Source organism: Dasypus novemcinctus, chromosome 3, assembly GCF_030445035.2.
Source record: "Dasypus novemcinctus isolate mDasNov1 chromosome 3, mDasNov1.1.hap2, whole genome shotgun sequence".
Taxonomy (NCBI): Eukaryota; Metazoa; Chordata; class Mammalia; order Cingulata; family Dasypodidae; genus Dasypus; species Dasypus novemcinctus.
Genome location: NC_080675.1, coordinates 61,045,834 through 61,174,118, shown reverse-complemented (window position 1 = coordinate 61,174,118; position 128,285 = coordinate 61,045,834). Strand labels below are relative to the sequence as shown.

Sequence of the window (128,285 nt, the reverse complement as noted above, 5' to 3'; positions counted from 1 at the left end):
GAGGCATTGGTTTGCAGTAATGTCACACTTTTCCACTAAAGCAAGGGGTGGTCATGCATGAGGCAAGCCAAAGTTAAGTCATTAGAAGAATTCCCTATTTGGAAATTTTAGCTTTGCATTTTGCTGCTCTATTTCCTGAAAATAGCTTGGAGATGCTCCTGATTTGTCCATCTACTGCTATGGAGCGTTTGGTAGTGGATTATTGATCATGTGGCTGAAGTTTTGTTGCCATGAGGGTGACATGTTACGTGATTGGGACAGGATGATGATGATGGCAACAGTTAAGCCTTATACAGCACTTGTTCTATGCGAGATGCCATTCTAAGTTCATTGTATTTAACTCACCTCATCCCTTCGGGCTTGCCTTGTTAGGTAGATACTGTTAATAGCCTTACTTTGCAGGAAACTGAGGCACAGGGAGGCAAAGTATCTTGTCTGAGGCCATGCAGCTAAAATGTGGTGTGACCCTTGGCTCCAATTCCAGGCTATCTGGCTCCAGAGTCGTGCTCTGTGACACTTAACCAGGAGTGGTGGCCGTGGGGAGAGGTGTTCTTGGGGCAGCGGTTCTTGGAGAAGGGTGGAGCTCCATCTGCAGCTCCACCAGGCTTAAATTCTAGCTAGTTGTTGTTTTGCAATTCATAAAACATGGCTATGTCCGGCTTTCCTCAACTGTAGGATGTCCTTAGAAATTTGCGAAGAGTGAAGTAAAGGAAACACGCTAAGACCCTAGCACGAGCTGAGGCCTGTAACTGCCAGTGGCAGCTGACGCATTCTAAGGACAGATTCTAAGGACAGAGGGTGCAGAAGCCTTGGGTATGTGAAGAGTTGCACACAAATGTGAAATGACTGGGTGTTTGTCCAGGGGTCTGTAGGAGGGTTCCAATTGTAAGGCCACAGGGAACCAGTGGAAAGTTGGCTAGAGAGGTGCTGGGACCTGCAGGTACAACCTTGACTGGGCCATGCTGGTGCACAGGGAAGCCATTTGAGCCAACTTGGTGTTAATAGGTTCCGGGCATTTTTCCGAGACACAGAAGGGGTGTGTAGATGTGCATACGAGTAGGGAGGTGAGGCAAGTGGCTTAGATCTAAATTTGTTTCAGAAAGGCTTTGGAGATTTAGGTCAAGAGAGATGACTTTGCATTTAAACAAGGTTTGGGGAAAATGCACTTGTCTAACAGCCAAGTCCTGTAGATTCTACCTTTAAAATATATTTCAAATTTGAACACTCATCACCATCCCCACTGGGGCAACAGCAAACATTGAACTCAAGGCCACCACCAAGTCCCTGTTAGACCCCCACTGGCAGTCTCCTACCTGGTGTCTGCTTCCATTCCTTGCCCCACCCAATCACCACACAACAGACAGTGATCATTTACAAAGGCAGCCGGCTCCTGTGTCTTCATCTCACTTTTAGGATAAACCCAAACTCTTTACTATGTGATTGGTCCTGCCTACCTTCTGGATCTCATCTCTCACTCTTTTTCTGCTTGCTCCCTACAGGCCAGCCCCACTGGCCTTGCCGTTTGAGCCCACCAAGTTCATTCATTCCTGCTTTAGGATGGTTCCATTAGCTGTTCGTTTGCCTGGGCTGCTCTCTGCATGGCTGACTTCTTCCCAGACTTGGAGTCTGATGCCAACAGCACCTCCTCCAATTTCCTGACCACCGTGGGGCTGACCTCTTTTCCTCCCCCCATTAGTGGATTTCTTTTCCTTAATAGTGCTTATCACCATCTGAAATTGTCTTGTTTGTTCATTTGCTTGGTTATGGGCTTATCACCAGTCTCCCCTATTAGACTGAACTGAACCTGGTTTGTCCCACTCATGGCTGTATCTCCAGTGCCTCAATCAGTTCCTGTTGCATAGAGGAGCCATAAATTAAGAAATAAATAATTTGCATTGAATTTCCATCTGTATATACATTCCATAACAATTTTTATATGTTCTAGTGAGAAGAAAAACAAGAAAAAAATGTTTCCATTTAATTGACTGTTGACATATTCTTTGGATGATGGCAATAGAATGATGAAATTTGAACATGATTTTGTGAGGTTAATTGCCCCCTAGAAAATCTGAGATTACATATAGCTCAGAGTAAATGAATTTTACATTGATAGTTAAAAACCCAGGAGCCACTGTTGATAGATTCCTATTTTTAAATATTATAAAAAATATAAAATGCAAATATTATGAAAATGTAAAATATAAGCTACACTGTCCCTATAAAAAAGAGCTTATAGTTAGCAAGAGTAGAGAATATAATGCCCAAATCTAGCTCACTATATTTTCCTTACTGATTTCTTTGAAAAATTGAATAGTCCTGAATGTTTGTTTAGAATACATTAAAAATATTAATATTATATCTGGGTATTAATTGCATTTGTCTACTCGTCTTATTTCTGGATTTAACATTTTTATATTTTAAAATTCTGAAAGGAGAGCCCTCAGGGATATAACCATTTTCCATATGACTAAATTTGGTCATATTTGCTGATTGTGTAAAGGGCCCTTTCTGAGAAGTAAATATTAATGCTGGCTGGTTTTGAAATAAAAACCCTTGGGGCACCTCTTCTTTCCATTTTTAGACACCTCGGTTAGATGCTGTAACACTTGGGTGGAAGTGTTTTTAAAGTAGCTTGTGAAGATTTGGAAAAGATTTTATTTTTAATATCCCAGATTGCACCCTCTGCATTTGGTTGGTTTTGTTTCATATGCTCCATCTGTCTTAGAGATATGGAAGACTCAGTTAGGGGGAAAATGGAAAGGGCAAAATTGTTTCCCTAATTTTATAAAATATCTAAAAACGATTTCACATGTAAGACCTAGCACATGGATTCCTTCACTTCTAACTTCCAACACTCTACTCAGGCTGCCTGGCAAGCCTTCAAACCAGGTGCTTTAGCCTCAGATACTTACACCTTCTGAGCAGAAAGGAGAAATTGCTTAGTTACCCACTGGTTGGAAAGTTCACAGAATCTACTCTGAAAGGCTTGGAAAGGCTTTTGTAAGACTCCTTACCACTTCAGTTGAATTTACTGAAACACACAGACTGGTTCTTTTATTATGAATTTCCTTAAAGGAGACTAATCAATTTACTTGCTGGTTACAGTGGGCCTGCAATTTCTGAGGTCTTTCTGTAATGTTCCCAGCTAAGTATGAGATGCACATTCTGAAAACCAACGAACAAATAACATTTCTCTCCCTATTGCTAGCTGTGTCGGACAGGGGAAGAAGTTGAAATCTTCTCACTGGACATTATGCACAATTTCAAGCTTCTATTATCTCTTTTTTTGGCCACTAGACAATACCTAGTATAGTTTTTAGTTCCTCTGAAAATCAGCTGGCTGTATTGGTAACTGGAGAGCTTCAAGGATTGGACGTTTGGAAGATCTAAGTGCTTTCTCCTGCATTGTTTAAGTAAAGATAATTTAATATTATATTTACATATTTGGGTTTTTTTCCTAAAGACTTATTTATTCCCCCCCGCCCCCCGCCCCTGTTGTCTGTTCTCTGTGTCTATTTGCTGTGTCTTCTTCTTTGTCCGCTTCTGTTGTCAGCGGCACAGGAATCTGTGTTGTCATCTTGTTGGGTCAGCTCTCCGTGTGGGCGACACCATTCTTAGGCAGGCTGCACTATCTTTCTCGCTGGGCGGCTCTCCTTATGGGGCGCACTCTTTGTGCGTGGGGCTGCCCTACGACACCCCACGGCACTCCTTGCGCGCCTCAGCACTGCACATGGGCCAGCTCCACACGGGTCAAGGAGGCCCGGGGTTTGAACCGCGGACCTCCCATGTGGTAGATGGACGCCCTAACCCCTGGGCCAAGTCCGCTTCCCTACATATTTGTTGAGCATCTTGTAGCCTTAACATGTGAACTTCTGGAGACTAAAGCTCTTCCACGGTCTGTGCAGCACTGAATAAAATATAGATTCTTTAGCATTATCTCACAAGGAGACTTTAATCTGGAGCTATAAAGTGACATTTCTTTGGCCTGTGTTTATCTGCTTATCTCTGTTCTATGAACAGAGTTAAACCTTCAATAAGCAAAACTCACAGCCCCCAACTTTTTGTGGTGACAAGCCCTCCTGAATTGAGATGATGCTCATTGTTAATTTTGGGGGGATCATTGTATTATTATTAACAAATATTTCCCATCAAAATTGGACTGTTGTAGAAGGCAGCCATGTGATATTTAAACCTGGCTTTATTATTTATGGGTTTTTACAAATGATGGCTGACACCGATAACCTATACATTTGTACACAATCCACATCATATCGAATTTTCTCATGTCCTGTGACTCATCTTAGAATGCTATTCACTTGCCATTAATATCTCCTATCATGTTACATGACCTTGTCATCACCTAGAACTGCTTTACCTCTGAAATCTTGAACTTTGAAATTCCACTCTGCCCACAACCCCTGACCTCCCTACACTTTTCTCCCGCGGTGTTTCAGTTGTATTCACCATACCAAGGAACTGAGTCTACAGCTGCCAGCAGGAAGCTCCCATCCATCAGCCTTGTGGGATCTAAGCCCCCTCTCAGTTTAGAGGTGGAGTGGGCATCGCCATCCCAGGGTCTTCAGGATGGAGGAATAAAACATGGATTAGAGAGGACTTACTGGTATTCTACTATAGGATCATTGTGACTCTAGCAATGGAAGAAATTGTATCATTGATGTGGAGACAGTGGCCATGGGAATTGCTGAAGGCAGGGAGAGGGAAGAAGAGGTATGATATGGGGGCATTTTTGAGACTTGGAGTTGTCCTGGATGATATTGCAGGGACAGATGCAGGCCATTATATATCCTGCCATAACCCACTGAATGGACTGGGAGAGTGTAAACTACAATGTAAACTATAATCCATGCTGTGTAGCAGTGCTCCAAAATGTATTCATCAACTGCAATGAATGTGCCACACTGATGAAAGAGGTTGTTGATGTGGGAGAAGTGTGGGGGGATGTGGAGTGGGGTATATGGGAACCTCTTATATTTTTTAATGTAACATTGTGTGTGAGCTATGTATCCTTAAAAAAAAAAAAGATAGATAATAATGATTAAAAAATAGAGTTAAGGGAGTGGATGTGGCTTAGGCAATTGGGTGCCTGCCTCCCACATGGAAGTCCCAGGTTCAGTTCCTGGTGTCTCCAAAAAAAGACAAACAGCAGCAAACATCAAGGAAAAACAACGAGCAGACAAGAAGTAAAAACAATGAGCAGACAAGAAGTGAAAACAACGAGCAAAAACAATGAGCAAGACAACAACCAAACAATGAACAGACAGCAAGCAAAAATAAAAAAACAAGCAGGGAGCAGATGTGGCTCAAGTAATTGTGTGCCTGCCTCCCACATGGGAGGCCTGGGTTTGTTTCCTGGTGCCTGCAAAAGAAGAAACAGACAACGAGCAAAAGCAAAGAGCAAACAGAAGAGGGAGCATCTTGGGGTGGGGGTGGGGGGGGTGTGAGAATAGAGTTAAAAGTTCATTTTTTTCTTCCTGGATTTTATGTGGACCAAACTTTTCCCTTTTATTTGTGCACATTTCCTCTTGTTTTCCATTTTCTTTTGCAGTTTTCCAAATAGATTACTTCCTGGGAGAAGTATTGAAGAGTCTGAGAAAATCACAGCATATTTATTACATTCTTACTATGGTTCTGGGGAGGAGCACCATAGTGCAAATGTTTTTTTAACATGTGAAAATCTTTATTTTGCCAAATAAATTCAGTATAAAAAAAATTGACCTGAAATTTTTTTGTAAAAAGCAGGTAAAAATAATTATGTGAACTTATCACTAAAGAAATTAATACAAAAAAGAGGGTTAAAAGTCTCAAAAATAAGGAAAAACCAAAATGTATGCAATTGTAGAAAGGCTCCTCCCCTGTAAGAACTGGGAATAAAACTGAAAATCCAGTTTGTTTGTTTTTTTGCTGCTCAAAATGTACAAAAATAACTTAGAACAAAAACTGATAGCAGTCCTACAAAGAAAACAGCAAGGAGGCCTGTGTGTGAAGTTACAGGCTTCATGCATCTCAACCATCAATATTAAAAAAAACAAATTTCAAGCAATCACTCTAGAAGAAATATTGAATTATCCTTCTACTCCACCTTTAGAAAATATTACAAAGTCATTGTCATTTTAGAGGCCATTGGATATGTAGCCAAATATGTTTGGAAAAGTATATTATAGAAGTATACCAGTTTATTGATCTGAATCATATTCTATTTCTGAACGTTATAAGATTTGTGTTGTTTGTCTGCTTATATTAAAGATTTATTATTTGTGGTCATAGTTTTCTCATTCTAAATAAATATTCACTTGGTTCCTAATTTTGCTTTGATAAGTTTTGTGTTCTTTGGTAAGTTTTGTGTTCTTTTCCTTAAACAGGCCCTCCTCCTAAATTGCATATATTTCAGGCTCCACAAGTCCTGAGTTCACCTCTGCCTGGGGGAAACAGAAATGAATGCATGCCTTCAGTTTTTCTTCTTATCCAATTTTACCTGTATGTGCAATTGTATCTAAAACCTTCGTTCATTTTAGAGGAACAGGTGGTCCTACCTCTTCCGGGGGGCTAACTCCCTCCTTCCATCTGTGTCCTAGATGGCCCCTGGCCTCCTACCCCACCCATCACCTCCCCTGGGACCTCCTCTCCCCACTGCCCTCCCCGCCCTTGGATCTCCATGCTCTTGCTCTTCCCTGGCTCTTCCCACCCACCAACATGCCCCACATGGCCATCCTTTCATTCTGACCACCCCCCTCCTGCCTCCGTTCTTGTAGAGGCTTCCTGATCAACTCCTGTCCCCCTCCATCCCCACAATTGAATGTCTTGAAATAAAAGTCCATACTCATGGCCTCTACTTTCCCACTTCTCAGTTGTTTACTGAGATCTGCTAGCTTTCGGGAACTGTCTTCAAGAGTTCCCACTGACCGGCTCTTCTGGTCAGTCATCATCCCGTTTGGCCTCTCCATCACATCTGATAATGTTGACACCACTTCTCCGAGTCCTTTCTCCCGTGGCTCCCACAATGCCCGTTCTCCTGGTTCTCTTCGCTTCCCTCTATCCACTTGGTCTGGGTCTCTTTTGCCAGCACCTCACTCTCCTGGTTCCCATAGATGCTAGTGTCTGCTGTGGGTTCTGGCTCTGCCCGCTAATCTTCTTGTTACATGCTCTTCCTGGATATTTTGTTAATTTTGTAATGGTCTACGCTGTTGACTCTGAAATGAGGTATCTAATCCTATGGTTGCTCCTGAACTTTGTGGCCATATTTCCAACTTTTCACTGGATGGTTCCAACTGTGTCCTTCGAGCCCCCACACCCAACTTCCTCACAAGTGAACTCATCTCGCCCTCACCAAACCTCTCCTCCCTCTGTGTTCTTCATGGTAGAAAGTGTCACCAAGCACCCATCCCTCAGCCAGGTGTTCTTGGAATCACCTTGTTTTCACCTTTCCCTTCACCTTTAATCACTAACAAATATTTATTTTACTTTAAGTTGGACATTCTTCACCTTTTTCTTGGATCATTAAGATATCTTTTAGTCATCTGGTAAAGACTTGAAGACTTTGGGCTGCTTCTCAGAATGATGATTTTTAATACATAAAATAAAATACAGTACAAAAGATTACAAAGATCTTAAAATACTGTTTTCAAAATTCTAAACATTTGGATATATATGTAATATATCTAATAATGCAGGAATATAGTATTAATCAGACCCAGTGTCAGGGCTAATGATAATACTATCATTTTCAAGGAGTGATGAACATAAATGATACTTTGAGATACCTGCGACAACTGAAGTGTCATATGACAATATCTGTGGTTTCTATTGGTGGCAAAATCACAGATAATGCCAATGCTATTATAGTATTTTGCTTACATTAATAATTAAAGGTTATGAGAAATTTTAGTAAGAGGAGTGTGAGAATAAAGATATGTTGTTTTTCCCATCCAAGTTTACAGACCCCTTGGATTCTGTAAGAGAGCCTGCTTCACAAACACTGCTGGCACTGGCCGTCTCTTTTCCATTCCTCCTGCCCTTGACCTAATTGGGGTCCTTATCTGCATGTGGAATCCTTCTATTTCCAGTGTTCCCAGGATGCGTGAGAGGGGCCACCCTCCCTGCAGTCAGCCAAGTCAGAAGGGCATCGGGCCTCTCCTCTCTCCACATTCTACGTGGCCCGGGCCGTGCCTGCTCAATAGAGCTCAGATTCTTCAGCCCTCACCCAACTTGACCCCCTCTCTTCTCCATTAGATTACTGTAACAGCCGCCTCACTGGTGTCCCAGTCTTGCCCTGCCAATCCTTCTTCCAAAGGCGCAGACCTATCTAAAATCCCGATCTGATCGTGCCACTCCTTTGTTTCCCAGACTCTCGCTGTCTTCCTGGCTCCTTAGCAGCATGTGGCTTCTGCTGCCCCCCACACCTTTCCAGCCCAGCTCCTGCCACCCCGTGTTCCAGTCACCCCTCGCTTGCCAAGTTACCCGAACAGCAGGGGAGTCTGGGGGTTAGAAGTGTGGGCTCTGTAGCCAGGTCGCCCAAGTTCAAGTCCTGGCTCTCCAGTTCATGAACTGCAGGACCTTGGTAAAAGTACTCAGCCCCTCTGTGTCTGGGTTCCTGAGCTCCAAAATGGGCTGCCCCACATGGCTGTGAGAGGTAAGTGGGATGACAGATGTGAAATGTACAGATCAGAGCTGGGATGTACAGAAGGTGCTCAATAGCAGAGGGACCTTGTTATCACCTCCTGTTTTCCTTGGGTGGGGGGAGGGATTGTCTTTCTCCGTTTTCTGCTTAGCTAACTGGTCCTTTATGACTTGGCTCGGGCATCTCTGCCTCCTGGGTACCTTCCCTGCCCTTGGCCTGGGCTGGCTGCCCGCCCTGGGCTCAGGGAACTGCTCTCTCTCCCTGCTCACTCAGCTCACTGCCTGCTCATCACTGACCTGCCTGTCCTCCTGGCAACCCGAGGGCTGCCTCGAGCTGGGCACAGGGAGGGTGTTCAGCAAGTGTTTAAGGACTAAATGGAGCAAAGAAAGAGAATAGAAATCAAAGGACAAAAGTGTTCATAAAAAGGGGCAGCCAGTTCTCTTCCACTCTCCTGACAATTTGCTTTTCAAAGTATTGTATACTATGTGGATTTATCTTACTGTTTTTCTGAGTGGCCCAGGCTGCATTGAGCTCTTTCTTGGCTAAGTCTTGGGCCTGATAGCATCATGCTTCTGAAAAAGAGAGAGAAAAAAATGTAGTTTTGGGAAGGTTAGGGGACAGTCAGGTGAAGGAAGGAGGCGCTCAGACTTCAACTCAGGAAATGGTTTCCAGGGGATAGCCATTCGAAACTTTTAGCTAAGAAGAATGCAAGAGTAGGACACAACAGTAGGAACAAGATTTTAGGTATACTTTTAAGAACAGAACAGAAAAACGGCACCTGTTCAGATGAGATCTAGCTGGGATCTATTTTCCTTTCCTGAACTGTCTTCTTTCTGTTTTTCCCACTCCCTCCCATTCCTGTAGCATCCCTCTCCTGAGACAGAAGGTGTAGGCACCCAACTTTTTTTTTTAACTTCCAAAATTAAAAAAAAAACAACTCTATACCCACCAAGCAACAACTCCTCCTTCCTCCCACCCCCTGGTAACTTTGAATCTACTTTGTCTCTTCGAATTTGCTATTTCTAGATATTTCATATAAGTGAAATCATACAGTGTTTGTCCTTATGTGTCTTGCTTATTGAACATAGCATAATGTTCTCCAGGTTTCCTTTCTTGAGAATACTTCTTGAGAAACATTTCATTTTCTTGGAAAAAAATATGAAACACCACAGAAGGATTAAAAAGTAAAATGGTCACATCTCCCCAGCTGTACTCCCCACAGGTGATTCCTGTTTCAGTGCACATTTTTTTTCTAATATGCTCTCTAAGCTGTCTTCTATTTTTTAAAATTTCTTTGTCTTTATTTTTTTTAATGTTACATTAAACAAATATGAGGTCCCCATATACCCCCCACCTCCCTCACCCCACTCCTCCCATAACAACAACCTCCTCCATCATCATGGGGCATTCATTGCACTTGGTGAATACATCTCTGAGCACCGCTGCACCTCATGGTCAATGGTCCACATCATAGCCCACACTTTACCACAGTCCACCCAGTGGGCCATGGGAGGACATACAATGTCTGGTAACTGTCCCTGCAGCACCACCCAGGACAACTCCAAGTCCTGAAAATGCCCCCACATCACATCTCTTCTTCCCATTCCCCGCCCCCAGCAGCCACCATGGCCACTTTCTCCATCTCAATGCTACATTTACTTCCATTTCTAATCACATTAGTTTTATAAATAGCATTAAAAAAACACACACAGGGAGGTTCTCACTCACATTCTGTGTGGTGGCACCAGAAACGGTAAATTATGCCTTGTTTTATCTAGAAAGTGAAACTGGTTAGAGATACCATACGTGTATATTTTCTTTATAGTGGAGAAAGAAACTACTGAAATATAATACTAGGAACCCTTTTCCATCAGAGAGGGCCCAAGGTGCAGGAATGGAATGCAGAGTGGGCTTTGGAGTTTGACTCCTGGCTCGGTTCTTCCTCACTGCTTACTGCAAAGCTGAGCCATAAGAAAATGTCCCAGATTCAGGGAGAGCCATCCCTGGGGACCTGGCCTGTAGGGTGCTCCGTAAAAACGAGGCCAGGGTTGGAGGTCATGGAAAGGATCCGGACCCGGAGGCTGAGGAAGCCTGCCTGGGAGCTGGGAGGAGTGGGGGGGGACGGCTAATGACTCCCTGCCCCCTCCCTCCTTCCTGTCCCGTCCCCCCCCAAAGCCATCATCACTCTTTCAAATGGTCACTGCCCGACAAAGGCAAAGGGAAGCCCAGCACCTGGAGGCTGGGGCTGCTGAAAGCAGAAGCAACAGCTGTGTGAGGGGAAAGCCCAGAGCAGGAGGGGCAGCCCTGGCGGTCTGGAAACAAAACCCCGCCTGACAGTCTAACAAAGGGCCTCTGTCAGGCGCCCGAGCCGGGCTGCCCTGGCGGCCCCCTGCTGGCGGCCCTGGGGCTGTGGGGAGGGAGGCCAGACTGCCCTCCTCCGGGGTGTCTTTCTCCCACACCCCCTCTGGGTAGACCATCCTGCCCTCAATAAATAGCCCCCTGCCTCCGAACCCCCAGCCACCCCTCCTTGGCTGCTTGGCCTCTCTCACTGCCTCTGCGTTTGGGGTTCAAAGACAGAGCGGCTGCGGTACCTTTGTTTACAACATCCCCTGCCCGCAGAGAAAGCCACCGGCACCCACCCATCCCGCTCTTCACAGACGAGGCGTCTCCCTGCGACAGACTAGAACACGCAGTTTTCAGATAGGCAGGGATGAAAGGAATCCTTCTCTGGGGAGGAAGAGGGGGTGCCGCTGAGTGAGTTCCCCCGTATAAAAAGCAGCCCTTGCCCTTACCACGTTGTCAGCTCCGGTCCCAAGCGGGGTCTCCGCAAAGGCAGTTCTCCTTACCCTCTGCGCGCCTCCGAGAGCCGGCTCCCTGCGCCTGTGGGGCGGGCCGTCTCGCCTCCCTCCGCGGCCCTCAGGAAGACGTTTCTCAGTTTTGTAATGATCAGTCACCCCAAATGGATTAAAAGAGAAAATTGTCAGTAGAAAAGGCAAAAATATTAGGGAAGTTCAGAAATTTAGTCCTAACGCGAGCAGAAAACATATTAAAAAGCGTTACCTTTTAAACACTTAAACATATTTAACATATTAAAAAGAGTTAACTCTTTTAGGATTTAAATTTAAAAGTTTAAAAAGGTACTTCTGCTTGGTTCAAATGATTTTAAACAGAGGCAGCTGGCAATTTCTTAAATAAGTGGAGCTCAATTTCTAAATTCAAACTTTCCTGCTCAAACACGTCCCCGTTGTTATGCTCCTCCTTTCTCACTGCTGCCCCCGCGTGTCTGGTCTAAAAAACACAACTCAGTCTTTGCCAAGTCTATGCTTTACAAATACTGTAAATAGTGGACACCCTGCCCCCCGCCCCGGGTCTATTAGTTCCCATGACAGTATATGGTATAGAATTAAAGCAATATTTTGCTTGTTAGTGAGCTATGTATAATCTAGGTGAATTTTCAACAAATCTTTCATTTTAGAAGATATGATTATGTTGCCTTCCCCCCCCCACGATTCATTGTGCCATTGCTGAAGAGATAAATTTAATCCTTAAGAGAAAGTGGTTATGCTTATACTAGAGATGTAAAACCTACTAACAATACTCCCTTCCTGAAAAACCACATGACTTATTCATAGATCTGCATTAGATTTTGCTTTGTAGCATTCAATAAAAATCCTATTTTCAGGATGATTGAAAGCCTGCATAAATAGTCTGTGATGTGAGATAATCTTTGAAACATGGCTCAAACAAATACACATCAAAATACAACCTCCTTATGCTCACCTGGGGCATCTTTCTTTAGTGAGCAGATTGAATCTCCACTTTGATGTGAAACCAGGCTGCTTCTGTGGTTTTTATTAATATCAGTTCCTCAGGTTTCCTGCTCATCCATGTAGTTCATCTGAGTTGTTTCTTGCTTCATAGCAACTGGGGGCCACCCAGACTGTCAGGTTGTCCTAGATGGAATTCAGAAAGTATCTTCCATCCTGAAGAGACCAGTGGTCTGCTCCCTTATGCGAAGAATTCCCGAGTATCTCTTGAACATTACTTGTATGGAGGAAATGGATACTTCTTCCTAATACTCATCCCAGAACCTAACCTGCAGAAGCAACCTTGGTGTCACTTTCCAAAATCATCTGCTACAGCAACCTCCTGTGTTCCTGAGTGTGTATCTATGGATCTTATTGATCCTTCGCTATTCAATCCAGAAATAGCTCTGGGGAGATAGCTCAGGCTTTATCTCCTAAGCAATAAAACAATAAAACAACCAAAGCAATAAGCAAGCCTGCCTACATAGGTTCCATGGGGACAGACTCTCTCAGACCCCATGTCTGTTCCCAAAGGAAAGCTGTGAAGGGCAGGATCTGAATGGGCAGTCAATATGTTGTAAGGAGAGCCCATGATGAATTTTCATTAAGTTTTGTAATTCTTTCAGTCACCTGCTTGTGGCACCTGTGAACTGGGTCGAGACCATCTTGTTCTCACCGGAAGGTAAGGCAGAAATGATGAAACAAACTTAGATGCAAGTTTGCTATTTCTGGACTATTTAAATTGCTCTGCCCAAAATCTTCCCTGTATTCTTAGAGATTTTCCTGCCTTAGAGTATCTGTTTACAACATACTTGACCTTAAAGAGACAAGGTGCCTGTCAAGGTCTGAGGAGGCAACTGAGAATTCAGGGAGCAGTAGCTCCAGAATTTCTATATAGGAGGAGATTTGGGGGATAACTAACTGATGGGATGTAGATGCTGGGGGGAATGTCTGGAGGTTGCATTTGCATTCAAGCACACTGTTTTAGATGGTGTGTCTCTTTGGGATGGCTCTGCAGGTTGTTGATCCACTGAAGCTGTCATTGAAGAGGGTTCAATTAGTCCCTCAATTTTTCAAGTCATAGACTCTTTCTAAGGTATAGAAACTCGGTGTGAAGGGTTCTGTGGGTCTAGATTGAATAAGTCTAGAGTAGGAGATAAGTGGTTGTTTAAAAATGTTTAAAAGTCCCAGAGTGGGGGACCAATGCCACCAAGTCCTCAGGCTTAGCAGCTCAGCCTGGAAGGGTCCATTTCTCTAAGGGCCCTCAGGAGGGAAGCAGCAGAAGGCCTGGAGCCCAAGTCCAATTTTAGCCTTGTGCCTTTGCCTTTGCCACTGACTTCTTTGTGTCACCTTCCTGTCTACTGAAAAGTTGGGGCCGTGTTGCTTAGATTGTGGTATGTCCATGTAGGATGTGGAGCTGGGCCAAGACTTGGTGGGAATTACTTGGAGCTACAGGATAAATACAGTCTATCTTCTTGGAATTTTGATGTATTAGTCAGCCAAAGGGGTGCTGATGCAAAATACCAGAAATTGGTTGACTTTTATACAGGGTATTTATTTGGGGTAGGAGCTTATAGATACCAGGTCATAAAGCATAAGTTACTTCCCTCACCAAAGTCTATTTTCAAGTGTTGAAGCAAGGTGGCTGCCAACATCTGCAAGGGTTCAGGCTCCCTGGGTTCTTCTTCCCAGGGCTTGCTTCTTTCCAGGCTTAGGGTTCCTCTCTTCCTGGGGCTCCAGCTTAAGGCTTCAGCATCAAACTCCAAAATCAAAACTCCAACAAAACCCCTCACATTTGGGAAGCAGATTTGGCTCAACAGATAGAGCGTCTTTCTACCACATGGGAGATCAAGGGTTCAAACCCAGGGCCTCCTGACCTATGTGGAAAGCTGGCCCATGCACAGTGCTGATGCACACAAGGAGCGCCATGCAGGGGTGTCCCCCATGTAGGGGAGCCCCACGTGCAAAAAAAGTGCAACCAGCCCAGGAGTGGGGCCACACACAAGGAGAGCTGAAGTAGCAAGATGACGCAGCAAAAAGAGACAGATTCCTGGTGCCGCTGACAAGAATATAAGCAGATACAGAAGAACACACAGTAAATGGACACAGAGAGCAGACGGGGGGGGGGGGGGGGGGGGAAGGGGAGAGAAATAAAAATAATAATAAAATAAATCTTTGAAAAAACAAAAAAAGCCCAACTCTGTCCTTTGCCATGCCTTTTATCTGTGAGTCCCCACCCTCCAAGGGGTGGGGATTTAATGCCCTAATGACATGGCCCAATCAACGCCCTAATCATAACTCAATCATACCCAGTAATAGACCAGATTAAAAACATAATTCAATATCTATTTTTGGAATTCATAACCATATCAAACTGCTGCAGTTTATTTTACTCAAAGGCTTGAGGAAGATGTACAATTTTTTATTAGGAGAAATAATAAATATCACAGAGTGTGAATTAGTTGGGATTAAGTTCACGTGTGAGTAAGAGAAAACTCCAAAATAACAGTACCTAAAAGAAAATGGGTCTTTCTTCTCCTTCCCTTCATCCCTCCCTCCCTTCCCTCCCTCCCTTTTTTTCTTTTTCTTTTTCTCTCCCTCCCCGCATCTTCTTTCTTATATCCAGAAATTTGTGGCATACTAGTTCAGGACTGGCTTGGCGTTCCACAGGGTCAGGGACTCCGGCTCCTCTTTCTTACTGCTTGGCCTTTAGTAGCCTCTGTTTTCTAAGACAGCTGGAGCAGTACCCTTTAAATTTGTATTCCAGAGAGCAGGAAGGAGGAAGGGACAGCCCTTTAGAGACACTTCAAGAAGTCACATCTATCACGTCCTTTATATCTCATAGCCATATCTGTCTGCAAGGGAGACTTGGAGAAGTGATCTTTATTCTAGGCAGATGTGGGCCACCCAAAACTTGATGGTTGTGAGAAACTTCTGTGGTTGTGAGAAAACAGAAGTGGAGTTTGAGGGGCATTTTGAGCAAGCTCCCAGGTGATGCTGATATTGTTGGTCCGTGGACCACACTTTGAGTAGCAAGGGGCATGGCCTTGCAGGATCTGCAACTACTTCTCTGGCATTATCTCCCGTCTCCTTGCCCCCACCCCTATTCCATATGCTTCAGATCAGGGGCCATGTCTTATATTTCCCCTCTTCTCCACAGTGCCTAACATGATGTACTAAGTACAGGTGCCATTTGATGAATGCTTGTTGAATGGGATTACACAAGGGAAGGAATACCTGTTGGATCTTTAGATGGGTCAAAGCAAGGGTAGGGTGGGATGACGGCAATACTAAGCTTGGAGCTTGGCTCTGGGTAGGTGAGATGAGAACAAGGTAGTGGGTCTCACAACTGGCCTCTGTAGTATAGTTTCCAGCATTTTTGCTTGCCTTGGGTTCTTTCTCATCATCCTGAAGTTCAGAAGTTTAAATGTGTGAATTCCAGGGGGACTTATAGAAAGTATATACAATGTGATGGGGAGATAGGAATTTTGTGGTATGGTACTGACTCCTCTACAGATTCGAGTCTTTCAATTATTCACTCACCAGGAATTATGCTAGGTGCTGGGGATATACGCATAGTTTTGTTCCAAAACTGACAAGTGACACCAAACGAGGATTCTTGATTTCTGTACTGCAAGACTATAAGATTGCATTTTAAACATGATAGCCCTTCTGCTTAAAAAAATGTTTAACTGGTCGCCTTACTTCACACTCACTTCTGGTTTAATGAGCTAATGTTTGCTATGTAATTTGTGATTGCTGGGTTGGGAGGACTCCTTTGGGAATTCCTACCCTCTTTGACACTTCATAGGAGAGGGAAGAGTATCCTTCACCCCACCCCCATTCCTTTGTCTCTCACTATGTAAGAAAGGGAAGGAGTCTCCTGCTGATATCAATTATTAATTCATTTTGGTTGGAGGTACAGTAGAATAGAGTGACTGCTTGGACATTTGTGCATGTATTAGTATATATTAGTAATACAACTTCTATACTAGCTTATAAGTCACAATGCCAATGATAGTCTTTTTAAATGAATACATGCAAATATGCCTGGGAGCCTGACAAAGAGAGTCTCAAATATATTCATTAATAAATAATATCAGTTCTGTGCATTTCTAAGGATAAAAAAAATTTTTTTAACTTCAAAGAAGAGCTTTCATATCTATGATCTCATTTCATGCTACATATTATTATTTTAAAACTTCTCTCTTGGGGTAGGTTGTTCTATGCATGCAAAGCCAGGCGGGGTGAAGCTAATGAAGACCTGCCTCAGGCTACCCAGCATCACTGGCACAGGCAGCCTAGCCTGAAGCCCCCCTGGGATCCCTTCCTGCTTGTTTAAAAACTAAAGGCAAAGATGAAAAACCCAATAATTTCAAGCAGTGCTGGGAGCACACATACACTCCGGGCATGAACGGGAGAACCAAGGAAATGAGGCTACTTTCAGGAATGTCTTTGGAGATTCCATAAACAATGAGAAATAGATTCATTCAAACTGATGGAGGTATCCAGAAAGCCCAGAATTGGAAGCCCTTAGTCTCTTGAGACCGAAAAGCCGGTTTCTGTTTACTTTATCTAGGGCTGTGACTTTTTTCTGTCCTCAGAATTTCCCCATGCAAGAGCTTTTGTTTCAGTAGGGTATTTTTAATATATTCTCACCTAATGTTTAGCTTTTCGTGTTTGACTTCCTCTTGAGTAGAAATCTCACGTCATTATTTCCCCTAACGCTAGACCGTGGACTATGGACATACCCTCACTCTAAATTTATTGGAGGGAAATTTTAAAAAATTATTCAAGTAGAAGTCAAGAAAAAAATCATCCTTGGAGGTAGGACTCTCCCCATATCCTGTTTATATTGTTGTAAAACCAACACAATGTATCCACTCCACAAAAATTCAAGCTTGCCTCCCCTCCCCTCCCATGGACACTGCCCAGATGCCTTTGTAATCTCACACCTACATATCTGATGAGGCTCCCAGACACTGTAGGAGGTTGCAAATTCTTCCACCCTAATTACTCACGAAGTAAAAACAATTAGTGTCTAACTAACCTGTGATTAGCTATTTTAATACTTCTATTTTCAAGGGTACCTGGGAGGACTAGTAAGCCAGTTCACAACTACCAGGTGGTCCCACACCTTCTCATCACGCACTGTCTCCTGAGGCTGCTTTCACACAGGTTTAGTTTCTTGCCAGGTACCAGGTGCTCTTTGATAATTAGTCTCACCTGTCTGCTCTTGAATGAATGTAGGCAATGCATCCAATGTGCGCTCGATAAATACCGAATGAATGCAGCTTACTATCTGTCATTTAGTCTCTCTGGGCCTCAGTTTCCTCTAGTAAAATGAAAATATTTAGCAAATTATTGTTTATATTCCTTTCGGTTTTAACATTCTGTGGTTGTCTTTGGAAAGCCATTTTGTGATCCCTCAACTCCAGAGGTGTTTCTAAGGAACAGAAAAGCACCTTGAGTTTCTCCACCCACAAAGGTGTTTCACTCTGAGCAGCCATGTGTGTTATCTGTTTGGCAACGTGTGTTTGGCATATGATCATTTGTTGTTAGTTGATACTTCTTAGATTGTTATTTAGCTTTTCATATGCGTAGCTTCTATCCTTGCAATCAGAGTGTAAGCTTCCAAAGCTAGAATAAACAAATACACTCAGTAAATACTTGTTGAATAAGTAAATATCATATCAGGGCATAATTTATTTTTATCTAGAGGGAATTCTGGGCTTAATGGAAACAGAAGAATAAAGGACGAATCGTAATCTTCTGGTTTGGGAAACTTGGTACATGATAGGTCCTTCTTTAGGATAGGGAATCTTGTAAGTGGAACAGGTTGGGAGGAGGGAGGAGAGCAGATGATGTATTTAGCAAACTGCTACATTCTATAACCCCTTCTTAGAGATTCTCAAAAATTTTGAGAAAAGAAATGCTGACGAGAGGATCGTGTTTTACTGTGTTGAGTTTCCCAAACTTAGTGAACATAGTTTTGCAAATACTGGTATATCACCAGAGAGGCAGAGCTAGGAAGGAACCCTGGAACAGCTAACATTTAAGGAAGAGCTGGAGGAATCTGAGGACCATTAGGGGAGGAAGATGGGAGTTTTCACCCGTTGGCTTTAATTGTGATTCTGTCCTTCCGCAGATATTGGGAAAAACGAGTCTCATCTCTTACCATTGACCAACAAGGGAAACAATGGGCTCATGCCTTGGAATATGAAGAGTTCTTTGGAAGAAATAAGGCACTGAGGCACTTCCAATTTCAACTGAATGGGGCCTACCTTAAAGAAAGCACTCCTTTTTTTTAAAAAGAAGAGCATAACACTCTTAATTTCAAGCACACAAGAAATACCTAGCGTCTACTCTTGTAACAGTAATGAAATGTCCTCAGATTAGATCTGCTGAAGGCAAAGACTTAATATAAAACTCTAATAACATTGAAAAAATAAATGTTCTGAGTGTATTAGTTACTGTAATCATTCCCTCTTGTTTGGGACAAAATAAAAAATAGATCAAGGAAATCCACAACTATCCCCAACCTTCCCTTGAATGCTTCAATTTAATTTCAGCAACATCAGATTTTATGATTTCCCCATGTGTGGAAAGCTGGGTAAAGGTGTAAAAGGTCAGCAAGGGAAAACATAAGTCTCATGTTGGTGGGATTGTAAAACGATGCTGCCATTTTGGAAAATACTTTTGTAGTTCCTCAAAAAGTTAAACATAGAATGACCATATGACCTAGAAATTCCACTCCTAGGGATATACCCAAGAGAAATGAAAACATATACCCATGGGGGAGCAGAAGTAGCTTAGTTGGTTGAGCGCCTGCTTCCCATTTACAAAGTTCCAGGTTCAATTCACAGTACCTCCTAAACAAAAAGTGAATAACAAATAAATATAAAGAAAGGTGAAGAAAGACATTAATATATAAAATATAAATTGATGAAATATGCAAAATATAAAAATTTAAAAAAACATATGTCCATGAAAAAACATGTTCACAAATGCTCACAGCACCATTATTTATAATGGCCAAGTGGAAACAATCCAACCAAATGTCTATCAAGTGATGAATGGATAAACAAAATGTTTGCAATGGAATATTATTTGGCTGTAAAAAGGATTGAAGTATTGATTCATGCTACAACATGGATGAACCTTTTTTTTTTTAAAGGTTTATTTATTTTGTTTATTTCTTTCCCCTTCCCTGCCCGCCCCCCCAGTTGTCTGCTCTTTGTGTCCATCCGCTGTGTGTTCTTCTGTGTCCACTTGTATTCTTGTCAGTGGCACTGGGAATCTGTGTCTCTTTTTGTTGAATCATCTTGCTGCATCAGCTCTCCATGTGTGCAGTGCCACTCCTGGGCAGGCTGCACTTCTACTGTGTGGGGCGGCTCTCTTTATGGGGCACACTCCTTGCACGTGGGGCTCCCCTACGTGGGACACAACCCTGTGTGGCACAGTATCCCTTGCACACATCAGCACTGCACTGTGTGTGAGCCAGTTCATCACACAGGTCAAGAGGCCCTGGGTATCGAACACTGGACCCTTCATATGGTAGGCGGACACCATCAGTTGAGCCACATCGCTTCCCTCCCTAGGTCACTTTTTAAAAGTCAGGTTTATCAAGGTAAAATTTACATTCAGTAAAATTCATCCTTGAAAAGTGTTCAGTTTTATAAGTTTTGATGGACATTTACAGTCATGTAACCACCACACCAATCAAGACACACTCATCAGGGAAGCGGACTTGGCCCAGTGGTTAGGGTATCCGTCTACCACATGGGAGGTCCGCGGTTCAAACCCCGGACCTCCTTGACCCCTGTGGAGCTGGCCCATGTGCAGTGCTGGTGCGCGCAAGGAGTGCCCTGCCACGCAGGGGTGTCCCCCGCATAGGGGAGCCCCATGCACAAGGAGTGCACCCCATAAGGAGAGCTGCCCAGAGAGAAAGAAAGTTCAGCCTACCCAGGAATGGCACCACACACACGGAGAGCTGACACAACAAGATGACGCAACAAAAAGAAACAGATTCCCATGCTGCTGACAACAACAGAAGCGGACAAAGAAGTACACACAGCAAATAGACAAAGAGAACAGACAACTGGGGCGGGGCGGAGAAGGAGAGAGAAATAAATAAAAAATAAATCTTAAAAAAAAAAAAAAGATACACTCATCATCCCAAAAGTCCCTTCATGCCCCTTTATAATCAATCCTCTCTCCCCTTCTCAAGCCCCTGGTATCCACTGATCTATTTCTGTACTTAGGGCACTTTTCTTTTTATTCCTGCCCCCACCTTGCAGATTGCTAGCTGTCTACTGTGCCCATTCGCTGTGCATTCTTCTGTGTCTGTATTTGTTGGAGTTGGAGACCGGAGGGTATCGGGAATGAAAGACAAAGAAAGATTGGGTTCAGGGGATCTGAGAGCATTGATTTCTCAAGCTCATCAGACAACTTTATTGAGTCAAGGGGCTAGTATATATACCCCTAATATACGTGACATTCATCAGGAAATCAAGTTACCTATTACCCTTACCTCATTCTATATTAACTAGTGATTGATGAACACCAACAAACTTTACTGGAACTATTATTATAAAAATCAGTAACTATACTCATAAATCCTGTTACTCAGGTCATTCCGTCCTATATGATCTTGTTCTGCCTGCGGGTGTGCTTTACCCAGCCATGATTATGATCCGCACCGATAATCATAGGGGACAACCTGACTCAGTGGCTGAGGTAACTTGCTTCCATGGAAACAACATGCCTTTGTTTCCCACATGTATTTATTTTTATTTATTTCCCCCCTTTGTGGCTTGCTTGTTGTCTGCTCTGTGTCCATTCACTGCACGCTCTTCTGTGTGCTTTTTTTCACTTGTCTCCCTTTTTTTGTTGTGTCACCTTGCCGAGTTGGTTCTCCACAGCACTTGTGGGCTGGTGGCTCTCTGTAGCCTGCGGGCGAGCCTGCCTTCACGAGGAGGCCCCAGGATGCAAACCCAGGGCCTCCCATATGGTAGACAGGAGCCCAGCTGATTGAGCCTCAGCTGCTTCCCTACTTAGGGCACTTTTCATCCCTACTCTGTATTCTCATGCTTTAAAATCCTGAGATAAATCCCTCTACCAGATGTGTAGCCCTACAGTGCCTGACCTAGACAGTGCACAGTAAACAGATGCTGAATAATGAATGGCTCTATTTCTTTTTTTTTTTTTTTTTTTAGATTCTTGCAAAACACATTGAATACCGACTGATTTTAGGATATGCCACCAGAAACAGGGCTATTAATGGTGGAAAAGCCTTTACCTAGAACTTCATAGAATCTTAAAAAAAATGAGTGGGGAGTGAGTGTAGCTCAGTAGCTGAGCACCTGCTTTCCATGTACAAGGTCAGGGTTCAATTCCCAGTACCTTCTAAAAAAGAAAAAGAAAAAAGAGCAATGATGATTTCCAATGTCAAAGATTTTGCTGACCATTTCAAACATTCCCCTAGGTTTGGGGCTTACAACTTGGTTTATCCCAACAGCAGATGGGCTGGCACCCTCTCACCTGAGTAAAAAGATGTTAATAGGCCCTGGGGTCATATCAGCTGCTGCTCCCTGTGTCCTCCCTCATCTGCTCCCCAACTCTGACTCCCTCCGCCTCCACATGGCCTCTGGGGCTCATCCTGAGCGTTCCCTCAACAGGTTCTGTGAGATTCCAAACCAACTTTGTGGAAAATTCCTGGGGTGGAACCTGACATCTGTTTGAGTCGACCTCAACCTTCTTTAACATGCAGGGTGTGGCTCTGAAAACCCACCTGTAGCTGGCTCATCAGGCTTTGATTCTTTTGGTCCTTCCTGGACTGATTCCTCTTCTGTCTTGATGTGAATCAGAAAATGAACATTCCCAGAGCCAATGCAAGAGGCAATGAACAAACTTGCCCCTCACTTGATCACTTATATGAAATGTCTCCTCAAAGAGCACTGCCTTCTTTTTATTCCCCGCCACCCCCACGGCTTGCTTCCTTGCTGTCTGCTCTGTGTCCATTCGCTGTGCGTTTTTCTGTATGTCTGTATTTATTTTTATTATTTATTCCCCCCTCCCCTTGCGGCTTGCTTGTTGTCTGCTGTGTCCATTCGTTGCACCCTCTTCTGTGTTTTTTGTACTTGTCTCCCTTTTTGTTGCGTCACCTTGCTGAGTCGGTTCTCCGCCGTGCTCCACGACGTGCGGGCGAGCCTGCCTTCACAGGTTTGCGTCCCAGGGCCTCTCATACGGTGGATGGGAGCCCAAATGATTGAGCCACAGCCGCTTCCCTCACTGCCTTTTCTTGAAAGGTGTTACTGCCTTTCTCCAGACTGGCCCACTACGCCAAGTAGATGGGTCCTTATGCACTTTCTGGGGGCTGGCAGTCCACTGCTGTGCTTTGTGCCAAGCTGGCCATGCCCAAACAGCACAGGTGCCACAAAAGACCACATTTTCCCCCTGGGGAGGTTGTGCCTGTTTTTCTAAGATGAGGCCTCGATGCTGGCATCAAACTGCATGCAAACAAAACCTCATTCCCTTCTTCCTTCCTTCTTGCTCCACACTTCTGCCCTGTGGCTTCCCTGGAGCATTTATGGAAGACAGAGAGGTCCTGTCTCCTAGGAAAGAACTGCATCAGGCAAACCTGTACCAGGTGCCAAGTGTGAACACCTTAAAACAATAGTGGGGTCTGCTCATGCCGCTAAATATAAACAAAATGCCAAAAAATTTTATAATCTGGTATACATGGCGTAATTGTGTAGTCCCTAACCCTGTGGACAGATAAACTATTAATCAAAGGGAGCCAAAGAAGTTCATGCTAAATAACAGGGCTCTCTCTCTTTGTGTGTGTGTGTGTGTGAGAGAGAAAGAGAAGTGGGGGAATTGGGGATGAGAAAGGTTCAGAAAAAGAGAAAAAAAATGAAAGGGGAAAAACATAAAAGGGAGGGTCAAGGCAGAGGAAAATTTATATTCTTCACGGAGCTCTTCTAAAGTCGTGGCTTTCAAACTTTTGTTTTACTACCACTATGGCAAGAAATAATTTTAAGGTCATTACCCAGCACACCCCCACACACGCACAGATGAATGAGAGAAACAACAGTTTCATACGAGTGCAGCTAGCTTTGCAAAATTTTATTTTAGATTGTTTTCGAATGCCACTTACTGGTTAGAGCTCACTGTTCTGAAGGATCTGTCCTAAGAAGGAACGAGATCTTGGAGAAGAGGTTCAGGGTTGAAATCAGGGTTCAGGATGTGCGACGCCCGCTTGAAAGCCTCCCCTTTCCTTCTCAGCCCCGAGGTAGCGTCCTGCAAAAAGGAGGCCGCGTGTTCCACCCGCCAGCGCCCTGTCGGGGCAGAAGGCCCTCTTTCCCACCCCTGCTCCTCCTGGAGTGAGGGGGCCGCGAGGGGCCTGAAGCCCGAGGCCGAGGGCCCCATGCGCGGAGACGCGCCTCGGGCCCGCGGAGGGCTCCGGCGCTCGGGGAGCAACGCCGGCGGCAGGAACCCGCGCTTCCCCGCCCCGCCCCCGCGGAGAGGGCGGGGCCGCCAGGGGGCCGCGAGGGCGCGGGCGGCGCGCGGGCGGAGGCTCCTGGCGGCGGCGCGTGCGGCTGCGGCGCGGGAGCCGGAGCGGGAGCCGGAGCCGGAGCCGGAGCCGGAGCGGGAGCCGGAGCCGGAGCGGGAGCCGGAGCGGGAGCGGGAGCGGGAGCGGGAGCCGGAGCCGGAGCCGGAGCGGGAGCGGGAGCCGGAGCGGGAGCGGGAGCCGGAGCCGGAGCCGGAGCGGGAGCCGGAGCGGGAGCCGGATGGGTGCGCACGACGGCCAGGCGCCCGCGGCGCCCGAAACCCCCGCCTGCGACTGCGTGGCGGCCTGGTGGGCCATGGTCGTGCGGAACCTGCGGTGAGTACCCCCTGCCCTCTTCATCCCCGCAGGGTCCCCGACGGCGCGGGAGGCCCAGGAATGGGGCTGGGGTGCGAAGGCAGGACCGGGGGCCGTCCCCGGGGTCCTCCCTCCTTGGGGACCCGAGACCCAGCACTCTGGCCCCCCGGGGTGGGGGCGGCTTGGGAGGCCCCAGGAACCCTGTGAACTCTGGGGCTCTTGGGACGGCGACATCTTCAACCTCAGCCCCAGCGGGCTGGGAAGCCTCGTGGATTGGATTTTTCAGGCTTCTGAAAACGTTCTGGGGCCTCTGAAGTAAAGATTCGAGAAAGATGGTTCAGGTTCCTGTAGCCATCCTGCTTATCTGCCTTTAGCATTTTACTAATATGAGGGGCCAGTTTTACCAGTAGTAGTAGTAATAATTACAGTAACGATGACAGTAAAAGGTGTTATAATTGGGGATGATATCCTCTGAGGTCGCTGGGCTGTGGAGGTAGAAAAGAATGGGAGCATCACTACCCAGAGGCCTAAGTGTCAGTCTCCAGCATGTGTTTAAAGAACACACCACCAAAATGCTAAAGATGCAGAGTGTATTTGTTGGAGAAAAACAGCGTTCACTGGGACACAGAGACTGATGGACCAAAGGCAGAAAATGTATTTATTGAGAAGCTCTCCCAACAGAGGAGGTCTGAAGAACAGACTTAAGTCTCCCCACCAGCAGGTGGGGGTCTGAAGAGAGACTTCAGCCCCCCTGTGGAAGGGGCAGATGTGAATTTATACAGTACATCAATAGGGCGGGAAATGTTAGTTCAAGGGGAGGGGGCTAGGGGCCAGAGTACAGCCTTGGGTCAATAAAGGGCTGTAAAAGCGAACTCTCTTTGTGTATGGCTTGGGGGTGGTGGGCTAGGAAGTAGGGTTTTCTTGGAACGAAGGAGGGTTTGATGGCCTGGAAGGGATGAGTGTCCTTATCTGCTCCATTCCCACGGTGATATGGCTCATTCTTGGGGGGAAAAGACGCTGTCTTCCACGCGTAGGCGGCTGGATCAGTTGATCGGAATGGAGCCACAGCCTTACGTAAGACCTGGTATCATTGCAAATCTCAAACAACGTTGAAACCCATGTCAGTTTTTACATTGCTTATATCTGAAATGTCTGTATGTCAGCTGGCTTTTTGCTTTCTTCCTTCATGAATCCTTGGTTTAAACAGTAGTTTTCCTCCCTGAGTCAACCAGCAATATATTGCCAGTCTTGTTTGTGTTGGAGACCCAGGACACCTGGGTATTTTCTTTTGTTGGTGGGGGAAGGTATTGGCATTTTTGTTTACCTTTTTATTCTTTTTCTTGTTTAATTTTTGCTGATTCCCAGATATCCAAGAATCCCATCCAGACACAGGAGGCTTCGTTTTGGAACATCCACAGTGATGATGACAGATAGGGATCTTCTCCTTTCCATTCCCCCCACAGCTCGGTGCAGAGAGCTGCTCTACCCTGGCCCAGTGGTGTGGCCTGGCCTCCCCCTCCTGAGCTGGAGGAACTCCCTAGCTGACTACACATACATGATTGCTGTGGGGAAGCTGGCGTCTACTCATATCTTTCTTCCATGTTGATGCCTGATGATTTAATAGCTATTTGTCAGTAAAGGATTTTATTAGGCAGAGAATCAAAGCTGCAGTTCACACTTCTGAGAACAACCCATTTTGTTGATAAGGGAGTGGGAGCTGGGGAACTGGGGACCCTCTATTACTTGCTTTTCTAATTAGTAAGTAAAAAAATAAGTCTGAAGAGAAACTTCCTGAAAGAATGGATAAAATATTAGTGCATTTCTTCATCCAAGTAGAAAATTACTGATCTGGTGTAAGAAGTGCCAAGGCTGAGGCACAGACCCATTTCTAGCACCCTGAATCTTTTTGTTTGTTTTGGCGGGGGCGGGGGGGGGGGGGGTTGATTAATTTAGATCAGCAGACTTCATAGAGGGCTTGCCAGGCCCTGCTTGTAGCACTGCATCTATTGCAATGTGTTGTGAGACTCAAGGAGAATATTTAATCTTAAGACTTTTTTAGTGATTGTTTTCTGAATGCCATGGGGATTTTATTTTATGAAAATTTCATCAGATGAGTTGCTAATGGTTAAGGTAGGTGAACTTAGGAGAGTAAATATCCACTGGCAATTTTTTGTTCTTATTAGAAAAATGGGAAAAGTACTCAGGAGAGAAATTGGGGAGGAACCAAATGGCTATTTTCCCCCTCATTTTTCCTCGTTTTATCCCAAGTGTTTGCACTTCTAAACACTGCTTAGAAAACCCCCATGGGTAAGCTGATAAGTTAATTATCCTTTCCACTGTATTGATTATCAGCTCTGTATCTGGCAGTCATCTCAGCTTGGGGACACAACAGTGAATAATAGACAGAAATCCCTGCTCTTGTGTGTGCGCATCAGTTAAGTTTCTATAGTAATGCCAAAAAGAGGCCCTTCCCCTCTCCCCCATAGCAACAATTAAGCACTGATCCCTCCTCCCTTATGAAAGAAATATACTTCTTTCTGAGCGTTTTCAAACTGTCAGTCAATATATATTTATTGGGCTCAGCCCTTATCTAGACGGAGAGGAATGTAAAAGAAACACAATAAGCCATGTAATTCTTCTCTGGTGCTTGGCATAGAGTTGGGAAGACAGGGCATGGAGGAACAATCAGAGGACAATTAAAGGTCAAATGGAGGCCCTGGTTATGATTAGTGAGAGGAGTGAAAAGAGAGGAAAGCATCCGTCTAGAGGCATTGCCGAAGAAGGGTTGCTTTAATGGGTGTAAAGGAAGGGGAGGATTTGGTTGGGGGGAGAACATGGACAGAATGTGTTGCTTGTTGAGCATGACACCTTAGCTGAGTGAATGAGCACATAGGAGGGACACCAAGCATGTCTTAATATTTGGAATTGTTCTGTTGCCAAGTGTGATTACATTTGGGCTTCCCCAAGCAGATTCATAGACTCCTCTGAGCATGATTGTACTTACCCAGGTATAACTGAGGTCCACCAGTTTTCACCAGCAGAAAACCCCTGTGGGGTGGTTGTGTAATTCCAGCTGCAGCTGATCAAAGTGAGAGCGAGAACAGCAAAGCATCAAGGTGGCTGTCTGTCTGATGTGGCTGCTGTGAGTGGGGATCAAGGCTGAAACCGCAGCCCTTGCCCAGATAAGTTCTGTTAGCCACTGGTGACTGTTGATCCTCACCTGATCTAGGGGAAATAAAATTGACAACCCCCTAGTTAAAAGAAGGGGCTTTGTATTATTGATACTCCCAGGGATCTGGTCACTCTGTTCTCTTCCTGCAGCGCTTCACAGACATGCCTCCAGCTATTTGAGAGAAGGGTCCTATATGAATTATTCCTTAAAAACAGAACCGTATTTCCCTTCACTGCCTCTGCTTCCTCAGCACCCTGCCTACCTTCAAAGGATAACTTAGTGGGAGATTAACAGGCAGGGAAGCAGTGAGTTCAAGGAGTCTGGAAAAAGAAAAGCAGGAGCTGATGACCTGGAAGGCAGCCTAGGATATCAGACTTCCTTTCAGTTCTGTCCATCTTGGCTTGATCTGTGGTTCAAAGCAGCTTCTCTGGGTTTTGATTTCTCAATTCTAAAATCAGAACAACAATGTCCTCCCCATCCTACCACCTTCATGAGGGCTATTTTAAAGTATTATGAAACCATCATTTTCATCTCTTGCTGGGACTGACTTTGAGTAGGCAATCGCCCACGTGTGATGTATTTAAAGAGCTATCCGTCACCCTTAGCCTATATATCTTTTCCACCCCTTCCTGAACTGCTGGAAATCCATCTTTTCCCTTCAAACGTATCTAAGCTGTCTGGTTTTTAAAAAGTCATTAACAATTGAAGGAGAATTCTGTTGTTTTTTTTTAGGTGTCTTTCTTTTGTGACTTCATTATCCTGAGAATACTAGACTTTAGGGGGGAAAAAGGGGTGGGACATAGGGCAAGGAAGGGACCCAGAGGGGTGTGTAGGAGAGAAGGGGCTCTAAAAACATTCTCTAAAAGCACAGTTTTTCCAGAGGACAGTCCTGTTCCTGAGGTTCATTTTTGCTTGCATGGATGTTGAGTAGAACTCACCAGGACTGTGACATCTCTTTGGAGATCATCCTAGGACTTTGGGGCCAGACAGACCTGGGTATCCAGTGGCTCCGCCATTCATTGGAGGTGTAGCCTGGGGAATGTTACTTTTCAGTTCCTCTGATTTGCAAAGCACAGAAAACAATTTTCTAAAATGCCTCTGGTTTAGCAGAGTAATCAGAACAGGGGAAACAGTTCATCAGAAAATATTTTCTATCCCCCCACCCTCATGATTTGATTACACTGAGCATTCTTAATGTTGAGCACTTGCAGCAGGAAAGAGGTTTGTTTAATGGATGATGTGGACAAAAACTGGAAGCAGGAGATGGTAACACTAACCTCTTATATCCCTTGTCCTTCATGGATTCCAAGGTAAGATATACTTTTTTAAAAAAAGATTATTTATTTATTTCTCCCTTCCAGAGTGGGAGAGAGGCGATCATTCTCTTGCACCACCTCAACTCCTGATCTGCTGCATCTTATTGTCTCTCCTGTGTCTCTTTTTGTTGCGTCATCTTGCTGTCCCAGCTCTCTGCGTGGGCCAGCACTCCTCCTCAGGGCAGCACTGTGCGTGGGCCAGCACTCTGCATGGGCCAGCTCGCCACACAGGCCAGCTTGCCTTCACCAGGAGGCCCTCGGCATTGAACTCTGATCCTCCTGTATGGTAGATGGGAGCCCAACTGCTTGAGCCACATCCGCTTCCCTAGCTACACTTTAAAAAATATGTATGTATTTATTAGAGAAGTTGTGAGCTTAAAACAAGCATGCATGATGTGCAGAATTCCCATATATCACCCCTCCACCAACACCATACATTGTTGTGGAACTGTTGTTACAGATTACAAAAGAACATCATCAGACCATCACCTCTAACTGTGATCCATAGCTTACATTTGGTACATTTTTCCATATACCCCCTATTATTAACACTACATATTAGTATTGTACATTTGTTATAGTTCACGAGCAAATGCTCTCATTTTAACCGCAGTCTATTTTTTAATATATACTTTTTATTAGAGAAGGATACACTCTTGATCTTCGTGTGAGATGTGGGTACAGACAGATGGCCTTAGTGACCTCCTCCTGGGCAAATCTTCACTTGTCTGCTAATGGCTCTGAGTTGGGTGGCTTGTGTCACAGGGAACAATGGGCTGGCAAGATGTCCCACATCCTGGTCAGGCCCCAGCCCTACTGTGCCCTTACCCCGGATCTCCCCTGCCTCCCACCTTGCTGCTGTTGGGTCCCCCTCTTCCACATCAGAAGTGGGGCTTGCCTCTCCCTGGCTCATTTCTTCCTAAGACCCAGGCAGAAGAGTGGAGCATCTGATGATTATTACTCCCTGCTTTGGGGGATGATGACTACTAATAACTAACACATGGAACTTTAGAAGTGTGGCATCTGTTAAACAGTTTGAGTTACTGATGACTTTGGGGTAGCCTCCGCATTCTTTTTTTTTTTTTTTTTTTTTTTAAGATTTATTTATTTAATTACCCCCCTTCCCCCGGTTGTCTGTTCTCTGTGTCTATTTGCTGTGTCTTGTTTCTTTGTCCGCTTCTGTTGTCGTCAGCGGTGCGGAAAGTGTGGGCGGCGCCATTCCTGGGCAGGCTGCACTTTCTTTCGTGCTGGGCAGCTCTCCTTACGGGGCGCACTCCTTGCGCGTGGGGCTCCCCTACGCGGGGACATCCCTGCGTGGCAGGGCACTCCTTGTGCGCATCAGCCCTGCGCATGGGCCAGCTCCACACGGGTCAAGGAGGCCCGGGGTTTGAACCGCGGATCTCCCATGTGGTAGACGGACGCCCTAACCACTGGGCCAAGTCTGTTTCCCGGCTTTCTTTTTTTTTTAAAGATTTATTTTTATTTTTTTCTCTCCCCTTCCCCGCCAGTTGTCTGTTCTCTGTGTCCATTTTGCTGCGTGTTCTTCTTTGTCTGCTTCTGTTGTTGTCGGCGGCACGGGAATCCATGTCTCTTTTTGTGGTATCCTCTTGCTGTGTCAGCTCTCTGTGTGGGCTGCGCCATTCCTGGGCAGGCTGAGCTTTCTTTCATGCTGGGCGGCTCTCCTTACAGAGCACACTCCTTATGCATGGGACTCCCCTACGTGGGGGACACTCCTGCGTGGCACGGCACTCCCTGCGCGCATCAGCACTGCACATGGGCCAGCTCCACACGGGTCAAGGAGGCCCGGGGTTTGAACTGCGGACCTCCCATGTGGTAGACGGATGCCCTAACCACTGGCCAAGTCCGCTTCCTGCTTCAGCTTTCTATGGGCTGCACCACTAAGGGTTAAAAGGGCCCCCTGGGAACAGGCCTGACTCCCGTGCACCTGTTCCTCTCTTGTCTGCTCCTGTCCTGGTCTCAGCAGCAAGCTGGGGGCCTACCTTATTGCTTTCCATACCTGTCTCCTTCTTAGGCCCAGCCCCAACCTCTACATAATTACAAACAGTTCTATAAAGGATTTTGTTTAAAGGCCGAGTTACCTGCATTTCCCAGTGTTATTCTCTGTAATTTGATTTAGGTCTTAAGAGAAAAAGAGACAAAAGATGAACTGATGTTGAAAACCTTATTTGTTTCACAATATCTTACAGATCTTTTCCACATTCCTGTTCAACACTTGGAAGAAAAATTGTCACTCTGTATGACAGCTTTACTAGTAAATCATTACAAGAACACATTTTCCCTCCTCTGATGGATATGTTAATATTTTTACATGTTTGTAAGTATGTACCTTGCAATAATTTGCCTATAGTTTTTTAAAAAGCAGTTTTATTGAGATCTATTCACATGCTATAAATCTATCCAAAGTGTACAATCAATGGTTTTTTAATATATATATGTTTAAATATAAACCTTTCACGAATTTGCCTATAGGTCTTTTCCCCCCCAGATAAAGAAGTAATTGTCCTTAAGGTTGTGACATAATGAAAAAGGCATGTCAGTTATAAAATTGTGGCTTGAGTTAAATGCTGAAACCTATTTAAATACTGACTTTGGGGTTCTTAGCATGAATCCCTGCAAACTGTTGGGAAGAGAAAGAAAAACATTGGCCTTGTGGATATGGTTTCAGTTCGGGAGATCAGTCTTCAAATCACCTGTTAATAAGGCTCTCTAACTGCTCACTGTAGTCTTTGCTTTTCTCCTTCCTCTTATTATCTGCATCTCTTGAAGATGTGACTGAGAGAAGGGGGAGATAGGAAGGAGGTGGCGCTGGTGTGAGGAGCTTATTTTTCCCGTGGTTCCTCTACCAAGCAGTGTGTTAGCCAGTGTAACACACCATCTTTCTAGCACATGGCAAGTGCTCTTACCTGTATGTCCCCAGGGATTTGTTGATGCTTGACGTTTCTTGACTCATGACTATTGATTAGGTTTCCCTTAGTGAAAAAGTGATGCTTGGCTTAACAGAATATTCATTATTTTCTCATGGGCCCATTTATCTTTTTAGTGGAGTGGTTTCCTCTGCTTTTAGTTTTAGACAGGGATAAAGATTTAATACACTCGATTATGGGCTACCATCCTAGTGCTATTTAAAATCGAGCAGCAGATGATATTTTTTTTCTTGCTGGCTCTTTTCCTGTCTCCCTTCTTGCTGGCTCTTTAGCTCTTTTGCTGGCTGGTTGGTAAAATAAAATACTCTTCCAGGAGGTGAGTACAGTAGCTTGCAACTTAAAAACATACTAATCATAAAGGCTAAGTACTTTTTTGTATCATGATCAAAAGATGTGGACTCTGGGAGTTAATTTTGATTTCTGCATTTCATTCAAAGCACCATTGTTTGTGGATTTAAAGAAACCAGAATCAAATATTCCTCACACCGTGAACTTCTACATCACAGTTGAACCTGGGGTGATACTGGGAATCTGGTGAGTGCAGCATTTGGACACTGGGTGGCATTATGGAAGGGTTTCCATGTTAGGGCAAGAGTGAGCAGTGCCATGTCTCTTTCCTGTGAAGAGGTTGACACTCCTTGGAGGCACTGGAAGTTATTCAATTTACCTTCCCTTTTTATTAAAATAGGATCTGCTTTTCAGAGATGTTACTTTGAAGTGGGAAACCATTTATAATTTGCAATTTACTTTGGGTCCTTCACCAGGCATCAAGGCCCCAGCCTCCTCCTCTCCTGCCTTGTTCTACACCATCCTTCCCCTCTCACTCTCTAGTGTAGACACAGAAGCTTTCTTTCTTGCCAGACCCACGCGCTCCCAGGATAGGCTCTGTCCAGAACTCTTCTTCCCATCTCGCTGCTCCCTCGCCTCCCTCTTTTTGCCTAGCTGACTGCCTACTCATCTTTGGGGTCTCAGTTTAAATGGTAATTTTTCAGGGATGCCTTCCCTTCACATTTTTAGGTTCCTGCTCTTGTGGCAACCTGTGCTTGTCCTTTACAGCATTAATTTCCACTGCAATTAAATAAATATTGTTGCAGTTATTTGACTAATGCTTGTCTTTCCTAGTAGACAGTTGCTTCCCTAGGTTACAGACTTTGTTGTTGGATTTTCATTGCTTAGCACAGGGCTTGACACCTAGAAGATAATAAATATTTGTGAAATGAAGGCATGTGTATTCTATTGCCTGTTTTTGTTATGATAATTTCAATATTTTTTTGTTTGGTTCAACTACTTGTACTTGTTCCAGTGCCCTATTTTATATATCATCATCGTGAGTTTAAACATCTGATCACGGAATGCTTAGGAACAGCTCAGGTAATGGTGTTGGAATTTGAAAATCTTTTCTTTCTTCACTCTTGCTCCACTGGTCCTCATCTGGGAGTGAGCTGTCTGCACCAGCATCTACCTGGTGATGGTATCTGATTCTCAGTACAGAGATCCTGGGGTTTGATGTCAAACTTTCTGCCCCTTAATGGTTGAGAGAGTTAAGTTTCATCACCTCATGGCCCTTTTTCTAAGTTCTTTTGTGACATATGGCAGCCTTTTGCATTTTCATAGCGTATTCATTCATTTAATAAGATGAAGGAACCGGACCTCAGAGAGGTATTAAAATCACAAGCCACTTGGTTTCTTGAGTAGAATAACTGAGTATCGTATTGTAGTTCTTTTCTCCTATATAAGTTCGTTTCCTTTTAAATCCATCTCCTTTATTCATCCAAGCCAATGGTAGATGGCAAATATTTATTATCTTTTACTTCCTTCCTCCCTTCCTTTTTATTATTATTTTTTGTCATTTCAATAGACTGCATCTAAAAATTGCAGTCTTGGAAGAGGACTAGGTATAGGAGTCTGAAGAATTAAAACTACATAGGTAAAAGGGGTGGTCTCTATGCATGGGCAAGTGGGGGCAGGGCATTTTAAGACATTTTGTTATTTTTATTTTTACCATGTGTGTATGTTACTCTGCTAAAATAAAAAAACCCAATATACTATAAAGAGGTTTTCAGGCTTTGGCAAGGAGGGAGAGAACTTCCCTCTCCGTTCACGTTTGTTAAAAGCTTTCCTTGCTCTGCAGGCACACGGTCCCCAGCTGCCGGGGTGAAGAGGCTAAGGGGAAGCACCGCTGCTGGTATGAAGCAGCCCTTCGCGATGGCAACCCCATTATTGTTTCTCTTCATGGTGGTGCAGAACACAGGTCTGTGCTTTTGCTTGGAAAACTGCTACTACTGCTGCTACTACTGCTACTCTATGACCATTACTAATAGTTGTTGTTAGTTTGAGGGAAAGAGTACATTTCAGCCCTGGTGGGGGGCATCGCTCAGTTTTCGACTCTGGAAGCATGCTTCCACGTATTTTTTTCCTTTGTTGAAATCTGAGGGTATTCAAGTAATAGAAAAAATCATTCTATATATAGAATAATATGGATCCTTAACTGAGAGGAAGAAAAGAGTAACTCTCCTAAAATTTGGATATTGAGTTCAAAGAAGGTGGTAGTTCCTTTACTCTCTAAGTATGTGAAATGACAGCTTGAACCTATGGATGACTTGAAAGGCAAAAAGCATGAATTATGGGGTAAACCAAGAGCAATTTCCATATCAGTGGTCTTTTCGGAAAACTATATCGGAGAGTTCTTTATTTAGCATTTATTCTGTTAGTCAAAAGTATGATTCCTTAAGGCAAATCACTTGAAATTTTGACCATAGGTACTGGAGACCATCTGACTAATTCTGGCCTAGAATCCTGGTGCCTTAGCCAGTATCCCAGCCTTGCTTCATAACAAAGAGCATCTCCTCAAAGCTTGGCTGTCCTTTGATGTGCTGTCAAAGCCTTCATTGGGTTGTTTAATTATGTTGGGTGATGAGTATGAGCTTTGACTTCAGCTTGGAGGAAGAGGCAGTGTGCCTCAGACACCCAGACCTTGCTCTAACTCTGGAGAGAAGCTTCGAGCTGAGAGACAAGCTCTGGGTTCTGCCTCTTGGCTCCCTTTCCTGTGCCTCTCTTCCCCCCTGTCTTTTCCTGTCAGGTAATGGCTCTCTCAGGACTTGCCTTTTTTCAAGGGGCTGTCTTTATAGATCCATTTTAGAATCACATTTACCGAGGTAACCTGTGAAATTCAACATTTTCCAACACTGTTTAACATTGCTCTGAATTTGTAAACTTGGGCATGCAACTATATCTGCCCCTCGGTGTGACACTGCAATTGCCCTCAGTTATTTAGATTTACTGGCTTTTGGATCAGCCACAGCTTCCTTTTGTCTCCTGCCCAGAGGTCTCTGCTTATTATCAGCAGTACTGACCCCAAAGGAGGCCAGATAGAAGGATACAGGAAATGAGGGTGTGTGTCTTGCAGATGCATCAAAAAACAACAGCTTTAGACCTAGGATCCCCAGAGGGGCCATAACCTCACCCCCCAAAAATTGTACTTAAAGTTTGGGGTGTGGATACATTACTAGGGAAATGGGTCCATAGCTTTAACCCAGCGTTTGAAGGGCTCTGTGACCCCCTGAAGTTGGAGACACAGCTCTAAGACAAAATTCAAATGTTTGTTTTTTTGCCTTTTGAATCATCTCTGACTCTCATTAATGTGGCTAATGGAGAGTGGGCAATGGTATGGTCATTTTGGGAGTGTTTCTTGCACCTCCAGGACTGTGAGTCTCTCCTTCATCTTTCACTTAACGACAGAGTGGATTGGGTACAGGCAGATCTCACTTCAGTGCAGCTTAACTGCATCATCCCTTGTTCTAAAAAGCCACTTCTTGGATCTTATTTTTTCTCTAGCTTCTAAAATTCTTCTTAAAGGTAAGTTTTGCTGCATAGATGTGAAAGGAGAGGGATTATCAGTGTTTCAGCTTATGTTGAGAAGCACTGGAGAGATCTGGGCATCCACTACTCGTTTAGAGGGACGAGTAGCAAGGGAGAAGCATCGCTCATTCACTCTGACAGATCCAAGCTGGCTCTGATAGCAAAACACGTTGCCCTTTCCCCCAGTTCTTCATTTTTCTAACCTAAGAAAGGCATGCGATCAGATGCCAGCTGCATGACAGTGATTTTTACTCAATTTGTCATTGTAATTCCTCATTATTGTTCTTTTTTTTTTTTTTTTAACCTCCTCTCCAGAGCAACTTGTCACAGACTTGAGCTAGTGAAGGTATGTCTTAAGAAGCCTCAAGTCAGCAGTTTTATGTCTCCATATATTTTGGGCTACAGCCAAAGGATCATCCTCATGCCCTCAGCATTGGAACCAACCCAGATATGCATCTCAGGGTATTGGTCAGGGTGGATTGTGGTATTTGTCCCACAGGAGGGATTCTCTTCCTATATTGACCATGGGGTGCTGAAAACATGGGTCCCCAAACACTTTCACACCCTCCTGAATTTATTACCCTCATATTGTCAGATGGACACTTTTTTTTTTTCTTTAAAGATTTATTTATTTAATTCCCCCCCCCCCCCTCCCCTGGTTGTCTGTTCTCGGTGTCTATTTTGCTGCGTCTTGTTTCTTTGTCCGCTTCTGTTGTCATCAGCGGCACGGGAAGTGTGGGCGGCGCCATTCCTGGGCAGGCTGCTCTTTCTTTTCACGCTGGGCGGCTTTCCTCACGGGCGCACTCCTTGCGCGTGGGGCTCCCGTACGTGGGGGACACCCCTGCGTGGCACGGCACTCCTTGAGCGCATCAGCACTGCGCATGGCCAGCTCCACACGGGTCAAGGAGGCCCAGGGTTTGAACCGCGGACCTCCCATATGGTAGACGGACGCCCTAACCACTGGGCCAAAGTCCGTTTCCCTTGTGTTTTTTTTTTGAGGGCCAGAGAAGGGGGTAGAGAATAAACTGTGAAACGATCCCTCCTTCGAAAAGAAGTGCTCTTCCATTATAGGATAAAGACACAGATGGTCTGTTTTTAAAAGTTATTGATGCCTTGGCTTCAGCCCCAGAGAAGGTTTTTCTGAGTGGGGCTGGCTCCTTGCTAACCTGCCAGATGGCTCGAGTGTGTTGGGTCAGCCCCTGACTCTCCAGGTGTGAAGAAGGCGGCAGGCTTTCCGGCCAGCCAGATGTGATTCAGAGCTGGTTGGGCAAGTTGATCGTCTGATCGCCTCTCCCACATCTGCCCCAGATGATTGTGATGCTTTTCCACTGTGTAGACAGAAAATCGCCTCTCCTGTTCACTCCCTCCTCCCCTCATCACTGCCTTCTCAGAGCCAACCCTCGTGGAGTAGGGATGGGCTGAATACCATTTTCCCTGGAAGGAATGATTTTTATTAGTTTTCAGGTTTGCTTTCTACCCTACACCCTACTCCTTGTACTCCCTGTGTGGGATGGTGGTGAAGGTGATGTTTCGGAGCATATGTATTTTATTTTCCCTCCCATTCTTGGCAAAACTGACTTGTACGTCCTCAGTGTGGTCAGAAAGAAGAAGGGTTGTAGATGTGAGAGAACGCTTGTCGGTGTAAGTGTAGTCAGATCGTACTTGACGTAGTTAGATAGGTATGACAGGACTTCTTCCCTAGGCAGCTATCTGGAAGGATGTTACTCCTCTCTTATATGAGAGGGAACTGAGGCACAGAGAGGTTACGTGACTTGTGCAAAGTCAAACTGCTGGTAATTGGTAGAGCTAGGATTTGAACCCAGGCAAGCTGGCTCCCGTTAGGCAGATATCTGGGTACCACTTGCCACAGTCATCGCATCCCAGCATGACCAAACTTCCTTAGCTCTGCCTTTCATTTTTCAGGTAGGTGACTTCTTTTTAAAAATAAATCTTTATTATTAAATTTGCTTTCTTTCCTCCATCCCTGTCTCATTCATTCATTCATCCCTTCAATTACCTAATATAGCTATTTTCACTTACTTGCATTCCCACCTGATTTTTATGTCTCTTTATATAGTTTTTACAGTACTACCATTGTATCTATATGTAAGTTTATGCTGTGCTCTTTTACTTGATACTAATTTATAAACAGTTGTCTGTGTGTTTCATGGTTTACAATTTCAAGGCTGTATCCTTCTCCATTATATTTACAGACAGTAAATATAATGGACCACGGATATGGATGTGTAGAGGAAGAGTGGAGATTCTCATCCTGCCCTTTCTGCTTACATCTTCTAATAAGGTGACAACAGCTCTTTTGTCATCTAGGTGCTGAGTGAGGGTGGCTTTCATGTCCTGTCCGTTGACTACCGAGGTATGTGCTGAGAATGGCATACAAAGATTTTCAATAAGCAGGAGGCTTATAATGACTCCTGATTTTTTAGACAGTGATATATGTTTGTCTTGTCTTGCTGCCAGGTTTTGGGGACTCTACCGGTAAGCCCACAGAGGAGGGACTGACTGCAGATGCTCTTGGTGTCTACAAGTGGACCAAGGCAAGAAGTGGCACTACCCCCGTGTGTCTCTGGGGCCACTCACTGGGAGCAGGGTAAGTGGGACCTGAAGATGCTCTGCCTCTGCCCGAGGTGGGTGCTTGGGCCTCTAGTGTTATATCAAAGGCAGCAGTGAGGAGTGGGAGGAGCACTGACCTCAGAGAGAGGGACTAGTTTCTGGTCTCTCCTCTATCCCACAAGTGGTTAGAGCCTGCACCAGGTCAGTGTGCTTGCTTGTAATTCATCTTTCTGGTTATCTATTAATATGACACGGAAGCTCATTCCAGAACTCTCCTTGAGAGTTTTAAAGAAAAAGATTCTTAATTTAGGGTCCATGGAACCCTTTGAAATCCTTTTTGCATCTATGTTCATTTTCTAAGCTGATCATCCAGAACATTCACCAGATGCTTGTACTTGATGTTGCATTTTATAGTATTTACTTAACTGTGAGGTCATTGCTTCACATATTTACTATTTTTAATTTTTCTACAGAGTTGCAATAAATGCTGCAAAAGTACTAGAAGAGAATGGTAATGTAAAATGCTTAACTGGTGTAATTTCTTGGCTTGAGATGGGGAAATGAAAAATCAAGGGACTGTTATCCATGCTTGGAACACACAGATATCTAAACCAGCCCAACTTTAGATGTTTCTGACAGGGTAATGAACTTTCTTTTTTCTATCTATTTAATATATCATAATAGTTGCTTTTCGAGGTTATGCAATTAAAAATAAGTATTAAGAGTTAAAATTACTTTTGGAAGAGCACTCCATGTGAAATGATCATAAAATGTGAATATGTATAATTTAAACGACAGGAGAGAAAAATAAAACTTGATGAAGTAATAGGACTTGCTTTCTGCAACCTTATTATGTATTATTTATGTCACTGTTTCTCAAGGTGTTTTTGAGAAATGCCTGTATTAGGATCTGCTGGCAGTGCTTGTTAAAAACACAGATTCCTGTATCCTAGCTGGTTTCATGAATTAGAAACTCTGTGGGGAAAGGGCCAAGTGATTTTAATGTGCATTGAAAGTTTGTAATCTTTTGTATTAGCTCTTTTTTTTTAAAAGATTCATTTTATTTATTTCTATCCCCTTTCTCTCCCCCCCGACTGCTTTCTGTGTTCATCTGCTGTGTGTTCTGTGTCCACTTGCATTATCTGGTGGCACTGGGAAACTGCATCTCTTTTTTGTTGCGTCATCTTGCAGTGTCAGCTCTCCGTGTGTGCAGTGCCACTCCTGGGTGGGCTGTCCTTTTTTCACACAGGGCGGCTCTCCTTGTGGGGCGCACTCCATGTGTGTGGGGCACCCCTACGTGGGGGTATGGGTCAGGAGGCCGTGGGGATCAAACCCTGGACCCTCCATATGGTAGATGGATGCTCTATCAGTTGAGCCACGTCTGCTTCCCTTGCATTAGCTCTTGAGCTTCACCTGGTAATACATGTAAACATTTTAAAGCAAGCCATCTGCTATATATAACCTGAACTAAATAGGGGAATCAGGCAAACATTATTTTGATGTTCTTCTAGGCTCCCATAGCCTGTTCACAGTTGCTGCACTGCCATTGCCTGATGAGTTAATTACTTCCCCATTAGAGGGGAAGCTACCTAAGAAGAGGAACTTAATGTCCATCTCTTTTCCTGGATCATTGTGGCACAGTGGTCAGGTGATATATGTTTGGTACATGACTAGCAGGTCATATTTGTTGGGTATTTACTACCATGTGCCATGTACACTTTTAAGCAATCATCACAAAACCCTTCAGAGTCAGTACAATTATTATCCCTTTTTACGGATAAGGGAAATGAGGCATAGAGGGGTTAAATACTTGTAGTAATTGCTGGAGTTCATTTTTATAACCAATACACATACTGCCTCAATATGAAAGAAGGAGAGGAGAAGAGAGATTAATGACTGTAACTTCACTGGGAAAATGGAAGCAATCAGACTGATGGTTGAATTATTTATTCATTCAACAAAGAGCTTACTGCCTATTCTAAGGGAGACTGTCTTATAAATGAGAATATAAATCTGTTGACTGTCTCTTTTATTATTCTATTTAACCCAATAGCTTGTTAAAGTCTCTTTTTGCAGTTTTTCTAGCAGTTAACCTAGAGATGAACATGTAGCCTCCATGAACTAAAGTGCAATATGAATGAGTAATTCCTGGGTAATACAATGGCTCTAGGATGTCTTAATTCCATTTATTCCCCCAATGTCTGAATTCTTACTATCATGTGTTTTAATTTTCTCTATTATAAACTCCAAAAAAAGCATCTTATTGTATTATACAGTTTTTATTTAGATTTACCTTTTTCTTTGTTCTTTATTACCTCCCTCTTCTTTATGCTTTCATATGAGATCATTCTCATTCTTCCTTTCTGTTGGTGATGAATTCTTCGAATTTGGTTGGAAAATGTCTATCTCACCTTCAGTTTTGAATGGTAAATTCCCTGGGTGTAGAGTGTTCGGTTCACAGTAATTTTATTTCAGCACTTTGAAGGTATCGTTGTGTTCTTGCCTCTGCTGTTTTCTCTAGGGAGTCATCTTCTCAGTCTGACCATTGCTCTTTTGATGATAATGCTTACTTTTACTTCTAGCTGTTTTTTGGGGAGTTCCTTTTTGTCATTGTTTCTCAGCTGTTGTACGGTGATTTTTCTAGGTGTGGCTTTTTATGTACTTTAGCCTGCTTGGAATTCATAGTACCTCATAAGTCTGTGGTTTGATGTTCTTCATCAGTTTTGGAAAATTATTGGTCAAATATTTGTGTCTGTCCCATTCTTCTCTTTTTCTTCCTCTAGGACTATAATTTTATATATATTAGATCTGTTCCCCATGTTCCCAATGTTTTTTTCTAGGTTTTTCAGACTTTTATCTCTTTGTGGTTTAGATAATTTTCTTTTGAATTATTTTCAATAAACTTACTCTCTTTTCCACTGAATATATTCTGGTTTCTAACTAGCCTATTGATTTCTTAACTTAACTTATTCTATTTTTCCATTCTAGGATTTCTATTTTATTACATTTATTTAGTTTTCTGCTAAAATATTTCATTTTGTTGTTAATTTCTTGAATATATAAATCACTTAAATTTATATTAACTTATATGCTTATATATGTAATGCATGCAGGCAAATAATTTTAAATATGAGAAAGTTAAAAATTTAACAGCAATGTATTAAAATTTTAGTAAATATTAAATTTTAATAAATATTTCACTACTTGTTATTTAGAATAAGTTATTTTAAAGTCCATGTATGATAACTCCAATATCTAGATCCCTTGTTTTCTTTTTTTAAAAGATTTATTTTATATCTCTTTCTCCCCTTCCTCCCTCCGGTTGTCTGCTCTCTGTGTCCATTCACTGTGTGTTCTTCTGTGTCCGTTTGCATTCTTGCAATGTAGCACCGGGAAACTGTGTTGCTTTTTTTGTTGCATCATCTTGCTATGTCAGCTTTCTGTGTGTGTGGTGCCACTCCTGGGCAGGCTGTGCTTTTTTTTGTGTGGGGCGGCTCTCCTTGCAGTGCACAGTTGTTGTGCGTGGGGCACCCCTATCCAGGGGACACCCCTGCATGGCACGGCACTCCTTGTGCGTGGCAGCACTGCCTGTGGGCCAGCTAGCCACACAGGTCAGGAGCCCTGGGTACTGAACCCTGGACCCTCCATATGGTAGGCAGACGCTCTATCAGTTGAGCTACCACCACTTCCCTAGATACCTTTTTATTTGATTTTTTTTTTGGTCTTTTGGTTTAATTTTTCATTTTTGTATGTCTATTTATTTTTTAAATTATAGTAAAATATATAAATTTGTCACTTTAACAATTTTTCTCTTCTTTAAATTAGAGAACTTGTTGGTTTACAGAAAAATCATGCATAAAATATAGGATTCCCATATACCACCCTGTTATTAACACCTTGTATTAGTGTGGTACATTGGTTACAATTGATAAATGCACATTTTTATAATTGTACTATTAACTATACTCCATGGTTTAACTTAGGACTCACTGTTTGTGTTGTATAGTCCCTTGAATTTAAAAAATATTTTTATTTTATTGCCAAATATACAACCTAAAATTTCCCTTTTTTACTACATTCAAATATATAATTCTGTGCTTTTAATAATATTTACTGTGCTACTATCACCACCATCCATTATCAAAACTTTTCCATCATCCCAAAGAAACTCTGTACATTTTAAGCATTAACTTCTGTAGCAGTTTGATATAATTGATGAAATCCAACAAGGAATATTGGGTTATGTTTGTAAACTGGCCTGTTCCTCTGGGAATATTAGAGTGTATTGGATTCAAAGGTTTTACTTTTACTTGATAAAATAATGATTAAGGCTTTGATTGGGCCACGACAGTAGGGGGAGTTAACTCACAGAGAAATGGCACCACAAAGAAGAAAGGGAGGTTGGAGTCTTTAGCTGGAGCCCCAGGAAGTAAACACACAGAAGATCTTCATTGTGAGGAAAGAGAGAAGGCCTTGGGAAGAGAAACAAGCTGTTCACCTAAGAGTCTGCAGCTGGCCTTGTGGAGATAAGAGAGCAGCTGAGCCCAGAGAGAGGAACCCAGGAAGCCTGAACCCTTACAGATGTCAGCAGCCATCTTGCCCCAACATGTGGCAATTGACTTTGGTGAGGGAAGTAACTTATGCTTGATGGCCTGGTAACTGTAAGCGCCTACCCCAAATAAATACCCTTTAGAAAAGTCAACAGACTTCTGGTGTTGTGCATCAGCACCCTTAGCACCCTTTAGCTGACTAATACAACTTCCTTATTCCCTATCCCTACCGTTTCTCCTGGTAACCTATATTCTAGATTCTGACTCTAAATTTGCTTAATCTAATAATTTTATATCAGTGAGATCATACAATATTTGTCCTCTAGTGCCTGGCTTATTTCACTCAACATGATGTCTTCAAGGTTCATCCATGTTGTTACATGTATCAGAACTTTATTCTTTTTACAGCTGAATAATATTCCGTTGTGTGTATATACCAAATTTTGCTTTTTCGTCTGTTGATGGACACTTGACTTACTTCCATCTTTTGGAAATTGAATAATGCCACTGTGAACATCTATGTGCAAATATCTGTTCAAGTCCCTGCTCTGAGTTCTTTTGGGTTTATACCTAGGAGTTGGATTGCTGGGTATTATGGTAATTTGATGCTTAACTTTCTGAGGAATTGTCAAACTGTCTTCCACAGCAGCTGAATTGTTTTACATTCCTACCAACAGTGAATGAGGGTTCCTATTCGCCTTATCACTAATGCTTGTAATTTTTTTTTTAATAGCCATTCTAGTGGGTATGAAATGGTATCTCATTGTGGTTTTGATTTGTATTTCTCTAATGGCTAATGATGTTGAGCATCTTTTTATGTGCTTTCTGGTCATTTGTATGTCTTTTTGAAGAGATGTCTGTTCAAGTATTTTGCAAATTTTAAAATTTGGTTGTCTTTTTGTTGTTGAGTTGTAGGATTTTTTGTATATTCTGGAAAATAAACCCTTATTTGCTACCTGGTTTCAAAATATTTTCTCTGCTTTTGTAGGTTGTTGTTTTACTTTCATGATAAAGTCCTTTGATGCATAAAAAATTTTAATTTTGATAAAAATTTTGTCTGTCTACTTTTTGTTTTGTTTCTTGTATCTTGTGCTTCAGGTATAAAGTCTAAGAAACCATTGCCTCACACACTGTCCTGAAGATGCTCCCTACATTCTTGTAGGAGTTTTATATTTCTGGTTCTGATATTTAGGTTTTTGATCCATTTTGAGTTGATTTTAGTATATGATTCTTTGCAAATGGAGATCCAGTTTTTCCAGCACCAGTTGTAGAAGACTGTTCTTTCCCAATCGAGTATCTTTGTCCCCTTGTCAAAAATCAGGTGACCATAAATGTACGGGTTTATTCTAAGCTCTTTATTAGTATATATGTCTGTCCTTGTGCCAGTATCATGCTGTTTTGGTTTTGTGACTTTGTAATAAGTTTTGAGATTGGGAAGTATGAATCCCCTAACTTTATTCCTCTTTTTCAAGATGGCTTTGGCTTATTTGGGGGCCCCTTACCTTTTCATATAAATTGGATGATTGACTTTTACGTTTCTGCGAAGAAGGTTGTTGGAATTTTGAATGGAATGGTGTTGAATATGTAAATCACTCTGGACAGACTGACATCTTAATAATATTTAGTGTTCCAATCTATGAACAGTGGAATGTACCTCCATTTATTTAGGTTTTCTTCATTGCTTTTTTTTTTTTTAAGCAAAGTTTTCCATGTATAAGTCTTTTATATCCTTGGTTAGATTTATTCCTAGATATTTGATTTTTTAAGTTACTATTGTGAATTTAATTTTTAAAAATTTCTTCTTCTTATTCATTACTAGTGTGTAGAAATACCACTGATTTTTGGGTGTAGATCTTGTACCACACTACTTTGCTGAATTCATCTTTGCTGTGGATTTTTCAGGATTTTCTGTATATAGGATCATGTCATCTCTGGAAATGGGAAAGTTTGACCTGTCCTTTCCAATTTGGATGCTTTTTATTTATTTTTATTACCTAATTGCTCTGGCTCAATCTTCTATTACGATGTTGAACAGCAGTGGTTACTTTAACTGAATCTAATCAGAAGGCCCCATCTATGATAGGTTTACATGCACTGGAACGGATTAGGTTTAAGAACAGGATTTTCTGGGATTTACCAGCTTCAAACTGTCACATATAGCTATCCTGGTAGGTGTGAAGTGATTTTCATTTTCATTTTCCTTATGGCTAAGGCTATTAAACATCTTTCCATGTGCTTATTTGATATTTATATATCTTCTTTGGAGAAATGTCTGTTAAGTCCTTTGGCTATTTTCAGTTGAGCTTTATGTCTTTTTTTTTGTTGTTGAGTTGTAGGAATTCCTTATATATTCTGAATATCAAATCCTCATATATATATGACGTGCAAATATTTACTCTCATTCTGTAGGTTGTCTTCATTCTCTTTAAAGTGTCCTCTGATACACAAGAGTTTTTAATTTTAACAAAGTCTAGTTTATCTATATCTTCTTTTGTTGCCTGTGCTTTTGGATTTGCCCCTATATTTTCTTCTAAGGATTTTTATGATTTTAACATTTATGTGGGCTTTTTTTTTTTTCCCATTTTGAGTTAGTTTTTGTATGTGGTATAAGGTAAAGGTCCACCTTCATTCTTTGCCTGTGGATATCCAGTTTTTATAGAACCATTAATTAAAAAGACTGCTCATTCCTCTTTGAATGGTCTTGGCATATGTGTTGAGATCAGTTGACTATAGATTTGATGACCGTTTAATTTTTGACTTTCAGGTCTATTTCATTGGTCTATATGTCTGTCCTTATGCCAGGAACACACAGTTTTGTTACTGTAGTTTTATAGTAAGTTTTGAAATTGGGAAGTGTGAGTACTCTAATCTTTTTCTTTCTTATTTATTTATTTGTTTGTTTGTTTATTTCCCTCCTCTTCCCCCCCACCCCAGTTGTCTGTTCTCTGTGTCTATTTGCTGCTGCTTCTTTGTCCGCTTCTTTTGTTGTCGGCGGCATGGGAATCTGTGTTTGTTTTTGTTGCGTCATCTTGTTGTGTCAGCTCTCCGTGTGGGTGGTGCCATTCCTGGGCAGGCTGCACTTTCTTCCACGCTGGGTGGCTCTCCTTACAGGGCGCACTCCTTGCGTTTGGGGCTCCCCTATGCGGGGGACACCCCTGTATGGCAGGGCACTCCTTGGCGCATCAGCACTGTGCATGGGCCAGTTCCACACGGGTCAGGGAGGCCTGGGGTTTGAACCGCGGACCTCTCATGTAGTAGACGGATGCCCTAACCACTGGGCCAAGTCTGCTGCCCTAATCTTTTTCTTTTTAAAAGTTTTTGGCTATTCTGGGTCTCTAGAAATATCTAGTTAATTTTTGCTAAGTAGTAGACATTTTTTAAATGGAAAATTGTAGAGATAATTTGGGGATCTGGGTGATGTTATCTTCTTCCAGAAAGAATATATTTTTTTCCTGAAAGGCAATATTGCCAGGAGTAGATCACCTTAATTTATTCAGGGACTGCATGCTTTGAAGCTGATCTTCAGTCTTTAAGCCACCTTTCCTTTGAAAGTTTCAACTGCTTTGAGGGGAAAGTTAACTTAAATTCCCTTGGATTTTCTCTTTTGTTATTGGTTTTGCAAATTCTCACTGACTTAATAGCTCTCAGAAGCCTTCATATATATACATATACACATACATCCTTCCCCCAACCCACATACACTTTATAATTGGCTGAGATAACCTAGAAAGCACTTCTCTCACATTCTTAGTAGGGTCCAGTAATGGAGCACAGAACCCTCCTTCCTGTTGTATTTTTCTACCTTGTATTGTCTGAACCATGATAATCTGGTTATGTTCTTAGAAGGAGATGGTATTCAACTATCATATGCATAGAAATCTTTTGGGTGGGGCATTTGTTAAAAATCCATGTTCTCAGACCCCTTTCACTGAGATTCTGAATCAGTAAGTCTAGTATAGGGTCCAGAAATTTGTACTAATAAGCTTCACAAATGATTTTGATATAGGAATTCATGCACATGACCTCGAGGACCCCTTATCTAGTAAATATATAAAAGTGGTATTTAAATATGATGGGGAATTACTGATTTCTTTTTGTAAAATATTTTCAAGGATTCCCAGTTGATGCTATTGTCCTGGAAGCTCCATTTACCAACATATTGGATGAATGTATTAATTATCCTGTGTTAAAGGTAAGTCTCTGATTCATCTACACAACATGTAAGTGTAGATTTTTCCCAGACACTTATGCTTATTAATAACCTTCATTTTCTTAACTAGTTTCTTAGTTTTATTATATCTTTTAAGTTCTTCTAAGCTGAAACAGATTATTAGCTAGTTGCTATTAAAGAGGACAGAATGGCTTTGGGATTTTGTAGTATTTTTTCTTCTAAAAGATTCTAAGAGATTGAATAAAGCATGGCCAATGCTTTATTTTTTTTTTTAAGATTTATTTTTATTTTTTATTTATTTCTCTCTCCTTCCCCCCACCCCACCGCACCCTACCCCAGTTGTCTATTCTCCGTGTCCATTTGCTGTGTGTTCTTCTTTTTGTCTGCTTCTGTTGTTAGCGGCATGGGAATCTGTGTTTCTTTTTGTTGCATCATCTTACTGCATCAACTCTCTGTGTGTGTCGCCATTCCTGGGCAGGCTGCACTTTCATTCGCACTGGGTGACTCTCCTTACAGGGCACACTCCTTGCGCATGGGGCTCCCCTACGCGGGGGGCACCCCTGCGTGGCACAGTGCTTGTTGCACGCATCAGCACTGCATGTGGGCCAGCTCCACACGGGTCAAGGAGGCCCGGGGTTTGAACTGCGGACCTCCCATGTGGTAGATGGACGCTCTATCCACTGGGCTAAGTCCCCTTTATTTGTTATTAACTATACCTCTTGTTATTTAATTTTTATAGATAGACTTAACTTAGTTTTATTATTTTTTATTCTTTTTTAAAGCAAAAACAAACCTCTAATGCATAGATCTAGCTCTATGAACTCTAAGCCATATATCTTTTATGAGTCTAGAAGAAAGTCTCCAGAGAAATCAGTGAAGCTGCCAAATGGTTTTACACAATACCCCAGGTAGAGAAGATGATCTTTCAAAAAAAAAAGGAAAGTGTAAAGAGTTGGACCTCAATTTAAAAAATCTGTTGTGTAAATTATCCTAATTCTGTAATTTTATTCCATGCTGAATGCTCAGTTGCTTTTAGTCTTACCTCCATATAAATATAGCAGATGAGTCAGAGAGACATGTAGGATTCTTAGAGGGGATATATGGCCCCAATATTTTACTTGTTGTTTAATGTTTTGTAAGGCATCTTAGGGATACTTTCATCTAACTGTCCATTTTTGGAATCTTTTGTAGAAGAGACAATCATAGAACCTCTTGGAGTTTGCTTAACTATCTTCAGGGAATGGTATAGCTCACCACTTCCCTGGAGCAGCCTTTTCACAGAATCACATTATCTTGAAAATGCTATCACTTCTAAGCTTCAACTCAATATAGAAATCCCCTCTACAATCCAAAAAGTACTGAATGCTGAGTAAGATTTAATAATTAAAACCTCTTCCATTGGTTCTAAACAATTGAACATTCATGTGCTAGAGGACCATTAACTGAGGATCTATTATACTGTTCTAGGTAATTAATGATAAATTTATTAAGTTGTAAATATATAACAGAATTCATAATTATATACTCTTTCCATTTGCTTTTAATTCATTTTTGAAACTTCTGTTAATTTTGGAATTTAACAAAATTGGGAAAAGTATATTAAACATGATTTAATGAGAATTATGGACTGGACACCCATGTAACCACCATCTAAGCCAAGACGTTAGCATTTTTAGCACCCCAGAAGTCTCCTGCATGTCATCTCCCAATTCAATAAACCCTACCTTAGATGTAATTCTTAGCCTGAATTTTATGGTAATCATATCCTAGGGTTTCTTTATAGTATTACCACCTGTGTATGCATCTCGAAGTATTATAGTTTTGCCTGTTTTTGCCATTATATATAAGTAGAATTATATAGGATGTATTGGTTTTTTTTTTAATCCAACGTTATATTTGTAGGATTTTATCCATCATGTGTATAACTGTAGTTTGGTAATTTTTATTGCTATATAGTATTCCATTTTATGAAAGTACTAAAATGTATTGATCTATTCTACTGTTCATGGATATTTTGGTTATTTCAGTTTGGGGCAATTAAGAACATTGTTATGAATATTCTTAATATATATTCTGTGAACATGTGCACAAGTTTCTAAGGGTTATAAACTATGAGTGGAATTGCTGGACAGTAGTATATGCATACTTTCAGCTTTAGTAGTTATAGTTCCAAATAATTTTAAAAAGTGATTTTACACTTTACTCTCCTGCCAGCTGTGTGCGAGAGTTCCAGTTGCTTCACATCCTTATCCTTACTTGATATCTTGTGGTTTTAATTTACATCCCTAATGACTAATTGGATTGAGCATTTTTTTCATATGATTATTAGCCAATTAGCTATCATCTTTTGTGAGGTACTGGTCTATGTCTTTTATCCATTTTTCAGTTGAGTTGTCTTTTTATTTGGAAGATTCTTCATAAATACTGGATATGAGTCATTAGAAAATCATTTGTATTGCAAACATATTCTATTATTTTGTTTTGCCTCTTTGCTCTCTTAATAGTATCTCATGGTGAAGAGATGTTCCTAAATTTAGTCTGGGCCAGTTTACCAATATTTTTCTCTATGATTATTATTTTTTATCCTGTTTAATAAAACTGTGCTTACTCAAATATTATGAAGACATTCTTCTATGTTTTTTCTAGAAACTCTGTTTTATGTTTTACATTTAGATCTACAATTCAGTCTTGGATTTGCAAATATATAGGAGGTAGGAATTTCATATGGATATCCAGTTGGCCCAGCACCATTTATTAAATGGACCTTTCACAACACTTTGTAGTGCTAAGGATTGCATATATCACTGTCCATATATATTTTGGGTCTCTTGGTAAATTCTCATTTCTCTAAATTGTCTTTTTTCCATCCTCACATGAATACTACAGTCTCTTAACTACTATAGATTTATAATATGTATTGATATCTATGAAATTTCTTCAGCTTTTTCATTCTCATTCAAGAGTGTCTTGGCTATTTTTATTTTCCTTGCTGATGTTATTTTGATTTTTTAAAAATCATGCAATTTTAAAAATTAGAGTAGTTGTAGGTTTTCAGAAAAATCATACAGAGAGTACAGAGTTCCCATATAACCCTTCCCATCCCAGTTTTCCTTATTAACATTTTGCACTAGTATGGTAACTTTATTACAACTGATGAAACAATATTATAATTATACAATTAACTGTAGTCCTAGTTTACTTTAGGGTTCTCTGTTTGCTTTGTACAGTTGTAGGTTGTTGTTGTTGTTATTCTTTTCCTCGTAACCTGTATTTATCCTGGTAATGTAAATTTTCCCATTTTAACCACTTTCAAATATTCAATTCAGTAGTGTTAATTACATTCACAATGTTGCCCTCTAGTGCCTGGCTTATTTCACTCAACATGATGTCTTCAAGGTTCATCCATGTTGTCTCATGCATTAGAATTTCATTACTTTTTACATCTGAATAATATTCCATTTTATGTCTCTAACACGTTTGATTTATTCATTCATCTGTTAATGGACACTTGTGTTGTTTCCATCTTTTGGCAATTGGAAATAATGCTGCTGTGAACATTGGTGTGCAAATATCTGTTCGAGTCCCTGCTTTCAATTCTTTTGGATATATTCCTAAGGACAGGGATTGTCAGGTCATACGGTAATTCTATACTTAAGTTTCTGAAGAACTGCCAAACTGTTTTCCACAGTGGCTGCACCATTTTATATTCCTACCAAAAAATGTATGAGGGTTTCTATTTCTCTGCATCCTCTCCAACACTTGTTGTTTTCCATTTTTCTAATAGCCAACCTTGTGGGTGTGAACAGGTATCTAACTGTGGTTTGGATTTGCATTTCCCTGATGGCGAATGCTGTTGAGCTTCTTTTTATGTGCTTATTGGCCATTTGTATATCTTATATAGAGATATGTATATTCAAATATTTTGCCCATTTTTAAATTGGGTTGTCTTTTTATTGTTGAGTTGTAGGATTTCTTTACATATTCTGGATATTAAACCTTTATTAGAATATGATTTCCATATATTTTCTCCCATTCTATAAGTTATCTTTTTACTTTTTTGATAAAGTCCTTTGATGCACAAAAGTTTTTAATTTTGATGATGTCCTATTTATCTATTTATTCTTTTGCTTTTGGTGTAAGCTCCGATAAGCCGTTGCTTAACCCCTGGCCTTGAAGATGTTTCCCTAGGTTTTCTTCTAGGAGGATTATAATTTTTGTTCTTATATTTGGTTCTTATATTTAGATCTTTATAAATTTGAATTAAATTTGGTATATGGTGAGAGGTAGGGAAACCACCTTCACTCTTTTGCATGTGGAGATCCATTTTACAGCAACATTTGTTAAGAGACTATTCTTTCTCAGTTGAGTGGCCTTGGCACTCTTGAAAAAAATCAATGGGCCATAGATGTGAGGGTTTATTTCTGAACTCTCTATTTAATCTCTTTGGTCTATATGTCTGTCCTTCTTATGCTGAACCACCCTTGCAGATGCTGTTTTTGTTTACTGTAGCTTTGTTTTAAAATTGGGAAGTGTAAGTCCTCCGACTTTGTTCATCTTTTTCAATACGTTTATTGGCTATTTAGGGTCCCTTACCTTTCCATATCAATTTGATGGATAGTTTTTCCATTTCTGCAAGTAAGGGACTTTTAATTAGGATTATGATTAATTTGTAAATTGCTTTGCATATAATTTAAATCTTAATAGTCTTTAAATCCATGGAATGTCTTTCCATTTATTCTTTAATTTCTTACAGTGTTTTTGTAGTTTTTGGTATATAAGACCTTTATATCCTTGCTTAAATTTATTCCTAGATATTTTGTTCTTTTAGTTGCTGTTATAAATGGATTTTTTCCCTTGATTTCCTCTTCAGATTGTTCATTACTAGTGCGTACAAACACCACTGATTTTGGGGTGTTAATCTTGTACCCTGCAATTTGCTGAATATATTTTTTAGCTCTAGTAACTTTGTTGTGATTTTTTGGGTTGCTCTATGTATAAGACCATGTCATCTGCAAATACAGAATTTTACTTCTTCCTTTCCTATTTGGATGCCTTTTGTATCTTTTATTGCCTAATTGCTCTGGCTAGAACTTCTAGTAAAATGGTGACTAATAGTGGTAACAGTAGGCATTCTTGTCTTGTTCTGGATGTTAGGGAAAAGCTTTCAGTCTTTAACCTTTGAGTATGATATTAAGTATGGGTTTTTCATATATGCTCTTTATTTTGTTAAGGATGTTCTTCTATTCCTAATTTTCTGAGTATTTCTTATCAAGAAGTGGTGCTAGATTTTGTCAAATGCCTTTCCTCATCAATTGAGATGATCATATTTTTTCTTTCCTATTACATTAATATGGTGTATTACATTAATTATTTTCTTTTTTTTGAACCACCCTTGCACACTTGGGATAAATTCCACTTGATCATGATGTGTAATTCTTTTAATGTGCTTTTGTATTCTGTTTGCCAGTGTTCTGTAGAGGATTTTTACACCTGTATTCACGAGAGGTATTGATCTGTAACTTTCTTTTCTTGTGGTATCTTTATCTGGCTTTATATTTAGGGTGATGCTGTTCTCATAGACTAAGTTAGGAAGTGTTCCCTCCTCTTCAATTTTTTGGAAGAGTTTGAGCAGGATTGGTACTAATTCTTCTTTAAATATTTGGTAAATTCATCTGTTAAAACATCTGGTCCTAGGGTTTTCTTTGTTGGGAGGTTTTTGATTACTGATTCAATCTCTTTACCTGCTATTGGTCTTCTAGTTCTTCTTGAGTCAATGAAAGTGGTTTATGTGTTTCTAGGAGTTTGTCTGTTTCATCTAGGTAATTGGATTTGTTGGTGTACCATTGTTTATATTATCTGTTTGTAAACCTTTTTATTTCTGTAGGGTCTTTAGTAATGTCATCCTTTTCCTTTACTGATTTTATCATTTGTTTCCTCTTTTTTTTTTAATGTATCAGTTTAGCTTGAGGTTTGTGGATTTTATTGATCTTTTCAAAGAACTATTGATTTGGTTGTTTTTTTATTTTTATTTTTTTTATTTTTTGGTACCAGGGCTAGGGATTGCACCCTGGATCTCTTAAGTGGGAAGCCAGTGCTCAACCACTGAGCCACATTGGCTCCTCTGAGTTGTTTTCTTTTTCTTGTTGTTTGTTTTTTTGTTTTTAGGAGGCAGTAGGGACTGACCCTAGGACTTCTCATATGGGAAGCAGGCACCCAACTCCTTGAGCCACATCCGCTCCCTCAATTTTTAAAAATTTCTCTATTTCATTTATCTCCACTCTAATCTTTTTTTTTTTTTTTTTAATTTATTTAATTTTTTTTTTATTGACTTTGTAATAATATTACATTAAAAATATATATGTGAGGTCCCATTCAACCCCACCCCCCCACCCCCCCTCTCCCCCCCCCCCCAACAACACTCGTTCCCATCATCATGACACATCCATTGGATTTGGTAAGTACATCTTTGGGCACCTCTGCACCTCATATACATTGGTTCACATCATGGCCCATACTCTCCTCTATTCCATCATGTAGGCCCTGTGAGGATTTACAATGTCCGGTGATTACCTCTGAAGCACCATCCAGGGCAGCTCCATGTCCCGAAGACGCCTCCACCTCTCATCTCTTCCTGCCTTTCCCCATACCCTTTGTCCATTATGTCCACTTTTCCCAATCCAATGCCACCTCTTCTATGTGGACACTGGATTGGTTGTGTCCATTGCACCTTTATGTCAAGAGGAGGCTCAGATTCCACCTGGATGCTGGATGCTCCACTCTAATCTTTATTTCCTTTTTTCTGGGTTTAGTTTGCTCTTCTTTTTCTAGTTCTTACAGGTGTGAGGTTAGGTCTCTGATTTGAGGTCTGTCTTCTTTTTTAATTAAACATTTAGAACTATAAATTTCCCTCTCAGCACTGCCTTGGATGTATCACCTTTTTTTTTTTTAAGATTTATTTATTTATTTTCCCCCTTCCCCTCCTCCTGCCCTGCTGTTTTTACCATCTGTGTTGTCTTCTCTTCTCATTTTCTTTCCTCTAGGATTCACCAGGGTTTGATCCTGGAGACCTCTGTTAGGGAGAGAGGTTCCCGGTCAATTGCGCCACCTCAGTTCCTCATTCCTGCGACGCTTCACCTTGACTCTCCCCTTGTCTCCCTTTTGATGTGTCATCATCATGCTGCGTGACTCACTTGTGCGGGGCACTGGCTCACCACGCGGGCACTCATGTGGCTTACCACATGGGCACTTGCTTGCCATGCAGGCACACTTTCTTTTCTTTTCACCAGGAGGTCCCAGAGATTGAACCCAGCTCCTCCCATATGGTAGGTGGAAGCTCTATCACTTGAGCCACATCTACTTCCCATCACATAAGTTTTGTATCTTGTATTTATATTTTTATGTATTTGAAGATACTTTCTACTTTCCCTTGTGATTTCCTCTTTAACCCATTGGTTGTTTGAGTATTTTAATTTCTACATATTTATGAATTTTCCATTTCTCCTTCTATTATTGATTTCTAGCTTCATTCCATTATGGTGAGAAAAAATAACATTGAATGATTTCAGTATATTTTTTAAAAGATTTATTTGTTTCTCCCCTCCCCACCCCCTCATTGTTTCGTACTCGTTGTCTGTTTTCTGTGTCCATTTGCTGTGTGTTTTGTGTCTGCTTGTCTTCTCTTTAGGTGGCACTGAGAACCAATCCTGGGACCTTCTGGAGTGGGAGAGAGGTGGTCAGTTTCTTGTGCCACCTCAGCTCCCTGGTCTGTTGTGTCTCTTATTGTCTCTCCTCTGTGTCTGTTTTTGCTGCATCATCTTGCTGTGCCAGCTCTCTGCATGGGCCAGCTTGCCTTCACTAGGAGCCCCGGGAATCGAACCCTGGACCTCCTGTATGGTAGATGGGAGCCCAATTGCTTGAATCACATCCACTTCCCCGATTTCAATATTTTTAAAACTTAACTGAGGCTTGCTTTGTGATCTAAAACATGGTCTGTATCAGAGAATGATCCATGTTCACTTAAGAAGAATGTATATTCTGTTGCTATTGGGTGGAATATTCTGTATATCTCTCTTAGGTCTTCTGTTTACATGTTCTATTCATTATCGAAAGTAGTATATTAAAGTCTCCTATTAATGTAGAGCCATCTGTTTCTCCCTTCAGATCTGTCAGTATTTGCTTCATGTATTTTGGGACTCTGCTGTTAGGTGCATATACATTTATAGTTGTTATATCTTTTTCTTTTTTTAAAGATTTATTTTTTATTTCTCTCCCCTTCCCTGCCCCCTCTCCCCAGTTGTCTGTTCTGTGTCCATTCGCTGCGTGTTCTTTTGCGTCTGCCTGTTTTCTTGTCAGCAGCATGCAGAATCTGTGTCTCTTTGTTGCGTCAGCTTGCTGCATCAGCTCTCCGTGTGTGTGGCACCATTCCTGGGCAGGCTGCACTTTTTTAGCGCTGGATGGCTCTCCTTACAGGGTGTACTCCTTGCGCGTGGGGCTCCCCTACGTGGGGGACACCCCTGCGTGGCACAACACTCCTTGTACACATCAGCACTGCGTGTGGGCCAGCTCATCACATGGATCAGGAGGCCCTGGGTTTGAACCTTGGATCTCCCATGTGGTAGGCGGATGCCCTATCCGTTGGGCCAAATTCGCTTTGCTGTTATGTCTTTCTCTGACATTTTGCTCTGTGGTTCTGGAAAGTCATAGCTTTTTTCACTCAATTCTTCGATTATTGGCTACTTTCGAATTTATTTGACTTTTTTAGTGAGCGATTTTGTGTCCTCATTTCCTTCTACATATATGTTTCAGATATTTTCCTTGTGATTACCTTGGGGCTTAAATGTAACATTGTAAATCTATAATAATCACATATGATTTGATAGCAACCTAACTTCAATAGCATATACAAATTATTCCTATAACCCACGTTCCTCCATCTTTTTTTTTGTGCTTCTTACAAATTATATCTTTATACATTGTGTGTCAAAATTATTTAACATTACTCATTTGCATTTTAGAATGAGTAAGAAGTAAAAAACCAAAAACATATGTAACTGGCATTTATTGTTATTCATATGGTTACCTTTACTGTAAGTTATTTCTTTATGCTCCTTCAGTCTACAGCCTACTTTCCTTTCCTTTCATTTCAAAGAAATCTATTTGGTGTTGCTTATAGGGAAGGTCTTGTGATGAACTCCCTCAGGTTTTGTTTATCTGGGGATGTTTTACTCTCTCCCTCATGGTTGCAAAACAGTTTCACCAGATATAAAATTCTTGGTTGGCAGTTGTTTTCTTTCAGTTCTTTAAATATTTCATCCTATTGCCTTCTTGTCTCCATGGTTTCTGATGAGAAATTGGCATTTATTCTGCTTGGTGCCCCTCTATATGTGACACATTGGTTTTGTCTTACAACTTTCAGAACTTTCACTTTGTCCTTGGTATTTGACAGTGTTCCTATTAAAAAATATTTTTTTAAACTCCCTAAAGGTGGGGGGACGGTGGGGTATAGGAACATAGTTTGTGTATATTATTGAAGTTAAGCTGGTATCAAATAAAATGAGATTGTTAGAGATTTCAGCTGTTAAATTTAAGCCCATGGTAACTACAAAGAAAACACTGGAGAAAATGCAAGCTTATTGACACAGAAATGACAGCACTTTGCCAGGGGAAGGGGGAAGCAGAATGGGGAGTTAATGGATAATGGGTATAGGGTTTCTGCGTGGGGAGAAAGGAATTTTTTTTTTTTTGAGATTCCAGGGGCCAGAGATTGAACCTGGGACCTTGTATGTGGGAAGCCCACACCAACTACTGAACCACATCAGCTTCCCTGATTTGTTTTTTGTTTGTTTTGTTTGTTTGTTCATTTTTTTAAATTCAGGAGGCATTGAGAACAGAATGTGTGAGGTGGGAGCTCAACTGTTTGAGCCATATCCACTCCCATTTTTTTTAAACAAATCAATTTTATTGATACATATTAATAAAGCGTACAATTTTTCCAAAGTGTACAGTCAGTGATAATTTGGTATACTCACATAGTTGTGCATTCATCACCTCAGTCATCAATAATAACAATAATAAACAAAAACCAGACAAACAAGAAAAATTTCACCTCTCAATCTGTTTCCCTGATGTAATAGCTGCTATTTCTGGCTATTCTTTTTTTTTTTTTTAAAGATTTTTATTTATTTATTTAATTTCCCGCCCTCCCCTGGTTGTCTGTTCTTAGTGTCTATTTGTTGCGTCTTGTTTCTTTGTCTGCTTTTGTTTCTTTGTCCGCTTCTGTTGTCGTCAGCGGCACAGGAAGTGTGGGCGGCGCCATTCCTGGGCAGGCTGCTCTTTCTTTTCACGCTGGGCGGCTTTCCTCACGGGTGCACTCCTTGCGCGTGGGGCTCCCCCACACGGGGGACACCCTTGCGTGGCACGGCACTCCTTGCGCACATCAGCACTGCACATGGCCAGCTCCACACGGGTCGAGGAGGCCCGGGGTTTGAACCGCGGACCTCCCATATGGTAGACGGACGCCCTAACCACTGGTTCTGGCTATTCTTGAACATTTATTTATTTATTTATTAAGCAGTTTTACTGAAATTTATTCACATACCATATGAGCTATCCAACGTGTACAACCATTGGCTTTTAGTATAATCACAATTTTGTGCATTCATCACCACCAAAGGTTTTATAACAATCTCATTACTCCAAAAAGAAAAACTCCACACCCTTTTTCCCCAGTCCTACATAATCACTAATTTCATTTTTATAAATTGATTTATAGTTACATTTTATATAAATAGACTCATACAATATGTAATACTTTGTGTCTGGTTTCTTTCACTTAGCATAATGGTTTTTTTGGTCTGATATCAACATCTTGTTGTTTTAACATTTATTTGTTCAGCTTCAAAGAAAAATGGTCTTATATATGCAATTTTACCCATATTCAAATTTCATATGCAGCTTTACTGTACTATACAAATCCCTGATACATTTTTTAGCTTTCTTTTAGCAATATACATGACCTTAGACTTTCCTTTTAAACTACATTCATACCCACATAATAGTACTGCTATTTACTAACATTATGTTGGGCTTTCACCTCTTCTGTTTATTTCCAAAGATTAACACACTTCCTTTTATCAATTCTGTAAAAGTTAACCCTCAGCTTTCCATTCCTTAAGCTCATTCTATTTTCTGGTGACTCATATTCAAGTTTTTAGCTCTGTGAGATTACACAGTATATTTAGTTCATAGCTCAATCATATAATTTTTGTCCTTTCATGTCTGGCTTGCTTAACTCAACATAATGTATTCCAGGTTCATCCATGTTGTCATATGCTTCATGACTTCATTTCTTCATTTATAGCTGCATAGTATTCCATCATGTGAGTACACCCGTTTGTTTATCTATTCATCAGTTGATGGTCACCTGGGTTATTTTCAACTTTTGGTGAAAGTGAATAATACCACTATGAACATTGGTGTGCAGACGTCTGTACGTGCCACTCCTCTCAGTTCTTCTGGGGTTATACCCAGTAGTGGAATTGCCAAGTCACATGGTACATCTACATTCAGCTTCTTTAGAAACTGACAAACAGTCCTCCACAATGGCTGTACCATTCCCAGCATTCCCAACAACAGTGAATTAGTAGTGTTCCTATTTCTTCACATCCTCTCCAACACCTGTAGTTCCTTTTTTTTTTTTTTTTTTTAAAGGAATAACCAGGGATTGAGCCCAGAACCTCATACATGAAAGCAGGTGCTCAATCGCTGAGGTAGATCCACTAAATCCACCCCCTTCTCTGCCTTTTTAATCGTGGCCATTCTAATAGGTGTGATATGATATCCCATATTAGTTTTGACTTGCATTTCCCTAATCACTAGTGATGTTGAACATTTTTTTTTTCCATTTGTATTTCTTCTTTGGTCTAATGTCTATTCAAGTCTTTTGCCCATTTTTGAATTGGGGTTACTTGTCTTTTTATTGTACAGTTGTAGATTCTCTTTATATATCATGGATATTAAACTCTAATCAGACACCTAGACAAGAATATCCTCTATATTAAACTCATATTGGACATGTGATTTCCAAATATTTTCTTCCATTGAGTTGGTTGCCTTTTTACCCTTTTGACAATGTCCTGTGAGGTGCAAAAATGTTAAATTTTGAGGAGGTCTCATTTATCTATTTTTTTTTCCTTTTGTTTTTCATGCTTCAGGTGTAAGGTCCAAGAAACCACCACCTACCACAAGATCTTTAAGATGTTTCCCTACATTTTCTTCTAGTAGTTTTATGGCCCTGGCTTTTATGTTTAGGTCTTTGATCCATTTTGAGTTGATTCTTGTATGAGGAGTGAGATGGGGTCCTCTTTCATTCTTTAGGTTATGGATATCCATCTTTCCCAGCACCTTTTGGTGAAGAGACTGTTGTGTTCTGTTAACATGGATTTGGTAGGTTTGTCAAAAACCAGTTGGTTGTAGAGGTGAGGGTTTATTTCTGTGCTCTTAATTTTATTCCACTGATTGATGTGTCTGTCTTTATGCCAGTACCATGCTGTTTTGACCACTATAGCTTTCTAATATGTTTCAAGGCCAGGCAGTGAAATTCCTCCCATGTTATTCTTCTTTTTTAGAGTGCTTTTGGTTATTTGGGTGCACTCTCCCTTCCAAATGAATTTGATGATTGCCCTTGCTATTTCTGTAAAGTAGGCTGTTGAGATTTTAATTGGTTTTGCATTGACTCTATAAATCAGCCTGGGTAGGGTTGACATCTGCATGATAGTTAATCTTCTAATCCATGAGCACAAATGTCTTTCCATTTGTTTCATTTTCATTGATTTCTTTCAGCATTGTTTTACAGTTTTCTGCATATAGGTCCTTCACTTCATTGGTAAATTTATTCCTAGGTATCTGAGTCCTTTCGTTGCTATTGTAAATAGAATTTTTTCCTTGATTTTCTCCTCATGATTGTTCAGTACTAGTGTACAAAAACATTACTCATTCATTGTGCATTGATCTTGTAGCTTACCACTTTGCTGAATTGCCTTATTAGCTTATTAGCTTTAGCTTTGTTGTAGACATTTCAGAATTTTCTAAATATAGGATCATGTCATGTGCAAATAATGAGAGTTTTACTTTCTCTTTTCCTACTGGATGCCTTTTTTTTCTTGTCTAAGTGCTCTAGCTAGAGCTTCTATTACAATGTTGAATAACAGTGGTGACAGTGGACATTCTTGTCTTGTTCCTGATTTAGAGGGAAAACTTTCAACCTTTCCCCATTGAGTATGATGTTGGCTATGGATTTTTCATATATACCTTTTATCATATTGAGCAATGTTCCTTCTATTCCTTTGTTTCCAAGTATTTTTATCAAGAAAGGATGCTGGATTTTTTGGTTTGCCTTTTTTGCAGAGATAATCATGTCTTTATTTTCCTTCAATTTGTTAATGTGGTATACTTTTTCCCCCAGGTCCTGGACGTCAGGGATTAAACCTGGGGTGTTGCATTTGGGAAGCCAGTGCTCAATGACTGAGCCATATTGGCTCCCCTGAGTTGGTTTTTGTGTTTATTTTGCTTGTTGCTGTTGTGGTTTTCTTTTTTAAAATTTTTTAGGAGTTACCAGGAACTGAACCCAAAACCTCCCTTGTGGGAGGCAGGTGTTCAACCACTTGAGCCACATCATCTCCCAACCTATATTTTTTGATTGGGGAGTTTCATCGATTCACATTCAATGGTATTCTGAAAATTCATTATTTACTCCCACCATTTTATTCTGTGGTTTACATAGTCATATCTTATTTTTGTCTGTCTTTTTACTCTTTTGGTTATCTTTTCTGCTATTCTTTCTTTTATACTCTCCTCCAAGCCTTTCTCTCCTGTCTTTTTCTTTCAGGCTGTAAGGTTTCCTTTAATATTTCCTGCAAAGGTGGATTCTTTTTTACAAACTCTTAGTTTCTGTTTGTTTATGAATATTTTAACTCACTTTCATATTTGATGGACAATTTTGCTAGATAAGAGTTCTTGGCAGACAGTTTTTCTCTTTCAGTGTCCTACTTGTATCATAACAACTGTCTTCTTGCTTCCATGGTTTCTGATGAGAAATCTGCACTAAGTCTTATTGGGGATCCCTTGTATGTGATGATTTGCTTCTCCCTTGCTGCTCTCAGAAATTTGTCTTTATCTCTGATGTTTGACGTTCTGAGTAGTATGTGTCTTAGAGTAAGTCTATTCACATTTATTCTGATTGGGGTGTGCTGTGCTTCTTGGACATGTCTAAGTTCATTTTCTTTCGTGAGAGTTGGGAAATTTTTAACTAGTATTTCCTCAAATACTCTTTTTGCCCCTTTTCTCCTCTCTTCTTCTGGACCTTTCATGATATGTGTGTAGTGCATTATGTGATATCATTCAACTCCCTGAACCGCTGTTCCATTCTTTTCTCTTTCTGTCCTTTCCTCTCTTCAATTTCAGCTGCACTGTCTTTGGTATCACCTATTCTTTCTTCTGTCATTTTGAGTCTGCTGTTGTATGCTGCTAATATGGTTTTTTAAAAAAGTTATTAAAATTAAAAAAAAAGATACTTAGATTATACAAATGTCACATAAAAATATAGGGGGTTCCCACATGCTCCAATCCTTACACCTCCCACATTTTCCCACATTAACAACATCCTTCATTAGTGAGGTATATTCATTGCAATTGATAAATATTGAGGATTGCCACTAAGCGTGGATTAAAGTTTACTTTGTAGTTTGCACTCTCTCCCACCCAATTCTGTAGATTATGACAAGATTTATAATGGCCTGTCTCTGCCATTGCACTGTCTTTCAGGGCAATTCCCAAGTCCCAAAAATGCCCCGGTATTACATCTGTTTTTTCCCCTCTCCCTGCCCTCAGAACCTCCAGTGGCCACTGCCTCCACATCGGTGATATAATTTCTTGCACTGCCAGAATCACACTAAGTCTATAGTAGAATACAAGTAAGTATTCTTTAGTCCATTGTTCATTTCCGTCCTCAGAATTCTGGGATGGTGATATCGATTCTACCTCTAATTGAGAGGGGGGTGTGTTCCCATAGGGCCTATGGGAGTCTCTTGCTTGCAGTTGTAAATTCTCTTGGTTTCTTGTTATGGCAGTTGTCCATATCACCTCCATGTTTGTTGTCCTGGGTGAGACCAATGAACTGGAGAGTAGGTGTTGCAACTCCTATGAGATTCAGGGCCAAGCTGGCACATGGACAGCCCAGAGTCAAGTCTCTTGGGTGTACACCTACCAACTCTAGTACTAATTATAGGTTCAAATAGAAGGACAGAAGAGCCATGTGTAGGGAAACCATAACTGAGTCCAAGTCTGTCACTCTGGGGAGCATAAATTTCAAAGCAGCGCCCACTGGCAAGGCACCAAACTCCTGAGCTATTATGGGTAGCATCTACTTGGCAAAGAGATCCTGCTGAGATGTGCATAAGCATAAGCTCTGGAATGACCTCCCAGCTCACTTTGAAATCTCCTAGCCATGTAAACCCATTTGTCTTTACCTTTCCCCCCTTTTCGTCAAGGTCTTTTTCCAGTTGCATTGCTCTTTGGTGCTTGGTAGTAATCCCTGAGTGCCAAGGAGGCTCTTCCCCCATGGCGGGGTAAAGTTAATGTATTTATATGCTGAGTTCGACTTAGAGAGTCCACATTTGGGCAACAAGGAGGTTCCCAGGAAGCGGCACTTAGGCACTCTCTAATGCTAGGGTAAATTTCAGTTTCAAGAGTAAAGGTTTAGATGCACAGTCATCGATATCAAGGGCCCATCAGTGGACCATCCTCCTTCACTAGTCATTGCCGCTGTACTTGGGGGTTTTGCTGATCTATTAGAGAATGTGGCAGAGCTCTCCAGGATGGGAATTTGATGTTCCTTTGTTATTGTGTGAATCTCCACCCACTGTGACAATGCCCCATGAACATTTGAACACAGTTATATGCCTTGTACGTATGCCCAGGTGAGCTTCCTCCCATGTAATCCCCATTACTGACACCCTTCACCAATGATCTTCCCCTGCCACAGTTGTAACCCTTCTGTGATCCAAAACTACCTCAAAAATTAAGCCAATAATATAGCCAAATATATTTAATAAGAAAATGAATAATAGTTTTAAAAATAAGAAATAAAAATACAAAAAATTTTTTAAAAATTAAAAAAAATTTGGGATAAAATTTTTAAAAAACATTTTCCCTTTCATCATTATAAGATCTGTTGTCCTATGTGTACAGTGACATTGTTTTCTGTTTATTCCCATTGTCTTTACTTTTTTTTCATTTTGTCCTCAAATAAGTTTTAGGTCATTGCAAAGTCACATATTGAATACAGGAGACTCCTATATACCCAACATCCTGCCCCTTTTTCCCCTTTCCCTATTAATAACATTGTATATGTGGATGGTATGTTTGTTACAACTAACATACAAATATTGAAACATAGTTACCAACCATGGTAAATGGTTTATATTATAGTTTACATTTTGGACCATACACTTCTATAAACTTTGATGTAATTCAACATGGCCTGTATCTATCATAGCAAGATCATGTAGAACACTTCCATCTCCCCCCCAAAAGCCCCCTGTTCTATCTATTCTATTCCTCCCTCTCCCTCCCCTGCTAGGCACTGCCCATGCTCTCAAAAGATGCCTGCCCCTCCATCTGAGAACATAGTGGGCCTCCCCACGATGGGAGTCCACCTTGCCACTCATTTTATGGGTCTCACCCACTGATGTAACACGCTATGGCAAGGTGAGCACTCACACAGGCCCTTGAAGCCTGCCCCAGGTGCGCCCTGTCCCAAATGCCCCCCCACATCCAACACCTCAAACCGGCAACCCTCACTTGCCCTTTTGCCAGCAGAGCATTCCAAACGTTTAGCTGATGTGTTTTTTATCTCACTTATCATGTCTTTCATTCCCATGAGCTCTTTTACTTTTTTATTCAGGTTTTCAACGTCATCTTTGTGCTTGCTAAGTGTCTTTTTGATGTCCTTTATATATCTTGGGCCATATTGTCTATCAACTCATTAATTTGAGTTTGGAAATTTGTATCTTGTTGATTAGTTGGATAAAATCTTGTATTTCTTCTGAGGCGTTGACATTTCTTTTCTTGGGCCATTTCTTCCATTTTCTTAGGATGGCTTGTAATTTTTGGCTGATGTTTAGGCATTTGATTAGGGTGGTGAGTTTACTCAGATGCTCGATTTCTTTCTTTCATAGGGTTTTTTAGTGGTAGGAAGCTTTGTGTTACTGCTGTTGATTCTTTGTTCAGCCTGTTCTGAGTCTTTAGGATTGTCTCCGTTAGTTGCTCAGATCTGGCCCCAAGACCCTGTAATGGGTTGCTGATTCCTTTCTTAGAGCCTTTGGGAGGGAGGTTGTAAAGGCCAGAAAAAGCCTTATTTACTTTTAATTTCTTCACGTGCACTTCCTTGTTTTGCCAGCGGATGGTGCTCTTTGACAGCCCTTTCAGTTCAGTGCCTGGTCTGAGTGTGTGTGCTGCAGCATGGATGGACTGATGCAACAGAGGTTCTTGCCTGGATGCTAAGAGCTGTGTCCCTCTCTCTCCCCTTTCTTAGGGAGGCAGATCCCTGGGGCACCCTCTGTCTGTAGCAGCCCCGGCCTGAGGCCTGAGAATTTAGTCTGTAGTGTGGGGGAGGATACTGCTATTTGCAGCTGCACCTTTTAACTCACAGATTTGCCATCTTGATTTCTTTTCCTTTGCCCCTCTCTCTTCTGGGTGGTGTCTGGCTTTCCTCTGGTGTCCTAAATCCTAGAACTTTTTTTCCCAGGTCCTTTCTACTTGTCCTCTAGCTATTTTTTTTTTTTTTTTTTTAGTCTACCGTCTTCCCAGAAGTTCTGGGCATGGTTTTGTTCAAAATTATCTTGTTCGGGAATTCCTTAGGCTTCTTGAATGTGTATATTCATGTCTTTCATTTAATTTGGGGAGTTTTCTGCCTTTATTTCTTTGAATATTCCTTCTGCCCCTTTCCCTCTTTCTCCTCTTTCTGGCACTTGCATAATGTGTATGTTTGCATTCTTGATGGTGTTATACCAGGCCTCTGAGGCACTGTTCACTTTTCATTCATTTTTCTTTCTGCTCCTCAGTCTGAATCATTTCAATTCTTATCTATGAGTTCATTGATTCTTTGTTCTGCACCTCCAATCTGCCTTGGAAGCCTTCTAAGGAACTTATTTCAGTTATTGTTTTATTTAATACTGGTATGTCTGATTAGGTTCCTTTGTATAATTTGCCTTTAGAATTTCATTTTCTTCGCTTGCCATATCCCTGATTTCCTTTAGTTCTTTCTGCCTACTTTCCTTTAGCCCTTGGAGCATACTGAAGGTCATTTTTAAAATTTTTTGTGTGTCCAAGGTCTGATATTCTTTTTTGATATTTTCTGAAATTTTATCTTTTTCCTTTGGATGGGCCATAATTTCCTGTAAATTTTTTCTTGTAATTTTTGCATACTGTACATTGTAATACTTTAAAGTGTAAACTGTAGAATTTATTCTTTGAGCTCTCTGATCCTTATGTTTATATATAGCTAATGATATGACAGATTTCCTTGGATGCCAGGTTGTTTCAAAAAGAAATAACCCAAAGCAAAAAACATCCTTCTTAGTCTTTGCAAGTTTGCTCTTTGTTGGCTGGTGTTCTTCTTCAGAGCTTAGCCCTCCTACCAAGCAGATCTGCTGAGTTGAATGTGCAAGGTCCTCTCTTTTCTGAGCATGTGTCCTGTCCTGGGCTTGCATTTCTGTCCTTAGGAATTCCTCTGTTTGCAGAAATCAAAATTCCCCTTCTACTGTCTCTGAAGTAGATTCCCCTCCCTGGCCTCCAGGATGCTCTATTGTATGTCTTGAAGCCTCGAATTCTTTGCCTGGGCTGCTCAGATTTGATTGTTTCTTACACTGTTCCAGCTGTCCACCAGCTGCTTCTGCATATATGGCGAGTTTTGGAAGGCAAGCCAGAGAAGAGTGTCATACAGGCTTTCAGGGTGTCATTTGATAGACTGGCACTGACATATAGGCATTCCTGTACATGCAAAGCGATTACTCCACTCCCTGCAGAGTAGGGTTAGGAACCCACACTGAGAGTGTGGGCCAGGTCCACACTGCTGGGGAGTGGGTAGGGAAGGCTAGCAAGTGGGCAACTAGCTTCTCTTACCATTTTTAAGCTGCATCTTCTTGACTGGATGCTTGTCCTGTTACTGCAACCTTCTGTTTTCTGGAGCTCTGAGGAAGATGGCTTTGCCAATTTTTGCTAGTTTTTCAAAGATTTGTGGGGGAATGGAAAATCTGGAGTATTTTATGTCACCATCTTGTTTGACCAAAACTGTCTCGGCTATTCTTGATTCATTGCATTTTTGTATACATTTTGGAGTACATTTGCCAATTTCCACAAAATTTTTTTGAATTTTGATTGGGATGTATTGAATCTATAGATAGTTTTGGGAGAAATGATATCATCTACTGCTGAGTTTCATTCACGAACATGGTATTTATCATTTATATATTTATTTCATTGGTTAAATTGGTTATTTATTAAAATTTAGGTTTTCTTTAATTTCATTTTTAGGTCAGGTTCTCCTAGAAGCAGAGCCTGAGATAGGAATTTAGTGTATGTGATGTATTTAGGGAATGCTCTTGAGGAATAACCTGTATTATATGCTTGCTACTTTATTAATATATGGTCTGATCTTTATTATATTCTTTCTTCTGTTTTTTTGTTTTAAAAGTTTGGGCTCTCCCCGCCTCCTCAACCAAAATCTTCAGAAAATGATTTGGGGGTTATATGTCATTCAACCTCATTTGCTGGACCAAATTTGGAGGGTAAAATCCCTGAGTAAGGTGGCCCAGGGGATTGTCCCCAGGTAGGGGGAATAGGGAAGAGAACACGGCAGCCATTTTTACATTGTTTTGTGTAGTATTTATTGATTCAGGAAATAAACCAAAATTCTGAATAAAATTACTTGGTAACTGCCAAAAAAAAAAGTTTATTGAGATGGTACTTAGATAGTCTATTTTCAGTATTTCTTTATTTCTATTTATTTATTTATTTTGAGGTACTGGGTACAGAGATTGAACCCAGGACTCACTTCATATATGGGAAACTGGTGCTCAACACTGAGCCATATCAGCTCCCCTGATTTGGTTGTTTCATTTTTAGCTTGTCATTTGCTTTCTTGTTTTGTGTTTATGAGGTACCAGGGATTGAATCCGAGACCTCCCACGTGAGAAGCAGGTACTCAATCACTTGAACCACATCTATTCCCTATCTTCCTAATTTATGCATTAAAACATTATTTATTGAAGCCACACTTAAGCTGCATCCCATTGGTTAAAAAATATATATAATATTATTGTGATTCCTCCTTTGACCAAAGGGTTATTTGAAGTACACTGCATAATTTGTACACATTTGGGGATTTTATTATGTGTGTTATTGATTGCTAGCTCAGTTCTATGATGTGAGAATATGCTGTGTATCATTTCATCCTTTTGAAATTTGTTTAGACTTGCTTTATGTCCTGACATATGGTCAATTTTGGTAAATGTTCCTTATGTTTGAAAATAATGCATTCTGCCATTTTTGGTGAAATGTTCTATATGTGTCAGTTAGATCAAGATTATTAATCATGTTCAACTCTATATCCTCACTGATTTTTTTACTGCTTATTTTATCAGTTAATCAGAAGACTATTAAAATATCCCATCATGGCTGGGGAGTTATTTCTGTCAATTTTTGCTTTGTTTTTTGAGGTTGTATTATTAGATGCATATACCTAATGATATAAAATATAACTTTTATATCTTCCAGGTGGATTTACCATTTTTTTCCATCATGAAATGTCCCTTTTATGATCAGTAATGCTCTTTAACTTGAAGTCAGCTTTGTCCAAATTAGCATACCTTTGTTTTTGTTAGTGTTGGCATAATATATCTTTTCCTATCCCTTGACATTCAACTTACCTGAATTCTTATATTTAATGTATATCTATTGTAAGCAGCATGTAATAATTTTGATTTCTAATATAGGTAAGCTTTGTCTCTTAATTGTAATATTTAGCCTGTTTAATGTACTTGTGATATATTTTGGTATACATCTACTTTTTTAGTATATTCTTTTCTATTTGTGTCATTTTTTCTGTGCTCTTCTGCCTTGGCTTTAAAGCTGTGAGTCAAGGAGAAAAGTGGTGTTGAATATTGGGGTCACCTCTCTTGAGTTTTCCTTGTCAAGACCTCACTGCCTTGGTAGGTCTGATACTTTCAAAGAAATCTTTTACTTTTTGGAGGTACCGGGAATTGAACCCGGGATCACATACATACAAAAGCAGACGTGCTCAACCACTGAGTTAAACCCACTCCATTCAAAGAAATCTTTTAAACATATTTTGTCTGGCTTTTCTAGTTGTTATTGGCAAAAGGTTTGTTCTGTAACAATTTCTCTGTTATTAGAAGTGGGAAGTCTCCCAATTTTTTTTAAAGTTCGAAATTTAATTTAAAATGCCATAAAACTAGTGAATAGACATTTCTATTACAATATTGGGGTATTGTGCAGTTTTTAAGAAACATGGCTCTAGTGTCAGACTACCTGAGTTTGACTTACAGAGATGTCACTTAACAGCTTTGTTAATTTGGGCTGATTACTTTCTATTCTTCAAATGCCTCATTAGTAAATTGGGGTAATAATATTGTGATAAATAAATAGATGAAAAGGACAGAGTAAATACTCAATGGATAGTAGCTATTTTTATTTGAAGAATGCCATAGCTCTGAGCGTTACTATTGTATAGGGAAGTACATAAAGACGCTTCCTATTTAGTTGGGGAGATAGAACATTTAAGGGGGGGTGCATAGAAAAAGGATGTATGCACCGTCTATCATCTTGAAATCGTTTTCATTAATCAGAAGAGGGAGGCAGCATGATGTAGTGGAAAAAGAGCATTTGAGTTCAGATTTTGGCCCTGCCGCAAACTGTTTATGCTGTTTCCTTTCTCTGAGCCTCAGTTTTCCCATTTTTATAAAGGGCTTGATAATGCCTGCTGCATAGGAGTTTTAGGAAGATAAAATTAAGAATGTATACAAAGCACCTACTTGCTAGTAAGCACTCAACAACTGCTTGTTCCTTTTTCCCACTCTTTCTGCCACAAAGTAGGCTATGGTAAATGTCAGGGGAGGACCCAACACAATCATTCCAGGGTAGGGAGAATTCAGACAAGAGAGTGGTCTTGTGTGAAGTGGTCAATGAAGACTGTACTGAGAGGCTCTGCGCTCCTTTCTTAAAGGTGAGGGGAAGTACTTAGGAATTCAGGGGGAAGGAGGGTATGTGATCCCAGGCACTATGGCAGGGACAGGACAATTACGTGTCACAGAGGCACCCAGGGCTTCCGGTATTTTAAGATATTTCACACCTGTTTATTTTTTTAAATCCTCGCGGCAATTCTGACTCTAGCATCACAGTCTCCACTTAGAGGTGAGGGAGATGAGGGAGGCTCAGGGGCTTGCCCAGTTAACCCATACCTCATAAGAAGAGGAAATGGGACTCAACTCGACATCTTCCAACCCTTGGCAGACAGAATTTTGAAATGAAAGATTGGGGCCAGAGACTGATGGGCTTGTAGCTATGCCAGGAAGTTTTTATTTTAGTTTTCCTTTTTCTTTTTTATTAGTAGATTGTGTGGTACTCTTGAAGCTTTAGAATAGGAGATGTCATGAAACTGGTACTTTAAGAATATTAATCTGATGGTGTTCCAGAAAAGAGGGAGGTGGGCTTGGTATGACCTTTGAGTCTCAAGGGACATCCCTAGCTGGTACTGAGTGAGGAATCCTGAGAGTAGATCAACTCAGGCCGCTTTCCTCTTACTCCTACAGAATTGGCAATGAATGACTGCAGGGCCTATTGTATTGAATTTCTGTCAGAAGAGTCCTAAATCCAGGAGTGGAGAAATAAGAAAGCAAAAGCAAACAAGATATCTTGCCCTTGGCATGGGAAGAGGAGGATGGAAGAGGGAAGGGAAGGCAGAGTTAGGATTTCCTCACTGCACCTGAATGCAAATCACCTGCTATGAAACCACGCAGAGAGGCGCCAGACAACAACATGAAACCGAAGAGGCCACATTCTCTCTCGGGTTCCTGGAATCAGCAAGCCTAAGCCAAAATTATGAAACAGAATTGTGTATTCACTGGCCCCAGCCGACATATTCTGAGCCTATTTTCTTACCTTGGCAATATCTTCTTACTACATTGCAACCTCCGCCCCCTTCCCCTCCCAACGTAATGCTCTGTTGATCTTTCCTCTTTGCAAATCTATTCAGGGATAAAGTCTGAAATTCAGTCACGCTAAGATGAAAACAATAGATAACAGCTTGAAAGTAGACACTAGAGATAACCAGCATAATGGATTCAGTTCATTTTTAATAAATATTTATTGCATCTATTATGTACCAGGAACTTTCCTAGGTTCTGGGGATGCCACAGGGAACATGATAGTTGTGGCCCCTCCTCTTTTGAAGTTTATGTACTTGCTGAAGAGATAGAAGACAAGTACACGTTCTCAGTAGTGAGAAGTGCGAAGAAAAGAAAATAACGTGACAGAGAATGACTGGGTGTTGGGGCAAATTTCAATAGATGGTTAGGGGACGCCTGTCTGCAGAAATAGCTAAACTGACACTTAGGTGATAAGGAGGCAGCCGTGGGAAAATCTGGAGGTTCCAAGGCAAGGGAAAAGCAAATGTAATGGTCCTTCGGTGAGAACAGACATTGCCTGGGCGCAGGCCTGGAGCATGGGGGAGACAGGGTTAGTGATGGGAGATGAGGCTGGAGATGGGCAGGAGCCAGAATCTGTAGGGCCCTAAAGGCCAAGGTGACAAGATCCAAGTGCCTTTGTGGGGTTTTATACAAAGAGCCACATGACCTGATTTGCATCTTAAAACACTCTGGTTTTCTTGTGGGGATTGGATTTTAGAACATTAGGGAGCTACTCTGGAGGTTGTTAGCATGGCCCAAGCAAGAAGGGAAGGTTTGGGTGAGTGTAGAGATGGAGAGAAGCAAATGGATTGAGGATATGAGTTGGATGTAAGGAATCAGGGAATCGATGTTTGTGAGGAAGGCACTATGTTGCTCAGGATTTCTGGCCTTCTCGTTTTCAATTGAAACGGATATTTTTAGAAATTATAAACTAGGGAAGCGGACTAGGCCCAGTGTTTAGGGCGTCTGTCTACCACATGGGAGGTCCGCGGTTCAAACCCCGGGCCTCCTTGACCCGTGTGGAGCTGGCCCATGCGCAGTGCTGATGCGTGCAAGGAGTGCCGTGCCACGCAGGGGTGTCCCCCGCATAGGGGAGCCCCACGTGCAAGGAGTGTGCCCCATAAGGAGAGCCGCCCAGTGCAAAACAAAGTGCAGCCTGACCAGGAATGGCGCTGCCCACATGGAAAGCTGACACAAGATGACACAAGAACAACAACAAAAATAAATACAGATTCCCGTGCCGCTGACAACAACAGAAGCGGACAAAGACGACGACGCAGCGAACAGACACAGAGAACAGACAACTGGGGTGGGGGGAGGGGAGAGAAGTAAATAAAATCTTAAAAAAAAAAAATTATCAACTAATTTGCCTGTTCTCTTAACCAAAACCATAGTAAAAATGGACTTATCCAGCATTCTATTGACTGAAATTTGCCATTAAACAGGAAGGTCAGTATGTTTAAAGTGGATTGATATTTAGAGTCTTGTGATCATTGTTAAAACTTAAAAGGCTTTTTAAGGCATTGCAATAGTGAATTGTGTTTAGCAGAGTTTATAGGGTTCAAATCCTTTAAAATCTATTATCTATATATTCCATCATTTTCACCAATTGGGATATTTTCCCCAACTACAACACCTAATTATGTTCACTGTAGAAGCAATTTTTAGATCAAGCGTATGAGTATGGAGAAGCAAGGGTTAACAGTATTTGTGTTTCTTAAAAAGATAGGAAACACAACAAAATGTTAACAGTGATTTCTACTGATGGTGGAATTATGTATGATTTGTTTCTTCTTTGTTTTTTTCTGTATTTTTCAAATTCCCAACAGCAATAAGAATTACGCTTTAAAATCAGAAAGTTATTTAAAAATATAGAAAATGCAGAAAGCCGCTGTTCTTTATATTATTACAGTTCCTCGTGGAAAATTATATAAAATGACATAGCTATGGGGCAACTTTTAATGTTTGCTTTTCTTTTAAAAATAGATTTTCTGTAAAATTCCAGGATTTTTACACTTGCTTAAGGATGCCTTGAGAAAAGACAAAATAGTCTTTCCTACTGATGAAAAGTAAGTAATGAAGAAAAGATATCCATTATTACTATAGCTGCAGGATTCTGGGGGTAGCTAGTGTGGGAATTACTGGATGTGAAGATTGGGAGTCTGAATGTCATTCTTAGATGGGCACTAGATTTGGGGTAAGGTACCATGAGTTTATAACATTTTATAATGTCTTTCTGTCTAATTTGATGGCTTTAACAATTCAATCCTTTCTCTAAAGTCATAAAGGGAGATATAGATTTAGGGTCTATAGGAATCCTAAAGGCCCTAGAGTGGGGGACGCAGACTTCTAGGCTTTATTCTCCATGTAGCCCAAGCCCATTCAGCATCTAGCTGACTATTCTGACAGCAGGTCTAATGATTACAATTTTCCAAGTTAGTCTCTTGCAGTTGGAGAATTTAAGGCGTCCATGTGGGCAGTAGTTAACAATATATATTTTTTCTATTTAAACACACTTCAGGGATCTAACATTGTTAGGAATAACAGTAGGTCACTTTGTCAGGGGTGGATGAGTTATCAGAACTGTGTGGGAAACGTCCTTGGAGTAGGGGACAAGTCATTCCTCACACCATAGCCATTTTGAATCGCCAGACTAGAAGGTTGACCGGGAAGCTCACTAAATCTGTTCATTGCATGTCCATCCTGTATATTTATGAGGAATAGCAAATAAATTGCTACAAAGAGGTCTCTTTAGTTCTGAGATAGTTCTTATTTTTGGGTTTTGAATTATTTTTCTTTTATAGTTAATTAAAATGTTCCAGGTATTATGAAATAAACTAGGATAAGGAAAAAGATGAGGTTCTTAAACTGAATGGTTTTCTTTTACTTGACCCTAGCATTAAATACCTGTCCTCTCCCCTTCTCATCTTACATGGAGAGGAAGACAAAACATCGCCTTTCGAGTTTGGGAAAAAGGTAAACTAAGAGCTCAGTGCTGACTGAAGCACAGTATACTTATTTCACCATTTCTCATCTAGTCAAACTGACTATAGTCAAAGGAGGGTCTTTGACATTAAGAGGGATTCTCGGTACCCTGAAAGAGCCAGGCTGCCTGGTAGGAGGGAGATGTACACAGTGAGCGTCAGTGTCCCAGCCTACTTAGCTCAAAGGAGTTTGCCTGGCAGAGCCTGGTTCCTCATCTGGGGCCTGAGGACCTGAACGTGTGGAGAAGAACCAGGGCAGTGGGAACCTCCACACAGCCTCCACTGAAGTGGCTCCAAAAATGGGGATGTAGTGGTTTTTGTTTGTTTAAACAAATCTCTTCTAGTGTGGGTCCACGGGAATTCCTGGTCCTCTCACAGCAAGGTATGAGCAGGGGAAGGATGAGGTTTTATCAGTGTTCTCCCATCAGCTGAGCAGATTCCCAGCTGTAGAGTTAGTTAATTGGGGATGTACAGAGTCCCCAGGTCTCGACTTTAATGGGATTAACTCCCCAGGTGGCTGGTTTTGTACCCTTTTAGGAATGTTGGACAGGAAAACCCACGGCTTTGATCGCAACCTTTGGGTCTCTGCCTTTCTGTCCTTGCAGCTCTATGAAATCGCATACAATGCATATGCGCATAAAGAGAGGGTAAAGATGGTTGTCTTTCCTCATGGCTATGGACATAACGGTCTTTCTAAGAGCCCCACACTGCTGATGACCGTGAGGTAAGAGGTGCTTTGCAAAATGTGATTACCTTTCCCTTAAAGGCAATTAGGGTGGCGGACTTGGCCCAGGGGTTAGGGTGTCTGTTTACCACATGGGAGGTCCGCGGTTCAAACCCCGGGCCTCCTTGGCCTGTGTGGAGCTGGCCCATGTGCAGCGCTGCCACGTAGGGGTGTCCCCCACGTAGGGGAGCCCCATGTGCAAGGAGTGTGCCCCGTTAAGGAGAGCTGCCCAGTGTGAAAGAAAGTGCAGCCTGCCCAGGAATGGTGGTGCCGCACACACAGAGAGCTGACACAGCAAGATGACACAACCAAAAAAAGAAAGATTCCCATGCTGCTGACAACAGAAGCGGACAAAGACGCAGCAAATAGACACAGAGAACAGACAACTGGGGAGGGAGGGGGAGAGAAATAAACAAATCTTTAGAAAAAAAAAAATAAAGGCAGTTAGAACTACTCCAGCTTATTTAGATGATAAGGTAGGGAAAGTATATGATGAGCTGATCTAGGTCCTTTTTCTGCAGAGATTTCCTGAGCAAGCAGTGGGCATGAGGCGATGGTTCCAGAACAGTGGACATCTTTAATGAAGACTTGGTCCAAATGCCACCTATGATGTGTATTTTTTTGATGTGAAATTTTACTGGGCTCTCAGAATGAGCTGAAGTTACTGGCATGTCTACAAGCCACTTGCCATTTTAATAAAAGAAAGCATGGATGTTGGGCAGTAAGGAGGTTCTCATTTAACCTGTCATAGCATTTTTCGCGAAACATACTAAAACCTCACTGTGAGGAATTAATTTGGTGAAATTTGGATCCCACCTTAAAAAACATCTGGTGATATTTGTGAATAAGGGCCTCTTGATTTGGACTTAGCATGTAAGAAAGATACACCAATGTAGTTAAATCATTTGTATTTTACTTATGTTAGTTAATAAAATAACTTTAAAAAATCCCAAGCAGTTTTCTAGCTTTCTGATTAGCTGTAGTGGCTGTATAAGCATGCCACCCTTTCTCCTATAAAATAGTAAGTTTTGGTACTCATTGTAGCCCTTGGAAATTGACTCTTCATTCTGAATCCTTAATATAGTCATATTTCCCCTCCCCATTCCCAGAGATACTTAACTAGATTATTAACAAAACAAAATCAAGGAATGACATAAAGATGTTTAAGTTCAGTAACAAGCTGCTTTTTCCAGGGATATCTTACAATTCAGTTTCCATTGACTTTGTTCACCCCACAGCTAGATTCGTTGGAAAGGGAAATCTTGAGATCTGAAGGCTCCATGTTCCAGATGTCTCTGGCATATTCCTTAATTGTTCGGTCACTGGAGAATTTACCTGATGCAGCTATGTTTTTGAGTACCATTGTGTTCCATGCCTTTGGATTCTGTAAAAGAACACAGCAGAGACATATATTGCCACAGGGCCCGAGTGCCCTGTAAGCTTTATGACAAACATCAAGCCAGTCACATTTCATAGGGAAAATGACAGGAGTAAATTATAGTGATTCATAAATATTCTCGTTCCACAGTTGAGAGCTAGATAGGGTAGATTCTGCTTTTCTTACATGTAGTGTGTGTTTCTCTTAAGAATGAAAAAAAAAGCCTATTTTCCATTTCAAGAGAAACCATGGATGTAAATTCCCTAGTTGGTAATTCCTACTACGGCAACAGTGTTCTGGCCAGTAGACCATATTTCCCATGCTTTACTATGAATGCAGATACCTCCCTCTCAACTACGGGAGGAAGGGAAGGGACCAGCATTCATCATCTGCCAGATGCCAGGCTTCATGTCAAGATCTGTAACCTATGGTTCACAAAGTTTGAGAATCACTATTCAAGAATTTTAGCTACAATGCAGGCAGACAATCAATAAATGACTTTACTGACCTACTTAACTTTTTTTTTTTCTAGAGGTAAATTACCCAGCTTACACTGAATCCTAACTACTCCACTGAGGTTTCAAAAGCAGGGTCAATTAAGGTTTTACCGCTAATAAAAAATATCACATTGAAATCTCAGTTTTTACACAAACAAATATAGCCTCTTGCCTTTGTAAAGAACCTTAAAAATTTGTTGGAAATGACTAGGATTTATTCAGACATTAGCAATGCACATAAGTATTTAAAAGAAAAACTCAAAACAACTTCCTTTTTTCCTTAAGGTACTGCAAAACAGTCTGAAATTAGTTCATTCATACGTTGGAAACTTAAGAGAATAAGAGCTTCCTTTGTACTTCCTTTAACTATTTAAATGGATAATGATTAGGCTAGGAAGACAGTGTTGGACATATTTTTTAGGCCTCAACAATACAATGACTGTTAAGAGAAGAAACTGCAATTACATATCAATCTCTTTTGCAGCAATAAACAAGAACCACTGAATCAAGTACTGGACTTCTAGATGGGCATCCTCTGGAAGTGTGCCATAATTCTAACAGAGGAGACACTCTTTGTTTATTTGCCACATTTCTCCTTGCTCTTCTTGTTCATATTCCTCTTTCTTATTGTTTTATTCGTAGTTGTTTTCCTCTTTGCCTTGCTAATACCAAGCGTCATGCGTGGGTTGAGGCCAAGAGGAAAGGCCTAGAGAGGGCTATTCTCCTTTCTCTGCCTTTGGGTTCCTCGGGCCTGTGCGTGGCTGCGCTCTCTTGGGATCAGGAAGCAGGCTGTGCCCCTCAGCCTCGCCCCAGCACTGCCCCGCCTTACAGCCATTCATGTGACTGACTGGTGTATATGCTGTTGGGGGGCCAGATGGGATTCTACTAGAAGGGCTGAAAAATAGCACGGGCCTTGAATGATCTGGTTTTAAAACACCAATGAAGCATCTGGGATAATATAAGAGCCACTATATCACCTGCCTTGAAAAAGGAATAGACTGAAATATGTGAGTATAGCATGTTTCAGCTGGAAGTGTCCAAAGGGAAGGAGGTGGAGATTGCGTACTGCTGTTCTGCTGCTTGATGGCCTTCGACTTAAAGGGCAAGGCCTCATTCAGGAGACTTACAGGCCTAGAAGTGCATCAGCCTCAAGAAACCCACCCTGGAGGCTTGGCACAGTGCTGGCCTCATCCTCTATCTATTCTGCAGCGCCTCCAACCCAGTAAGAGAAGTCTCTATGGTAAGGGACCAACGTTTCCGTATTTACAACATAGAGCTGGAGGGTTATTTCATCAAGAACTCCAGTGGCTCTGGGTTTTTTGGGTAAAGTATAATCTTCCTTGTTCTCCTTTCTTTCTTAAAAAAATTTTCAAATAGGAAACCTCCCTTCTTTTTGATGTTTATGTTCTATTCGTGTAGTCCCACTTAGTGAGTGGTCCAGGAGAGGTATTTATTTTGCAATTTTCAAAGAATAAGGGGTCAGTCCCTACTCCCATAAACTGGGATTCATCTTAGCTGGTTTTTCAAATACAGATGGTGACCCCATGCATTACTGGGTCACAATCTCTCAGAGGAGCTGGGTATCTGTACTTTGAAAAATATCCCTCAGTGGTTTTGATGTGCACCTCTGGTTAAGAATCACAGCATTAAACAGGCTCGAGGGACGGGAGGGCTGTGTTCATACTGTGTTCTCAGGGCCTAGCACAGTAACCCGGCAATGAAGGGCCCCAGTGCTCTCTGCGGAATAAATGAGAGGATAAAACAAGCACTTGATTGGCTTTATATCCTTAACATCCGGGACATACATGCTACATAAGAGATGTTCAATAAATATACAATTATTTGTAATAATTTTACTTGGGCATTAAAAAATTTAAAACTGTTACTGAAACGTCAAATCCCAATCTCTGTCTGAGCTTGGGAATAGTCAGGTTTTGATCTGGACAACCTGTACAGTTACCTCACCTGCCATTTTTGTTTTGTTAATGGGGCCCTGCTATTTAGATTTAATACGAAGGAACAAAAACCTTAATTAACCATGGTAAACTGGTTTCTTTTCTAAATCTCAGCAACTTAGAATATGTACTTACCATGTACAGCTGACTGACTTTTTCTTGACACTTGACATAGGATTCATAGTCAGCAAAGACTTTAAACCTTTTTTTGTATGTGATTGGGGAGAAAAAGACAAAAGAAAGCTTTAATAACAGATACATGCTAAAATTTTATTTCAAATTCTCTTTTGCTTAATGTCAGGCACGGGTGGTTTACAAAACTTGTTTCCATTTATATCAATTTTAAACCAGCCCTCCACTTTTTTTTAAGGGTATTCTATACTTAGGGATGTTGTCAATGGATGCATTTGAAAGCTGGGAAAACCAGTGGAAGGAGAAAAAGAATACCGGATTTGTGCATCTTACTTTTAAACCTCTACGTTATCAGAATGCAGATGTATGTTAATTCAAATGGATGGGTTATAGTTGGTTTAAGATTATTTCTTTTCCCCCACAAAGAGCTCTTTCCTTCTGTGAGACCTCACCTGTCATGGTAAAAGAGCATGTTGACCATGTCTTTGAAGAGATCAGGCTGCTTGGGAGAAAAGAAGCCATTGTCAATTTGATCAATGGCCAGTCTCAGCTCTGGAAGTGCCTCGTAATATTCTTTTGCTTCATACCTGTGGAGAGGGAGGGACAGGAAAAAGGTTCTGTTTGTGTGTGATTACCAACACACTAGATACATTAGCTGTGTAAAATGCATGACTTCCAGAAATACTAGCATTTACAGAAGCCAAAGATTTTAACATGGGTAATAAATACTGTTGGGCTAGGCCCTGATGTTTTTTTCCTCCTAAATACTAAGAAGTAAATAACAAAAATTCCAGTCACAGGGCTATAGCCTATCTGGTAGACTACACAGCAAGGTCCATTTCAAAACAGACTTCATGGCTCTAACCAAGTGTTGTATTAAATGGACTCATAAACTCTCAAAATTTGTTGCTAAAATTTTACTTCCAAGGGTCAAGAAGTATATTCGGCCCTCTCTAAATTTTGTGATCTCTACAAGGCCCTCAGGCAGCACACTTTATTTCTTGTTTGAACCCAGGTTAATAAACCTATCTGGGTACTAAGGAAACAAGTGTTCCCAAGTGCTTCTGTAAATCTTTATCTATTCTCTATTTCTTTGAGATCTTAAAGGAGTACTAGAGAATGGTTTATATCATAGACCAAATCTTCAACAAGAACCAGGCTCATCTTTTGACCAAAGTAAAAATCACAGGTGCAGACAATGGCATAACTCATTATGCCAGCTTGGCAAGGGCTGCTACCAAATAGCAATTACTCCATGTACCTGTGCTCAAGCTCCTTTCACTTGCTGTGCTTATTAATAAACCTAATCTGGTGCCAGGAGGCTCCCTGGATTCCTCCTGGGAGATGTGCTACTGCCATGTGTCATGGGACCCAGCCTCAACAGGAAACCCTGAGCTCGCACACCCCGCTGGAGGTGACCTGCCCAACATGGAGGAGAGGCGCGCTCACCCTTTCTTGTCCAAAGCAGCCACATCATCTATCCTCATGCCAAAGATGAACAGGTTCTCTTCCCCAGCTTCCTCTGCCATTTCCACGTTGGCCCCATCCATGGTCCCGATGGTCAAGGCCCCGTTCAACATGAACTTCATGTTGCCCGTCCCCGAGGCTTCCGTGCCTGCGGTGGAAATCTGCTCCGACAGATCTGTGGCTGGAATAACTGCAGGCAGAGAATGTTAAAATTAGTGATCCTGCTTCTTTCTAGATTTGCTTGTATTGTAGCCTTAATCTAGCTAGCTGATTTTGGTAGGTAAAGAAGCATATGCAAATTAAAATATTCAGATGGTCTAGAAGGACAAAGTCATATTCCTTATCCTTGACTCAGGCGATCACTTTTGTTCACTTTCAGTGTCATATCTTGGTGGTTACCTCCACAGTGCTAAAATGACTATATGCCTATACTATTCTTTCTTAGTCTGTAAACTTCAAAGAGCATCTATTGACTTTCTGTGATAAAAGTTGACACTACATTTCTCTTTTCCCCTTTCTCCTTCCACTGTTTGTTATGGTTTTATTTTTCTTTCTTCTATTTTATAACTTTATAAAATATATTTAAACCTCTTTCTTGATTGATAAAATTCAGTCTTTCCTGACTCCCAGTTTGCAGTCTGAGAAAATTCGACCGTCTCTATCTTTTCCACTTCTCACTCCCTCCCACCACTTTTTACTGCAAGGAAACAGGCCTCATGCAAATGAGGTGTGCCTGGGACCTTTCAGCCTGATCTATGTGCAAATTAGTGCTACCCAAAGTCCACTTTGACTACAAAGGTCAGGACCAACTCTACTTTACTTTGAGATTATTTATGGATTTTTCTTTGCACCCCCAAGAGCCTTGCTCTTTGCTTTCTGGGATATGCAGTCAGTTCTTAAATAGCAACATCTGACGACAGCAAAACACAAAAAGAGAAAGGCTGCTTTCTATCTTTTCAATTTGGGAAGTAGGTGAATACACAGCTGGCATTTTGCAAATGAATGGTGTTTTGTGAGCCTGTGATGCAAATAAGCAAAGGAAGAGTGAGGGCTGTTGATTTTTTTGCTGGTCTCGATGTCCCCACGTAGGAGCTCCACACTTGATCCTAAAGTGCCCATCTGAGGCCCATCTAAGCTTCGTGCTTTGGCAGCCTGATGTCTGTCCTCATTCCCTGTTACTACTGAACAAATGACAGCCCTCCCTCCCAAACAGTGACCAGAGGGGCTGGGGATTGGTGTTCTGTTGCAAAACTGGGTGGGAACTGAAAACTTTTCCTCTTTTGCTGTAGAGGATGGTCTGCCCTGTGCTAAAATCTTAGGGCCACCTTCTCTGGCACCCACCAGCTCTTGCAAATACAATACTGTGATATTGACTCTGGGTACATCAATCTCATTCTCAGGTCACCGTAAAAGGTCTTGGCTCAAGCTTCATTTTTGAGGTCAGCCACCCCATTTTGTGCACCATGAAATCCTTCCCTAGAATTTGTGCCGATTACCACAGGCTTTACAATGAGAGCACTACCTTTTTCAGCGAGAGACACTCTGTAATTCTCCAGAAAGATGACTTTCAACTTGCTTCCAACCACGGGGTCATTGTTCACCACGTGTGCCACTGAGGTGATCAGCTTTATGATCATTTTGGCCATGTGATATCCCGGGGCAGCCTTGGGGAGAATGTCAAACATGTGGCCATGACGACATAGAGAAATGTCAAGAACTTAACAGCCACAAATTCCCATTTAAGAGAATCAACTTACTTTGCCGCCAATTATAACTGTTCTGGGCACAAATAACTTCTTTGGATCTTTCTTAATGCCTGAAAAAGATGGAGAAGTGGATGAAACACAGGAGTAGGTGATGGTTGGGGTGGCGAGGTCTACACTGAGCCTAATGCTTCCACCTCCAGGGGGATGGATCCATCCTGCCTTGTGGGTGGTACAAGGTGACTCACGATTGTACATAGTGATGACATGCAGGCAGTTCAGGAGCTGCCGCTTATACTCATGAATCCTCTTCACATGCACATCAAACATGGAGGATGGATTGATCTTCACCTTGTACTCCTTTTCCAGGAACTGAGAAAACTTCAGCTTGTTCTCCTGTTGAGACAGTACACAGGCCAGAGCCATCTGACTTAGGAGCACTGGGTGCTCTATGAAGCATGTGCCTGGGAGGGGCGCCACAGCTAGATACCTCACCTGCTTCACATTGGATATTTCCCGGAGGAAGACGTCATCACCCAGGAAGCTGTTGAGCTTCGTCAACTGGCTCAAGTCTTTCACGTAGTCTTCCCCAATTTTCTTTAAATTTAAGGGAAGAAATGACTTTAATTCATGCCCAAATGGAGCAGTTTCTCTATGTGGTGAGTGGCTTTCACTCCCTTATGATGGTATAGTCCTCATACATTTACCCACAGAAGAGGCTAGAAATTCTGTGTGGAAAGAACACTTTTGCTAGTATCTTAAATGTAGTTTCAGTAGTATTAAGGGATTAAAAATGATACCTACTGAATAGGTTCTATTAGTTATTTATATGAACTTTGTTATCCTCCTTTACAAAATAAGGAGACCATCTTTCATTTGTATGTCAGAGAAATACTGTTAGCCAGGACTAGCGATATAATTTGTGAGGCCTTTGTTTGATAATTAAGAATTTTAAAATGGCAACAGGGGAAGCAGACTTGGCCCAATGGATAGGGCAACCACATGGGAAGTCCGCGGTTCAAACCCTGGACGTCCTTGACCCGTGTGGAGCTGGCCCATGTGCAGTGCTGATGTGCGCAAAGAGTGCTGTGCCATGCAGGGGTGTCCCCCGCATAGGGGAGCCCCACGCAAAGGAGTGTGCCCTGTAAGGAGAGCCACCCAGCGTGAAAGAAAGTGCAGCCTGCCCAGGAATGGCACTGCACACCTGGAGAGCTGACACAACAAGATGATGCAGCAAAAAGAAACACAGATTCCCAGTGCCGCTGATAAGGACAGAACGGTCACAGAAGAACACACAGCGAATGGACAGAGAGAGCAGACAACTGGCAGGTGGGGGGGAAGGGAGAGAAATAAATTTAAAAAGGCAATAGCAGAGCATTAAAGTGAGTGCAGGGCCCTGTGTGACCTACCGCACAAGTCGTCTGCTCAGGAAACCTGCAGTCCTGTTGCAGACTGCATTTGTAAATTCTAAGTTCTTTTCCTGTGCCACTTGCCTTCTGGTCAGCCGGCCCTAACACTCAGCACTTCCCAGTTACCTCTGCGATTAACTCTGCAAGTCCCGGGTTGCAGAGCAGGAGCCAGCGCCTTGGAGTGATCCCGTTGGTTTTATTCTGAAACTTGTCTGGCTCTAGCTCACTGAAGTCCTTGAATCTGGAGATGGAAGAGACACATCACTAAATTGGGCTGAAGCAGATTTCTGTGTACTAGATACAGTTCACACTGACATTCAAGAAATCCAGTTTAGGTTTAGAAAGAATAACTAAGGCAGGGCTGGGGGACAACAGCAGCTTAGGCTGTCATCCTAAATGGAAAGTCATTTGCAATTCAAGGTAATTACAAGAAACATTTCAAGTTTAATCACTTCCATCTGACTTCCTGGCAATGACATAAGCAGCAGGCCTTTTTCAATAGTTTTTCTATTTTTTTGGTTCTTAAAGTCTGGAGTCAGGATGGCTCAGAGAGGAAGGTGTTGCTGTTGTTGTTATTTTGTTTTAAGAGAAATCGCCTTCAAGTAGAAGGAAATACTTGTAAACATTTTTTTCCCGGAGTCTTTCTTCATCCCCAGCTAGAGCCCTGTGTCGTTCCACGATGACTCAGTGTTAGACCCACAACCACATCGGCGGAGACTCACACTTGCGTCTTCACGATGTCCGAGTGAATTTTAGCCACGCCATTCACCGCGTGGGAGCCCACAATGCAGAGGTGGGCCATGTTGATCCTTTTGCCTCCTTCCTCTTCTATCAGAGACATTCTTCGCAGACGGTCCACATCTTTAGGAAACAAGGCTGCAATCCTCTAGCAAAGCAAAAGAAACCCTGCTGGTCACTCAGGTTTAAAGAAACATTGGCCAACACTGTTCACTCCCCAAGCAAAATCTTTGATGGAGTAAAATAAACTTCATTTCTGCAGAGGGAGCTGCCACAGGGAGGAGCTGCCTTCCCCCCATCCTGGCACTGTTAAACACATGCCCTTAAGAGACCACACTCCCATGTGGGTGCTTTTTATATATCAATGGATGGAAGATGACCGGGCCTCAAATTTGGGAGGTGAACACTGGTAGAGCCACCCTTAACATCCTAAGGCCTCATTCTCAGGAAAGGTTTTGAGAGAAAGAAATCTCTCAAAATGACTTACATCTAAATGCTTCTGATTTATCTCATAAATGATTTGCAAATGTCGAGGAAGCAAGTTCTCCACCAGCTCCACCGGCCAGCGCTCCAGGGCTTCAGGGAGCACCGTGTGGTTGGTGTACGCGAAAGTCTTCTGGGTGATCTCCCAGGCCTGCAGGAAAGGGCAGGGTTAGCTGCTCTCCTCACACCTGGTCACACAGGGCCAGACATCTCCCCAGGTGGTCCCGACCACCTGCAAGGGCACAATACTTTTTGCCGCTATACAGTTTGACGTACTTGATTCCACAAGGTTCCTAAATGGTCCAGATAATGGGAACATGTTTTTGGCCCACGTGCAAAAAGCTATTTGTAAAGCTGTAAGATAAAACTGAAGGCAGGATTCTGATAAATTTTTTCTACTATCCTAACATGTTTATTAAAGTTTGAGGAATAACAAATAATGTTCTGGAAAGGTACAAAGAAATGTTTAAAATAGTGATGTCCAAAGCTACGGCAACACTATTAGCCATATTCTGAGGTTAGAGAATTTAATTTAGGTTCCTTTTAGACAGAAAAATGGTAAACCAAATATAAACTGTCTAATAAAGCTACTGATCTGTATCCCTGCAAGGGGCATATATATATTTTTAATCAGACTCCCTATTAAGCCGTAGGAAAGGAGAAATGTCAGCATCAGGGAAAAATGTTACCTTTAACTGTTGGAATTTAGCAGCAATAACTTGTTTTGCCAAAAAGGGAGCTTTTGGCAAAATTTCTCAATCACAGATACGCTTGTCAACTAAAGGAGAAGCCAAATTATCCAGACCTTAGACCAGGGCAACTTTTCAATATCCACAAAAATCCTCATCAGCTCAGGGATGGCGAGTGCAGGGTGGGTGTCATTCAGCTGGATGGCCACCTGAATGGGAAAACACCAATGTAAAGGTCACTGATGGCCCGGGAAGTGGCTTCCTTGCCCTCACATGTGTCTTGGTAAAGTACCAACCAGAATACCCACCTTCTACAAAGCACTTTAGGCGTAACATTCCTAACTCAACTTTTTTTAGCACAGCAAGAGAGAAGGAAATTGGAAAGGCATTTCTGGGCACCTCAGTGATCCCTGCCTGAGATCCTAGACTGAACACTTGCCTGATCAGGAAATGCATCGAACACAGTCTGAGCACTGTCGCTGGAGCCAAATTTGGAGGCTTTGAAGCGTCGGATGACATCTTGCAAGGTAGCAGCCACCACAAAGTATTCCTGCTTCAATCTTAGTTCCTTCCCTTCAAAAAACTTCAAGCCAGAGAGAAAGAATGAGAATGGTGCACATTGCTAGCCATGGCAAAACATGCTTGGTGTCACTGCCTGGGGACATTATGGTTAAAGCTCACTGGACATCTGGTGAAAGGCGGCAGGTTGAACACCAAGTATTAGCCTTTGCTCCTTCCTGAAACCCCGTTAAGATGACAGCAAAGGGATTTTAAAAAGGCATGTATAAAGGATAAAGAGAGAAAAGCAACAACTTTTTAAAAGCTGAAAAACAGATGAGTGGTAATTGATTCAAAAGACCCAGAAGCTGAATCCTAACCTGGCAGCGGAAGAGCTAAAAAAGCAATTCAAAGTATATCAAAGTATATCAAAGCCCCCAAAGCTCAGGAATTGGCAGCACCAGGTGCCTTTGGAAGTAGACATGATGTTGAAACAAAAGGTTAGCTGAGAGTCTAAGAAGTCATTGACCTTATCTCTAGTTCTCTCAGCTGAGCAATTTCCTTCCCCCTTTCAGGTAGGACTTGGAGGTTTATTCTCTGGATATGGTAAAACAGGGGTCTTTGGACTTGGGGACAACAGGCACAGTTGAAGGTAGAGGTACCATCCCGTACTGAGAATGGGGGAGGGAGTTAAGTTGATACACTGAAGTTAAGACTCTCAATCAAATTTTAGCGCACAGGCAGCCAATACTAATTACAGTAGGAAAGAAGCTGCAAGAGTCTTCTCTGGGCGATTTGAAAGACTTAAAAGATAACTGATATCAGAAGTTCCACCAGGAAATGGCCCCACCAAATTATCATATACTCAAACCGAAATAGGCAACCCCCACCCAAGTACATAGAGCTCCAAAAAGCCTTTGGGTACTCCTTTCTTAAATTTAAGTGGGCTGCACAGGATCATCAGAAATCTAAGAAAACCCTCTAAAGAAAGATAGAATGCAAAACCATAAATAAATAAAAACCAACTTAGAGGAAACAGACATTAGAGAAAAGTATATTACATTAAAAAGTATTTACACCCTTAGATAAACTGGAGAAGATACTGCATTCAAGAAGCAAGAACAAGAGGCTTAGGAAAAAAAAATAGTATCTAGAGAAAAAATAAATTACTTGGAAATTAAAAATTATAGACGAAATGAAAAACCCATTAGAAGGATTAGAAGAGAGTGTTGTAATCTCCCAGAAGATAGAAGGAGACAGAGATGGTAAATAGAAAAAAAGGTAAGAAAACTAGTGGACTGGTTGGGGATTTTCAATATCTGAAAAACAGTAGTTTTAAAGCAGAGAAAATGGAACTGTAGAAAGAAAATAATTCAAGAACATTTCTCAGCATTAAAATCCCATGTTCCCAGACTGAAAGGGCTGGCTGAGTGTCAGGCACAATAGGTGAAAGTAGAGCAACATCAAAGCAAACCATGGAAAAATTTCAGTACTCTGGAGACAGGGAAGGAGGGAGTGAGGAAGAGAGCCTAAAAGCTTCCAAAGGGGAAAAAGTAGGTTTCATACAAAAGATCAAGAATCAGAATGACATTGTATGTCTCAACAACTCTGAAAACCAGAAGACAATAAAAAACAAAACCTGAGTGTTCTGTATCCAGGCAAAGTGTCAATATGAAGGCAGAATAAAGACATTTCAGAGGCTCAATGTCTCAGAAAAACTGACTTCACACACACCCTTTCCCAGGAAGTCCCAGGAGCACATGTACTACCAAAAAGGGGGGGGGGGGGTGAGAACCAAGAAAGAGAAACAGGTAAAGTATAGGAAAGGAATGACCCCAGAAAACAGACAAACACAGGGGTTCTCAGAATGGGACAGGAAGATCCCACAATGTCACCTGAGCAGCAAAGCCCATGAGGAACCAGTCTGGGAAAGATCCATAGGAGACTTTTCAGGAGGACTGAGTTAATGGGATACCTAATGTATTTACGTATATTGAGAAGAGATGTATACACCTGAGGGGTAGAGTGCAGGGTGAATTAGGGAAAAATACTTGGAAAACCAAGCCAACAAAATAAACAATTATTAATTCCAGGAAAAATAAGCTTAAGGAATAATAATTATTGTAAGATGACACATATAGGCATTGTGCAGCTGTCAGTAACATTTACATAGCCATAATAATATAAATACTAATTAACGAGCTAGTTAAAATTACAATGTAAGTACACGGAGAGAATAGGCGATTGCAAGTATGCATTTGTGCTGTGGGGGTAGTAGTAGCTGTGAGAAAGTGAGCTCTATTTCCATCTTCAATAGTGGGACTCAATAAACAATTGTAAAAATGTTAAGATCAAGAAGCAGCAGTAACAAAATGTTACTTACAAGAATGGAAGTTAAGTGCCAGAAAATCAAAGAGTAAATCAATGTAGTTGCTTCTAGGAAGTGGGAAAAATGGAGACTTTTTATAAGCCTTATAGAATTATTATTCTTTTAAAACTATATGTACACACAACTCTGAAAAGAATTTTAAAAACTGAATTAAGAAATAGTCATTGATAATACAAACATGTCTAGAATGATATTACCAAAGGTAATTTGTAGACGGTGGAATTTAGAATAGCTTTCTACTTTTTTCTTAGTACTTTTTAATGTTTTTTTCTAATGGCATATATCACTGTAATAATTATATTAAAATATTCTAAAAAAAAAGAGTATTATGGATTTATCCATGAAGTCAACATTAAGGTCCTACAAATAAAATGATTGGTTAAACACAATCATTGACCTCAAGAAGTTCAGTAAAGTAGGGAGAAGAGAAATGTGTCAACAAGCCTTCAAATACAACATGACAATTAAAAAAAAAATTAAGATGTACACCCAGTATTTCAGGAACCTAGGTGATCAAAAACAATTCTTGGGACTTCTGGGAAGATGGTGTTGGAGTATATTGGCAGTATTCAACTTTCTTACAAAATGGAGGAAGGGCAAAAAGCTGTCTAAAGGAGCTTCTTCAGGCATCTGCAGACCAGGAGAGGGCTGTAAAACATATCCATCAGGGAGAAGGACAGAGAGACAAAGAGGTCGAAATGAAAACCACAAGCTACCCACCCCTGAGGCTAGGAATGGCACCCACCCCCCAACCTCAAGGTGAAAAGCCCTGGAAAAACCCCATGGCCCACTGTGGCCAACTGAGAAGGGATAGAGGTCTTTCTCCCTGGGAAGATGGAGGGTATAGTTGAGGGTGGAGAGTGGTTTCTCTTCAGTGAGTTTGGCGAGAAAAGCCCACTGAGTCTCAGCCCTCATCACCCCAACAAATGGAGGTTTAAAGAGGCACCTCCGTGGAGAGATTTGCTGAAGAGCGCCACCTGCTGGCAGTCTGGGAAACTGCATGAAATTAAAAAAACTGCTCTTCCCTTCGTTCTGTCTTGCCTGTCCCAGTGCTGGTCTGTGTACCTGTTCCTGCCTTCTGCACCCTGCTCTTGCCATTTTTCCCCTGCCATGGTCACCTGCCAAGTAAAACCCGGGCATTTATAATCTATGGTGGGAAACTGTAGTCTGTAAATCAGCCTGCCTTATCACTCTTCAGCCCCTTTCTCTCTACCTGGGACCCATGATGTGTTATTTTCTCCCATTTCTCTTCCCTCCCTACCTTAATAAATTACTGACCTAACTAGTCCCGACATGCTCTTGGAATTCATTTCTGCAGCACAGTCAAGAACCTAGATGAAGTCTGGTTACATATTTGGTGAGCCACACCAGGAGCTTACTAGTGAGTGAAACAATGGCCTACAGCCTGTTTAATGCCTTCCTTTGGTTCTCCACATTAAACGGGTTTGCCTACGAACCCCCACAGGATGTAATCCCGGGAGGGAAGAGGCTGGGTGGTGGGGACTCTCTGCTTGTGAGATGTGACCCCAGCCGCGATGGCTGGGGCATAGGGTGGTAGCTCAAATCATGGCCCTGCCAAGACAGAGGTTCCCTGGCACAGCACCGGGCATGGCAAAGCAGACTCTTCAAGCCCTTTTAGCAGCTGTCAGCTCTGCCCTCAGGCCTGGCTGACACTGCCTTCTCCCACCCTCTCCCCTTGGTGGTGGCACAGCAAGGGGGGGAAAGCTGGGGCTTGCCCCTTCCAGGTGGTCTACCTTTGCAGGCTCGCCTTCCTATCCGACCACACCCAGTTACTTGCTCTGGGATGAAGTGGGAAGGTGGCAGAGCAGGGTCAAAATGCATGCCGCGGGAGTATCCTTTCCCAGGGGCATCACAGGCCAGGACACCTTTGCATAATTAACCTTTACCCAGGTTTTATCCCCCTACATCCTACTACTGAATTTCTCATTACAGGTTTGTGTTAAAATGTTTAAGACATTTCGGAATGTCTTAAAAACTGTAAAATTGAAAATGCATTTGCTGGCAAGGAAGTTATTTCCTCAAGGCCCCAAAGCCTGTTAACTAGAACAATTGCTCTCTAATCACTTAATGACCTTTTTTATTTTTTATTTTTTCTTCTTTATTTTCTTTTCAATGTTACATTAAAAAAATATGAGGTCCCCATATACTGCCCAGCCCACCTACCCCACCCCTCCCCCATCAACAGCCTCTTTCATCATTGCGGCATATCCATTGCACCTGGTGAATACACTCTGGAGCACTGCTGCACCACATGCACAGTGGTCCACATTGTAGTCCACACTCTCCCCCAGTCCACCCAGTGGGCCATGATAGGATAGACAACATCCAGCATCTGTCCCTGTAGCACCACCTAGGACAACTCCGAATCCTGAAAATGCCCCCACACCACATCTCTTCTGTCTCCCCACCATCAGCAGCCACCTCTCCACAATGACTACTACAATTCTTCCCTTACTAATCACAGTAGCTCCCCAGCGGAACACCAGTAAGTCCACTCTAATCCATACTCTATTCCTCCATCCTGTGGACGCTGGGATGGTTATGTCCACTCCCCCTCTACATGGCTGGTCTAACTGGGAAACTACCAGACAGTAGTCATAAAACTAAGACTGTGTCTAAGACCTCTGGAAGAATAGGAGGAAGAAATATTTTGCCCCTTCTCCAAGAAGGAGCAATATTTGGTTTGGCAGCTTCAGGATGAAATCTATTCGACCCTGAGATCTATTCGGCCTGTCTCCCAAGTCCACAATGGACCCAGAAAAACCCAGCAGTAGAGCCTCTGTGATTCCCGGGTGGGCAGGAATCAGAGAGCAGTCAACGTCCCCTGAGATTTAACTCAGGCGCTTCTGTTTGGGTAACAGTCAGTCTTGGACCCTGGAATGTCAGGGGTGTCAAGAATCAGAGCAGTAAACTCTGAACAGCCCCCAAGAAATTCCTTGGGCTCTTGCATTCAGAAGGCAGCCAAACATCCCCTTAAACTCAGATCAGGCACTTTGGTTTTGGCATCTGCTCCCAACGTCTCCCACCAATTTGACTTGAGCACTTTGGTTTGAACTTCAGGGTTTCAGGAAATCTACCAAGACCTAGGCTGGCCACAGGATGCCTTCTGGCAAGGCTCTGGAATTAAAATTCTCAGGATGCTGAGACCAGAGCATTAGCTCCAAATTACATGAAATGGTGAATGTTTTAGACAGACTTGGACTCTGGGATGCCAGATCAGTCAACTAAAAAGTGCTTCTTCATTCTCCCTAGAATAATGGGTGCAGCCTCTAGCATACCAGCAAACTCCCCATAGGAGTGTCTTCTCAAGAACCAGGAAATTCTGCCTAGTGCTGGTCCACGTGGCCACAGTATAGCCAAGAGCAGCCTCTGTATGAAACCCTGAATTCTAGTGAAACCAGTCTAAGAAAAGAGGACAGATAGATCTGAGGCCCAGGAACCTCATGTTGTGTCTCCTTAAAGAGGAAATACACCTCAAACTTCCATTAGTTTAAACTTGATTGTGCCTATAAAAGGTGTGAACAGAGATCAAGATCCAGACCAGTTACTAAACTTCTCCTGGAAAATAAGAAACCTCATATGCCATCAATTAAGATCAAAGAGTTCCTAGATGGGAAACGGACTTTGGCCCAGTGGTTAGGGCGTCCGTCTACCACATGGGAGGTCCGCGGTTCAAACCCTGGGCCTCCTTGACCCGTGTGGAGCTGGCCATGCGCAGTGCTGATGCGCGCAAGGAGTGCCGTGCCATGCAAGGGTGTCCCCCGCGTGAGGGAGCCCCACGCGCAAGGAGTGCGCCCGTGAGGAGAGCCGCCCAGCGTGAAAAGAAAGTGCAGCCTGCCCAGGAATGGCGCCGCCCACACTTCCTGTGCCGCTGACGACAACAGAAGCGGACAAAGAAACAAGACGCAGCAAAACAGACACCAAGAACAGACAACCGGGGGGGGGGGGGGGGGGGGGAATTAAATAAAATAAATAAATCTTTAAAAAAAAAAAAAAAGAGTTCCTAGAAATGCTAAGGGTATAAAATTCTCTCTTCTGTTTTAATCTGTGTTTAACTTTGTCAGTTTGCTTGTGCCTAGGAAATAAAATTTGAGGTTCACCTGTTACAAACTGGATAATGGTGAAAGATAACCTAAAAATGAGCCTTTAAACGTCAATTCTGTCTTGCTAGTGGATTTAATGTATAAATATTCAACTGATGGAAAAGCAAAGAAACTTTACAAAGTTGTTCCTAATAAAATTCTTGTGGCTTAGTTAATAAAGTTACCCAATTCACCTTAAAGTAAAAACTTATTAGAAACTGTAACTAAGAGTAATACTAATTAATGTCTTCATGGTAAAAGTGTAGAAGTAAGAAGTACTAAAAAGTTAAGTTCATTTGTTATGTTACACATTGCACTGGAAGTGTTTAAAAAGTGTATGAAATCAAGAGATAGACTTCAGCATTGTCAAATTATCTTGTGCATTCAAACCAGGTGTTCAATACACTGTAGGTTGCCTCTCCACATGAGTTACTGGCTAGGTTGGTCACTGATCCCTAAAACAATAAAGGTATCCACTACATCTCTGGTTGTGTTCCTGAAGTCGATGGAGACTATGCTGCAGTTTCAAACTCCTGCAGCGGCCAACGACACCTTGATATAGCCAAATGTATAATGGACATTGCCTCTAGACTGCACTGTTTCATAGTGCCGAAGGGCGCTATGCACCAGGCTGGTGGAATACTGGAAACTACCTTCCTAGCTTCTTGGAGACTTAGAGAAGAGTGTAGAAATGAAGAGTATTAGTAAGGGATACTGAAAGGGTGAAAAGACAGACAATAGTAAGATATGACAACAGAAAGCCAAAGGATAAAATGGATGAAGTAAGTAATGCCTTTACAGTAATAACATAAAATGTTAATGGATTAAACACCCCAATCAGAAGATACAGATTGTCAGCATAAGCCATCTATATGCTGTCTCTGAGAGACTACTTTAAATGCAAGGATATAATCAGGCTGAAAGTGAAAGTTTGGAGAAAGATATTTCATGCAAATAGTAACCAAAAAAGGTGTAGAGTAGCAATGCTAATATTGGCCAAAATAGATTGTAAATGCAAAACTTCTACAGGAGATGAAGGTCACTAAATATTAAAAGAACAGGTAATTCACCAAGAAGAAATAACAATCAGAAGTATTTATGCACCTAACCTGGGTGTCCCAAAATACAAGAAGCACACACTGGCAAAACTTAAAGGAGAAATACACATCTCTACAATAATATTTAGAGACTTCAATACACTACTCTCAGCATTGGAGTGAACATCTGGACAGAGAATAAATAAGGAATCAGAGAGCTTAAGAATATGATAAATGAACTAGACCTATCAGACATTTATAGATCCTTATACCTCCAAAACAGCAGGATATACATTTTTGTCAAATGTTCATGGATCTTTCTCCAGGATAGACCATCTGTTGGATATCAAGACAGGCCTCATAAATTTAAAAAGACTGAAATTACAAAAAGTATTCCACATAATGGAATGAAGATGGAAACCAATAACAGGTGGAAAAAGGCAAAATTCACAAATATATGGAAATTAAACTACACACTCTTAAAATAGTGGGTCAAAGAAGAAATTGCAAGAAAAATCAGTAAGTATCTTGAGATGAATGAAAACGAGGACACAATATATCAAAATCTATGGAATACAATGAAGGCAGTATAGAGAGGGAAATTTATAGCCCTCAATGCTTACATTAAAAACAATGGGAAGCAGATGTGGCTCAAGCAATTGGGCTCCTGTCTACCATATGGGAGGTACAGGGTTCGATTCCTGGGGCCTCCGGTGAAGGCAAGATGGCCCACGTGGCGAGTTGGCCCATGTGGAGTGGCCACAGCTGAGCTCCTGGAGACAAGCATTCAGGGGAAAGCAGAGACCTTGGCAGAGATTGGCTGCCATCTTGCCTTGCCATGTGGTAGGACACCAGGATCACCAGCAGCTGACTTGGGTAAGAAAGTATCTCTGATGGTGCTTTGATTTGGATATTTCATAGCCTGAGAACTGTAAGCTTTTACTCCAAATAAAATTCCCATTATAAAAGCCAACTCATTTCTGGTACTTTGCATCAGCAGCCCTGTGGCAAACTAAGATAGGGGATATTACCAATGACCCAGCAGAAAATAAAGAGATCATAAGAGGATAACTATGAACTGTACACCAACAAACTAGACAATGGAGAAGAAATGAACAAATCCTAGAAACACACAACCTACCCTGACCCTTGAAGAAATAGAAGACACAAACTAATTACAAGTAAAGAGATTGAAAACAGTCATCAAAAACCTCCCAAATATGAAGGCCCAGGACCAGATGGCTTCACAGGTGAATCAGACCAAACATTTAAAGATTATTTAATATCAATCTTGCTCAAGCTCTTCCAAAAAAAATGAACAGGGGAGAATTCTACCAAATTCATTCTATGAAACCAACATCACCCTAATACCAAGCCAGCTGAAGGTACTACAAAAAAGGAAAATTACAGACCAATTTCTCTAATGAACATTAATGCAAAATACTCGATAAAATACTTGCTAACTGAATCCAAAGGCACATTAAAATAATTATACACCATGATCAAGTGCATTTTATCCCTGATATGCAAGGGTGATTCAACACAAGAAAATCAATTAGTGTAATAACCATAATAATAAACTGAAGAAGAAAAATCACATGATCATCCTGATTGATACAGAAAAATCATTTGACAAAACATACTATCCTTTTTTGATAAAAACCCAAAAGATAGGAATAGAAGGAAACTCCCTCAACATGGTAAAGTGCATATATGAAAAACCCACAGCTAGCATTGCACTCAACGGTGAAAGATTGAAAGCTTTTCTGCCGCTGATCAGGAACAAGAAAAGGATGCCCACTGTCTCCACTGTCATTCAATATTGAGCTAGAAGATCTAGCTAGAGCAATTAGGAAAGAAAAAGAAATAAAAGTCACCCAAATAGGAAAGGAGGAAGTAAAACTACAGTCTTTGCTGATGATATGATCCTATATCTAGAAACTCCCCAAAAATCTACAAAGCTACTAGAAATAATAGATGAGTTCGGCAAAGTGGCAGGATATAATGTAAACCACTACCCATGCAGTGCAGCTGTGCTCTAAAACGTATTCATCAAATGCAATGACTGTGCCACGATGATGAAAAAGGTTGTTGATGTGAGAGGAGTGGGGTGAGAGGAGTGGGGGGTATATGGGGACCTCATATTTTTTTAATGTAACATTTAAAAAGAAAATAAAGAAAAAAAAAGATAAAAAAAGATTAATAGACAAAAATCAGTAGGGTTTCTATACACTACTAATGAGCAATCTGAGGAGGAAGTCAGAAAAGAATTCCACTTACAACAGTGACTAAAAGAATAAAATATTTAGGAATAAATTTAACCAAGGACATAAAGGTCCTGTATTCAGAAAACTGCAAAACATTGCTAAGAAGATCTAAATAAATGGAAGGACATTCCAAGTCTGGGGATTGGAAGACTAAATATCATTCAAATGTCAAATGTTCTACCCAACTGACTTACAGGTTCAATGCAATTCCAATAAAAATGACAAAGGTTGGGAAGTGGCTGTGGCTCAATCATCTGGGCTCCCATCTACCATATGGGAGGCCCTGGGTTTGCATCCCGGGGCCTCCTTGTGAAGGCAGGCTTGCCCACACGCTGTGGAGAGCTGCTGGCCCTGGGCACCGCAGAGTGCTGCCCAGCATGCAAGCAACATGGACAGCCGACTCAGCAAGGTGACACAACAAAAAGGGAGACAAGCAAAAATGCAGAAGAGCATGCAGTGAATGGACACAGAGAGCAGACAGCAAGCAAGCTGCAAGGGTGGGGAGGGGAAATAAAAATAAATACAAACACAGAAGAATGCACAGCAAATGGACACAGAGAGCAGACAGCAAGCAAAAAGCTGCAAAAGTGGGGGGGGATAATAAACAATGACAACAGTCTTTTTTGCAGAAATGGAAATGCCAATTATCAAATTTATTTGAAAGGGTAAGGGGAACCCATACCCAAAATGTTTTAAAAAAGAATCAAGTTGGAGGACTCTTACTTCATGACTTGAAAGCATGCTACTTAGCTACAGTGGTGTAACAGTTTGAAGTTCTTTTATGAATTCCCCAAAGAAAAAGATATATTTTTTAACTAATCCATTCCTGTGGGTATGGTAGCCTTTTGATTGGACCACGTCATGAGGTATGACTCAGTAATTGTGTCTTCACCCTCTTACTGGAGATATATAGAAACAGAGAAACAGAGAGAGAAAGGAAGTCACTGTTTTAGACCCTGCCATGTGAGAGAGGACTCAAGGATGGCTAGCAGTCAAGGCTTAAGCATGAATTCCCCAAGAAGCTGGGCCCATGGAGCAGCTCAAGGCTGAAAAGATGAGCCATATGCCTGATAGCTCACAGATGAACTTGAGAAGATTGTGTGTGGAGGCTGGAAAAGAGATAAGTCCTAATTGTCCACAACTGAGCTCCAGGAGATGGTAAGCCCAGAGGGGAAGCAGGGACCTTGGCAGCTGGGATCTCGTTACCTGGGCAAGATCAAGGGAGATGAGGCACAGGATGCACGGCCACATCACTGAGGAACTTAGGTGACATATCTAAGAGCCTTCACTTCTCTTAAAGAGTTTTAAGCAGGGGAACAAAAATCTCACTAGTTGCAGAGTGAGGACAGATGTAAGATTCTTGGAAGAGAGACTGATGTCCTGACTAGGGCTTTGGCCAGGCTGGGGAATGGATTTGTTCTTGTAATCATAGTTCAGAATTGATTTATCAACTCACACTTAAAAAAAAACATGGTCCTGAGAGTGACCTTTTATTTAACAAATTTAGTCAATTTTTTTCACCCCAGGCTAACTTAGTATACCTATCTCGTCAATTGCTCTAAGTAATTATTTCTGAGCAAAGTTAGGTTTGGTCCTTACTGAAGATAGGAGGATAAATTTCAAGCCCCCCTTCCCAGTTAAATAATCCAAGAGGCCTGGGTTTGGCTAAACAGGATGGCCCCAGGCTTCCTTTAATTCACCATTAAATTGAACAATCTTTCCTTCTTGGGTTAGAAATTTCCCTAACATGTGCTGCGCTTTCCCAGAAGGCAAAATAACACCTACCTTTAGGTCGCTGAAAATGCTACAGCAAATCAACTTAATCTTCCTTCCTCTTTAGAGACTGGCTTAACTCTCAGTGGACATCTACTCTTAAGGACCATTTATGTCCTGCCCCCCCCAAACTTGTTTCACTGTCTTTGTAGAGCAGCATTCTGAGTTTGTTGCTTCTGTGACTACTTTTCAAAAAAATTACAACTTCAAGAAAGGTATTTTACCCCAGGAGAAATTAATGTTAAATATTGTGAAACCAACTAAGAATCCATCTGAGATCCAGTTCTGAGTTATTTTTAAATTAACCTATTTTTAGAATAAAATTAGGATAATCATCTCTAAGAAAAAGTTTAAAGGGATGAATAAGTGGCATAAGAAACAGCTGTTTATTCCTAAGTCTTCAGGTCTAGGAACCAGCCAGCTGCGGACAGAGGGCCAGGACAAGTCCAGTAAGGAGGGCAAGAGGCCACACAGGACATTATTGTAAGACTATTCTTTCATCAGTTGTAACAAAGGCACAGCACTAATACAAAATGTTAACAATGGGGATGTAAATGGGAATTTTGTATTTTCTGCATGACTTTTCTGTAAGCCTGTAACTTCTCTAGTAAAAAAAATAATAAAAAAAGAAAATATGGCAGAAAATGAAAGAGGCCTCTCAGAAAGTGAGTTACTGCCATGAATCATTCTCAACATAGAGAAATTACTTATGTTTTTTTTTTTCTATTCAAACTCAACATTTCTACATGCTAAAACCATAGGACCCAATTCACATCTTAGCGGTCAGCTCAAAATGCACTATGTATGCACATCTTAAAGCTTATATTAATCAAGAACATAGGTGGTAGTTAAAACCAGAGGGTGTGTAAATATATGGTATTTAAAACTGAGTGTGGAGTGGGGAAAATTAGGAGTATGTAATATTATAAATCCTTATTAGAAAGCTAATGATGTCAGGGATGACTTTCTTATTTTGTTCAAGGCCAAAGATAAGTTACTAAAGTCCATTGGCATTATGATATAGCAAGAAGAACAGTATGTCCTTAGGACAGATAGACCAGTGAACATTCCTTCAATTCCTTCTGCGACTCAGTTTCCTCAACTTTAAAATGGGCTCAGCAGAGGACTACTGTGAGGACACAGTATGACTGACTTGTGCCTGACATGACTGTGGACAAAAAATGCCACACCCTCCTGACTTTGTAGATGAAATTTCTGTTTGGAAAGGAAGTTGTGCTTTACCAGGGATTCACTTCATCTTTTATATCCAGGTTTTGTTTTCAAATATAACTACAGAGCCTCTTGATTAGTGACTGGGTCACTACTCAAGGGCAAAATATCAATTTTGATTTCATGAATTGTGCAAATTTGTTTCCTTACTTGGCTGGTGGGGGGAAATCTAGAAAATTCAGGAAGAGAAAAGGAGATTAGGCCACATGTGAAGAAAAAAATCCATATTAAATACGTGTTTTCTAGGGCTCCTGAATATGCTATTCTGAGATAAGCGCCTTTTATTTCTCCTGAGAAGACAAGCTTGATCACTTACGTTATCATTGGGATAGAGGACCCGGGAGATGTTCTCAGCCAGGTTTCGGTCCAGCACGGCTTGAATGTAGTCTCCAACGTTAACTGAGGGGAATGTTAGAAAAACAAATAAATAGACAAGCCAGCTATCACCACTGGAAGCCCCGTGAGCTCACCTGATGCTCGCTGTGTGCCATGTAGAATTCCTTAAAATCCCTAAAAATCCAAAAGGACCTCACTGATCCTTTGTGCTGAGCTTTACATGAGACTCTAAGTGGGCCAGGCTGAAGGAGTCTGTATGTGCTCTCTCAGTACCTGATCCGTAAAATGCCTGCTCAGTCACTCAAGAGCTCAGTTCAGAAACTCAGGGCTTTTCTCTCAAGCTCAATTTGGTTCTAACTAGCGATCAACAAGATAGACACACACGCACAGAAAACAGAGCCCTCACTGCACTCACAGTCTCTGAGGTTAAAGTCATTTGGTGCTCGAGCAGACCAGAGGCGCATGGTGTTGACAGTGTTATTCATATATCCAGGCACCGGGGTGTCATATGGCAGAGCCAGGACCACCTGTGGGACGAAATGAAGCAGCTGCTCAGTGTTTTCCACATATGATAATACAGATTGAATGACAGGCTGGGAGACAGGCAACTAGAATTCTGTTCCCATTCATCACCAACTCAAACTATATGAGGCCAGAAGAGGTCTCAGCGCTGGAGAGGGTATTAGAGGCCACACCTGCTAGAACCACCTCCCCCACACACCCATATTGTCCAGCCTTTGCCGTTTTCTTCCCTTGTGCCCCTTGCCCAAAAGTGGAAGCAATGAAATATAATGCTGTGGTATTAGCATTAGAAAAAGTTTGTCTTGTACTCTAGAACATATTTCAGATCAAACCATTGAACCAATAAAAACAGAATATGATGGTCAAAGTGACAAATGTACATATTAAAACATGGCAATCAGGTTAAGTGTGTAGGTTATTCAATGATCTAATTTCAAAGATGGTGATAATCAATAGAACAGGAAATTTATGAAAATAGAACCCTATATATGATGTTGAAAATGCCATGCTAGATCTTTCAAAGTTGCATAAAGAGTTATTTTAGTTAATCCTTTAGTGATCTGACAATTCTCATGATAGCTGAGATGGGGCAATGCGGTGAGCTTTGCGAAAATCTACCTCTATCTTTGTGACAGTCATTGAAATAGAGAACAAAGGAAGGTGAACTGTATTTCACAGTGAATTTAAATTTATATGAGAAATCAGTCTTTTCTATTACCTGCTTCATGAGAGTCAGGCTCTAAGGACGGAGAATGAAGAAATAATTGAACTGAAATAAATTACTCTAGAGAACATTTAAAGGAGCCCTCTCACTTTGGAGAGCAGTGACTTTCCTAGGGTCACTGTCAGCAGGAGGATTGAGACCTTGACACAAATCTTTTTAATTTGGTCTGCTGAATTATGGATGAATGAAGCATTATAGCCTATACCAATCATATTTATTCAGGTATCCTTTCATGATCAGCATCAACCAAAGTTATAAATCATGCTTGTTTTAGTATCTTTCACTAGGAAATAAAGGTCTCTGGAGATTTTTTTTTCCCAAGATTTATTTTATTTATTTCTCTCCCCTTCCCCACCGTTGTCTGCTCTCTGTATCCATTCGCTGTGTGTTCTTCTGCGTCCGTTTGTTTTATCAGGCAGCACTGGGAAACTGCATCTCTTTTTTGTTGTGTCATCTTGCTGTATCAGCTTTCTGTGTGTGCAGCGCCACTCCTGGATGGGCTGTGTTATTTTTCATGCAGGGCAGCTCTCCTTGCGGGGCGCACTCCTTGCACGTGGGGCTCCCCTACACGGGGGACACCCCTGTGTGGCACGGCACTCCTTGCACACAGCAGCACTGCACGTGGGCCAGCTCAACACACGGGTCAGGTGGCCCTGGGTTTGAACCCTGGACCCTCCATATTGTAGGCAGACGCTCTATCAGTTGAGCCAAGTCTGCTTCCTTCTGGAGATTTTTAAAGCAAGTTGTGATCAATGACTTTTACAGAGTGGGACTGAGTTGGCGTTCACGTGAGATTTGTCCTTCTGACCCTCAAAGTGTAAGGGAGGCAGCTACTAAGTGTAGAGCTCAGACCATCTCTCAGAAGCTTCAGAGAGAATGTGTTTTGAGGAGTGCATAATCAGCTGACAGCCCCCAGGTGCCATCTTGGTTCTCATGCCGAGGCCACATTCCCTGAGATGCTCCATGCACTGACTAAGGTGTGAACACTAGACCTGGGACTCCTCTAATGCAGTGTTCAGTCTCAGGCATCGTCGGCCTGGCTGAGCTGCTCAGAGCTGCACCGCTGTCAGAGGCTCTTCCTACCCAACGCTCCTTCCTTCCCTCTTGCCTGTCACAGAGGTCAGACCTACATCCCGGTCTGGACCTTCTCACCTCCTCCTGCTCCTTCTCCTCATATCTTTCACAGGTATTTCCCCAATATGTCATTTGCACTTTACATTCTCTCTTGACGCCTGCTTCCCATGAATGAAATGATAGCTCAGTTGACTGGATTACTGACTTCATGTTCGTAAACCTTACCAGCTACAACTCTGGGAATGATTCAAGGAATGGCTTTAGTTCATGAAGTCCTGCACAGCTTGGGTCAGCTCACCTTATATTACCTCTTCCCCATTGCCTTGCCTTTGGGGGCAGAGAAAAACATTCTAATTAAATTTGGGGGTACATTATGAAAACACCTAGAGGTGCTCTGTAAATACAAGTTAGCTCAGCAGTGGCATCCACAGTCTAAGCAGAATGCTTCCAGGATTGATCATGTAAACTGTATACTTTAAAAGAGATCAGAAGCCACTGATGAAGTTTTAGGTACCAACATACTTGCTGCTTTATTACCATATACATGTGTGAATTCTTCGGGTGTATTAATAATTGATTTGTTTGCAGCTTGCCCGAAGATTCTATAATCATGTACCATTTAGACTGTGACTTAACTGTTTCACCAAAATAAAAAAGGAAACTTATCTTGAAATCACAGTATTAGTTTATTTCTTGTACCATTATGCTTTAGTTATCTACTTCATCTTCTAGTGTGTTGTTTCATAAGGTGAATAAATTCACATTCAGATAGGAAAACAGTTTTTTAAAAGTCTTATTTTACTGAGTTGTAAATAGTTCTACATGGATTAGCAAAATAAACTTCAGCTTTAAAAAAAATTAGCAAAAGCATACATCTTGGTTCTTTTAACTGAAAATGAAGCATTTATTCATGGAGAATAATCCAAAAAACAACTGTATTTAGTATTAGGATACTGAATATCTCTCCTGATTTTGATATATACGAGCATCATTTACTTGGTCTTTACCACTTACTTTAAGTTTTAAAAGAATGACCAGTAATGTATCTTTTCCAGCCCAAGGTCATACTTAATAAAACAAATATCTCAAGTGGTGCCTTCAATGATTGGGCAGGGGAGTCAAGTACTTTACAGGGGTTATTTATCAGGAAATATGAAGAGAGCAAAGCACGGACCACCCCTGGGGTGTGCTTAAAAGTGAATTGCTTAGTTACAGAGTAATACTCAAGTCTAGTGACAGGATAAATGAATGCCAATGAAGTACAGTCACACTCAATTGGATTGAAACCAGAATTAGTTCTCCAGGAATGATTTAGCACAAGATAATGGAACAAGTTTTGTAATATTTTGTCTTATTTTTCTTGACTTTACAATGAATGAGAACTTTGACAATCATTTGAATAAATATTTAAGTATTCAAATATTTATCCTGCATGTAGCCACTGAGGAAAACAGTTTACATGACCCAGCAACCCAACTTCTGGATATAATCTCAAAAGAACTAAAAGCAGGTACTCAAATAGATATTTGTACACCGATGTTCACAGTGGAATTATTCACAATTGCCAAAGGTGGAAGCAGGCCAAGTGTCCATCAACAGATGAATGGATAAGCAAATGTGGTATATATATATATATGCAATGTAATATTATGCAGTCATGAAAATAATGAGGTTTTGATGCACAGGATAACATGGATAAACCTTGAAGGCCTCTTGTTGAGTGAAATAAGCCAGACACAAAAGGACAAATATTGTATGATCTCACAGATGAAACTTAGAATAAGCAAATTTATAGAGTTAGAAATTGGAATACAGATTACCAGGGGCTGGGGAGGGCTAGGGAAGGGGGAGTTCATGCTTAGTTGGTACAGAGTTTCTGTTTGGGATGATGTAAAAGTTTCAGTAATTGAGGATGGTGACGGTTGTATAACATTGTGAACGTAATTAATACCAAAGAATTATTTATCTGAATGTGGCTTAAGGGGGAAATTTTAGGCTGTATATGTGTTACTAAAATAAAAATTTAAAAAATGGATGGGAAGCAGACTTGGCCCAATGGATAGGGCACCCACCTACCACATGGAAAGTCCGCAGTTGAAACCCTGGACCTCCTTGACCCGTGTGGAGCTGGCCCATGCGCAGTGCTGATGCGCGCAAGGAGTGCCGTGCCACACAGGGTGTCCCCCATTTAGGGGAGCCCCACACGCAAGGAGTGCACCCCATAAGGAGAGCTTCCCAGCATGAAAGTGCAGCCTGCCCGAGAATGGCACCGCACACACAGAAAGCTGACACAATAAGATGACGCAACAAAAAGAAACACAGATTCCTGGTGCCGCTGATAAGGATAGATGTGGTCACAGAAGAACACACTGCAAATGGACACAGAGAGCAGACAACTGGGGGGTGGGGGGGAAGGGAGAGAAATAAATAAAATCCTTAAAAAAAAAAAAGGATAGATTGCCCTGAGGCTTTTATTATAGCAAATGTTATTATTGAGAAAAAACTAAGTAAATTATAGGAGATATATGAAATAAATTTAAAAGGAGTTTTTTTACTTTAAATCTTCTATGTGAGCATTAAAAATAACTAAGACTCCTTACACAATGACACTTTTATTGATTTCACTATACAATTATGTTGGTCAGTTGGTTTTTTTAAAAGGAAATCAACATAAAATTATTCAGTAAGAACCAAGCAACATAATATAAGTGACAGCTAGTACTTTTAGTTTGAAGTTTAAAGACAGTATCTGATTTGTTCTCAAGCATTCGGAACCTAAACTACAAATACATTCTCTTAGATATAAGCAGACTCATTTCTCTGCTCTCTATATTTCACATAAATGAATTCCAATTAGTCAGATGAAAATGAAATTCAAATACTTATTTCTGAACTCTAAGAAGTAAAATTATTTGTGAAACCCACGACAATGTAATAAAAAAAAAATCATCCTGGAACAGTTCTAAGTAAATGTGCATATGGCAGTGGAATGAGGAATGGCACTTATATTTATTCAATTTTGGTATTTAGAACTGTGTATAAAACTATAGAGAGTTAAGCATGCTGAATATTTCAAAACTGATTAATTTCAGATGAAACTGGCTTGAAAAATTACCTTTGGGAAGTCACTTCTTTCAAAATGAGTGGGTTGCATTAAGAGGAGTAGCAGACTTATTTATACATATATTCAGCATACTCAATTATTCAATAACTAACGTACTATACACAGTACCATGCACTCATCACAATCTGTACTACACAGTCAGTGTCCTCCGTACTATCCTATTCTAGACACTCTTCATACCTGGGTATCGACCCACTTGGTCCCGGTCTTGGTGTGCTCCACTTTTCCATAGAAGTGCACAGGCAGCATGAACTCAGGGCGGGCCTTCTCCCAGGGGTTCCCATGCCTGAGCCAATCATCTGCCTCTTCAACCTGCAAAAAAGACATGGCTTAGAATTTGTTTTTCATGGTTTGGTGTTTTATCATACTAAATAAAAGTATCTTTAACTGAACTCAAGAAGACTGTTTTGGTAAGAAAGAGTTTAGGTTCAGTAGATCTTAATTCATCTCTATTATTGCCATACAGCCTAAATCAACAACAGTTGCTAATTTTGACAGTTAATTCATGTGTCAAATTGGCTGGGTTATTGTCCATTTGTTTGGTCAAGCAAGCAAAGTCCTGATTGTTACTGTGAGGGTATTTCATGTATTTAAATCATTAGTCAGTTGATTGCATCTATGGCTGATTACATCTACAATCAACAAAGGAGACTGCCTTCAGAAATGCAAGAGATGTTTCATTCAATTAGTAGAAGGCCTTAGAGGGAGAAGGGATGTTTTCAGCAGTCAGAAGGAATAGTTTCTATCTCTGCTTCAGCCAGCCAGCTCCCGCTGGGGAATCCAATGCCAACCATCAAACTTCCAACTTGCCCTACTGAACTCAGACCTGCCAATTCCCTACAGTCAGGTGAGCCAATTCTTATAATAAATCTCATAATATTTACATATACACACATTGCTGGGGATTGCATGATGTCCCCCACAAAACGCAGTTTTAGGTACCACCCCCTGGGCCTGTAGACCTGTTGTAAATAGATCTGTTGAAGATGTTACTTCAGTGAATGTGTGGACTAACTGAATCAGGCTGGGCTTTAATCTGGATTACTAGAGTCCTTTGTGAGCAGAATGAAATTTAGACAGGAAAAAAGAGGAACCAGAGAAAGCAGCCAGAAGCTGGAAGTCAAAGAAACCTGGGAGATAAAGGAGAAGATGCTGCCACGCGCACTGCCACATGATGGAAAATCAAGGAACCCCAAAGACTGCTGCCCAGCCAGAGGCTACTGTCCCTTGGAGGAAGCAAGCCTTCTAGCCTCTGAAACCATGAGCCAGTCAATCCCTGTTGTTAAACCAGCCCACTGTATGGTATTTGTTTCAGCAGCTCGGAAACCAGAACATATACACACATACATCTATCCTGTTAGTTTTATTTCTTTGGAGAATCCTGATCAATCACTAATATTGCTCTAAATGTTTTACAAGTATTTTTGTACTTAATCCTCATGACAACCCTATAGGAAGGAATGGTGATTCCCCCTTTTTAGAGATGAAGACATGATAATTTTTTCTGGGTCACACAATACTAAAGAAGAGTTGAGCTACTATTTGGCCTTAGGTCTGTGTATTTCAGAGTTGGTGTCTTAAAGTGCCACAGTGTTAACGTCTTGAATCTAATTGTTTGGTTTGAGCTAAAGAGGCCCTCCAGGAATGTTTATGTTGGATACCTGGATTAGACGGTTTCAAAAGTTTTGGTAAAGATTCTTGTGCCCAGCTTGCAGAGAATCAGCTAAGATTTGTTACTTATAGAAAGCCCATGGGAAGCGGATTTGGCTCAATGGATAGGGTGTCCGCCTACCACATGGGAGGTCCAGGGTTCAAACCCAGGGCCTCCTGACCTGTGTGATGAGCTGGCCCACACGGAGTGCTGATGTGCGCAAGGAGTGCTATGCCATGCAGGGATGTGCCCCGTGTAGGGGAGCCCCGTGCTCAAAGAGTGCGCCCCATAAGGAGAGATGCCCCATGTGAAAAATAAAGCGCAGCCCACCTAGGAGTGACACCGCACACATGGAGAGCTGACACAGTAAGATGACACAACAAAAAGAGACAGAGTCCCAGTGTTGCTGACAAGAATACAAGCGGACACAGAAGAACACACAGCGAATGGACACAGAGAGCTGACAACTAGGGGGGGAGGGCAGGGAAGAGGGAAATTAAAATAAATTAATAAATAAAAATCTTAAAAAAAAGAAAGCTCATTTAAAGCTTATTTCAGTTCATAGTCTTTGTTTCATTTAATCCTTATGTAATTTTTATCTAATAATGAAATATAAAAACATATGCATATAAAGAGGTAAGGAATTTATTTATTGATAATTTAAATGTTTTCCCATGTATTTTTATTAATTTTATATCAAAATAATTCTTATAAAAAATTAAAAACCTTTATTTCTGGCCATTAAGTGAACATTAGTTTGTAACAAACACAAACACCAAAACACAAGAAAAAACACACTTGGGTGGGCTGTATTTTAAAAGTAAATATTTTGTTAGTCAAATCTTTATATTATATACATACTGAAAAATGAAATTGTGCTCTATAAGAAAGGAAGGAGGTAAGGCTAATTTTAGTATAAATGGTCCTTGTCAGTGAGATTATCCAAATCTAGATATTTTACCTCTTTGTTTCTTCATATGCCCCCTTAGAAAGAGCAGTATTAGATTAGGAAATATTGCTTATGAATTAGGACACAAAGCTAGATGCCTTGTCTTCACCTAAAAATGAGGAATTTGGACTCTGCGTTCCCACGGTTGCGTGAGAGAATGTCATAAAATCTCATACTATTTACAGACATCTCCTGTCAGTTCTGTTTCCCTTGAGAACCCTAACTAATATACCACCCAAGGCACAATGTGGAGAGAGGAAAACCCAGCTAGTGTCTTTGAGACATTAGACAAAGTGTGAATATCAACAGCCAAACAAAAACATGCTCATTCAAACCCTGATCGTCCCTTCACATCAAGAAAGCTACTAAGCTGTCCATCAATATTAACTACCAGCACAGCTACGAATTAAGAGGACTTACAGAAATGACAACTTTAGGAAGGAAATCATGGGGCCGTTTCCTAAACTTTCCCTCAGTTAGCAAGACATCAAGGAAGAGCTGGGAGCTGGAGCTCCACAGAGCAGGATGCAGCAAACACAGGAGGCAGCCAAGGGAAGGCAGGAGAGAAGAGCTAATAGCACGGCTCTAACTTTAATGTGTATACGAATGACATCTTGTTAAAATGCAGAGTCTCAGTTGGTCCAGGGAGGGGTCTGAAATTCTGTATTTCTAGCAGGTTTTCAGGCTTGCCATTCCCACTACCAAACAAAAGCAGCAAGGAGCTATGTGGGATGCAAAGTCAATAAGTAATTCGGTGATTCACAATTTAAAACTAGACTGCCTCTGTCCCTCGTCATAATTAGAAAAAATAAAATTTTAGCTTGGAGACTCTTGAAGTTCATCAATTGATAAGAAGCTTGTTAAGTTACAGACCATTAGCTTGTGTTAGCCAGAAAAAATTCAATGATTAAATGAAGACACTCAAATATCAAAACATCCTGAATTACAAAACATACTATGCTGCATTTGGTTAGGCAAGGGCAGTTTGTGGGTTTTAAAATACTGGTCAGTGTGAACACTACTTCCTGTAGCAGGAAGGAACCCTGAGGCCCGTTTGCCTCAATTCAGCACTTGAGCTGTTATAAGGGCTCACCTGAGGGTGCTGCATAAACCAGGAGGAGAGCAAGGCAGAAACTTCTCCTCTCAAAAATCATGTGCATGGGAGAACTGACAAGATATTTTCTGCTGGGAAATGCAGCAGGATCACATGCTGTTGTATCCACCAGAAGCCTGAAATGCTCATAGGAGAGCGAATGGGCTCTGGCATTCGCACCACTGACTCATTTCCTGCAAATCCACTGTGGAAATGAAGAGGTTGCCCTCGCTCTTTTGGAGTACCTTCTTAAGGGACAAGTCTGGTTGGTGACTCAGAGCCATAAAATGTTGGCTTAATTTTTCCCGAACAAGTAACAGCTGGTTTCAATTTCACTGGGTTAATAGTTTCTGTTTGCTGGCTGCTCATTATTTTCAATCTCTTGTCCTAGGTAAAAATCCATGAAATATAACCCATTTCTCAATTTTAGCAAAGCCTGGCTTTAAGGTAAATTGTCTTTCACAACCACAACCTGGTCCTAGCAGATCTGATGAGCAAAAGAGAACTGCCTCCCACTAAATCCACAGAAGCTGCAGGATGGTGATAACCTCCTTTCCACTCTGCTTTCTTCCAATGAATTAACAAATTGGTCTGGGAATTACTTAATGTAGCCAGCTATTCTTGAATGCAGTCCCGTGCTGGGCCATCTGAGGAGCAGGGCGAGGCGGGAGAAGAATTTTTATTTACATTCAAGCGGGCTGTTGGATGTATTTCATTTCACATGCGACACAGAGCTAAGACAGAGCAACTGTGGCTCTGTGGGGTGAAGGAGCAATGTGCCTGGTGGGGTGGGGGGCTGGCAGCCAGACTTGGCATCTTCCCAGAATTACTCAATGGAAAATGTACCCCAGCCAGCATGGACACTGAGGTCAGCTCAGGGGGCTCTGTCAGAGACTGAATTCCAATAAAGCTTTCCCTTCAACTGAGATACACAGAATATGAAAAACCAGTGAACAGAAATCAGAAGGAGTCAACAAACTTTGCTCTGTGATGATAAATAACTGAAAAATGTTTCTGGCTAACATCGAGAATTTAACAAAGGGAAGTGAAAGCCTGTTGGGAGATATGAACTGTATGTTTGTGATTTGAGAGGGCAGGCTTGGCACAGGTTCTGAGAGAGAAGGGTTTCAGCTAACTCTGTTAGATTCAATGCCGAGTAATTTCCTGTGAGTGCTGCTCTACCCAGAACTTGGGCATGCCTAAAAGTTTTATGTGAGGTTGGTGTGACCATCTTTTCCCCCTTTCCCCCAGTGGTGAACTATTTTCCTAGAGGACTATTACCAACAAAGTTTCAATGACTCCCATTAGAGTTCATGAGAAGTCAAGAATATTAGTGGTAAAATTATCTTTCCCAGAGGATTTCACAATGAACAGTCTGTTAGTGCAAATTCTCCTTGAAGAGAGGCTCAAAATTAAAAGTCCACCAACCTTTAAAAGCTTCCCAGCTTGTGAAATTTTCAGCCACCTTCTCCATACTTGCCATTGTTAGAGCAGTGATACCTGTGAGTGGGGGTGGCATTCTCTGAAAAGCCATGCTGCCTTCTGGGAAGATGGTTGGTGTTTTTTTCTTTTGATGGTATGATATATTTTGTGTTTGACCTTTAAAATCCCAACCCAGTAAACAATGGGTGTTGTAAATAAAACTGTTCTTCTGATTCAGTTTCAAGTCATAATAAAACCTCAAGAAAGGAGGGAAAATATACCCCCTTGGTTTAATAGGGCAAAAAGGGATAATTTCATGGAATCGAGACCATTTAAACATAGCAAAAGTAGATATGATTAATGAAGAATGACCTTTCATAAAATTTAGGGAAAAAATGTACTTGAGGAAAAAGTTGAGAATAATTTGTTGAGTTTCTTTCAAATCTTTCATATAACAGTAGTTAAAAGATAAGAAACAAAAGCAAACATTCTGGAGCATAGTGCCACATAGGATGCTTTCAAAGAATGAAAATGGATAATAAATTGGGAAGTTTGGTCAGTTAGTGTTAAAAGGTTGATCATACTGAAAAATGCCTGCAGGCTAGGCTTCTCACCATATAACTTTAGATTACTTCACTGGGGAAGGGAACTCACTCTTGTTTTTAAGACAAGTTATTATTATAAAATACACATTTCTTATGAAATGTGGGAAATGGAGAAATGCAAAAAGAAGATAGTAAAGGTCTCTTGAAATCCCACCATTCAGAGATAGTCACTGTTAAAACTCTGCTGTGTTGTTTTCTAGTACATATTATTTATCTCTCTGGCTTCCTCTTGATAGTTGAGATCATACCCATCCATCTCTTCCCTTTTCAACCATCATTATATCATGAACCATTTCCCATTTCATTAAAATGGCTACATTAAATTTTATTTATTTCCCATTTCATTAAAATGGCTACATTAAATTTTATTACCACAATTTGGAAAGTTGTCCCCTTTTTTTAAAAAAAGATTTATTTCTCTCCCCTTCCCCCTGCCCCCCACCTGTTGTCTGCTCTCTCTGTCCATTCATTGTGTGTTCTTCTGTGTCCACTTGCATTCTTGTCAGGCAGCACCAGGAATATGTGTCTCTCTTTGTTGCGTCATCTTGCTGTATCAGCTCTTCCATATGTGCGGCTCCACTCCTGGGTGCATTGCGTTTTTTGTGCAAGGTGGCTCTCCTTGTGGGGTGCACTCCTTGCACATGGGGCACCCCTACACGTGAGACACCCATGTGGCATGGCACTCCTTGTGCGTGGCAGCACTGTGTGTAGGCCAGCTCACGACATGAACCAGGTGGTCCTGGGTACCGAACCCTAGACCCCCTAGATGGCAGGCAGATGCTCTATCATTTGAGCCATGTCCACTTCCCTGTCCTTCTTTCTTTAGGTAAAATTAACATTTTATTGAGTATCTATTCGTGTGCTAGATGTTTTACATATCTTCATAATAATCCTGTGAAGTAATCTCCATTTTGCAGATGGGAAAACCGAGGCTTAGAGATGTTACGGTAACCTAATTGAGGCAACACACCTTAAAAGGGTCATGAGTTGATAAAAATTAGGTCTCTGGGGAAACGGACTTGGCCCAGCGGTTAGGGCATCCGTCTACCACATGGGAGGTCCTCCTTGACCCGTGTGGAGCTGGCCCATGCGCAGTGCTGATGCGCGCAAGGAGTGCCGCGCCACGCAGGTAAGGGAGCCCCATGCGCAAGGAGTGCACCCGATAAGGAGAGCCGCCCAGCGCGAAAGAAAGTGCAGCCTGCCCAGGAATGGCGCCGCCCACACTTGCCATGCCGCTGACAACAAGAGAAGCGGACAAAGAAACAAGACGCAGCAAATAGACACAGAGAACAGACAACTGGGGGAGGGGGGGAATTAAATAAATAAATAAATCTTAAAAAAAAAAAAAAAGAACAAAGAGCTGTCCTTGATACAGCCACATAAATTTGAAAAAAAAAAAAAATTAGGTCTCTGATTCCAGGGCCCAGGCTTTTCTTTAATAACATCTGACCCCCAGTTTTTATTTACTTAGACACAGTTGAATATGTATAGCACCAATCCTTAGCAAAATTTGGAATATGTTCCCAATATTCTCCTGAGCCTTTTTCCTTGACACATTCTCTCATCATACCATAACTTCTAGTTCCTTCCTCCTTTGGCCAAGGAAGTGTGGGCAGCAGTGCCCTAAAGTTTATTCTCACTGGGTGACCCCTTCTCCTCTGGCATTAGCCCCTTGAAAGGCCCCCATCTAATCACTGAGCTGCTGTTGGACTGAGTCACAGAAGTAAGGGAAGGCTCTGGGGGCTCAGGCCTTTTGGGAGTCTAATCTACTTTCTTCTTGTATCTGATACAGAGATAGGGAGAGAAAGCCTACACCCTACTTAGCATCCGGGAAAACTGTCCACACTTGTAGCCTCACAGAGTTACCAAGGATTAAAAAAACCAAATATCTAAGAATCTGATTTGATTATTTAAAGTAAAACTGGAGTCATTTGTATGGATTGATTACTATGTGTGTGAAGTTTTAGGAAGCACAATAATTATACAAAGGAAGAATGTGCCAGATTCATTTGATAGAACAGTCTACAAGATTGTCTGATTTAATCTTAAAAATTTGAACATTTAGTAACAAAGGCATATTAAGGAGGCTGAGACTTGTGTAGCAGAGAATACTCAACGTGGACCTGGGATATGGGGATACGAAACGTATTAGCAGCAGCATGATCTGAGGTGACTTCATTACGTAAGAGTCTCAGTTTTCTGACTGTGGTGGTTTGAAACTGGATGTACCTCAGAAATTTATGCTCTTAAATTTAGTCCATTCCTGTGGGTGTGGACACAGGGTAAGTAGGACCCTTTGATGGGACTACCTCAGTTAAAGTGTGACCCCCCTCATCCAGGATGGGTCCTAATCTAACTCTTAGTGGAGTCCTCTATAAACGGAATGAATACAGAGAGAGAGGAGAAAGGGAGAAAGGGAGAAAGGGAGAGGGGGAGAGAGAGAGAGAGAGAGACAGAGACAGAGAGACAGAGACAGAGACAGAGAGAGCGAGCAAGAAGCTGATATCACTGAAACCTGGAAGAGAAGGGAGAGAACAGCAGGTACTGCCATGTGCCTTGCCATGTGGCAGAGGAGCCAAGGACTGCTGGCAGCCAGCCTTGGGGGAGAAAGGATTGCCTTGATGATGCCTTGATTTGGACAATTTCCTGGACTCTAACTGTAAGCTAATAAATTCCCATTGCTAAGCCAACCCATTTCATAGTATCTGCTCTCAGCAGCCTAGCAAACAAAAACACTTATCTACAAACAATGACCTGCTTCTTACCATCAGGAATACTGGGGGTGATCATGAGTCAATAGATATGCTCCTGTGTTTGACAAGCTACAGAACATGGACATTGCATGTTGTAGATGTTCACATTCAGGCATTCAGTGGTAAGTATCTTCAGAGCCAGGCACTGTTGTAGGTGCTACGATTCCAGTGGTGAATGATACTGGAAGACTCTCTGTTCTTAGGGAACTTACATTCCAAGGTGGGGAGACTGACAGTATTTGTAGATGCCAGCCACGTGACAGAGAAATCAGTAGAACTCTACTTTAAGTGCCCATAAATTATAAAGCATGCAGAACACTATGAAAGAGAATATTTTACTGATGAAATTTTATAATTTAGATTTGAGGTGGCTCACATACCTGCCATCCATCTCGGATCTTCTGATTGAAGATACCATATTCATAGCGGATCCCATATCCATAGGCTGCAAGTCCCAGGGTTGCCATGGAATCCAAGAAGCAGGCTAAATTAAATGAAGCAAAGACATGTAAAAGCCACAGTCATTAAACTTCGTCAAAATTCCAAGTCTTTTTCTAGAAACAGGGAAACCACAAAACATTTTTCTATGAGAAACCACATTTGTATTTTATTTTATTTTATTTTTTAAAGATTTATTTATTTATTTATGTCTCTCCCCTTCTCCCCACCACCCCAGTTGTCTGTTCTCTGTGTCTATTTGCTGCATGTTCTTTGTCCGCTTGTGTTGTTGTTAGCGGCATGGGAATCTGTGTTTCTTTTTGTTGCGTCATCTTGTTGTGTCAGCTCTCCGTGTGTGCGGCGCCATTCCTGGGCAGGCTGCACTTTCTTTTGCGCTGGGTGGCTCTCCTTACGGGGCACACTCCTTGCGCATGGGGCTCCCCTACGCGGGGACACCCGTGTGGCAAAGCACTCCTTGCATGCATCAGCACTGCATGTGGGCCAGCTGCACATGGGTCAAGGAGGCTTGGGGTTTGAACTGCAGACCTCCCAGGTGGTAGATGGATGCCCTAACCACTGGGCCAAGTCCACTTCCTTACATTTGTATTTTAAAGCACAGACCACTACACAATGGATATTCATTTTGAATAATATTTTTATAATTATAAAATTAAGATATTGTAGAACATTTAGAAAATATGAAAATGTATAAAGAATAAATATCATCTTATCTCATACAGAAATAACCATTGCATACATATTGGTATGTATCCAATCCTAACTAGGATTATACTCTACATGTTTACAAAATCTTATATTAACCATATTCCTATATTTTCTTCAATAATATTATGTTTAAGGGATATATGGGCATATCATAATTTACTTCACTATTTTTAGAAATTGAGTTGTTTCTATTTTACTAATATTATAAACACTAGGTTTCAAGGAATATGATACAATGATCCCTGATTATTATGGTAAACTCCTGGAAGCAGAGTTTTGCTCAGCCAAACTGTATGGAGATTTTTTACTTTTCATACACTACCAAGTTGCTCTCAGAGAGTTTGCTCCAATCTATGAGAACAACAGGTAAAGTAATTTATAGACATAACTGGCTCTTTTTAATCTTTAAAAATCTCTCTGCTTCTACTTTCTGTAACTCAGGAAGGAAAGCAGTTTAGTAGGAAAGGCAAGCAATACCCAGGAGATAGCTGGGAATATTGGAACCCCCTGGAAAGAGGTTGGGAAGTAAAAACTTCTGAGAGTCTCCGCGGGGAGAGGACAGAAGAGAGGTGAGAGCTCAGTCTTTGATATATTCTTTTTCCAGGAGCAGGAGGGTAAAAGAAAGCAGGTGGAAATAGAGAAGGAGCCATCCGAAACTTAGGAAAAACCAAGTGAATGTGGGATCAAAGAAGCCAAAAGAGAAGACTTGTGAGGAGGTCAACTGTTATAAATACTTGAAGTTAAGGAAGCTGAAGAATGAAAAAATAACCTGGAGATTAAAAAGTCACTAGGGATCTTCAAGAAAGCAAGTCAGAAGGAAGCTGTATGGAAAAATATATGTTCTTAAAGTTAATTCATTCCTGTGGATGTGGAACCACTGTAAGAAGGGTCTTTTTGGTGAGTAGGATCTTAACTTAAAATGTGAGCCACCTCATTAAGGGTGGGTCTTAATCCTCTTACTAGAGTCCTTTACAAGAGAATGAAATTCAGTCAAAGAGAGAGAAAGCCACAGAACCAAGAAGCTGAAAGCGATGAAACCCAGAAGAGAAGTGAGAGACTAGTAATTGCTGCCATGTGGCAGAGGAGTCCAGGGGGGCTGGCAGCTGGTTTTGGGGGAGAAAGCATTGCCTGATGATGCCTTGATTTGGACATTTTCCCCAGGCTCAGAACTGTAAATTTTTAAATTAATAAATTTCCGTTGTTAAAAGCCACACGTTTCTGGTATATTGCTTTCAGTAGCCTAGCAAACTAGAACAGAAGATAAAGTGAAAGAAAGAATTTTGCAGTGTTTTAAAGTGTGAACCTCATCCTAGCTCCTCTAGAATCTCCTAATAAAATGAAGATTCTCAGACCCCTCTGTACATTAAATGCATCAGAAACTCTGGGTGTTAGACCAGGGTATCTGCATTTCATTTGAGAATTTATAACGGAGCTAACCTACATCAGACATATTGATTACAGTCCTGGTACTCACATTGCCTTTTTAAGGGAAGCTGTCTCCATGGTGCTTGCTTGAAAAGACAGTCCTGGGATAACTAATTTTTACGTGACTCATCCTTTTACTGTACCTGACTGATGAGCTGGACCTCTATGAAGAATGTCTACTGGTATTCTAATGTTGTTCAGATATCAGGTGGCCAAATGCTGCAGGGAGCCTGGACCTCTTCCCTGCTCCTGAAAGTGAATCTTTTGCTTGATTGGTCTAAGCCTCTAGGCCAATCACAGTAATTCTATTCCCTTCGCCAGTGATGGGTTTTGGCATGGGTGTGGCCCAACCTCTGCAGTTCTTGTTCTGTGATAACCAAGCAAGAAACATGTTGGCTGAATCATCTTTTGCTAGGTTTTCTGTTAATTCCATCCAAAAGCATTTTAACTGATGGAGCACCTAGTCCGAGGTAGCCAATGGACAGGCTGGGTAGGTAGCTACCTTATGGTGGGATGCAAACTGAGAAGTTGTGCTAATCAGTCTCCCTCACAGGAATCTGAATGGAGAAATATTCAGAGAAGAAGGAAATTCAGAGTAGGACCTGAAACTGAAAGGAATATTGAAAGCTGTGATCACACAGAAAGGGGCTGAGGCTGGTTCATGGTGGAACCCTAGAATAGAGATCTACGAACTCGAGTGGCCAAGGCCTTCTAGTTATTTTGACATCTCAATAGTCTTCCAGTCCCAGCGCCACGAGGCTGGGCTTAACTCCAGTTCCTGCTCTCCTAACCTGTGGCTGTTGGGTTTTTCTGAGTTCTGTTCATATTATCCTTAGAGCCTGACCCGAATAGGTATCAATCTTTTCAAGCAAGTAAGAGATGAAGTCATCTAACAAGAGTGAGCACACTGGTAATGTGCACTTACTTTGCTATTATTTTAAGAGGGTCACAATTTTTCAAACTGTGCTGTGTCATTGCTCAGGCCCTTTAAGGAGCTGGCCATGAGAGCATGATGTAGCTGAGAGCTTGGACCTTAGTTTCATTCTTTTGTGGTAATTACTCAGCCTAAATTGCCACTTCACTCTTGGCCATTTTCAGTCAACTAAAAGAATAAGGTCATTAGCACAGAGTGGGATTAACCAAGCCCAAAGTACTGAAGAAGTGGCGGAGGGTGTCTCTACATTAAAGCTAGGCAGGTAGGTCCCCTTTCAGTATCAGTAATTGAAAATTCACAAGAAGGTGGCAAGTATCCTAAAGGCTGTGTTTTCTATGACTAATTTCAGTGCTAAAGCACACTGTAACTAGTTTAGTGAGGATTAAATAATATGAAAAACATGCGAATTGCTTTCAAGGAATTTGAAAGTGTGTAAAATTAAGAGACTTCTGAACCATTTCAAGGAGGATATTTACTTTTCATAGAGTACAAGTCCGATACATGCATGTGTGGCAGTATATTCTTATTACTAAATTTAAATTTCACAATTAATACATTACTATATTCTCCTTGTAAAAAAAAATAAAATGTTACAGACAGGGCTGGCATCCTCTTGATCACCCTCCTCCCCCAATTCTTGCTCTTCCCCAGGAGAGGTAACAGGGAACAATTTGGTATTTAAAATTCCAGGCCTTTCTTCTATGGATTCACATATATAGAGAAATATTTAATTAAAAAACAAATGGAATCACACTGTGTGGTTTTTAAAGCAAATGGCTTTTTTATTTCTTGAAGGTCTACCAAGGGGAGTACATAAAGATCAACTTTATTCTTTTAGACTGTTGTACATTGTTCCACAATATGGTCATACCACCACTTATTTAGATATTCCCCTACTGGATGGGCAGTTAAGTTCTTCTATTTGGCTTTTACAAATAATTCTGTAATGATTTTTTCCCACATGCCTCCTTGTGCACATGTTTCAGTGATTCTGTAGGGTAGATAATAAGTGAAATTGCTTGGTCTTAAGTCTATATCTTAGACTGTTACTGTACTTGTAATAATTCCTTCTATATCTGCTGAAAATAATTCCCTAGATAAAGCAAAGAACTCAAATTGCATCTACACAAAAAAGGATAAATCACACCCATAAAGTAAGTGCATCATTACCCACTAGTCAATCAAAAAGAAATAGACAAGATGACACAAGTCAACAAGGCAGTGGTTAAAAACCTTAGGTCATACCACACAAGTATGTGAATAAAACAGCTATGAAAAAGTCACAGTGAAGTAAAAGGGCTCCTCTCAAAACCCTAAGCATACAGGAAGGATCTGGTTAACTTAGGGGTTTTTTGCAATGTTCCCAAGGGCTTTAAACAGTGTCTCTTTTGTTCAAGTTCCCTTCTCTAATGTTTATCCAGAATTGATCAAACTACAGTACAAACTCAAGATCAAATACATTTATAACCATGTCATGCATAATATCCCTCCTGGAAAGCCTGTCTGGCTCTAAGAATGGCCATGCATGGCACCTGAGAAGGCATCATTGTCACTTACCAGCAAGCCTCCCAAGGCCACCATTGCCAAGCCCAGCATCTTCTTCAATTTCTTCTAACTCCTCTATATCCAATCCAAGCTGTGATGAAAGGAAAACAACATTGGATGCTGCTTTAACTGCAAGGCATTTCAGAAATAAGAACTATTTCTTAAAGCTCTGAGTCAGCCAGCCAGGTCTATCTGAGCATTCTCAATCTAGTGTCACCTCCCTCACGGCTTATTCTGGCATTGGATGTACTGCAGGAGCTGGTGGCTACAGATGTAAACAGTATGTCTACTGCAGGAGCTGGTGGCTACAGATGCAACAGAAAAAAGTGTGGACTCTAAGAGTCCATCACCAACTCTTACTTTCTAACTCTATGACCCTGGGCAAGCTACTAAATCTCCCTATACCTCACTTGTCTTAAGTTAAAAACAAATGGGGAGGATGACTGATGAGATTATACAAAGTATTTACAACTACTCTTGGGCAGATATTTCCCGACAAATATTAGTACTATTATATGTATTATTTTTCTGTGTTGTGGGCTTAAAAGTTCAGAAAAGGTCCAGAACCAAGCTGACATTAACTAAACTAAAGGAATTTGAAATTATCAAAAGGGATGAGGTCAGACCTTACTGGATAGACTAAAGTCCATCTTTTTATTACCACAACATATTTACATAGTAGGGCCAAAGGCTGTTAACCCAAAACCAAAACCAGTTAGTCTTTGCCCGTGAGACCTGGGGTCTGACAGCAGGCAGGGTAACCTTAGCCACGTAGATCGGCTGGACAGGACTAAAATCCTCTACCCCTCCTGGGAAGGATAAGAGGCATTTGGAAGCCAAGGAGCAGCTGGAAACTTGGGGATGGATGGCACTGATTGCCAGGCTGCTCCCTGCCTTAAAGTGTCTTAAGTATCACACAGCCAGAGTCCACCAGAGCATGGCGCTCTATAGCCCTGGAGATCAAGTTGTTTGGATTTCTCATCTTACAATGAGGAAATCGATGGCCATATAAATTAAATGACCTGCCCCGTATTGGCTAGATGTTAATCTAGCCAATGCTTAGCTAGAGGAGGGACTGTTATGAAATGATGGCGTTCTTATCTGAAAGTCATGCAATCCATGAAACGAGATATTTAAAATGAAAAAAAACCCGCACATTTGCAAACATATGTATAAGATGTAACTGTGCTTGAAGACGAAGTTTTGATTTCTGTGGAGCCACCTATTTGAGTCCTTATCTTTACATCAAAAGTTCCTTTTCCACACAAATCTTGATAACTAAAGCTTAGAAAAGGAAATGGCGTTGCTTCTGTTCACTGTTGACGGTGCTTTCAGATTTGCTATGCGGTAACAAGAGTTTACTGGGGTCCCTGGGCAAGTCAACTGTTGGTGCTAACCCTCAGGATTTTTTAAATTCTAAAATCTAAGTCTAAAGTAGGATATGAACCTTGAGCAAGTAGATACAGATCACTTCATACCATCTGGCTATTCATTCTAATGGAGATATGTAATTTTCAGATGTGATCGGGGGAGCTGAGATGGCTCTTTCACAGGATATGCTCTACTATATCCCTCATGAAGGAAACTAGCCCCTAGTGACAAATGGGAACACAGGAGGGGACAACACTGCATCAAGGAGAAGGAGTGGCCTGAACAGATCCTCACTTAGAAGTGGTCTTTGAAAATACACATTCCTCCTTTCAATCACATCATAAAGGTTAAAGACTATCTGCTTTTTGGGATGGAGATTCTTGAAGCTCAGGGAGAAACAGGTGAAGTTCATCAAAAACAAACTTGTATATTAGGTTTAAGACCTCAGGTTCCTCCTTTAAGGAAAAAGTACATTTTACATCTCATTAAGCACTAGAGAGAGAATGACAACAGAATTTTAAAAACTTATTTTCACACATTGCCTTGATACATGAATAACAATCAAACTTAGGTCATTTCTTAAAGAGTAGACAGGAGCCCAAAGTGATGCTTCGATTCTGACAGCAGAGTCTCAAGTACTTCCTAAAGTCTTGCTCTGATTTAACCTCTCAAATGTAATTTCCTGGGGAATGCTGTCAAAAACGTTGACTGCAAAAGAAAATTCTTATAAAGCATAACTAGCTAACTTTGTGTTGTTGTTATTTCTCTTAAACCAGAGATAATCAGTAGTTTATATTTCTAATATTTGTGAGATCCAGGTCTATGGATGTAAGTTTTCAACTATATATATATATATATATATATTTTTTTTTTTTTTTTTGCTACATCTCTAAATTTAGGGACAGGATGAGAGAAGAATGGGGACAATGTACCTGGTAAATGGCCTCATCACAGGCATTCTGTAGGCCAAGGTTGATCATGGTGTTCTGTAACGTTCGACCCATGTAAAATTCCAGAGAGAGATAATAAACCCTCTGAAACAAAGAAAAAGAGAGGTCATATTTACTTTTTGAGGTCAACTTTCCTCATTAACATAAACACACAAGGTCAAATAAATGAATGAAAAAATATAAAACAAAAAACCCTGGAGGATCCTATTTTAGGTCCCCCATAAGAAACAAACAGGCAAGGATGACTAAAAGGTTCAAGAGATACTCCTATAGATGTAGGAATAGCTACAGTCTTCTAAATAAAAGCATACTGACAACAGGCTTTTGGAAAATTATTTTACAACTTTTTTTGACAGAATAGTTCATTATTTTTTACCCACAATGAGAATAAAAGCAAACCCATCGAACTGGATTAGATTCAATGCATGACACCACTTTGCATTCTTTTTCTTCCTGTTCCTGAGCCTCATGAATAAAGCATCTGCTTTGGACAAGCAGAAAGTCAGGCTGCCATTGCTCACCATTCATTATTAAAATAGTTATAGAGTGCCTCTGTGGGTGAGGGTTAGATGGGCTGCCTATGACCATCTTAATTCATCCAAGAAACAAAGATAAACTCCCACAAGGCTCATTCCACAACTACAAAGTATACCTCCCTGACTGATTATTGCAAGTAGTTTCTATGAACTGGCTTTTAAATAACAAAAGACTACCTAAAGAGTACTTGATAAAACAGAAGATTTCTCTATTAACTTGGAAATTATTTGCTTTTGACATGATAAAAGCCAGATAAGGGTATGAGAATTGAAAGTGAGTGATCAAAGGCCATACTAACCTGAAACCTTTTAAATTACATGCACAGTTTACTAAGTTTTTTTTTTTAGAAAAGTAGGATGGGGAGTGGATAAGGCTCAAGCAATTGAGCACCTGTTTTTCATATGGGAGTTCCTGGGTTCAATCCCCAGTGCCTCCTAAACACAAAAGCAAACAAATGAAACAGCCAACTCAGTGGCTGATCACTGGCTTCCCACATAAGAGGATCCTGAGTTCAATCCCTGGCTCCAGTACCTCAAAAAGAAGGATCATCATACCCCATTTCCCGGTAAGAACCCAAAAGAAAATGATTTGGAAAATATAAAAAAGTATAATAAATACCTCATAATATTTAACTTATTATACACATATATTTTAAAACAAATATTATTTTAAAAGGTCAATTTAGAAATTTCATTCTTTCCATTTCTCATTTTATGAAATACCTGAATTTGAAATCTTCACATGGATAGTCAACAGCTGTGCCTTCGTGGGTCATCTAATCCTATTTTCCAGAGCACACCATCTTCAGTTTTACCAAGTTGTTTGAGATGTGGCATGTTCCGAATGTTTGTAATTTGGTTGCCAGGGCTCTCCTGGCCTATTTAATGGCTTGTGTGAGTTGGGAAAAGGTACCTTTCCTGGGGCAGACATAGGCCAAACAGGTGCATGGCCCTACTTGCCCCTTAGCTGGGGCCCCTGTACAGCTATCACTGAAAATAGTACCTCAAACCATAAATACTCATTTGTATAATGTCAGGACAGTTTTTTCTTCCTTCCTCTAGGTATATATTTTTTTGACCTCTACAATATAACTACTATGTATTGCTTTATTTTTAAAGTGATCTATAAAAAGCTTGTTTATAATTATAGTATATTCCAACACTTGGAATTGTGAGGTCATGCCTCAAGGAATAATGATTAGGTCTGTGAAAAATTTCTTTGCCAACTCCTCTACCCCACCCCCACAGTACCTTTACCACCTTTATGATTCCAAATTAGCATGGACTTTAAAAAAAATAAACTTTGCTTCAAGTTCAAAAATAAAATAACAGAAACTGAGAGAGTCTACAACTGCAAGCAAGAGAGTCCCATCCATCAGTCATATGGCATCAAAGTCCTCTCTCAATTAGAGGTGGAGTGGGCATTGCCATCCCAGAATCCTCAGGACTGGGGAATAAATTATGGACTAGAGTAGACTTACTGGTATTCTACTACAGACTTACTGTGATTCTAGCAATGGAAGAAATTATCATTAATATGTAGACAGTGGCCACTGGAGTTGCTGAAGGCAGGTAGAGGGAAAAAGAGGTGTAGTATGGGGGCATTTTCGGGATGTGGAATTGTCCTGAATGATACTGCAAAGACAGATATAGGACATTATATATCCTGCCATAACCTACGGAGTGGAGTGGGAGAGAGTGTGAACTACAATGTAAACTATAATCCATGCTGTGTAGCAGTGCTCCAAAATGTGTTCATCAATTGCAATGAATGTATCACACTAATGAAAGAAGTTGTTAATGTGGGAAAAAGTGGGAGGTATGGGGAGTGAGGCATATGGGAATCCCCTATATTTTTTTAATGTAACATTTTATGTAATCTATGTATCTTTAAAAAAATACATTTAAATAAAATAAAATAAAATAACAGACAAAAGGCAGCTTAACAAATTATAGAAGCATTACTCTAAAAACTTCTGTTCAGGCACATTTATCCCATTTAATCCTAAAAACTCTCAATTATTTCTCCAGTGTTCAGAGAGATACATAAAGGAGCACAAATTGGTATATGACATGACCAAGGTCTCCTTGTTAATAAAGTAAATGAAAAAAAAAAGCTTGCTCATATTCATATCTCATAAAACTAAACCCCATATTTTTTTAACCCTAAGCATTGATATAATACCTTGTTTGCCTTTGCTACAAAAATATTAAAATATTACTGTTACCTATAATCTATAAGCTTTACAACACTTGCCGTTAATGGGTCTTACTCAGAAAATATGTTCCCCAATATAAAGCAATTGAGGGAGCACCTTGTTACATGAAGGAATCTCTAAGAACTTGAATTTAAGGTAATTCCATATCTTTCAGGGATTTCTGGGGGGAACATCACCTTCTATTTAGGAATGTTTAGAACCTTGAAAAATTGTTCTCCCCAATCTTCCTACTTAGTGGCCTTCAAACATTTATTACATACCCCGAGCAGTAAAACATTTGATCCTCTCAAATATTCCTTATAAATTATATGATTGTACTACTTTACTAGTATTTTAAGTATATTGTACAAAAGTGTACATTTTCAAGGTTAGGGTGCATCTGGGGAGTTACATGAAACAGATGGCAACAAAACAGAGACTTGCAGAACCGGCAAGAGTTGAGCACAGAGACCCATGGAGAGAAGGGCACAGTGTGAGCAGAGGCCTGGGGGGGGGTGGGGGTTAGGTATAGGGCATGGATGGGACAGCAAATTGGTTTCGTGGGAGGGCAAGGCAGGTACAAGAGGGTAATGGGAGATAAGATGAGAAGAGCAGGTTCAACTGGACTGAGGAGGGCCTTAACTATTAAGGACTGTGGCAGGTAATGGAAGTCATTGATATCTGAGCAGAGGGCAAGAATGCCTTGCTTTAGGAAGCTTAACTGGACTACAATGCATAGAATGAGAAGGAATTGCAATGTCTTATGCCTTCTGGAGCCAGACAAAGAAAATAAAAGTGTACTGCAGGTGACATGAAACAATGATGAGTACTGGGCCAAGAATTGGAGAGTGCATTCTTGCTCAAAGGCACTGAACACTAAACTGCTTTAATATGGCTACTGGCCATACATACCCCCAGGCTGCCAGTTTTACCACATCTTGGAAGCAGGTAGTAGTCTACTGCAATAAACCAATAGCCAGGGCCTCTACTACGTAGAGAAGTGAGAAGGGAGGAAGCGGGTAACTTCAAGGACAGCTGCAGAAATCAACAGAATTTGGCAACCTGTTGAATGGGGAATATAGGAGGAAGTCGAAGGTGAGACTGAAGTCAGGATGGCAATGCCACTGAAACTGGAAAGAGAGAAGATGGAGCAAGACTGGGAGGGAAAAAGATTTGTGTTTTGAATATGTGAAGTTTGAGGAAATGGGAGGAAACAGTATGTTTTACCAAGTACTTGGAAATGTAGGAGTTAAAAAAATAAGGCAGACTGGAGATCCAGTCTTAGGATGCAGGTACAGAGTAGGGGAAGACAGGAGAGGGGCTTGGGACACAACTGACAGCTTTGCTCTATGCTCCCTCAGGGCAGGGACCATCCTGCTTAGATGAATGACTGTCATGGAGTAGACGTATTAGTAACAGTTGTTGAATGAGCCATTATCTCTGTTCTATTGCCAGTGGATCATTGCCAAAATTCCTGCCTTATACCTGCACTCAAGGGGAAGAGGAGAACCCAGAGAAGCAGCTCACCAGGGAACCAGGAAAGCTGTAGAGAAGATGCTGGAAAATAAACATAAAAGGCAAGTGTGCTCTGTGGTGCTAAATGCTAGGGAGGTAGAGGGTGGGTGAATAAGGTTTTAAAATGTCTCATCCATCTTAAAAACTTATTTTTTAATGCAAGTTGCAGTAGTACAGTGTGCTTAGCAGCATCACCTCTGTGCAAATAAAAAAAGGATATAGTAAATATATGTATACACAGTTTTCCCTAAGGATACATAAATAACTTTTTGCGATTACTACCTTTCTGTAGAGAATTAGGCCTCTGCAGAGGAGAGCAGTTACTTTCCATTTTAAAGCTTTGTTACAGATGCAATTTCTTACTATAACAATTTACTTTTTTTTGTTCTCTTTTTAAAAATCCTACAGGGGTTCTTTCTTTGGGCACTGGGATTATGGGCCACTATTTTCTTCTTTGTGCTTCTACATACTTACATAAAATCTTGGGAAACGGATGTGGCTCAACTAATTGGGCTCCCATCTACCATATAGATGGTCCAGGGTTCGATGCCCAGGGCCTCCTGGTGAGGGCAAGCTGGACCACGTGGAGCGCTGGCCCACGCGGGAGTGCTGCCCCATGCAGGAGTGCCAGCTGACGTGGAGAGCTGGTATGGCAAGATGACCCAACAAGAGACACAGAGGAGAGAAAATAAGAAGACACAGCAGAACAGGGAGTTGAGGTGGCATAGGAGAGTAATTGCCTCTCCTACTCCAGACCGTCCAGGAATTGGTTCCCAGAACCAACTAATGAGAATACAAGCAGACACTGAAGAACATGCAGTGCACGGAAGCAGAGAGAGGAGTGGGGGAGCGGGTAGAGAAATAAATAAAATAAACAAATCTTTCAAAAAAATTCTAATGACTGTTTTTATGTATTTCCCACTGCTTCCAGGATAAATCCAGTCTTTCACCCTTTCCATTAAGCCTCCTCCCAGCTTTTCCAATTTCCCTTCCCATTACAGACCCCCACCCACCCTCTCTCTACCTGCCTGAGCTGTTGTCTCTCATCCTCACTCTCTGCACAAAATCCATCTCCTGCCAAGTTCTCCCTGATTCCCCCTCCCTTCCTCCACAAATTGGCCAGGCAGAGATGGTGTTCCTCCATGCTGCCAAAAGCACCCCCAAGGCACTCTCCATTCTGGCCCTGGCAATGGAGGGGCCAAGTCGGTCCTCAGTAGTTCCATCCTCAGAAGCTTCTGGAGTAGGTCTCAGAGCCCAAAGCCTTGACCTCCAAATCCGGGAGCCCCACACCCCACTCGCGGGAACTAGGGGCGGGGTAAAGTGTTCACCACACTCAGGAAGTCACTGTGAGAAGTCTGAGACTCCCTGGTCCCCCACTTGTGTCCAACTTAGGCCTCTACAGGCAGTGAGACGCCTCCTTTCAACTCCTCTTTTCTACCTTTTGTATTCCTCTTCTGCTCTTTCTTAGCTTTTATTACACTTTGACAAACTCTGTTTGTCTCCTCTCTCTTAACATTAAAGGTCCGGGAAGGTTGGGCTTTTGTCTGCCCTGGGGTTCAGGGCTGAATGTCCAGTGCGTGGCAGGGTGCGTGGCTAACGGGATACCTCTTAATTAAATGCTGGGAGGAGATGCTCCAAAAGAGTTTGCGAAGTAAGTGGACAGGCTAGAAGGGCCTCTGCGTTTGTCTGCTCACCAGGCTGCTCCCGGGGGTGGACAGGGCAGTGGGGCGCAGGTGGGCAGCGCCGCGGACACATGCGTGGGGTTTCGGTGAAGTGACCGCATCTGTCTCCCGGGCTGCCCGCCCACCTCCTAGAAACGTGTCACTCGGACAGCGGGAGGCGCTTCCCCAGGGCGGGCACGGACAGGGCGGGTAGGAATCCCGCTGGAGAGTCCTCCCGCCCGGCCCGCCCTGCCATTCCCGCGGCCGCCGCCGCCAGCAGGGAAAGGCCGGGTGCGGGACGCGCGCTGCCCCAGAAAGGGGGCGCCTCGGGGCCAGGGTGCAAGTGGGCGCGGCTCCGCGGGGGCGGCGTGGCGACTCCCCCCGCCCCGGCCTGGGCTGGTACCTTGGGGCACTTTTCGTAATAGTACTGCTGCGTGCGGATCCAGCGCCCCACCAGGTGGTCGCGCACCGTGTGCGCCAGCGCGAAAAAGTAGTCGCGGGGGGTGGCCACGTTGCGGTCCTTGACCAGCGTGAAGTGCAGGTGCCGGTTGAAGCCCCGCTTCAGCTCGGCCACGTTCTCCACGCCCACGATGCCGCGGATGCTGATCTGCCGGCGCTTCTCCTGGTCTGTCAGAGGCTTCGCCATGGCGGCGGCGCGGGCCGGGCCGGGGGGCGCGCGGCGCAGCAGCGGGGCCTGTGCGGGACCGTCCCGGGCGGCGAGCAGCAGAGGGGCCTGTGCGGGACCGTCCCGGGCGGCGAGCAGCAGCGGGGAGGAGCCGGCCCGCCCCGCCCGTGGCGGCTTTTGAGAAGGAGGGAAGTTTGGGGGGCCCGCCCCTCGGCGCTGCGCCCGCCTTCGCCGCGCCCGCGCACCGCCCTCCGCGCAGGCGTCTAGCCCTTCCCGGGACTCCGCGGGGCCGCGCTGGGTGGGTGCAGGGTGGGGTTGGGGGGTGGGGGTGCAGTTCCGCGCGCTGGCGGGCCGGGGCTCTCGAGAGCTCGGGGTGCGTCGGCAGCCGGCGCCCTGAGCCCTTGGCACGGGAGCGCTGGGTGGGGTGGGTCCCTCTCGGCTGCTAGGGTGGGCCCTGCGGAGAGTCACGTAGGCGCTCGCGGGCTCCCTTCCGCGTCGGCAGGCCCCTGCCGGCCCGCGCTTGTCTCGTCTCCCTCCGCCGTTCTTGAAATACAAAAGATGGTCTGTGTGTGAAAGTGTGTTGGCAAAGTTTTGTTTTATAGTCGTTTACTTGCTACGTCATTTTTACTGTTACTATTTCTCCCCCGGGGCGGATTCCACCATAAACTTGGGAAGGGATCGTGGAGGGTCAACATGCCTTTTTTTCGCCTTATTTTGGTTCCCAGGTCTCAGAGAGCAAGCTCAAGTGCCCTGCGTTTGCTTTCGTTTATTTTCGAGTCAATGGGATTTGGCTTTCTGACTCCTAGTTCAATCCACAGCACCCACCCGTTTATCTTAGTAAGAATCTGGGACTCCCGGGGTTCCGGTTTTGGGGCTTACGTAGCAGCGGCTTTTACCTTAGGCCCCTTGTTTGCCTTAGTTTTAATCTGGTAGAGAGAAAAAATTATTTGTGTGGCAAATGAAGGGATTATAAACTGAGCTTGTTGCCTTGTTTACATAAAACAAATTGGTCTGTGTTAATCTGCAGTACAGGCTGATCTTTGCACTGTTGGCCTCCAGCTTTGATTTTATTTGTGTGTATGTTCAAACCTTGGTAGATGTAAACATATGGTGTTTTACTATATTGGAGATTTTTTCTTCCTCAATAAATATTCTTAATCTTTTATTTTAGAAAGAGCCCTTTGTCAAAGCTGAGTTTCTTAGAAAAATCTTAATCGGTACAACTGATATTAATAATATAGTTACAATAAATAAATAAATAAAAACTAACTAGTTGATGCTTTGGGGTTGGGAGTGGGGTGGGCAAGTAATTTGACTCAGGCCAAATGAGGCGCTCTCCATAAAATTTAAAGTTCAAATCTCAGAGGTTTGGCAAAGTACCCACACACTATGTCTTTCAGTTTTCAGGGGTTTAGACCCCAGGCCTTTGGGGAGCAGGGCTGAGATGAAGTTGGGCCTTATGTGATATGGATGACCTGCATACATAGGTGTTTATGTGGGAAGTGGGGATATGGGGTTGGTGGATGCAAGAAATACCCAGTGAATAGTGGGAGTGGAGTTCCAGTCAAAATGATGGATTTAAAAAATGCAGGGTCTGTGTTTGAGGGGAAGTTTGAGGGGAGGCTGAAACAGCACATCCCTTGACAAATTATATAATAAAAAATGTGTTTATCAGCTTTGAATACTCATAGGATATCACAGCATCACAGCAGTTTGGGGTCATTCATACTCTGATGTGTAATAGTTCAGTCATCTTTAACAGCTGTGTCACAAGTAGATGGACCAGTGGCTGAGGGGAAAATCTGAGTAGATCTTACTCCCGAGGAGGTGTCTGAGCTGCAGAAGGCAAAATAATGTCTGGGCATATGGATGGGGAGTGATGAATCAGGTGGTGCGAAACAAAGGAGCACATAAACAACAAAAGCAAACTTACTCAGTTCCTTTTGCTTAAGACAGAAATAGGTGGGTCCAAGCCTCCCCTTTCTGCTTAGGTATACTGAATTCTTGTTGGAAACACAGGAAAACAAGGACCTAAAACATACACTACTTACTTGATTCAGTATCCAGCTGATGTGCCTGCAACCCTGAGGTTGAACATCTCTCTAAGCAGAAAAACTTGGAGTTAAAGAATGTGGGACTGGACCATTCAATTCCATGTTTCAGAGAACATGAGGGTTCCTGATAATTTAGGGGCACTACAGAGACCCAGTCTAAATGACAATCACACTGCAGAGTTCATCCCTTTTCACTTCTCTTTCAGTCTTTCTTTGGTGCTTGCAAGTCTTTAATACCTATATTTATAATGGAAAACAGGCCCAGACTCTAAAGCTTCTTTAGGTGTCAACATCTAACTAGAATTTAAAAACATTACCTTCTATTTCCGGTAAATGAATTCTTCCATTTAAGATTCTGATATACACTTTGCTTTTTAAATTTTAAGTGAATGTGAATTGGTTTAAAGAAAATTTAGTTCAAGTGGTACAAAGGAATGGCAAAAA

General features: G+C 41.6%; 2 protein-coding genes across 3 annotated transcripts; one reads left to right on the top strand and one right to left on the bottom strand.

Annotated features, from left to right (window-relative positions):
• Positions 1 to 24,236: 24,236 nt before the first annotated feature.
• Positions 24,237 to 74,956, top strand: ABHD12B (abhydrolase domain containing 12B). Its single transcript, XM_023587567.2, has 13 exons — positions 24,237 to 24,331; positions 31,006 to 31,133; positions 32,181 to 32,277; positions 33,875 to 33,994; positions 35,917 to 35,947; positions 37,930 to 37,975; positions 38,080 to 38,209; positions 38,646 to 38,683; positions 46,835 to 46,914; positions 72,141 to 72,223; positions 73,052 to 73,130; positions 73,744 to 73,862; positions 74,384 to 74,956. Exons 1-13 carry the CDS (start codon positions 24,237 to 24,239, stop codon positions 74,409 to 74,411), a joined length of 1,074 nt encoding a protein of 357 aa, XP_023443335.1. The 3' UTR covers positions 74,412 to 74,956.
• On the bottom strand, positions 74,754 to 126,015 carry PYGL (glycogen phosphorylase L). Of its 2 annotated transcripts, XM_071213935.1 has the most exons (21): positions 125,896 to 126,015; positions 125,566 to 125,856; positions 119,235 to 119,336; positions 116,944 to 117,022; positions 112,244 to 112,347; positions 103,571 to 103,702; positions 98,362 to 98,473; positions 97,927 to 98,009; positions 84,753 to 84,896; positions 84,430 to 84,522; positions 83,629 to 83,775; positions 83,126 to 83,289; positions 82,530 to 82,644; positions 81,490 to 81,591; positions 81,243 to 81,390; positions 81,049 to 81,107; positions 80,814 to 80,955; positions 79,274 to 79,481; positions 78,277 to 78,411; positions 77,828 to 77,894; positions 74,754 to 75,246 (listed from the first exon to the last, which is right to left on the bottom strand). In XM_071213935.1, exons 2-21 carry the CDS (start codon positions 125,806 to 125,808, stop codon positions 75,070 to 75,072), a joined length of 2,556 nt encoding a protein of 851 aa, XP_071070036.1. In that variant the 5' UTR covers positions 125,809 to 125,856; positions 125,896 to 126,015; the 3' UTR covers positions 74,754 to 75,069. The 2 variants fall into 2 exon arrangements, with proteins under 2 accessions (XP_071070036.1, XP_004454163.1); XM_004454106.5 differs by having other exon boundaries at positions 125,566 to 125,935.
• Positions 126,016 to 128,285: the final 2,270 nt, after the last annotated feature.

What these genes read in the sequence shown, in the direction of transcription:
- PYGL (XM_071213935.1), bottom strand. Translation starts at nt 125,808, where the DNA reads ATGGCGAAGCCTCTGACAGACCAGGAGAAGCGCCGGCAGATCAGCATC. An exon ending in GACATCGTGAAGACGCAAGT is followed by an intron (nt 82,645 to 83,125) that starts GTGAGTCTCCGC and finishes TTCCATCTCCAG; the next exon opens with ATTCAAGGACTTCAGTGAGC. An exon ending in AAATATCCAATGTGAAGCAG is followed by an intron (nt 81,391 to 81,489) that starts GTGAGGTATCTA and finishes CTGTCTCAACAG; the next exon opens with GAGAACAAGCTGAAGTTTTC.
- ABHD12B (XM_023587567.2), top strand. Translation starts at nt 24,237, where the DNA reads ATGGGTGCGCACGACGGCCAGGCGCCCGCGGCGCCCGAAACCCCCGCC. An exon ending in GGCCACTCACTGGGAGCAGG is followed by an intron (nt 38,210 to 38,645) that starts GTAAGTGGGACC and finishes ATTTTTCTACAG; the next exon opens with AGTTGCAATAAATGCTGCAA. An exon ending in CTTTCGAGTTTGGGAAAAAG is followed by an intron (nt 73,131 to 73,743) that starts GTAAACTAAGAG and finishes CTGTCCTTGCAG; the next exon opens with CTCTATGAAATCGCATACAA.